This window comes from Amphiprion ocellaris, chromosome 2 (genome assembly GCF_022539595.1).
Source record: "Amphiprion ocellaris isolate individual 3 ecotype Okinawa chromosome 2, ASM2253959v1, whole genome shotgun sequence".
Lineage (NCBI taxonomy): Eukaryota > Metazoa > Chordata > Actinopteri > Pomacentridae > Amphiprion > Amphiprion ocellaris.
Genome location: NC_072767.1, coordinates 20,296,548 through 20,418,443, shown reverse-complemented (window position 1 = coordinate 20,418,443; position 121,896 = coordinate 20,296,548). Strand labels below are relative to the sequence as shown.

The following is a 121,896-nucleotide window of genomic DNA, read 5'->3' as shown; positions in this document are numbered from 1 at the left end:
ATGTAGCTTCCGCAGGCAGCATGAGTCGCTGACAGACACACACACTGTATGCTCACACTCACAGGATGCATTCACACTCATGTAGACACACAAACATGTCAACAAGCACACATCAACCCACTTACGAAATATTTAGAGCTCGATTATACCGAGGCCGGTAAGAGACGGTGAAATCAACCTCCATGTTCTCTCTCTCGCCATCTGTGTGGAGCGTTTCTTGGCAGATCGAAGTCCAGACAATCACAGTTGTCAGTGGGTGAAAATGATCACCCTCTGCCAAGTGGCTGAACCAGTGTAACTGAGACGCAGTGACTGTATGAGCACTGTTTGTTGTATGGATGCTTGAATCAAACTTACGCTCGGTCCACTCCAGAGTGGGAAGGCCAAACAAAAGGGCAAACTGTGTCACTTCAAACAGACTCAGTGGAGAATGTTCAGCGTTTTTTTCCTGGATACAACGCTTCATGTCATCATGCGTCATTACAGTGCTATTTAGCAGTATGTGCTAAAAATACAAGTCACAGATGTGCTATATGCACTGCAAATCAACAGATAAATGCTCCTACACCATGATGAAATCTGCTGTACCCCGAGGAAAATATTTTATTCCAAAAGGCAATGACACCAGCTTTTATTTGATTATTTTAAGGAGGAGGATTTTGACTCTTATGAAGACACAATCGTGTTAAAACTGTTTTCACAATGAAACGTTGTGGAAAAGTGGTATGCTCCAGGTCTCTTTGTGTGTACTCTCAAATTCACTGTCCTTGAGCTGAGAAGTAACTCTTTCAACAGCATTTTCCTGGAAGATGTGTGGGAAAACCCTGTTTCTACTCGATTTTAAGATCAATTGCTTACACTTGGTAATATGAACTGCACAGCTGAAATGAAATGTTTATTCAATGTGTTGTTGCTCGACAGAAAATAGGCTACTATTTCAACAACTCTGCAGTCATTTATCAAGCAAAAATGCAAAAATAATATATTGTTCCATCCTTCAAAGGAGAGAATTTGCTGCTTTACTCACTGCATCTTTGGGTTTTGCACTGTTGCAGGCGAAACGCATCTTAGAATGTCATCTTTGAGTCTAGGTAATTATGATTTGTACTAATATACAGCAAACTAGTAAGACTAAAATATCAGTTCCAGCCTTCATAGACAGTTTGGAGGTGATACATGAAGCTGCACCTTGGAGTCCTAATCAGCAGCAGGCCGTTTTCTGTCATAGTCTCACATTACAATACAAATCCAAGTCACAAACTTATGTGCTCCATGAAAACAAACTGTGATAAACGCTGCTGAGCATTCATTCAGTATGTAAGCTATGTTTACAGTCCAGCAAACCCTGCAATCTGCTGAAACAAAGGCGTTTTTACCAAGAAGTCAGGTTTTGATCTAACAGCTCATACAATAGCCGGTGCCTGCTAACAGATTGGGGGACATGAATCATTGAGCAGTGGTTCTGTGGAAAGACAGCAAGGACTTGCCTGTCACTTGCACAGGCTGATTGTGGAGACGCATGAATCACTCCACTAAGCGCTAAACAACGTTTCCATGAGAGAACAATTAATTTGTTCTCTCAGTCCCCTTGGCACACACGCATGCCAGCACTGCGTTACACTCACACACACACACAAACACATACATACGTGCATTAACTTTTGTCAGCCGGCAGTTGCCCCGCACGGCTACACAAACGCTGCACCTTTTACAGCATTTCTACCTATGTGCAAGTCAAATCCTCATAATAATGGGCAACGCTTCACAAACTAGAGGAGGGGACAAAAAAAGATGTTAGTCACTCTCCATCTAAAACACGAGAGCCCTGCTGGTGCTTCAGTGTGTCAGCCAGTGATTCACAGGCTTTTGGAGTGGGAGGCAGTAGAGAGGAGAAGAAGAAAGCAGGAAAACGTTCACCGCTGCTCACTGGGACTGAGAGTGTGAGGGCGTGGGTGGGCAGAGTGGCTGAACAGGCAAAGCAGGCACCTGGGATGAGCTCAGTAGGCGTGAGGATGGGAGGGGAAGGGAGGGAAGGGGAGGAGGAGGTATCAGGAGGGGGGCTTAACCCTAAACGGTAAAGTGGCTCATCGTGCGTGGGAGCTGACAGTGAGCACATACACGTGTGCAGATGGATCATATATGGTTGTGCAGTGTGATTATCTACTTCTGCAATCCTGTCAGGAATGGATGTAATGGTTTGGAGGCTCTCCTTCTGTTCCAGAGTCGGAGCAGTGCTCTCAGAAATGATCACACATGCAGCGTGCTGGCGTGGCTTCCTTTCTTTTACAGCATAGAAGAAGTTAAAGGACATGTGTCCTACTAAAAACAGCTGACCTTAACACACAGGGACAACATGCACAAGAGCTCCCTGCCCAATTCATGTCCTAATTACAGTGGTTGTAAGCATACCTCTTCACCAGTGCATCAGGGAAGCTACATTTATTTGGTGAGCCAGTGAGTCAGTAATGAGAATGTCCCATTTACTTTAAAGGCCCTGTTTTAACATCAAGCATAACTCAAGCGTGTGCTTTTTTAATGTTTTGATCCCTCTAAAGGCCCTAATTAGACTTTCTTGCAAGTCTACAGTATTCGGTAAAGTTGTACCTTTGAGCCGAAAGCTGTGATTTAATCTAGACTTTATTGTAAGGTTCAGCTGCTGCACACATTTTCAAAGTTTTTAGCAAAACTTACATGACAGAAAAGCAAGGGCTTGTATGTCAAACTGATTTCAAAGTCCTATAAATTGCTTGCACGCATGCAAAGCTTAAAATGATCGCACTAAGATGAGTTGGGGAAACTGGGACTCTGGACTGCACAAAATATGCTGCTAGTGCATGTGTGCTGTACTAGTTGGCAGAGAGGAGACTGACTGAAAGGCCTCGAGGGTGCTTGGACACACAGCCTGGTGCTCTAATTCACAGCGTTTCCCTGGCAGCGAGCAGCAGGCAGCTCAAGAGAAAGAGGGAGAGTGTAGGAGATGCAGTGACAGTGGGGAAAAAGGACAAAGACAAGGCCACGAGGAGGAGGTATGAATGAATGCAGACAAACTGATAAGGTTTTTGGGATATGGTGACAGGCAGACAGAGACGGGACAAATCAGCTTCTCTCCTTCAGCTCTCCACAGTGCTGAACTACTTCTCTGCTGAGAGCCCTGTGCCCCTCTCCATCTTCACCTCAAGGTGAAACAATTTACGTTGCTGCTCTCTATGACTTTGTCTTAAAATAGATCTATTCAGAAACAAACTATGCCTGTGTATGTTGTGGTTCATTTAAATAGAATGTGAGAGCTCAAAAGGTGCGATCAAATGAAAACATCAAAAAGACAGTCCTTCAAGATCAGATGCTCAGTTTAAAATCCTTCTGTTACATCTTTTCCATATGCTACAAGCAGCCTTGATGTCTCTCAGTGTTACCATTATTAACTTATCAGCAGTACTGATAGTTCTGTCCAATACTATAGTATGGATAGCAACTTTTTAACACCTCACTGTGTTAAAACAGGACTAAAGAGACAGAATCAGCTTTTTGACAGAAAAAAAGAGTATTAAACCAGTCCACAAAACCAAAGCTGTTTCATTTATGTAAATGTGATGGGCTTCAGGTTAACAGGAGCTGGCTTTGTAGGTCAAAATAACAACAAAATAATTATTTGTCCATTATGCTTTGGGGAAATTATACAGTCAGATCCATAAATATATTAACACTGACACAATTTCAAGCATTTCGGCTCTGTACACCACCACACTGGATTTGAAATGAAACAATCAAGATGTGATTTACGAGCTGACTTTCAGCTTTAATTTGAGGGTATTTACATCCAAATCAGGTTAACGGTGTAGGAATTACAACAAAAATAAATAAAGGTGAAATACATAGTATCATTTTAGGGCAGACCTCTTCAGGACTCACTGTGTGTGTAAATACACAGCAATACAGCAGGCTAAAAACACACTTCCAAAAAAAGCTGGAAACAGGAGTCAACAAATTAAATGATAGTGATTGCAAATGTGAATATAAACAATTTCTTAACATCTAAGCTTTCACTAATTTTATTGTAACTTGTACAAAACCAGATTCACAAAAGTATAGACTAGCTGTCAAAATAGCTGTTGGTGAGGACTACCAAGCAGCCTCTGTGTTTCACTATACATGTCATTCCTGATCTTATTGGTGCACTCAGGTGGAGTTATAGTGGATAAATCTAAAAACAACCCAAAACTAAATTGTGGGGGTAAAAGTAAAGTGCTATCATTATCTTTAAGACCACAGGTGACAGAAAATAGGATAATAAAGAATTGAGGAATGACATCCAAAGGGTTGCAGTCAGACACAAACCACAGACGTTGTTCATGGCTAGCATTTTAAGCCATGATTTCTTCTTTATAAAAGTAAAAAGAAAAACAAACAAACATCACAGCATAAACCTACACACTGCCTCCTTCCCAGTTGAAGCAGCCTCTTGTTATATTGTGTCAGAACCATGTTGCCTCTCCATCTGTGGTTGTTTCTCAGATCCCCTGGCAGGACACACCATATGTACAGAAAGGCCTCATAAATTACTGATAAAGTCTTCCAGGCAGTAGCACTATTCTTCCTTCACCCATAAATGGCTTGACCTACGACCAGCAGCTTGAAACACACTGGGAAAATACACTGCTCTTATGGAGCGAGGTGCAGATCGTGACTGAAACACCACTTTACTCTGAAATGCTCCATTTCTTAATGGAGGGGTCAAGAGCCTAATAGGACTTGGGGCTGAGATTTGCCAAGACGGCAACTGAAGATTTAGACCTAGCGAAGAAATGTGAGGTTTTCTGACTACAAAAGCCATAAAAAAGCTGGAATTTGAGTATAAAAGATGATATATAAAATCTGTTTTCTCGCTGATATTTAGTAACTGAATGATACATTTCTACATATAAAAATTTTGAACCTATGAATTCTTTTCTACTAATTAATGAGATTTCCAACAGAATGGAAAATGTTAAAGAACTCTCTATTCAACTAGACAGTCTGTTCAACAAAGCAGCAGCAGATATTCTACATATCATTAAAATGCTCCCCTCCAAACAAGGCCAGCAGGACTCTGCAGCCCAGTGTTTTGTGAGTGTAGGTGTCCTAAATGTCCCTGCATGAACCAGAGAGAATAATACCGGCTGGAAAGGCATCAGACGATATTAGTCTGCCGTCAGTGAGTGTGAACACTGGGCCAGGTTATTGAGACAACAGACACGCATATACACAAAATCCCCTGCAGTTAATCTCCCTAGCTTACTGTGTGCAGGGGGCGTTTGTGGATGACCTGTTCCATGACCTCTTGCAGGAAGAACAGAATAGCACAACTGACAGCTGAAAAGCACAATTAGTAACATTTGGAACAAAATAACAACGAGGGGAGTTTCAGTATTTTTTTGCATGAGGCGTTTCAAATTCTTTATAGATTTAAAAGCTGTCTGTCTCCAAACTGTAAAACTATTAATTGTAATGAAAGTATTTTAATATCTGTACTGGATTTGCACTATTGACACACTTCTCACTGCTTTCTGCATGACAAGGTTGGGTGCACTTTCTTCCAGACAAGAAGCACTATTCATCTATATGCCTTCCAAACTACCTTACATTTAAATGAATTAAGTTCATCACCAATATCAACAGAACTGGCCTCATGTACAATACACCTTTTGAATAAAATGAACTGCATACTGCTCTTAAGATGAATCATTTCATAGTCTTTAAAGTTTTACCTCATCCAGGACTATGTTTCATATATTAAATTGTAAATTAAAAGAAAAAACAACACAGTGCCTTAGTGAGGTGTTGGCCCACCATGTGCTGACTTCGACTGACTTTATGTACCAGCTTTTGTGGTGCGTTGATGTGCAATGACAAGAACGTATCTATTTGATGCTTTTGTGACTGTTGAATGGTGTTCTGTGGTTAGCTGGCTTTAGCAGCACTCTGTGTCTGCATATCCATTTTGTGCTTTTCTGGTATTGTACAATGCTCTCTTGGAAAAATGATCTAACTTTCACATAGCCAACAATGCAACAAGCACTCCTGAAGTTCAAACTTTCACTTGATTTGTTATGGATGTGTTTATTTCTACCAGCTGTCCAAAAATATGCAGATATGTGAGTTCATGAACCATCTCAATGGTAAAATGAGATTTTAAATAGAGCCATTTGATACTTCACTAACCTGACAATTGTTTTTGTGAGGATATTTGTGCACAGTAGCTAAAGACCTTTGAAGCTTTACTTAATCATACTTCTGTGCTATGATTATACCTTGTTGCTGGAAATTCTGCACATCATTCTCACTGGAAACAGCAGCTGTTTATTACTGCACCATATGATCCCAGAACAATGCACTTCCATAGGAACCAATCCAACACCATCATTCAACATGGTCCATGTACAGCAAACATAAGGAGTTAGCACAACTAATGTTAGCTGCACAACATAACAGTTCATAACTTAAATATCTGTCACAGAAGTCCAAAAAGTTAAAAAGAAAGTAAACAGACTTACCTTCTCTGGGTGGCATCACGACTCCATTATTCTAATCTTCCTGCATGTTTTCCTGGATGTTGGGTTAGCTAACTGTAGGCTAACATGGACAAATTCATAAGCAGTTGTTGTTCCAAACACTGTTAAGTGACTGTAAATGATATGTCAGGTTGAAATGATACCGGATAATTTGATCTTTTACAAGGCATTTTTTTTTAGATTCAAAAAGAACAGATATAGTTACAAAAGCTAATGAGGTTGCATGACAATAAAGTTTCCTAAATTCTGAAGGCAGTATGCTTCAAAACTGGGCCACTCAGAAGAAAGAAAGCCATGCAGTGTGTAATTAGACCTGTGCTTTTTAGTGCTACACTCTAAGAAATTTCCCTGTATATTTACAGTAAAGAGCTGGCAGCAAAAGTTGCCATTTTACAGCAATCCTACCGTATTCTACAACAACAGTTTATTACTGTAAAAACTATTACAGTATTATGCTGTTTAGAGAACTATTTCCTGCAGCTTTCAAAATGAAAGCCCCAGGAAATAGCATAGCATAGAAATGGCTCAGACAAGAGCTGACTTTTCAACATTAAGCTTTTATTAAAGCCAACTCTGTATCAAACATATTTCAAAAACTGACTTATTAAACCCATTCAATTTTAGTAACATACAATCATTTCCTCATGGTGAACAGGTTCTCATTGTGCATGTTCTAGTTCAGGTACACTGAGTTTGGTTTCCATTTTTCCTGAACTGTAACAAAAGACACCTATATATCACTTAAATTATTTAACTACTGCATTGAACACATTCAGCAACTAACAAATTTCAAGTAATTCAAGTCTAGTAAAATAAAATCTATAAAAACAATGATGTTTAACAGGTTGTCAACAATCTGTTTAAAAATTGCATATCACATTTCAGGTACCCTGCCTTCAGAATCAGTCTTTCATAACTCATGATCATGTTCAATAAACACCAAGCCATGGATCAAACCTGGAACTACAAAACTGAGACACCGAGACTGAAGTATTTTACACTGAACCCAACACAATACTGAGACTTGTTACCTTAGAATGACAACCTGAACATCTGGTTGCAGACTGGGCTTTTGCTTTGTGAAAGTGAGGTCCTGTGTGGAGAGGTGCTGTGGGTTTACATGAAGTCCCACTCAGAGTCCATCAGTCTTTTTATAAAGGAGGCTACATGTGGATTTACAGTAGATGCCTTCTTCTGGAGCAGCTTCCCCTCTTGGACATCACCTTCTCCTGGCTGGCCTTTGTTCCCCTCTCAGGGTTAATAACAAGAAAGAGCCTACAACAAAATGACAAAGAAAGAATATATTAGGTGTGGTAGGCAAAGATCCCTTGAACATAATATGGAACTCTGTCACATTCATCAAAAAACTAACAAACAACAACAAAAACAAAACAGGAAACTGAAATTATTACACAAACAGAGGCTTCCACTTAGAACAGCTGTTTAGTTCAATACACATTTAAATCTAATTTTTGTAGCCGTTTGCATAACACCCAAATTTACCTTTCCTAAGTGGAGAGAAAAGCAACATGACACATCCTACAAACCTTTTTTAAAACTTTAAATTACCCAAATGGTCGAATGCATGACAAGTACATGTGGAGATTTGATAACAGATCAGTGGAGCATCACATTGGATATTTGATGGAAAATTACACGACAGACAGAGACAGATAACTTAACCTAGTTGGACCTGGTTGCTTAGAAATTCATTTTCCTGGTCTCGTTTAGAGAGACAGCGAGATCCCAAAATGGCTTTTGCCATATGGCCGAGCGGTTTTGCCATATGGCAGAGCGGTTTTGCCATATGGCAAAATGGCTTTTGCCATATGGCCGAGCGGTTTTGCCATATGGCATTCAGCAGTGGTTTATGACAGACTCAGGATTGGTATATGGCGAAATTGTGTGACTAATCATTGTTGACGCTAGTCACAAAATACTGTCATGCATTGTGCTTTTGATTCACGTGCAGTGCGATTTAGGTTTACTGTATTTTTTATGTTTCTCACACTGACGTCTGTACACGTATGACCGCCGATGAGTACCGTAACGTCACGGGCCGTGTTAGGTGGCTAGGCTAACCGTGTTAGACACCGGAGCCAGCCTAGCCTTAACCGGCCATATGCCCAAATAGTCTATACACTGTATATACTGTGTGTGTCTGTGTGTATGTGTGCGCGTGTGTGCAATCGCAAGACGTATGCTTGCACTTTTGTTTTTTTTTTTTATGAACGACTGTACATTATTAATAGAGCTATATTAAAACTGTTACAGTTGCATGTCATTTTTAAGGGTCATAAAGACATTCTTTTTATTTTGAAATCAGCCATATACAGTTTCACTTGTGAAATATAAGCCACACAGTTTGCGCCACATCAACCAATTCTACAGCGATTGGTAGTAATAATATTACTAATAAAGGCAGGGACAGGCCTTGCGTGTATGTACAGATGATACTTATTTTTTCACTGAAATATCCGCTGTATGAAAAAACTGTGCTTCTTTCACACCGTCAGATATCTGCCAGTAGGGGGCGTCGTTGGTGTATTTTTCCATGTCAACAATGACAAAGTTTTAGAGGTTTCTTAGGTGAAAGATGAGAGATTGCAGAGAGATGACTCAGAATTGAAACTCAGTACACGCCATTTTTAATTCCTCTACTTATCCACCACTGCCACATGGTTGATTGTGACCAGTGGCATTACATACGCCATTACCAGTGGAATACAGTGCCACACGCCATCATCCTTGCCATATACCGTTTCAGGTTTGCCATGTGCCGTTGCATTTTTGCCATCTGGCATTTCGGTCTTGCCACATGGCACTTCTGGTTTGCCATCTGGCATTTCGGTTTTGCCACATGGCATTTTCTTTTGCCACATGGCATTTCTGGTTTGCCATCTGGCATTTCTGGTTTGCCATCTGGCATTTCTGGTTTGCCATCTGGCATTTCTGGTTTGCCATCTGGCATTTAGGTTTTGCCATGTGCCGTTTCCTTTTCTCATATGTTATTTTTGTAACTTATAATAAAATAAATAGTACAATAATAATAAATAATGATAATAAACAATAACATAATAATATTACTGTATAATGTTTTATAATTTTGTCTAATAATGTGTAATGTTAATAATATATAAAACTACAAAAACTACTATAAAATAATATATAAAACTTGCCGTTTTACTGGTATCATTACTATACTTTTATTAAGAAGATTTTGGATTAAATACATTAGCCTAGCAATGTATAAATGAAACCAGAAAAAATTACATTCATGACAGTTTGGAGTTGGAAATGCATTTATTATATATAACATAAAAGATAATCATTACAATATCTCTAGCTTAATAAAACAGTAAACACACTATAGATCTAATCAGAAAGGACAAAAGAAAAAAGAAAAGAAACAAGATTCAAATATACAGTGATAGGCTTAAATAATTCAAAACAATATAAACATGTTTTTTTGTGTTTGTTTTTTTGTTTTTATTAATAATAATAATAATAATAATAATAATAATAATAATAATATAGTTGTTATTATTGTTGTTGTTATTGCTGTTATTGTTGTTGTACAACATCTATTTTGTCATTTATCTTTTTTCTCCTCAGGTGTCATTAACCTGAGGTCATACTCAAAAGAGTATCAGGAGGAGCTCACAAGAATGTATTCAGTTGAGACATGCATGACATGTAGGACATTATATAAAGCCTTTCCTGGAGGTAATACTTCAAAAAAGTGTATTTAGCCACTCCTTTATTTTTTTTTGGTTTCCTTTTTTTTTTAAATTTTGCTTTGTCTTTAAGTAAACTATAAATAAAGAGATATCTTGCTGAAACTTCTTAGTTAAAAAAGAAATCATTCTGATCTTTGATAAACCATTCTTCATCTTATTTTAAGGATGCATTGGTCGGGGAAAGAGGGGACAGCTGGACGGCATCTACAGTGATCCACATCCTCAACCAGGATTCTGCAGCCACAGTTGTGCCATGATTCTTAACGACATGTAAAACCAAAAAACAAAAAAACAAACACAAAAAAACATGTTTATATTGTTTTGAATTATTTAAGCCTATCACTGTATATTTGAATCTTGTTTCTTTTCTTTTTTCTTTTGTCCTTTCTGATTAGATCTATACTGTGTTTACTGTTTTATTAAGCTAGAGATATTGTAATGATTATCTTTTATGTTATATATAATAAATGCATTTCCAACTCCAAACTGTCATGAATGTAATTTTTTCTGGTTTCATTTATACATTGTTAGGCTAATGTAGTTAATCCAAAACCTTCTTAATAAAAGTATAGTAATGATACCAGTAAAACGGCAAGTTTTATATATTATTTTATAGTAGTTTTTGTAGTTTTATATATTTTTAACATTACACATTATTAGACAATATTATAAAACATTACATTATACAGTAATATTATTATGTTATTGTTTATTATCATTATTTATTATTATTGTACTATTTATTTTATTATATGTTACAAAAATAACATATGAGAAAAGGAAACGGCACATGGCAAAACCTAAATGCCAGATGGCAAACCAGAAGTGCCATGTGGCAAGACCGAAATGCCAGATGGCAAAAATGCAATGGCACATGGCAAACCTGAAACGGTATATGGCAAGGATGATGGCGTGTGGCACTGTATTCCACTGATAATGGCGTATATAATGTCACTGGTCACAATCAACCATGTGGCAGTGGTGGATAAGTAGAGGAATTAAAAATGGCGTGTACTGAGTTTCAATTCTGAGTCATCTCTCTGCAATCTCTCATCTTTCACCGAAGAAACCTCTAAAACTTTGTCATTGTTGACATGGAAAAATACACCAACGACGCCCCCTACTGGCAGATATCTGACCGTGTGAAAGAAGCACAGTTTTTTCATACAGCGGATATTTCAGTGAAAAAATAAGTATCATCTGTACATACACGCAAGGCATGTCCCTGCCTTTATTAGTAATATTATTACTACCAATCGCTGTAGAATTGGTAGATGTGGTGCAAACTGTGTGGCTTATATTTCACAAGTGAAACTGTATATGGCTGATTTCAAAATTAAAAGAACGTCTTTATGACCCTTAAAAATGACATGCAACTGTAACAGTTTTAATATAGCTCTATTAATAATGTACAGTCGTTCATAAAAAAAAACAAAAGTGCAAGCATACGTCTTGCGATTGCACACACGCGCACACATACACACAGACACACACAGTATATACAGTGTATAGACTATTTGGGCATATGGCCGGTTAAGGCTAGGCTGGCTCCGGTGTCTAACACGGTTAGCCTAGCCACCTAACACGGCCCGTGACGTTACGGTACTCATCGGCGGTCATACGTGTACAGACGTCAGTGTGAGAAACATAAAAAATACAGTAAACCTAAATCGCACTGCACGTGAATCAAAAGCACAATGCATGACAGTATTTTGTGACTAGCGTCAACAATGATTAGTCACACAATTTCGCCATATACCAATCCTGAGTCTGTCATAAACCACTGCTGAATGCCATATGGCAAAACTGCTGCCATATGGCAAAAGCCGATTTTGCCATATGGCAAAAGCCATTTTGCCATATGGCAAAAGCCGTTGCCATATGGCAAAAAGCCGTTGCCATATGGCAAAAGCCGTTGCCATATGGCAAGCCATTTTGCCATATGGCAAAAGCCGTTGCCATATGGCAAAAGCCGTTGCCATATGGCAAGCCATTTTGCCATATGGCAAAAGCCGTTGCCATATGGCAAGCCATTTTGCCATATGGCAAAAGCCGTTGCCATATGGCAAGCCATTTTGCCATATGGCAAAAGCCGTTGCCATATGGCAAAAGCCATTTTGCCATATGGCAAAAGCCGTTGCCATATGGCAAGCCATTTTGCCATATGGCAAAAGCCGTTGCCATATGGCAAAAGCCATTTTGGGATCTCGGCGCTGTTGCTCGTTTAAAAGAAAGACCCAAAGTTGTGTCCACTCTGCAGCCAAAGGGGCGCATGCTAGCTGCTAGCTAGCTAGCTGCTAGCTAACAGTGTGGAAAATGTTAGCATTCATGCTAGCAACTCGTGGCTAACACCAAGCAGTAACTAACTGGCTATGTTTATGTTACTGTCAAAGAAAAAAACATAAATAGACTGACAGAATTAAAAGTAAGGCTGACTTTTTAATAATCACAGTTACCTTGTTAAGTGAACGGGAGCAGGATGGATCAGCTGCAGATGGTCCCTGCAGGTCTGAGGGCCGAAACTCGTCCTCCTCAGTTCTTCCTTTTCTCCCAGTTCTTCCCTCAGTAATGAGTAAAATCACTGGTGGATAATATTTTAAACCTATTTCGTCACTTCTTTGTGTTGAGTGTTTGCTAACTGTGGTGATGTGCAGGAAAATTTGCTGAGACGAGTAACAGTCGGACTGCAGCAACAGTCACACTCAAATCAACCCAAACCAGAAAAATACTGTAATCTGCTGTAAGATTGTACGGTAGCTTGCTGTTAATATTTTGTTCTGTAAAAACACATGAATTTACAGTATTCGGCTGTATTTACAAAGAACGGTATATTACTGTACAAAATATCCTGTATTTTTACAGCAATTTGTTACAGTGTATGTCAAAATATCTGCTACAAAAAAACAGGAAAACACTTCTACAGTTAAAAATGCTTGCTGCACTTTAAGCTACACCCCAGTCAGTGACGTCACAGCAGGTGTGTAGCTTCTCTATGATGTTTCACTGTAAATAGTTGAAGTTTATAGATATACAATCAGTGATTGGATCCTTTTGGCAAAATGAGATGGGGATTTGTTTTTGTACTTCAAAATTTATTTTTATATCTCTCTGTTCCATGTTGAGTATAAGACAGATAAATAATAAACATTTGATATAATGTATGTTCTGTACATTAGCAATTCATTTTACACATAATTTTACATTATTTTTGGTAGTAAATTAATTGAAACAATGGAAAATCTGCAGAGCCACTTGTGAGCCGAGCCATAAGAACTGGCTGTCATAAAAGAGCCGGAATTCTCATCACTAGTGTGAGGGTCTTGTAAGTTTTCATTTAACTCAGAGGTCAGAGCAGAATGACGACACACCTGAATTGACCGCATTCCAATACAAGTCGGAAACCAAAATGGATGCCTTCGGGAAAATCTTCATCTTCAGGTCAGCCATTGTTACCCAGACAGGAAGGTGACATGATCCAATGTTGAAATTCCATCAGAATCTTTAAAACCAGCTGATAGCAACATATTATGGAGTATTTTATGCATAAAAACACTGCAGCAACATGTTAACAGATACAGCTTGGACACTGTTGATGTACTGAGAAGCCATCTTGGATTTTTAGGTTGGTGAGTTTCTTCAGACTTTCTGAGTTACAAATGTGAAAACAGATTGGGCGTTGATTGTGGAATTTCCAACAGGGAACTCAGAAATTCTGACTTCTAAGTTCAAAGTGAGTGAACACTGGAACAGTACTACTGCATATGTGGAAAAATATATATATAAATCAAGTATTTAGAGGCTCCAGTGGGAGCTATGTGAAATTGAATGTTGTATTTAATGTACCTCATAAGTGGGAAGTTGGACGTTGGGTCATTTTCAACCTCTTTGTCGGGGACAAAAACATGGCTGCCTTAAGGTTTGCTTTGCTGCTTTCCTATAATCAACAAGAGATTGAAAATTCAAAGTTACCGGTGAATGCAGCATACGAAACGGCCTCAAATGATGACCAGACAAAAAGCTTGATAATGGTGTGGTGTTAAAAAATCACCAATGTTATCATGCCTCTCTCAGCTCATTTCTGCTTCCCACACAACATCCCATAAACTCTGTATTATGAGGAATGTATCCATCAGGTTTTGACAAAATCATTAAAACTAATGATGAAAACTGAGCAGAAGTTAGAAACGTCAGACAATTTAAGTGTAAAATGGACTTTATCACATTCACATTGCAATAAATCTCAATTTGATAACTTTATATGATACATGGGGGGATGACGTACACATGATCCTTCAGTACATTAATTGCAATTCAGAGTGTTCTGTATACACACATATATACTTGTTTACAACAGCTGGTAAATACTGTTTAAAAGCTCTCCAGGAAAAATAAAACAGACTTGTTAATGTTCAACTGTCCCAGCACACACACACAGACACACATACAGACTGCATTTGATTGAAAGATTGCTCTGAAATGCTACAAGACTGCTTCATTGTCAAACTGAAGCGAAATTACGTACCATGTGAAGTAGTCAAAACTATTTCAAATATCATTGTATGTTTTTGTTATGAATTACTGCAGGTGAATAATGGACAGAAAATGGTGTGACAGTGTTGATGAGATGCTGGTTAGTGTGGAATATTCAACCCACTGCATTTAGTAGTACTTTGAGGAACATGTAGTAACACAAAACCAGCATGTTTTAATGTCCCAGCTTTGTCTTATTATTTAGTGCGTGTGCAGATGAAAGTTCGATGAGCTCACAGTGAATGTGCAAATGTAAATATTCTTCTAAAGTGTCAAACACACTAAAATGACTGTAAATGAAAACGGCTGACAGTCTCAAGTAGCAACAGAACCACTGCACGGCTTACAGATGTAAACCTGAATCCACTATAAGGCTGTTGTTTTGGTCGTTACTCTGTGAGAAGGTGTAGTACTGTTACTTTGCAAATCTAAGGAGAGATAAGCTTTCTTTAACATTTTCAAAGACACAATAAAACTTTAAAAACTAGAAGCCTCTCAAACAGAAAAGTGTGTATTAATTTTTCCAAGCACTGACTTCCATCCAATATGGACCTAAAGAAGAATAAACCTAAAAAAACATCCAAGGCATCAAAAATATAGCGAGACACCATGAACAGACGATTCAATATCAACCCGAATATCTGAGCATCATTTGAAGCATACATCATATCTTACAGACATTAAAAAACATGGAGTGTACAGGACATGATAGCTATTTGTGAGTCAGTATTTACATTTCATAATGAATCTCTGGAGAACAATAGAGAATTTGGCACCCAGAAAAAAAACAAACAAAAAAAAAAACCAAAACATGGATGCCACACTGATGTGATTTGACCAGCTGAACAATCAAACCCACAAAGCACAGATCGGGTCAAGTGACTCTTCATCAGAATAAAAATAAGTGGATTTCTCAATCATAATAATTTCACCTATAATTCTCTAATACTATTTTGAAAAATAATGCATTCAATGAAAATGTTCCAGGTGGATAATCTTACTTTCATCACACGCACACACTCTCTCTCTCTCACACACACACACACACACACACACACACACACACACACACACACACACACACACACACACACACACACACACACACACACACACACACACACACACACACACACACACACACACACACACACACACACACACACACACACACACACACACACCAGTTAAACCAAACACACGTAGAAAATACATTTTAAGTGGTTAACCACAGAGGAGCCGACAGATGGGTGTAACCTCTGTACAACATCAGCAGCATCTCGACCTCTTTCGCTCTCTTTGATGAGGAGGAGACTCCATCTTGGGCATCACTGGAAATGCAACTTGCTTTGTACAAACTCCAGCGCACAACCTCACCACACATACAGTATCTCAGCTTGGCCTCAGAGGCGAAAGGTTGTCATAAAACAGCGTGAAAGTGAAAACAATCTGTACTGGTTTTTCTGCTCAGGCAGATCCAGAGGACAGCACTCAGTGTCTGTGAATCTCTCAGGACCTCTGTGCCGGTCCCCAGTTATCCTCACACAACAAATCCCAAGCAGTGACTAAAGCCAGGAATGTTTTGCTGGTGTTGGTTTCTGTCTTTCCTCGTCCATTCCCAGGAGGCTGAAAAAGGCCGGTGAGCACAGAAGTTCTGCCTCCTCATGCACAGGACACGTCCAGAATGAGGATGTTTTCGACGGCAAGTTTTAGCTCACATGATTACGCAAACCTCGGTGAAAAACAGACAGAAAAATGTGCTAAATGCGAAAACTGTATCCTTTAAACTGCTCTGAAAAGGACATGATTAAGGCTTGTTGTTTTCAATCTTTCCAGATATTCAGTGAGAAACACCTGAATTAATTTTTGAGAGGAGCAGATCTGATTTCGTCTTAGATTTAGATCACTACTCATTAAAAAAATGTCTCTTTCTTAAAGAAGGTACTGCTTATCAAACTATACATTCAGTGGCCATTTTATTAGGAATATCTGTACAATATAATGTAATCTACAACATTCCTGCCATAACATCCACCTTTAAAATTGGTGAAACTGTCAGAAAGTGTATAAAATAAAAGTCATAGTTAAAGATAATGTTGTATCAGTCTACACTATAATGAATATGTTTCTAATTCATTGTCAGTCCTATTTATATACATTAGGGGAAGATGCAACTATAATTTCAGTGCTGAAACATATAACAAAATTAATACGACTATGTCAGAGTCAAAACCATTTAAGTTATGGGTCTTATAGAGGTAGACTTTACGGCAGGACTGCTGTATTAGATCTCACTGACTGGACAGGTGTAGCTAATAAACTGACCACTGAGTTTCTACAGTAGTAAATGGAATCCTCTGAAAGAGAGGACAGCTAAGAATATGTTCCTGGTGACAGAAAGCAAAAACTAAATTTGAAAGACAATGCAAATGAGCTGCTGATTATGCACCAAAGTCCCTCAGTCTGAGGAGAAAAAGGAAAAGAAAATTCACATAGTCTGTTGTGTTACTGATGTTCTTGAAAGTCAAAACCAACAACAATTCACAGATGTTTTTGGAAAATAAAAACTGAAAATAATGAGCCCTAATATGATGCACTGGTTGCAGGAAGTGGGCCGGTACATATCCTGACTGCTGACTTGTTTTGTTAGCGGCAGCTGCTTTCTCAGCCGTCTTGAAAATCTACCTCTTTAATAAATAGTAGAAAAATAATATTTTCCTCTTTAAAATGTTTCTTTCTGTATTTCTGTGAATCATTGACGCTTTTTTCTCCTACTTTGAAGTTCACAAACATTCAGGAAAATGTCCACATATCTTCCCACACCATGTTGTGTAAGACCAACAGCTGGCTAAAGGCAGCGACTATCAGAGAAAACCAACCCTGGAGCATCTATCTGCTGAACCAAGGAGAGCAAACTGGAAATAGAAGCCATGTTAGAATCCCACTAGATCCAGTTCTCTGTTGAAAATACAGTATTTTTCCTCTTCACCAGAAATGTCCGTTTTTTTTTTTTTTTTGTTTGTTTTTTTTTTTTTAAACAAACGTAAGGAGTGTTCTGTTCCCCTCCTGCCTCAATACAAGTGAGTTTCAGATGGAGTACTAGTCAAGAGGGGTCACATCGGGCTCCACAGTTAATTTAATTATCCACTGGACCTGAAGAATGATGAAAAATGAAGAACTTTGTCCTCCCTCAAGGCTTTTAGGTCCCACTTGTGATCTGTCCCCGATGAAAGCCAATAAATGGCCTCAAACAGTGTTTTGTTTGTTCCTGAAGGCTGTTGTTTGTGCTCGCTTTTGAGTCCTGAATGCTAAATTCTTTCAGGAAAAAGCTAAACTGAAAAACCCATTTGATGTTATGTACTGGTCCAGGTCTGGTCATTTTCAGTGTGTATATAAAACTGTGTACACCTGCCAGACTTTAAATTGGGTTGAATAAAAGAGGGGCTCAGATTGAGATGTTGGCACTTTGACATCATGATGCATCATCCAATCAGGCCAAAAGTCCCGGCGGCCAAAGGACACAGCTGTGGTGTCTCCCTCCATACATCCATCCATCCATCCTGACAGTACCCACTGTGTGCTGTCTAATCGAGCACAAATGTTGTTGTTGTTGTTTTTTTGTTTTTTTTAATAGTCTTCCTTATAAAAACGGTTCCATCCCTGGCAGGGGGGCGGATCAGCATTCTGCGTCCACACTGTGCACCGTCACCGCGGCCTGCAGGTGGTGTGTGTGCGTGTGCAGCGGGTGGTGGTGTGTGTGCGTGTGCCGGTAGGGGTGGAACTTGTGGCTGAGCAACGCGGCCGTCTGGGGAGGCGTGTCCAGGTCCAGGTCGTCGTCATGGTTACCGACGTCAACACCGGCCGAGAGCGGGTCGTTGTTTCCGGGTGGGTTCTCGCTGTCCTCCTGTGGACTCATGGTGCTGTAGCCTGGACACCAAGAAACATGTAGATGTTAGCATCACTAGATTTCTTGTTTTATTACTCTTTCTTCCAAATAAAACTCCTGAATGATTCCTTAGTCTGAATCGCTTCACGTTTGCACAGCCAGGTATAACCAAGAGCTCCATACAAATGGAGAAATACAAAAATAGAAGATACGCTTCACTCAAATTAACAGCTTTAAACGTTATAATCACAAAAGGTTAAGAAATGTAAGTATAACTTGTTACCAGTGGTATGATACCTAATTTGACTGAAATTATTTTCAAACATATTTATCAGGTAAATCTTTTCAATTCATTACCTGGTCTATAAAAAGTCTGAAAATAAGGGGGGAAAAAAATCCCATAAGCTAAGGTGACATCTTCATAGCTCCAAAATATTTAATTTTTTAACTATATGATAGAAACTGAAAGAGGCACCTCATATTCAAAAAGCGAGGAACAAGCCCATCTTTGATGTTTTTGGATAATAAAGTGATTTATTGGTTATTAAAATTATGTTTACTAAAAATTTACACGCAATGATGGTCATGAGCCAGAAATAGCTGCTCTGCTTTACCCACTTCTAGTAAAATTTTTATACGGAACTGAAAAAAAAATAGGGATTGACTGTTCATTCACTCGTAGTACAGTGAATACAAAGAACTCAACAGCTATTACACGCGTGTACCAGTTTGGTATAGCTTTCTTGCATTGATTGAACAGAAATGGGAAGACATCAGAAAGGCAACAATTCAGCAAATGATGCCCTCCAGACATTCAACACAGAAACGTTCATGTGAATACATGGTAACTCACAATGTTTCTGAAAGCGGTACAAGCTACTTGATGGCACATTGACAACTAAACATCGCCTTTGGACATTTTTCTCCTTATGTTTTCAGTTTTCTCATGCAATTTGAAACAAAGATGCATACATATTTATCACCACCTCTCTACACATCTTGCACATACGTTTAGCCTGAGGAGACAGAGACATGAGCCAACGTGGCTGTTAGGATACAATGGTAACTGGAGCAGTGGGAGGGCAGGGCTGCTGTCACATAGAAAATGGATTACTGGGTCAAACAATAAGTAAACATAGGATAAACTTTGTGAAAGATAATGTAATGGCAGCAAATATTGCCTGCTGACTTCTACAATGCCCATGCATACTACTAGACAGTAACACTCATAAATCAAGTGCTTCAATGGCTTTCATCCTGATTAATAAACATTCCAGCAGCAAATTTCACTACAAACCATATTGATTTGCTGAGTTTCTTTCATTTTTTACTTAAGATGCAAAGGTTTACACACACCCCCTTATATATTGAGTGAGTTCCACCACCTTCAGGCCCATGAAATCCATCTGAAACACTGAGTGCAACTATGAAAAATCTGGGTCTGGAAATGAACCCATTTCCTTTAATTCCTTTATCACCATCTTTTTCAGCTTCTGAAATGACACCAGCAACATGCTAGATGATGGAGCATCAATCTGTTATTGCTGTTGGAGCAAATAACCCTGTAAGCCTGAGTGCGTCGACAATCATATTTATAGAAAAATCACTGTCATTTTGGATGATGAAACATTAAAGCTCCACACACAGTGAACCAAGTGATTGGAGAGCATGTGTGTGCATCTGTGGCATGCAGGATCCAGGCTGAAGGCAGTAGGTACGTCTGGCCTTGTGTCAAATTTATCTCCTGCCAACACAAGCGGCTAACTGTTAGATGTTTAACTGGTAGATAAACCGGCATGTAAATATCTGATGTTGCTTTGGTGGTTCATGTTTTACCTGCAGAAACCCTGTTTAGTAACAACACCAGGCCCAAGCCAAACTATTCAGAAAATCCTGGCAGTCTGTAGCCATCTAAGCAGCTAGTAGGCTACATAGTTAGACACGGTTGTGCTTTGGCTTAATGTGATGTTGCTAAGCAGCATGTTTTGTTTACTGTGTTCGTCTTAGCTTAGCATGTTTACATGGCAGCAATTACAAACTGGCACTAAATACATGGTCTAGCGGAGGCTGAGGGGATAGATTTAAATATACGGTGATGCTATGGATGTAAAGTAAGTGCATCACCAGTTTTATGTAAAGTAAATGGATCACCACATTTATGGCAACCCACACAACATCTGCTGAGCCACGTAACTCACAGCAACAAATGTGTCCCATTGTGGAACTAGAGGAAAAGTCTGCTACAAAATTTCATGGCTATAGCTGCTGAGACAGAGCCGTCTGGTAGACAGACCAACTGAAAAAAAGAGCTAACAGAAATTATTCATTAGCTTTTATTCTTCCTGCCATGGTTAGTGCAGTATGTCTTGTGATATAATGTCCCTTTATCATGCTTAATGTACTGTCTGCCCCTCAGTATGGAGGTGCTAGAAGTATTCAGATCCTTAGCAGTACCAATGCAGCAATGTAAAAAATACACCATTACAAGTAAAAATCCTGCATGGGTTAAATTATGTATGTTTGCATTTCCATTAGCAGCAAAATAAAGTTAAAGTATTGAAACAGAAGTAGTGGCTCAGTCCCTCTGACTGATACATTATTATATATGACATGATTAGATTATTAATAGTGAAGCATCAATGTGTCAGCAGGATGTTACTGTTGTAGCTGCTGAAGGTTTGATCTACTTTATATCCAGTTTTACAAACCGGAACAGCAGATGAATCTGGAGGCTCATCGCATAATTTATGAGAGAGTGAAAAAGAAAAAACTTAATCGTAATCCACAAATCAGTTTTCAATTTTTGGATTTTTTCTCTATTCTTTGTTTTTTAGTGGGTTATTTGAGCATGTATTAAAATGAAACCATGTGAGACGTTTAGAGGGAAAATTTGTTGGAGCTGTTAACGACTCCTTGACATCTGAAATGCGACCCCAACTACACACTGCTTTTGGTAAGACATCACAAACCAAAAATGCTGGAAATCACTCGTTTAATCTTTAACAATGTGTAAAATCTTCACCTTAAAAGCATCCACAGCTGTTAATAAGTGAAGTAGACTAGAGAGCACAATGTTTCCTTCTGAAATGTAATGAAATAGAAGTAAAAAGAATCATCAAATGGAAACAATCGCGCAAAGTCCAAATATTTCCAAAGTGTGCTCAAGTACATTAATTAGTTGTTCCGCCACTGTAATGCAGCATCATGCCATATAAGACAATGTCATGCACGCCTCACTGAGGTGTCCTAAAATCCCTCACTAGAGTGAAGTGTCCTCGCACATTTCCTTCCCTGATCCTCCAAAGATTAGCTGGGCTTTGATACCAAAGCAACCAGACAAAGAAAATGAGAGACAGAAAACAGAGCAGAGGGAGTAGAGCAACAGAGACAGAGAGGGGGGAGACCGAGCAAAGGAGAGAGGAAGAGAGGGATTAAACCAAATGAAGGGATGGAGACTTCAAAGAAGTTCTTGACATGGAAGGTGCCAAGTTCTGCACAGTTTATCTCTGTTTTCCCCAAAGCAAGAGCCGGAGCTTCAGGTAAATCTACTGCTAAGTGTGTCCTGTTGACAATTTTCAGCTGCACCAAGTGACAAAATCAAATCCTCTTTAATGCCAAAAGATGAGCATAGACAGGGGAAGCTACCATGTTATTGCATCTTGGAAACAGACTTCAAATGTCTTATTTTGACTTTTGAAATGTCTTTAAACAGTGTCAAACAAGACCCGTTTAAATCCTTAAAACAAATCCTGGCAAAGCAGTTATGTCTCTGAAATACATACTGATTAAGCTGATTGCATCTAAAGGAATACTTTATGTGCTTATTCGCCTTCTTGTTGAGAGTTAGACGAGAAGATTAATACCACTCTTATTTCTGGGACCAGTGTTAAGACCAAATCATGCTTTTCGTATCCCCAAGGCTATACATGGCATACATTTTGTCATCCAGCCAGTTCTACAAGGTTCCATGCAGATGGCTCTAAGGATGTCTGAACGTAGCCCAAAATTTCTGACCAGGAAGACTGTAAACACGGCAAGTTGCACAACAACTGCACGTGTGCTTAGAAAACAAACCACCAACCACATCTTTATAATTCCTCATTGAAAGAAGCATTCACTGCCTGACTTTGGAGGGGTGTTGGATTTATACATGCATGCTTTCCAACTATGGTGCCCAAACAAATTCTTTAGAAATCCTGTGTTCCATCCACCTACTGAGCTCAACATATCTCAGGAATATCACTGGCACGTATGTAAAAACTGCAAAGTCACAGCAAACCTCTTTAGATATCCACATGAGCTGTGTGTGTTTTTCTGCATTCAATATAAAGGACATGTCATGCGTGTTTGCTTTAAGTGTCCACGATGGTCATGCAAAACCATGAATTAGCCTTTATACTTTCTGCCTCCGCAAGGGTCTGCAAGAAATAAATTTAGTTGTCTATCAAAGTTCTTGACAGTTCACACGAACCTCTCTGCGGATGTTTGCATCCAGCCCAGAATTTATGTCTGTGTGTGGATGATGAATGTGCATGTGTGGAAAATCTAAATGTTGAACTACTTTACATGTATGGAGCAGAGTACTCCCAGCGGACTTCAAAGTTTTATAAGGCCAGTGTTATACTTTTTGCATCTGCTAGTATGCGAGTGTCCATGAATGTCAGCATGCTGTCTGAAATTTTAGCTCCAAGGGCAGCAGAGTGCATCCTTGGTAGTAGTGTTTATGCATAAATACACCGTACTGCACATGTATAGACGGGAGTCCTCCAAGTTAATTCCAGCAGACTAGAAAAGGCAGTATAAGGTCAGTGTTAGACTTTCTACGTCTGTAGGTAGGTTAGGGTCTGCGTGATGTAAATTTAGTCCACATGGACATCTACATACAACCCAAAATTTGTGTCTGGACAGTGACAACACTACAAGGGCATATGGTGCGCATGCTTGACAGTAACGTACATACTTAGAATACGCAAATATGACCTACTGACATGTAACAGACTGGTCCAACTGGACTCCTGCGGCTTAGCATAATAGCAACAACTACATGTCCATGGTGTCCACAAGTGAGTATAATCACGGCTTGAGAAAATTCATGGATTGTAAAAATACAGCTACTGCAAGCTGCTAATTAGCTTAGCTTCCTGTAAAAACTACACAGAGGTAAAGCATTAACATTGTCTGTCCGAAGGTTTAAAAAAAACAAACTCTGCTAATAAACACATTATATCTTGTTTATTTAATATACACATAAACCTAAGAGTAAAACTACAAATTTCTGTATTATGGGAACGGTGTGCAAGACTACTGTATTTCTCATTGTAGCACAGTGATTAGCTCAGCTAACCGGCTGCTAGCTGTACAGCTGCATTTAGTGTACAGACATAAGTGTAAGTTTCTCATCACCTCTTGGCTATTACTAGAGCTTCTCTTTACCGGATAACTGTGTCTTTAGTATGTCTAATAAAAGGCATAAATCCAAAAAACACATACACAAACCTATTAATAGGATTCTTCCTCTATTTCTTTTCAGAATTTGGAGTTGTGCTCACAGGCCAACACCCTCCAGCTGGTCTCCAACAGTAAGACAGAAATGATTAAACTATTCTTGATGTCTTTTGTACAAAATACCATTCAAATATAATAACGTTCGTCTCTGCACTCAAGTTATTAATCATACTGTATGTAGTGGTTACATGTATATACACAATCTCTAAAATAGTAGGGTATGTGGATTAAAGTAGGAGATTATATGTCTGTATGCGGTCCTCATTATTAAATGGGTAGTTCTAGCCCTTTCCTGGAAGGTAATGCAGCTCAGACCAGCGCCACTGAACAACTCACAGTCTGCGTGCGTCACTCATTTAATAGACTTAATGCTGTGATGTTTTCAGTGATCCGCATGTAGCTTGTGTGAGTGTGTGTGTGTGTGTGTTTTATCATACCCTTTAGCAATATGAGTGAGTGAACAGTGGTAGGAGGGCACCTTTGACCAAGCAGAGAGGAGCAGCAACTTTGAAGCGTCAACTTAGTAATGAATTTGTTTTAATCCCTGCCGGACTAACACCCCCTCTTTCCATTATTTCAAACTCCTCTTCCTCTCTGTCCCTGTCCTCTTGCCCTTGCATTTCACTTATTTCCCTTCTTTCATCATGTTTGCATCTCTCCATCTCCCCATTTGTCCTCCATTTTCCTTTTTCTGAGCTCCCATTCCCAGTCGTACAACATGCCACAGTCTTTCCTGTTCATTTATCTTGACTTATCCAAGGCTCCTTTGAATCACTGTGTTATGTTCTCTCTGTAGCATAAAAAAAGATATCAGTTGTTCTTAATAAATAAATAAATATATTCAACACTTATTTCTTAAAATATTACTTTAAAAACTCCTGTGTAAAAGTAGTCTGATATTTTGGGATTATCATAACTTAATGTGTAAAATATGTTCAGTTATATGATACAGAGGATGGAAAACACAAGGTTAAAATCAGCAAACATTATCTCATCTTACTAATAAAGCAGATTTTCTCTGTTTCTCCTTCTATCCTGCATGTCAGCTGACAAGCTGCTACTTCTTTGTTCCATTTCGTCCCACTCTCATCTCTTCATGTTCATCTTTGTTCTCATCATCAGTTATGCAACAAGTAAAAGAGATACTCATTGCCAGGAAGTGGAGTGATGCCATATGTAGGTGGTAAGAGCCCACGTGGGTGAAACTGTCCATCCACATCAAGTGTGAGACTTGCAAGTTCTACAAATGTTCAACAGTGAACATGAGCAACTCTTCCTGTGCTTGAGAGGAGAGAAAACAAGATTTAGAGCTGTGATATAATGAAAAGAACATGCCAGGAACAGCTGAACCGCTGCCAAAGAACAGAGAGCTAACTGTAGATTTGAGACTCAGCTGTAGCACTCAAAAAGGAATAAGATTTATCTTAAAAGACGATACATAAACCCTAAATATGACTGTTGACAATGTTGCTGAAATTAATCCTGTTAAGGGTTTATTTTCTATATTGCACCAAAGGGTATCAAAAGATGGAGATTTTACAGAAAATAAAACTTTGTTTCATGTTCTGTTGCTTCTCTTAGACTGGGTCATGGCGTGTCAGAAACGTCACACAGACGTTCTCTATCTGATATCTGTCAACTCTTCCCGGGGAATCCTGAGGCGTTTCCAAGCAAAGTAGGATATGTAATCCCTGCAGCATTTTCTGGCTCTAGCCCAGGGGTCTCCGCCCAGACAGCCATGTTCAGAAAGCTTCCTGATTATATCCTTAAGCCCTAACTGACTCCTTTAAACACAAAGGAGCAGTGACTCCAAAGATCCCCCTGAATCTGTGAGCGGCCCGCCCTGTCCTTGATAATGACATAGACAATCTGCCCTTCTCATCTTGGGCATAACAGAAAAAGGCTGGCCCAACTCCTAATCCAGCAGTTTATTATTGAACTATTTTTGTGTGTGTGGGTGGTGATGGATCTACATAGTTGTGCTTATACATATATTCCAAATTTGCAGTTGTATCTGTGCTTCCAATGTCTCTGCTTGAGGCCAAGTTTCAGGCTTAATCATGTGGTTAACACTCTGTGTTCATGCAAGATGGGCCAGTTTTGTAACAAATTAATGATTCATTTTTCACAAATTACATTATTTTAGACTAAACTATCTGTTGCACAACATGGAGTGCTGGAAAATATCAGCTCTATTTATCGTCAGTACTTTTCACAAAACACCCACTGAATATCCTCAACCACCACGGTGACGTAGCTCAGTCGGGTTTTCGCCACTTTCAACCTCCTGACACACATGCAACTATTAGTAAGAGATAAAAATCATGCAAAATCAGTTTTGTTTTGACACAGCATCACTTGCACATCAGCAGTGATGTGCTCTAGAACACGATACTGTGAATAAAACACATTGTAACGCTTTTTGTAAGCCTCTCAGCCTCTGTTAATCTCTATACATGTGTGATGTCTTACCGTGATCACTCTCCGTCCCGGATCGCCCCCAGTACCTCCGTCTCCGTTCAGGAGTGTGAGTGTGTCTCTCGATCACCGCTGCTATAAATCTGGTGTTACTGACTGAAAGTAAAGAGAGCACACAGGTGAGCAACTACAGCTTGCAGATCTATAGGAATCAGGTACGTGTGCTGTCAAATAGTAGCTTGACAATTCATAAATGTGTTGTAGCATGCTGCAAAGACAACTTAGATCAATGAGCTAACAAACAGCACTTACTGATTCCTCTGTCTTCATGACTGTCTTCATCCCTCTCATCTCTTTCATTGTCAAGGTTGGACATTCTCACTGACATTTCTGGAGCGCCGCACAGGTAAAGAAGAAGGGAAGAAGATTAAGAATAATGCCAAAATGAGAGAGATGACACTGCTATACTACATGAAGGATTGCAAGCATGACAAGCAGGAATAATATTTGAGGAGCTTAGGTGAACAAAGCAAAAAAACAAGAACAGCAGATGTCTGTGTGACAGGCAACCTGAGAAAACATTGAGCTCTTTAAATGGGGCTCAGATTCGGGGCGCAGACAGGGTAATGCACAATTTAATGTAGTTTTAACTTAGAGTTTGGCCGCTCACACAAACACCGACACTCACGCAAAGCTGAGTAGTGCAACTTTATGAGCCAATCACTCAGTCTAATGCCTTGTGATAATGTAGGCACACTCTCCACCATCTATTTTAAGTTGTTCACCAAACTATCAGACTGAAAATGTCTTGGAATGATCAGTTTTAATGAGGCTGTAATCTTGTTTGATGTTTTTGTCAATATAGCTGAGTAATTACACAAATCATGCTGCAGCAGCTGATGCTGCGTTGATGCTAATGTCAGCTCTTTAGCTCCAAATGCACTTGCCACAGTGCTTGTAAATGATGTTGCTTTAAGACTTTGTCTCTTTCTGTGGCATTTACAGAAAAGGCAGCACATAGTGATACAGTATAGGCCAACCAGAGGCATACAGATTGCAGAAGAATGTGCTGCAAAAGAAACTGTGTGGAATAACTGACGTGTTAACTGAATCTTTTAGAATTACTTTATTTACAATTTATCCTAAGTTTCACCACAGTTACCATGTGGGTGTGTGTGTGTTCTAAGAGCAAAATAAAGGTTTAAATCCTTTGCATTCATCAGTCCTACCCTGAGCGGCCAGTGGTGACATGTGCTGGTGTGAACGCCTGTGGATCTGATGTCTGTATGCATAGACAGCCAGCACCAACACCATGATGCATCCCATAATGCCCCCAGCGACTGGACCCACAGGGGCGCTCTTGATCATGTTCAAAGATGCCACCTCCTCATCTGCAGAAGAAAGGAGATAAAAAGGAGAGGCAGAAGGTTGTTGAAAGTATTTCAGATGGCTCAAGAAGAGACAGTACAACAAGCTAGTATCAAACAGCTCAGGCTCAGATCCCAACTCCCGCTGCGAAGCTGGGACACTTTCTACTTCATTTTTATTCTCTCATTGGTGTGAAATGTCACCAAAAAAATATCCAACTTCAGGCAGAGGGCCCATTTTCTTTTTGAAAATGCTGATAACAGAGAGAAAAATAACCTAGCAACAAGATGGTTATAGATAAAAAAAAGTTTCAGAAATATGATGAGATCACTTTTTTGCTGTCCCATGGATACAGAAATTCACTTCTTTTGTCACTGCTCGTTTTTCTTTACTCTCCTGGCTGACAAGAAGCACCACAGTGCATCTAGGAAAAATGTTGAATACTAGTAGAATGAATCTAAAGCACTGAAGTATAGCTATTGTGTCAAAGATATTGAAAATGTAAATATTTACAAAGGAAAGGATCTATCTGATTCGCTTCTTTGGGTGAAGAAACTCACCTAGAAGTCCTAGGCCATCTGCATAGGGACTCTTGGCACCCACGATGCCCCCAAAACACTCCTTCTGCAGGGCACAGTACGGCTTGTCGAGGTGAGTCTTACCATCACTGTCCACCATGCACCATTCGCAGTCCAAAACACCGAAACAGTCACTGCAACATGGCACAGAATACAGAGGTCAAAATGACATTCTCATAGAGCACAACTTATCTTTGCTTTATCAGTGAGAAACGAGTGACAAAATATTTCTGTCAGAATTGTAAATACTACTCAGGACAGAAAAGTACATCTTTTCTAAATTTGGTGTGTTTATTTTATAGAAATCTGTCTGGAACTGGGAACTGCATTGTTGATCTACATGGACAAAAGCATGTGATTTAAAACACTTGTGATTGCTTTAGCATTACAGTATATTCTGCACTACAACACGCAACATTATGTTGCCAGGATAAACCTGAGTTAAAATAATGAAACAGAAATCTGACTGGAACTGGGAACTGCATTTCTATTGTAAGTGAAATAATTTTTTAGGGACCTACAGTCAAAGAATTGAGACCTCGATTCACACATCTTATTTATCACCACTGGGTGGCAGTATGCTCTTGATGTGTATAAATATCAATGTCATGGTTGCACCTTCATGGTAAATGTATGTCTGCTGGTAAATGCCTCAGTAGGACTGTTTGCATACACTTAACACACGTGTTGCTCTGTTCGTTATGCTTGTTGCTACGTAGTAAACATGCACAGCTGAGTGTGTGTACCTGCTGGTGTATCTCTGGCTACAGCGGGTGTTGATACACTGGGGCAGGGTGTCATGCAAACTGGGATCAATCACATTCAGACTGACTGGCTCTTGATGCACCTCACAGCTGGGGTTCCTGCACAACACACACAAGGTGAAACTACAGACAGGTGCAGACACATTTGCTAAGTCAAAATACAAACGCAACATTCGACAGACAACATCCATCCAAACCTTAGCATGAAATATGATTACATTTGACAAAAGCATATACAGTAAAACTGACATAAAAATCTAAAATTAAAGAGTGGAGCACACAAAGTAGTGTCCTCAGCATGTCGATGCACGCAAAGCAGCTCCGAAGAGACAAACATCGATGCTGCCTGACACGGAAAACAGAGAGAAAACTGACAGTGAAAAATGGTAATTGCATGTCTTCCTGATATAAAGGAAGAATTGGCACTCGGAACATTGACACGCTGTCAAAGGCAGCTGATGGCTGATGAAAGGAGATGGGTGAAACAAGAGCGAGATGTGAGAAACACGGCAAATGATGGACAGATGCAGAGTCGCATAAACACTAAAGGAAAAGAGTGCGATAGACAGGGAAAGGTAGTGAGATAGTGGGAGTGAAGTAAAAGTGAGGAAACACCCACAAACGTTGACACAGGAAGCAGCAGCTAACAGCTCCCAAAACGTTGGAAAGGACAAACACATGCCCACAGTTCCAATCATGGTGACAGGAATATGAAAGGGACTTGCCAGCTTGAAAATACAGTATGTAGGTGCATTTTAAGACACCACAATTAAGTAGAAAGATTAAAGAAATTTGCTTTAGAAATATTTTTTCTGAAACTCAGTCATTAGTCCTCAATAGTACTGACAGAAAAGAACAAAAATTTTATATCAAAGAATTTGCACATGAATCAAAATTTAAAATGTTTTTACACTGGGGGTACAAGTAATCAAAAGTAATTTATGGCAAAATGTGATTCTGAATGAAAATGCTCCGATATTCACATTTAGCATGCCTCATCTTAGCATTCATAATCAATACCCTCAGTACAGAATTGAAGACAGTTAAATAAAAAGATTAACAGAACATGAATAGCAACTTTCTACTTTTTCTCACTGTTCATTGCATTTATTATGGAGGCGCTGTCTGTCTGGAGTGTGACTGAAAGCTCTCAGTGGAAAATACCCCGATACACAGAAAAGGAGCCCATTTAAACCTTGAGTCAAGAAGCTATTTGTGCCTTTCATTGAATATCAAATCCAAACGGTAAGAGCTCTGACTTTCCTGTTTCCTTTTAAATACAGCATATTTGAGAACTTTTGAGATCACAGAAACTAAAACTATAAGCCAAGGTTCTGACTTACACCTTGCTACATCACATTTTTAACAATCCACACAGCCTATGAAGAAGAATCAAGCATGATCTAAAAAGTAACCACCATGAAAAACAGTCCAAGCTCTTAAAAATATTCACACAGCGATGATCGAACGCCACCATGGAGGGGTGACGAGGAGGGTTTTCTCAACTAGCTCCTGAATATTGTAGCCGATCTCGTCTTCCTACAGCCTTCCTCCTGCTCACTGCTCTGCATTTATAGAGTGCTCCCTGATCCAAGTTGTCTGATGTCAGATTTTGTGCAAAATTTATCTCGTGTAATATTGTGTGTTCATATGCCTTTTTAAACAAAAATTTAAAAAAAAACAAACTTTTCTTTGCTGCCATTTGAACTTAGGTCTCACATCCTGTGGCTGAAAATCTAAGGACATATTGTTGCAGACATGCTCCACATGTACCTGTAGTATTGTACTGCTTTAGACATGTACTGACCTGTTCTCAGCATTGGTGAGGTTGCCTGTGCACTCGTTGACCTCGAGAGGGCACTCACACGGACACTCACACTCATTCTGCTCCATTCTGAACAAGAGGATCAGTTACAGTGCTTGTTAGAGAGAGACATTGTTGTCATAGCATTATTATGACGGATAACAATTATCTTAATATATTTCTGCTCAAAGCAACTACTCTGTCTATTAAAAAAACCCACTGTGTAGCACCTGAATTTCTGGAAACTTAGATTCCACAAGCACACATTTTTTTTTATTAGCTATTAGACTATAATGTGATTTTAAATAGTTATCTGCTCCTGCATCACACTATGAAAGTCTGAATCTTCCAAATCAATCTTTTCCTTCATCATTTTTAACAAGAGTGTCATCTTACATCTGCAAAGCACCAAGTGCCTCAGAGTGAAAAAGTAAAATCTCAGTGTGTTAAACGGTGTTCTGTTTTAGTAATGACCTGTGGCAGTTGAGACAGAGCCGGTCCACCGTGCTACAGGCGCAGAATGCCAGAGAATCACACGTCTCGTTGACAATACCAGCAAAGGCGTTGGTGCCAGGGATTCTGGTCAGGCGGTATTTGGAACAATGGCTACCATGGACCAGGTTGGTGAGATCTCCCTGAAAGAATAAAGTCGGGAGAAGTCAGAGTGAGCAGCTTATCAGATTCTGAAGGTCTCATGTACTTCATAAAGCTATATAAACCTAATTTATCAAATCTTTTAATCAGTGGATTTTAACATTTTAACTTCAATCTGATTAGAGATCTTCATATAAAATTAAACACTATGGGACATGAGCTGTGTAGAGAAACTTTGACTGGGTTTCTGATAGCAATATCAACCACCTCTTTATAATCTAATCATGGGCATGAAACAAAGACTAACTATCCAGTACAATTGCAACAATACACAATAAATGAGCATCTGCAGGTTGCAACACTGAGTATCACCACTAGATAGCAGCATCATACCACTAGATATTCACATATGGCTGTGTTTAAGTATGACAGTCTCAATCCGTCTCTTTTGAAATCCTTAATACATCCTATGTTTTTCTGACTTACCACTATGCTAGTGTTGAACTTGTAGAAGCGCTGCACTGTGCGGTCACTGAAGCTGTTGCAAAGGTTTTTCTTCACAAAGTTGGGGTGGTTCAGGATGTCATTGGCCACTAGAGGCTCCTGCCAACAAAAAGCCCGAATGACAAAGCAGGTTATTTAAAAATACAGATAGAGAAAGAGGAAGAAATATCTGAATAAAATTCTGCACAACATATTGCTTCTGAACGCTCTTAGTCGTTACTGAAGTGTATATTTACAATCTGATTGTTTAGGGATAAGAATGAGTCTGTTTGTATGGGATAATATTTTTTTTTCTAGTTTGCTACACAAAGTAATGAAAGTTCATTTGTGTCTATCAGAAAGTACTGAACATGTGCAATGTTAAAAGGCACGTTCAATGTGAGCTTTTCCCTTTGTGTCTGCGTTAAATTTATATTCATTGTTGTCTTTATATGTGGCTGTGATATGTACATTGTCTGTTAGCCTTTGGGTATTTTACCTTGTGTGTGATGTGTTGCTGCTCTGCAGGGGCATGACCTTTGGGGTCAATGAGAGTCGGGTGAGCGACCAGGTAGCCTCTGTCTTCCATTATAAAGCACCTACAATGTACACAAATAAATATGTCAATCAACTGAAATAATTAACATAAACTTTCATTAAGCATACCAGCACTCTATCACATACCACCATTTCTCAGATCCCTCATTTTTCTTAGTATTATACTCCGCATCATCTATCTGCATATTACAGCTCCATTCTGTTTCCCACCACTGCTTAACTATTTTGCCAAATACTGCTTCTCACTGTCCCAAAGCCCTTTTGGGCTAATCCTGTTTTACAAGGCCTCTGGACACCAACAGAGAGAGCATGAAGGAAGTGGAGAGAGAAAGGCTAGACAGACAGGGGAAGGAGTGGAGATTTTTAGAGAAGGGACTGAAAGGAAAAGGGATGAAGAAAACAAAAGACAGACATAAAAGCTGGAGAGAATGTGCAGGACAGAGGCAATGGCAACGCCACATCTCCAGCAGGAATGTCATGATAATCAGCTTATGTCTTCCTTTTTTTCCTTACTCGGTAAAACAGAAATGTATTAAAGAAATTCAACACGAAATGGAAAGAGGAAAGTGTAAAAGAAAAGGAGTGGACCGTCCTCTTCCTACCTGATCTTGTTGCCTTTGTCCTGGTTGCAGATGGGCAACAAGTCCAACAGGACCTTATAGAAGTAGCGAAGTGTGAAGTCAATACCCATCACTGCAACAGCATATCCAGGGGCCATCTGAGAGCTGCAGACAGAGTACAAGATGCATGGAGAAAACGCATCAAGGGGATTGAAAATCTGAGAAATGTAAAAGTTTAGAGTCAAACTGTAGTGTGATTGTGAAGTAAGGTGTGCGCTGACTACTTATAAAGTCATTATACTGTATAGTTATTCCACAAGTAACCCTACTTTTCTACAGAACTTTAGGAAAAGCATAAATGTTTGGAGATGAAAAATCCCAATTAAACACAGAAAATGCCACACAGACAAGCATCTGCAGGTTCTCTTGAAATCTGTTTACTACAGACTCTTATGCTGTTATGCTCACTGAGCGAGTGTACAACAGCGCCTTAATCTTGACTTATCAAACACACTGATACTGAGTGTTTGTGTATATACTGAACTCTTGCATGCACCGTGGTAAACAGCTCATATTGTACTGCTGAGAGCAGAGCTGTGGCCATCGTGGTGAGTTGTACTTCAAGTTCACTGGACTAGAAACAAATACTTGCAGCCTTCCAAGCACAGACGTCTGTGTAGAAAATATTTTGCAATCGCTTCTATGGTAAGTGGGCCAAAGGACAGGGTGTAACACTAAAATTTGTAATTTGGCTTTTCCTCCTGCACAAAACCAGGAGTTGGTAGCAGACACTAACTTGCTCGAGGGCACTTTGGAAGAGCAGATACTTGAAGATAATTGTGACTGAACCCAGACCATTTGGTTGAAGGATATCATGTCACTGACTAAACAGCCCCGAAGCAAAAATGGTCAATGGTCTCCTTTAGTTTCCCTCAAATTATTTCCTGTCTTCAGAGATGGTGCAGTCTGGCTGAAATGACTTCTGGGCTGAGAGCCTGGCTGCCTGCAATGATGTCTTGGCTCATAACAACAGTGAATCTGTTAAGCAGTATCTAATAAGAAAAGCTGATAATTTTATTGCCAAGGTGTAAAGATTCACACAAATTTGTCAGTCATTAAATGCTTACTGCAAGTGAGCAATTCAATGAAACCGATACACGAGGAAACAGACTCGTGTTTTGCTCCGGTACAGTAAAATATGATCACATTCACTGACGTACAAGTATTCCCAGCACTCTTACCTGGAGGCGTGGATGGTGTGGCTGATGGTGACAACATAGCCTGCCCCGCCCACATCCAGGTATGGACCCGTGAAGGTGATGAGGCCGGGGTTAGCCACAGCATGCTGGTACCTACACAGCAAGGAACAGCCAGAGAGTTAGAAAATGAAACTGGGACCATCTTAGGCTACATCTGCATTAAGTTGTCTACATTTGGAAACACTGTTTTTATGTGAAGGGTTAGGGTTAGCAGGGTTAGGGTTAGCCTAACACCTGACAAACATAACAAAATCCAAACACGTAAAGGCTAGTGACCACAGCTCTTTGGCTATATTGGCATTTAAAACTTGCAACATCTCCACTTGACTTGCATACACTCAACTGCTGTTGTGTTTCCCAATCAGTATGCTGCCTCTTACCCTAACTGAACCAGGGAACAACAGTCTTTTGAGGGGGAAACACTGTCTCAAAGGGGTAACACAGTTCAACACAAGATCTCTTCCAGTATTCTAAGATTTACACACAAACTTTGCTTCACCAGCCTAATGTGGATGTACCCACATTATTTCCTGCTAAGTTATATCATAAATCTTACTTTAAAAGTTTCAGTAGCCAACTGATTACTATTCCACACTCTACTGAGAGAGTCTTACCTGGATTGAACTCAATAAAGACACACATTTTCTCTTTAACTCCCACTTACCCAAAACTATCTCAGACTTCCTTTTTCTCCCCCAAAACACACATGTACACACACGCCTTCACTCCTTTCTCTCCCTCTTCACACCCTCCAAAGTAAGCCTCACCATTGTCTGCGGGTCGGGTCGAAGGCTTTGTCCATCAGTGATCCTGGGTAAATCCGGAGCACCCCACTGGGCGTTGCTATGTAACGGCGCACAATGTAGCAGTTGAGGCTACTCATTTCCATTAGTGTCATCCACTCATCCGTGACATGACTGGTTGCCATAACCTCGTTCCTGACAGAGGACTGCAGAGGGGAGAGGATGGAGGGAGAGAAACGAGAGAGGAGGTGGACAGAGAGGGAGGAAAGAAGAGGAGAAAGTGACAGTGACAGAAGTGGGAGTAAGCAAAGAGAGGAGGAAAATGTTGAGGGAGGAGTCGCCAAGTTTAATCTGGAGTTGGCTTGAAAGCAAGTTGGATCAAATTTTTTTTGCTTGCAGCCAGCCCACAAACAAAGTAGAAAAACATGAATTGTTTTACATGAAAAAGGTTTAACAGTACTCTTCTATCCTGCACCGAAAATGGAAATCCTATAATTCTATTCCTGCTAAAGAGAACGTAAAGTGTGACCGAGAAATCAAAAACTTTTTTTTAAAAACCCGCATTTAGATATTGTGACTTGATTAGCCTGAAAGCTCTCCAACATCACATCCCTGAACCATTTTCAGACACGCATCTAAGTTTGAAAGGGGTGATGAGGTCACTGGAGGGGGTCTTTAAGACTAGCCTGGGAATCAGCGCTGAGACTGGGGTTTGGAGTTCAAACTCTAACTCCCCCCAGGACAGGAATGCACACAGAATGCCAGAACCCATGTGGGGGTTTGTCCCCTTCTTAAAGATGCAGAACATCATTTGAATTCTGCTGAATTTCCGTTGTAATGTAAGGAGCTTGCAAAGCTTGACATGTGTGCCAGATGTTGGAATAAAGAACACCTAAAAAGAACTTCCAAGAACTTGGATGTTCAAAAATCCATTAAGCTACCAAGGATATGGGAAAGTGACGCATTGACTGTGTTTTTATTTATTTGAGCAACAATATTTGTTAACACTTTAAATTCTTTCTGTCATGTAAACAAGATTCAGGCTAATCTTTGCCGTGAGTTGCTTGAGTGTTTCCAGGCTTTTATGCTTGTGTACCTTGAGGCCTGGGTTGGCTATGAGCCTGGTGTTATCACTCAGGTAGGCAGTGTAATGTTCCACCATACGCTTTGTTTCTGGCTGACTGAGGTGCTCATAGGGAGAAGAGAAACTACCAGCTGCCAACATCACGGTGGGGGACTCTGGGAAGGAGACAGAAGAGGGAAAGAGGGACAGTCAGAGTTGCTAATCAATGTTTTGGAGCCGACTATGGATAAAAACACGGCTACTTCTTCATGGCATCATATATTAGTCCATGTCTGTAGATTGTGGCACTTTTCCTACCGACAGTGGCGAGTTGTTTGAAGTGCAGGCAGGAGCTGGGCTGGCCCAGCAGGTCTAGACGGTGGTACAGCAGCTTGGAGCTGGGTGCTGTGTTCAGGTTCTTCAGCTGCTTCACTGGGATCTCTGGCTGCACGTAAACAATGCACAGGATGAAAGATGTGTCTTGAACCTGGAAGACAAGCAAAAGAGAAAAGGAATATTAATTTATATTTTACATTAAAGGATACGTGTGATGATATTCAATAGTTTTGTTATTCTCAATAAATCTGATTAAAACACCAAAATCAGCTAAATCTCTTGACATTTCGGAACGTCTCATATCTATGGCTCTCAGCCCAAAACTTCTTCATTCTTCTGATGATTTAAATGATTATGGCTCCCAAATGCATGGTCTTGTTCTTCAAGAAGAATTTCCTTAAACTGCTGAGTGTTGTGGTTTTTAGAAACTGCTGTTCAAACAGAGGTAAAGAGCGTGTTTGTTGGGGAATATTTTTAGCTGCGGTGCTAGTGATGAAGTGGAATCTAAGTCACAAATCATGGGCCAGAGTCTAAGACTTGACCGTGTTCAAATGTTAAAGATCTTCAAAAAAAAAAAAAAATAAATCACCAAGAGAAGTCAGCATTCAAGGGCAGCAGGATTTTTTTTGTCAACATAAATCCAGGAGTAGTTCTTAGCAGTGATTAACACCCCAAGAAAACCAGAGATACTGAGCTGGTCACTGTCTTTTATGCTGTGAGAGTTGGTCATTCTTCCACATTTACAGGGCGTATGATAGGAGTGACAGTTTTGACACCATTACACTTTTCTAAATCTATTGGTCAGATTATGACGTCAGGTTATCATATTTCACCCCTGATCACTCCCTACAGAAAACATGCGCATTGGGTTATCATTAGGTCATGTTTTACGGAGAACTTGCCCAGACACGTTTAGATTTTGCCCTATTACCTTGAGACAGATTTCATGCATATTATACCTTTATGTATTATGTTTCTGATACTCCTCTTTTAAAAGTTATATTGCTTTAAGTTGACACCATTATGTTTTGAGTAAACCACATATAATTTGCTAAAAGGCATGTATTTTCACACCAAAGTTGCAGGTTATACTTTGTGATCTTCCAGCTATACACGTGTGTGTGTGTCCTCCACAGACACACACCATACCATCAAAACATCAGTGATTACTAGAATATTCATCATTATGTATTTTATACATATGTTTTAATTCTGGTTTTCAGTCTAATAGCATTTGACATAATTATATTTTCTTTTACTTTTAGCACATCGTACCCAAAAAATATTACACCACACTATTGGGACTTATTTAGAATAAACTAGAGTGTTCAGTGCTATTGAAATGAAGATATAGGTTACCTAGTGCAATAATTTGCAACGTGTGCTCACTGATGTCTTTTTAAAAGTATTTGGTCAACAATGGAGCAGAGCGACACAGAGGAATAACCTGTACTAGGATTTGGCTGCTAATACTTAGAGGGATCAATTCATTGCTGGTTTTAATCTTTCTATAGGATTAGCAGACTAAAAAAAGTAGAATATCAGCAGCTTTATTATCCAGCATCAACATGGGAATACTATAGAACGCACAGAGGGTAAGTGGGGGTTACCTTCTGTATATTTCTTGGCAGGTGATCCCTTTAGTCTAACGTACGACAGAATTCCCTTTTTGTGGTGAGCTTATCAGCAAAACACAATGTGTTGACTTAGTTTGTAGACTCCACTCCAAAAGCATCCAAATTAATAGCCATGAGATTCTGAGAATCTGACACCACCCATCTCTAATGGTTCTCTATTTCAATGTTTACTGTCAGCCATCACTGCCTGTGTTTTATGGGCCTCAGGCAGAGATAAATGTGCTCGGTTTAACAACTGCTTTCACCACACCAGTTCTAAATTAACCCTGCAGGGCCAGTGGTTAGTTCACTTAGTTGATAAATCATGCAAACTGCAAAACACATAAATAGTTTGCAGAAAGATCTACAAAGTTCTGATAACTCATGAGGACAAAATGCCTTAGCATCATATTTTTAAGGTATATTTGTTTTAATTCTGATAATAAACACAAATGTTAATAGAAGATATACTCTTAAAGGGGCCTCCTGGACATTACTTGTCCAACAAAGGACAGAATGAAGTGGAAACTCGATTGTTGCTTTCTAGGTCATTTACCCCTTTTCTGGCTCTGTAAAGCTCATTCAAAAAAAAAAAAAAAACAGCTGCCAAACTCATGGCAAAGGTGACGTGTTTGAACTCTCGTGCCTGTGCGGGGAAAAAAAAACTAAATGTCAAAAGCTTTTAAAAAAAAGGCCAAAATGAAATGCCTAAATTAAGTGTGATATTTCTGCTCCTGCCAAAAATTCTAAATGTCAGAAAGCAAAAAGACTCGTGATGTTATTGCTGTGCTGTTGCCATTTGCTCCTAAAACATGACACTTCTGGGTCTGAGAGGAAAAGCAGATTCGAGGGATAGACAGTTTTTCTGGGTGTGGAAGCACTTGGTTTTTATTACATCAACTAATTTAAGGTGGTGGGGGTTTGGTGGGGACGTAAAGACAGAGAGGAAGCATAAATCTCTGAACTGCTTTTAGACACCGGTACAGTAATGATAAAGAGCTTTAGACAGAGAGCGAGGAGATGGAAAGAAAGTAAATGAATCGTTTTTGTTCCACCACAATAATGGCTCAATGGACCAGAGCCAACGAGTGACTGCAAGCACTTGTTCTGCCTCAGAGGTACGATCCTTTTGCTTATACTTACTCTGGGATGCTGGCACTGAAATAAAAGTGAAGTATTCCCTGGCAACAAATTATTGAATCTTCTTGCATCATTTATTTGACTCCGTATTAGAAAAGGATTTTTTTTCTCTTTGGAATAAGTGAAAGATGTTGTGTGTACTATACAAGGACTTCTAAATAGCATTTAGGTGTATGAAAGTCTATAGGGACACCCACCAGTTTCCAGGCATAGCTGACATTATATGCATCTTTGCTGTTGTCCCTGAGTCGGTTGGTATGCCATGACAGAGAGGAGTTCACTGGCACAGCGATGACTTGGCTGCCCAAAGGGAGGCTGCAAAAAAAAAAATGCACACAAAATCTATGTATCCATAGCTGGAGGAATTCTGGTTTTAGATTATTTCTCAAGCCAATTCTAAACTTTAAAACTGCTTCTGATTTCACCTAGCTGTTATTAATCTTTTCCTCACCTGAGGATGTTCTGTCGGACAGCAGGGAATCCTGGGATGTTCTCATAGTGGATGATATCTGTGTGCAGGGGAGGCTCTGTCATGAGGTAGGGCCGTGTTAGGGAAGGATGCATCAGGGTGTAACCTGGAAAAATCAAACAACCAGTTGTAACATCGTGCATATTTTGGGCTTGTGTTGAAACAGAAAAAACAACAGACACAAAACTATTTTTAAAAAACAGCTGCATACATGATTAGAACAGCAACTGCTGTGTATTTGGTGGTTACTGTCGAACAAGGTGCTATCAAAGCGTAGTCACACTGCACAATTACTCATACTACTGTTACTTTTTAAAGCATGATTCGATAGCCAAAATGAACAATTCTCATTTTAATGCTGCTCCCCATTCATCGAGTAGAAGAACAGGACCATCAAAATGTTCTACAGAAGCCCAGTGGCACACAGTTTTCTCCAGTAGCGCTGTGATAAACAACACTCTTAACAGCTGCCGTAATCATTTTGGAAGAACCAAAAAGCCCCCAAGATTCTAGTCTGAAAGCTCATCTGTTTTAAAGGGAGTAAACAAACAAAACCGTGTTTTTTTGGTAATAATTTACAATCTATATTTACTAAAATAAATAAACAAAGAGAGTGTGCACAAAAGATGTATAAAAGTAGCTGCAGAAAACAGCATGTGTGGTGTTTCAGACTCCATCTGCTGCGTTATCCAAGCTTTTTCTTATCTTATTCACAACAGTAAACTACAGTACACATCATACACACATCTGGACATAAAACGCAGTTCAGGCGGAGGTTTGCTTAATTCTGATCAACACACACAGCTTAAAAAAGTCAAAATGAGATAAAGTAAATGTTCCTCATGCAAGCATATAAAAAAATACACTTGTCTGTTTGTGACTCTTCAGTCTGGAAGCATTTTGTTCGCTGCATATTTACTTAATTGTATTTACCTTAAACTCCAGTTGGCAGCAGACGATTTGAATGCCTCCTAATAGCTTTAATTGGAGTAATTTGTCAATGTTTATGGAGTTGCAGCACTAATAAGCATGGTGCAGTAATAAGCCATAATTTGGTGGCATACTTATTACAATAACAAACATTTTAGAGGAAAGAAAGAGTCACTTAAAGGCACAGCAAAGGAGCAGAACTCACACAGCTGAATAAATTAACTGGCTATAATTAGCTTTATTAGTGAAAAATTCTACATTAATTCCAACCTTCCAGGTGAGTTGAGTAAATGTTATTTACTCTGCACGTTTTATGACTTTGCTCCCATTTACTTCACCCCACCTCTCTCCTCCCATCTTTAATTCTTACTGTCAGTGCTTAAAGTCTTCTACCCATCCTTTACTTGTCCCTCTTCTAAGCTCCTCAGAAAGTTTTCCTACTTTCTCTTCACCTGTTAAAAAATCCCCTCAACTCCATCCCTCTGATTAACATAACACTATCTTCGAGGTCCGAAACCAAACACGAATTATGTCAGTTTATTGTTGCTCCTGTTACCTGTCAACACAGATCGATAAACCTGCCCCCGTGTTTTCTACTATATTCTTTTAAATTTTAAGTCAAAAGTATAAATTTACACTTGATGTTTTGTTAAAAAAAAAAATAAAAAAACTACATTTTAGACTTTTACTGTACTTGGAAAAGGCTGCATTTTTAAAACCGTGTAAAGTAAAAGATCTGCAAGCAACTCAAAACTTTTTTTTTCTCAACATTCTTGACATTCCGACTCCTGACATTTCTCAAATTCACCTCTGTGTGGGCAGCAATGGATGTAGTGCACTTTCAGAAATAAAGAGCAAGAACTGAAAGTGAATTCTGGACCAAGAGCTAAGCGACAACTAAGTCTAAAATTGCCACTACTACATTTATAAAGTAAAATTTTACAGGGAGTGCTAAAAACATAAGCGAAAATCTATGTAAACGCAATAAAAAGTCTGTCTGTACTTCGATAATTTTTATTTTGTTTTCACATTTTTCACTCGGTATTGCTCAGTATGAGTGAAGGCTACCGATCTGTAGTTGTAGTGCCATCTAGCAGAATCCTGCCCATTAATGTCACTTCTCTCCAGGCCCACAGTGCACAACCTACCTGTTGTGCTGTTCCAGTAGTTGAGTCAAGACCCCCTTAGCTGAGGCCAAGACAAACCAAGACCGGACACGAGCGCTAACTGCCCTGCACTGAGGCAATGCGCTGAGGCATGGCTCAGCTCAGGCTGCAATGCCAAAGAAATGCCACCGCTACCTACACCATGTCAATTAAGTCTAATAAGGGATAATGGCTGTGGAGGAAGTTGAAACAGACAAAATAAAGTGTAATTCTATTTGTATGTGAAACAAAAACACCAAAATGTGCTCAGAGTGCTTCTCAAAGGCTGTAACTAATAAAGATTGATACCCTGAATAGGTGCAGAAATGTTTTGTCGGCCGCTAGAGTCTGAGACACTGCAGGAGTGTTCCTGTTTGATGATTGCTGAGTTACTAGCCTAGAAATCTAAGCCACGGGCCAAGTGTGGCTTTGATTTGTTCTGCTGTGTTTTGCATAACCTGGCTGTACTGTTACGACTGCACATGAGACAGCTTTAAAGCCTCATTTGAAAAACACATCTACAAACACAACTGCTAATACTGCTGCCCACAACTTGTAAAAACTGAAGTACCAGATAATCCTGCTTCTTATGCGTTCAAGTGGAAGAGTCGGGTGCTTAAGAAAACGTCTGCACAGAGGCGACTGCTACCTGTGTCTGTGACTGACCTTTGTTGTCAATAAGGAAGGTGTATGAAGCCAGAGAGTCCTGATAGTAGGTGACGTCCTCCAAGATGTAGGCCAAGTTCACATCCACGCCGACCACGCCCAGGAGAAGGTTGCCAAAATAACACGGCCGGCTCACAGTCATAATAAACCCTGGAGAAAGAAGAACAAGCATCTAAGTGAGGTTGTTGCAACATTTTAGGTTAGTCTGATACATTGATCATCATCAACAAAAATCAGCTTAGTTTTGTATCCTTCCTCTCATACAGCTTAATTAGACTCGTTGACAGCTGCGGCTCACATTAAGTGCTCAAGTGGCAAAAAAGGGGGTGCTTTTATTGTGAAACAGTCACAACGCTTAGCGCTGACTACAATAATCAAAAATGTGCCTTCAAAACATGACAATAAATAATTTTCCACACTTTTTGACGCTAAATCAGTATTAAGTATTGCCACAGTGAGTTGTTGACTACTTCAGGCTGTTGCTGACTCTTTTGAACAAGGGAACCAATGCTACCTGTGCAGCACTAATTCATGTGAGGGGTTATACATGTGATAAACGTGTGTAACATGAATAATCAAAGGAATTTCAACAAAGCTTTGCGTTGGAGTTTGTGTCCTTCTAAATTATGGCAACAAGATTTTCATTTTTATTGCACATTTCCCTTACTAATAATTACTCCGCCAAGGAAAGCAGCGAAATTATGTGGCAATTGGCGTTGGTTTGTCTGTCTGTTTGTCCGTCTGTTACCAATGTTACTCAAAAACATAATAACGCATTTGTATGAAATTTTCAGGGAAGGTCAGAAATGACACAAAGATCAACTGATTACATTTTGAAAGCAATGCAGCTTATAGTCTGGATCCACGGGTTTGTTAAAGATTTTTTTTATCAATGAGAGATAGCGGCACTGCATCATTGTAACTTTGACAACAACTGAACACTATGTCAGCTGCCTGTTGACGATCACATGATTGCGATCCTAATACAAATTGAGCCCTGCGGACTTATGGAGACTTATCCATCAAAAGTTATACAAGGAACAACTGATTAAATTGTGGGGGTGTTTCCGAGTCCCATCAATTCCCGCCTCCCGCTACATATTTAGGTCATGCGATTCAGTATCTGTACATAACGTACACATGCATAACACACACCTGTGGTCAGCACAAGGTCATTTTGTTTGTGGGTACATAATTAATGGCCACATTCTATGTTGCCCTAATTTCTGATTATCAATTACTAATAAACAAATGCTGCATTTCTACAAAAAATGCTGTATTTCTGACAATGCCATATGGGGGAATGCACAGCCTTGGCAGAGTACTGCGCTCTCTGAGTGCTTTTCTAATTGCTACTTATATCAGCTATGAAAAAACAAACAAAACAAACAAATCAGTCGACCCCTAAATTCCATCATAAAATTACAGCATTTACTGGTACAACTAGTAACCACATATGCTGTTAATTTATGAAAATTGTGACTCAAATATTAACATTTACAACTTACTTAGATTTCAGCAGAGTATTATTTTACCTCCAGTTGTTTATTACTACAGAAGTGCATTTGTAAAAAATAAATAATCATTTGAAGTTGCTCTGAATTACTAAAATGGTGCTGATTTGATATCTGTTTAGACCGGAGCTTGTTTTAGGTCTACTCACCATCTCCCATGGGGTCAGCGTAGGGCAGGCTGAAGCGGGCCAGGTCTATCATACGGTTGGGCAGGTTGATGTAAAAGCGTCCCACTGTTGTCTCCAGGTTGCTCAGTTGGTTCAGCACCATCATGCTACCCTTCACCACCGGCATCATGGAAACTCCTGCTGATCCAGACGAGGACGCCACCGAGGATCGATCTCGGTCGGACATTCGGTCGACGCCGTACTTCACTGAATTCTGCTCTGCAAGGTCCCTCAGGAAGGCCAGCTCCTTCAGGCCTGTAACTCCCTCTACACAAAGAGGGAGAAGTTTGGATAGTGAGTTAAAGGCAAGAAACGGAGAGTCGATGACGAACTTTGTTTGACTTATTAAAACCTGGATATTAAGTATAAATTCATAACTGATGGCATGCCTACAGGTTTATTGAACGGAGTGACTGTGCAAATAAAAAGAGGAGGGAGTGGTCGAAAGTGAGCTAAAATGAGTAAACAACTTTTCACATCAGAGCACATGACTCAACCCAAGGTTTTCTCTTCCCTCTAGCTGGAAAAAAACAATTCTTTGAAGGAGCTGGAAGATAGAATCCCACTCATGCCACCAGAGGCTGAATTCAAAGCATTTCTTTCGACGACAATTTTATTTTTAGAACAATTAACCTGGTGCAGTTCACACGGTCGAGCAGCAAAGCACTTGCATTAAACTGGATCATTGTAAATGCTGCCATATGAATTTCCTAAACTGATTTGGCAACCACAGCCGAGATATTTCATACATGCAGGCCCTGACTTGTGATCCTGCGTCACCATCTCTGTAAGCTTTTTCTGCCAAAGCCAGCTGTCATCTGTGAAGCTCAGAGACCATGACACAAATAAATCCCTCATCACTTTAAAGAAAACATAAAACTGAGACGCTAATGCACACTTCAGACTTTATCTTTCCAAGCCTCATAAGGTCATTTAGAGGAGGATGGGTAACTGTGGCTGGCCCCCACAGCTGTCACCTGGAACATTTGGCATCCCACGTTCTATTGGGAGGGATAGAGCAGAATGTCTGCCAGTACCCAATCATTGACTGGATTACAGCAGAATCCCTTTCTAATGCCAAGGCTCTGCTCTTTTGATCACCACGCTGAGCCATAGACGGAGGCAATGTCGCCATGGGTGGCAGTGTCAAATGAACACAAAGTGGAAATTTTGCTGACAGCACAGGTATCTGCTCACTTTTATTCATGAGAGAAGCAACTCTGGTGTTCTTACTGTAATGAGAATCGATGATCCTGACATGCCAAATATTAGAATTTTTTGAGGAAATGAATGTGTTAAAAGTAATACTCATGTCTGCAGTCAGGGTTTCTGTTTAAATAAGAACACAGTGTGTACAATGGAGGTCTAGCAAAGACGTTGAATACATTTCTGTCATCACAAAACAAATATGATGTTTGAAATGTTTTGGTGTGAAATTTTTGACAAATTTTCACAACTTGCATTGTTTACATTGCAAACAATCATCTCCTCCACCTTTTCTTTGCAGCTAAATCATACGGTGTGTACAGAACTAATTGCTGTTTTTGCCTAAATTGTTTAATTATAACTCTTACTGTACTTTTAAGAACCTTTTTTTTTTTTTTTTTTAACATGAAAGCTCTATTCTTCTCCACCACATCAGCGGAATATGTATGTGCACAATACATCCACACTGGTAAAAGAACTGGGTACCTTTGAACTGAATTTAGAAGAAATTATTTCTAATTCAATTGAATACCTTGAAGTGCCTACAGAGAATGGGCCTACAGTCAGATCAAAGCTCTCAAATATCAAATTGTGCAGAGAAAATTAGTTGATTAGTTGAGAGAATTCATTTATCCATGGAAAAAGGCACATTACTGGTTCCAGCTTCTACAATGTGAATCCTTTTCTCTGTTTTATATGATTGTGAACTGAATATTTTCATGTTTTTGACTCTTGTCTAACTAAACAAAGCAGAAGAAAAAAATGCGGAAATGCATAAAATGCGATTGGCATTTTAAAAATATTTTTTGAACGTTAAAAACTTATAGACTAAGACAGAAAGGTTCATATAATAAGGCCTCAGAAACTGATAAGACAAAATGTAGAATAAAAGCTTAAAATCTTCTGGCTGACGAGACGCATTTTGATTGGGGTAACATGAACTGTTTTGGTAAAGGAGGGAGACATCGCAAACATGCACACACACACACACACACACACACACACACACACACAACTGTGCGTTGTACTGCCAAGAGACTGCTGATCTCCTTGAACAATCAGCCCTTCACATTTGGCAGAGGATGCAGGGAGTAAGACTCCCTCACCCACAGTGAGCCTTTCAGCTGTGTGCAACAGCATCAGCAACAAAACAAATGTTTTTTTGAATATGCAATGCTAATAAACTCAGAGGATGATAGATTTCTGCATCCTTTTCATCATCTCTCTTTAAAGAGCCAAGGTCTTCTGTCAGTCACACAGAGTGAGCAGCACACCCTTTGAAGTCTCACTCTCTCCTCTCTTAGATGTACCTCATTTCCATTCTGCGATGCAAAAATGATTTGTATTAATGGTGGACTAATGCATGCGCAGCAGAGGTGAGTGTATTTGTGTGTGTTGCAGAAGAGGCGGGAAATAGAGGATGCAGATGGATGGACAAGGACAATAAGAGAGAAAAAGGAAGCATACACACCACAGACCAATGCACAGACACACAGAAAACAAAAAGCCTTTGAGGTTTCAGAGCACCTCTCCAACCTTCGGTCTTCTCTTGAGCACACTGTACCCAAGAATAGAGAATATCTAACATTAGGCTATCAAACACACAGAAACAGCTCCAGGTAGAGTTAAAAAGGAATGAAGCACTAGACAGAGAAATGTTCAGTAAATTTATGGACAAAACTGATCCATGTGGGGGATTTATTCCCAAAATCACTTTTCAGCTGGATTGTACTCCTATCAAAGTACACTACAGTTCACAAGTTTGGGGTCACCCAGACAATTTCATGTTTTCCATGAAAACTCACACTTTTATTCATGTGCTAATGTTATTGCACAAGGGTTTTCTAATCATCAATTAGCCTTTCAACACCATTAACTAACACAATGTAGCATTAGAACACAGGAGTGATGGTTGCTGGAAATGTTCCTCTGTACCCCTATGGAGATATTCCATTAAAAATCAGCATCAATTACCACATTAATAATGTCTAGACTGTATTTCTAATTTATTTATGTTATATTCATTGAAAAAAACTGCTTTTCTTTCAAATATAGACATTTCTAAGTGACCCCAAACTTTTGAACAGTATCGTATATTCAAATAAAATAAAACAAATGATGCAATACTATCTGCTGTAATGTTAAAGACAAAAGGCCACAACACTTCTCCTAGTTTCTATCACACCGCAGACACATGGAAAGGTGAAAACTGCATTTTCAAAAGCAATACAAAACTGCTTCATCTTAATTTTCCTTTTGAACTTTTAAATGCCCAGACATTATTGCACCCTTTTCCAAGCTGTTCTCATTGCAAGAGAAAATACAAATTGTGTTGAATATTGACTTGCAGCAGAAAACAGGACAATGTTTGAATGCATGGACATAAAATGTGAATGGCCTACCATTCATGAGAGCGTAGGTGAGGATCATGACTGAGTTGTTGAGGTGTCGGTTCTCCTCCCTGACCACACTCAGCGTGGCTCTCTTCTCCTGCTCCGAAGACTCTCGAGACGTGATACCGGATGACAGGTAGATGATCACCATGTCTGTGGCTGATAAAAGGACAGGAACACACATGGCACATGGCAGTTAAAGGGATGGTTTGTCTTCTTTGAAGTCAGGTTGTATGGAGGTACTTATTCAATAGCCAATGCATTATGTACAGTAGATGGCAATTGACACGCCAGGAGGACCAGAACAGAAGCCAAGCGATGAACTGCTGTAGACACTGTCAACAGCAAAACTTGTTTTACTCACCCAACGAAAATCAGTGTGACTTTAACTATACGCTACATTTAGATCGCTCCCACTGCTTCACCTCACGGTCAGACAGCCCTTTCCGATGGAGAGCTGAAGCAGTTCTATCGCATGTTTCAAAGCCAGCAGACTCCACTGACAAAAATAGTCATTTTTCCACACAGAACAGCCACTGTGTCAATTTGTTGCTTTAACACCAAAGTCACACAAAAACAAAGTAACCAATCAGTGGTAGACCAGCAGCTCCTGTGTTCTGCAATGCAAAATTACAGTTTTTATCAATGGAGTCTGGCAGTTGTGGGAGAGCAAGATAAAGCAGTGAAGTATTCTAAATGTAGCATGCATTTAAATGGAGACCTTAGCTAGGGGGCTTTTATAGGCAGCAAAAATATTTTTTCTGCTGACCCTGTCCACAGAAGTTCACTGCGTAGCTACTGTGCTGGTCCTCCAGGCTGCTTCTACAAACTGGCAAGGTGCCATATAGTGTATGCAGCACACCAACTATGGATACCACCTCATATAAGCCAAACAATCACAGAACTGACTGCAACTAATATCTTTTAAAGCCAACAGAACCGCAAAAGACAAAACACACATGCAGCTTGGCATTCCTGACATGCAGCGCCCACCCAATTCTACAATGCTGTCTTCTTTACTGTGTCTTACTCATGCTCTGTTTGCTGATGCTGCTGGTGTTTCGCAGCAGCTGGAAGGCCTTCTGGAAGCCTGCAGCATGCTGTGTGGCTCCATCAGAGGCCTTGATGTTGGAGATAAAGGTGCTCATCTTCCTCTTGGTCTCGCTGGTGGCCGGAGACAGCAGACTCTTATAGCATTGGTCTAGAGAGCAGGAGCGAACTGTCTCTGCCACAGACAAAATGGAGATCTGCAGAGGAGAAATAGTGAAATTGAAACACAGCTGTTAGAAGAACACCGACGACACTAAAAGTTAGTGCACTTCTTTATTTCATAAAGTCCTTCAGATTGTGTAATGGGTTATAAAATTAGAGAGTTCTGACTATGCATAGTTCTTATGTTCCCTTTCACAAACCTTGTCATGTTCATCTATGGCATTAAGAATGACCAGTGCAGAGTCCCTGGCGATCTGAAGCTGTGTGTCAGTCACAGACGCTCCGTGGTCAACCATCACCACGATGTGTTTTGACTGCGGACGCACTGCAGCGACGTACACAGGCCTGCAACAATACACACACAGATGCACATACATGGGCAGGAAAGAGCCTTGACTAGACAGAAATAGATCCCAAACACATCTTCTAGCAGCAGTTGTACAGTTTTGGAGCAGGTTCAACACATTTTCCATTTCACATCACCACTGTAGAGTTAAAAATCTAAAGCCATGTGTGCAAAACTTCCTACAATTGTTTCAGAAATCCTCAAACTTCAAAAGGATTTTACAATTCTATTAATGCTGATGTGGTTTTTGAGTTATGCAATATGGTTATTAGGTTTACTGGTGGAAACCCCAAACTGCAGCAACATCACTGCAGCACTGTCATCAACTTTCTAGAAACGAAAACAGCAAATTTTTTAAAAACTATCTTTTTTCAGGTAAAAGGGCAACTAAGAACCCAGTTGTTCTTCACAGGAATGACATTGGGTTACTGATCACACCGTCAGTATTATAAAGATGTGGATATAGGAGCAATTTATTGTTTTTTAACCACCTAAATGTTGCATGAGAAGAGCCTGCAGTGTTGTGATGAATGCAGATTTATTGGCTCAATGCAGGTATTTGTCGTGGCAGCTTTTCAGATTTTTGTCACTGAGTTGCAAACCACTAATGTCTCTTCTTTTCTAATGACACACTAGAGGGTCTAAATCTATTATTTTAAAGTAATTCTAGAAATAAAAAATAGAACGAATGAAGCACTTTGTTTAGTCTTACCATACTGCCAGGATTTGGTGAAGATTATCATTTGAGACATGTGTCACTGTATGTGCTAAGTCTGTGGGCTACAGAGTGTAGGGGGGTCAGAGCCTCTGTGTGTGTGGTCTACTGGACAAGGAGACACTAACAGAGGGAGAAGAAGGACTCACAAAGCCTCATTCACGCTTGAAGCAAGCCAGGCAACGTCATTTCTACCATGGCTGTACGCCAGCTCACTGACTTGAACAGCAAGAAGAAAAAAAATCCTTAAGACGTGATAAAAAAAAAAAAAAAAAAAAAAAAGAAAGTGCCGATGCAAAATGCACAAGGGCGCAAGAGAGAGATGTCTTTCAGCCGTGGCCACAAAAAAACCAACAACACTGGAGGTGTGAAATTCCAACGGGCTTTAGTGGTACAAAGCCACATTCCTGCCAAGGGCATGTGTGGTCAGGGTGTATGAGGGCAGCATGCCATCAACATGCCCTCTGGGCCACCCCACAGCAACTGGCAGAGAGGGAGGAAGATGAAGGCAGGAACAAGTCGTTGTGGCCTAAACCTCGGCCGGTGTGTTCCAGTGGTCCCATTTGAAGCAGTATGTGCACCATGCAGAGTGACAGCAGGTCCTTGTAGCTTTGGTGGTTGTTTGCTGTGAGGGCATGAAAGTCTTAAGGACCTACCTATCCATCTAGTTGGCTACATGACATATCTGACGTATTGCATTTGGTATCAACTTGGAACTTCATTATTTTGTCTCTTTACCCGGTAAAACGGCTCAATGATAACACAGAAGTAGTAGTGGCTGTTCTGTACCTGCTGCGGTGCTCGTAGTTTCCTTTACAGTGGAACTTGTGGGCGGGGAAGACAGTGAAGATGCCCTCCTCTGAGCTGAAGTACTGCCACTTTATCCCAGGGTTGGACTTCAGGTTGTCTGCCAACACTGCAGAAGGAAAAGACAGAGACAGTTAAAGCCACCATGTTTCGAAACAGGAAGGAGAAAGACCATGAAAGGAAAAAAACTGAGTGGGAAGGGGGAAATGGGAAAGGCAGCAGGAAAACAGATCAGTAACTGGGGAGTTCAGTGCTGCAGAGAGTTTCTCCTGTTTGGCGTTAACCTTTAATGCTACTGAGAACCACAACCTCTTTCAAGGGGCAGAACTTTGGAGTTCAGGGGTCAACTGTGCTTCCTGTGTGGATGAAAGAAAGCCCTGACATGACAAGATCAGCCCAAAACAGACACAATATACTGCACTCATGATACTCATGTCCTCTAACATTTTACTTAGACCATGTGAGTTTGCCTAAGAACCTGCTGTATGAGTGGAAAGCCCTTTGAGACATTGTATGTAAAACTGAGCTTTACCTCACTCAAACATACATTTGAGAATACTCACATGCTGGTTCAAAAAGAAATAATTACATGTGATATGACAGAAATGTTATATTCTGCTGCCCAGCATTATGTAGAAGAGACGGTACATGGTATTTTTCTTGTTGCGTCCCGTATTGATTCAATACGGGACGCAACAATGAATTGTCAAATAAAGGATGATTCCATATTTTAAGGGATGGGTGGCAACCCTACATAGACAGCCAATATGAGTGCAAACACCAGATGTATTTTTCAATGCACACATAGACCAAACAGCCAGCAGCCTGTAAGGACACATTCACTGAATTAGACAAAAGTGCATTGGATTAGTATTGCTGACTCTACCTTGAATTTAGAGGGTCATTAAAGTAATAATATTTGTGAGCTGCTGCACACATACTTCTTTAGGTTGTTAACTTTCCCTACATTTGTGCGTTGTTTTCCATTTTGGGCCTTTCAACACCTAATCAGATCAATGTCTGCCTATTCAGACCTGACAGGGAATCAAATCCATCACTTTCAGACCGGATAGACAGAGTATGCATGTATCGGCATTTCCCTGTTCACACCTGTCACTGAATAAATTTGCTCAGAAAGAACATGAATTTTGAACTGTTCAACTCCTGGTGAGTACACAGTACATTTCTTTCATTTGGATTCCGGATTTGGACTGAAATAACAGCCAACTATAACCTCTGCAGAGCTATGAAGAATATTTGCTCAAAACTAACAGAGACTTTTTTTTTTTTTAACTCAGTCACAGAGTCAACAGTATCTTCACAGACATCCCATCACAAAGCCAGCAACTTCCTTTCCGCTCGCTGCAACACAAAACGGCCTTTCACAAAGGGATGGTGGGAGGAAGGGGGGAGGAGGGGGTGGAGTTTGGGAGACACAAATAGAAACTTTGAGCCTTTAACCAAGCAAAAACAGAGACGCAGAAGAAACGGAGCATAGCCATCAAAGTTGGCTTCATTAAAATAATATAATGCAGCTGTTAAAATACAGGAATGCAGACCAGCCATGGAGAATTCAATCAAAACTAATCAAACTACAAGCTAAAGCAACTATAATCCTATTATTGCACACTGACAATCCTTATAGGATAGCAAACTTGATGGCAGTCTGAAAACATTAGGAAACATGATAGCTACATGGAGATCATACAAACTGCAATTTCAAATACATGTTTGTTTTATGTAACTGCATCAATTTTTATGAATATTTTTTGGCTAGAAATGAATCTAGTCTTGTATGTTAGAATAAAATAACATTTTTTTAAAAAGGTGTGGTTTTATTCACCCAGATGCTAGAATGTTTAATTTCTTAGTCCCAATAAATATTCATTGCTTTGTCTGCAAGTCTTCACCAGCAACTTTACCATTTAACTGACTATTTGTTATTATTTGGATGGAGGTTTCCATGGCCTAGAATAGGATTTCAAATATCTTCTTAATTACGTACGGTCTCTGCCAGACTAACTACCATCCTTACATGTCAGCCAGGTCTGAATAGTCCCAGAATGTGGTTCTTGGCTTGTGATCACATTGAATTAATCACCTACTAAAGAGAACCTGCTTTGACCTTTTCCAACCTTCCAGCTACAAGACGAAGCTTATTTTTTTACTGTGGGTGGGATGGAAAATCACAGGCCAACAAAGTCAGCTAATACCAAAATCCAAAGCAAGTTACATACAAATTGATAAATCACAGAACTACTGTGAAATCGTCCAACTGCCAAACATTATAAACGGCACCAAAAAAGCACCCCTGGCTACATTTACTTGGCAAAGTAGTACTTTTTTGAGACACAGCAGGTTTGCCCATCATACATCATCCCTGCCTAGTCACTCCATCCATCTCAGAGGCTCGTATAAACAGGAACCACTCAGTTGTGTTGACAGTGGAAGAAGGGCTCTGTATACATCTGTCAGGCTACAGTGCTCTATTCTGCCACCAATGTTTAGATCTTCTCAGAAACAGATGGTCAAGCCAAGAAATAGGACCCAAATGACACCCATTTCCTCCAAGCTTACTACTATCTGCAAATGACCTGCTTTGATATATCTGCAGCAACATACATACATAAACACACCAAATGCACAGCTTTAAGTATCGCTTTCTAGTGGAGAATGATTCACAGATTGCAGAAATGTCAGAAGTATCTACTTCTAGTGCCACCCAAGTGCATTCTCATTCTGACCTACTTAAACAGTTTTCTTTTAAGAGCACTAGAGATTGCACACTTGTAGCCGTTCTGCTGTTTCACTCCGCAAAAGAGAGTGTTAACAGAGTCATTTAAATCTAGAGAACGGAAAAGATGTTCTAAATCAACTTCATTACCAACGAGGTAAGAATTTGTTTAGAAATGCTGATATGAATGTATGGCGTCATTACAGCACTTCCCTGTGTATTTCTGTTTTCTTTATGTATAAATGCATATATAACACTAGGACTCAGCAGGGAGGGCAAAACAGTACTCTGAGCTAAATGCTAACACCTTCAGTATGTACACGCAAATATGCAGTTAACTTGTCCGTTTGAACATTTGATGCACAAATCTGAGATTCATCAATATGTCCTCATCTGAAATCAGAGCTGTCTCTGACCATGCACACACAAGTGATGAAGGCCTGGCTGTGTTTGAAAACGCATTCACAGATTTGTTTTTATCTAAATGCATAGCATATCAAAACCACAATCAATAAAGTTACTGTAGTAGATGAAAGTATTTAAGTGTTACTTTACTAATAAAACTGCTGCCCTTTCATCCTCGTCGACTACTGTCATGATTAAAATATCCAACCGCAAAACCTAAGTTTCTCAGTCCCACCTTATAATGGAGTATATGAGAATGTACTTTTTGGTTTTAACAGTTTTTATTAGCTTGACCTATTATGACCGGTTATTTCCATCAATACTACCAATTGGAATGCAGATGGGCCGTTGGATATGTTTGGACACATCTGGAGGCAAACTTCTTTTGACCCTGAAAGGTGTGCAGGATGGTGTTGTGTCCTTCACAACGTAACAACAGCTTTTGGCATTCCTCCTGGAATGGAGTCACAACTAGACCAACCAAATGTTGGACCTCTTAACAGGGCTACAGTTCATGCTTGCCATGATTTAATACAGCCACTTTAATGATAGTAAGTATAAATGCCAAATTTTAAAATGGCAAACTGAACACTACTGCTGAAATAACTGACTTTCCCATGCTGGAAACTTCAATATGTTCCAAAATTGCAGCTATTAATGCAACTATGTAGGCTACTATACTGTAGCTGGACTATATCTACATTTTTCTGGAACAAATGAAACACTTTTTTTGCATCAACTTAATGTCAAATCATTTTGTTTTTATCTGAACCACAGTCAGTCACAGTCTCAGTAGACACATCGTCCATCGCCTCAGTTATTGCAGCACAAGCCTCATCTTTTTTACTGTCATCACTCCAGAGGAAACACTTCATAAAAAAGTCTGCCGTTTCTGGCTTCCGACTTGGATTGTTTTATTTCTTCATTTGTGAAATTCTTTTGATTTTATGCTTTAAGGACCATGCTTCCTTCTTAGAGTAATTTCACCACTTTTTCCATAATGCACCTTGAGGCAAACATATTTCCTTACATAGGAAATGAGGGTGAGACAGCGTTCCAATTGTAATAGCAAGCATGCACCTATCAGTTCAGAATAATTGTGGTTCACTATGCATGCGGTGGCAAGAACAACAGTGACCGATGCACACGTGCAACAAATCTGACAGCACTCACTTTTCTTATTTTCGGTACAAAGTATGGTTACTTCTAAACATATATGACTGAATGAGACCCAATGACAATGGTAAGATGGATGTTAAACAAACACAATCTACCACATTACCAATTGTAGTTAAGTGTGAGACCAAGCTAACATTTGCTATTAACACTAAACATTGGGGGTGTTTTAGATGCATCGCGATTCGGACGTGGACGTAATACAGAAGGTTCTAAATAATGCGGAGCTAAGAAGCGCTGTATGCGTCATCTTGGAGACACTTTGGGATGCGCACTTGGAGCGGACAGAGGAAAACAAACATGGCTGACTGCCACCCACCTCGCCGTGAGCTCCAAACAGCTCCTAATAATTTAAAAGCAGACGTGTGGAAACGCTTCGGCTTCTACAACGCTGATGGTGGAAGCGAACTGAGCAAGAGCCACGTTATATAATAAGCTGTGTCACACTAAAACAAAATACTTTGGCAGCGCAACAAACACGAAAAGCCATGTAACTCACTTCCATCAATAATCGTTTTACAGTCGAATCGTAGCCTCTGAATCCTAATCATTATCGAATCGTGAGGTGCCCAAAGACTCCCACCCCTACTAAACACAAAGTGCAACTGGGTCAAATAGGATTCTCCTGGCTTGTGTTTGTGTGCTGTAACAGGACAAGACGTAAGTGAGTTTACTGAATTTGAAAGTTCTGTTTCCCAGCTTGTCAAATATAGCTTGACATGGTTTTCAGTGGTATTTCAGCCTGAAGTTGAAGCTCAAGTAGCTAAAAAGGTTAAGTATGTACATTTGCACCATTTGGAATCCATTAAATGATGATGGTAAATGGTATGATGGATAGAGAGGAAATTCATATAAGCGCAAGCTGGAGGTCGCATCATCTCTGAATTATAGAAATTGCTGAGAATTCTCGAGAAGAGGGGTGCAAAAAAGAAAATAACTTGATGGAAGAGAGAGGACAGATCAAACTAGTGCTGTAATCACACACCACTCCGCCTCAGTCACCTTTCATCTATCTACTGCATCTATCCACTCCCACCTGCTGGTAACAGTATTGATGGTGCCCACATCCACCAACTCTTCCTCACCGCCCAAAAAAAGTAAAATGGAAGACGAGAGGGGAGAAGATGGAAGAAATACAATGCAGTCTTGATACAATTACTCCATTTCAATCAGCTCTCACCCCCTCCCTCCTTTCCTTTCATTCATCATTCTCTCCCTCTCAATTATCCCTCACTCTCTCACCCACTCCCTCCCTCCCTCCCTCCCTCCCCTCTGTAGCTGCTTGTTTAGACTGGGCTGAGACAAATGGGAGAGAATGAATACACTGGGAGTGTGGGGGTCAAGGAGGGCTGAGTGTGAGGGACAGGCAGAGGAGAGGGGAGGCAGAGGGGTAACTTGAACTCGCCGTGACTGGCTTGTAAGGAAAATAAAACCCCGCCGATGGTGATGTGTTATGAATGGCAGTCATTATGAATAGTTTGCAGACAGGGGATATCTGGGGAAAAAAACTGTGAGGTGGGGGCAGAGATGGGATGACAGAGGAAGAGCAAATGATGATAGAGGCTGTATATAGAAAGAGGCAAGATGGGGCAATATCTCTGGTGTAATAAAAGAGGATAGTGTTTGGCATGCTTCAAATCTGAATCCTTTAAGCAATTCCTGCAAGTTCTTACATAGTTCATCTGGGATTACTGCACCAAAATAGCAAAAAAAAAAAGATTAAAAAATAAGGTTAAAGTGTACTTGTGCAGCTTTTTAATTCCAAAATTCAGTGGGATTTCATGTTTCCTACTATTCTGTAAAACACTTGTATTAGTTTAAAAAAAACATAATTTTGGTGTCTTAAGCTGGAGAACTCTACTTGGAACAGTAATTACTATTGGGGGAATGCAGCCTGATGAGGTATGCATATAAGGAAACAGTCTTTAACAAAGAAAAATATCAGTGGAGTTTGCAGATAGATTTTTGTTTGGATTGTCTTTGTAAATGCACTAGTGTTTGCAGGATTGGTAAATTCGGCAGCAATCTTCCAATGTGACAAAAACGTGCACAATTTCAACAATGATACAGGGAATGGAAGAATTTTCTTTAATTTCAACAGACACAAGTGCCTGGAGAGAACTGTCAGTAATTTACAATATGCATGGAACTGAAACTGGTAAGTTATGACACACAGGGAAGGAAGTTCATTATTCTGGGAAATGCAACATGTGTGTGTCATAAATGCATGTAGTGCAGCTTGATATTCCTCTGCTGGAAGCAGGAGGAGCACACGGCTAACCGAGAGATGGCAGAAGAAGAGAAAAACCAGCAGGGGAAAGTTGGACTTTGCCTGCTTTTAGTCATTTTTGTCAATTTTTGTCTTAATCAGATGCAGACCAACATGTGTGGTGCAGACATGTGGGTTTTGCATGGTAATATTCTGCAACGTGCTTATGCAATCTGCAACCTCAATAAATGTATTGAGGGAGGAGCGAGAAAGACATCAGACCATTTTCCATTGCTCCTACTCACATGTTTTGCAAGGAGGATGTTGAGGTTACATTCAGCATATACACCCTTACAATATGAATAAGGCTGATTTTTGTGAACTGACACAACTTCCATTTAAGGTAAAGTGAGAACAGACACAAAGAACTAAAAAGCCTTTGACAACAGGACGATAAAAACACACATCCAACCTGAATACAATTGCAGACAAGAATTCAAAGTCAAACAGAGTGCATTTGATCTCAGGCTATAAAAAAGCATTTTAAAATCAAAGGCTGAGAAAGCAGAGGAGACTGAAAGAAAAAAAGAAAGAAAGCGAGAGTGAGGGAGCACAGGAGAGACTATAAAAACATCTCCTTGGACACGTACAGCTTTTTATTTTAGTCTCAGATCAATGTCCTCTATTTTCCAGCACTTCAGAAGCCAGGGAGGATACAAAAGATAATACAATTTCTTAATTAAAAACCGGTCGCTGAGGCAACTGCTGTTAAATTATTGCTGTTTCATATACATTCAAAAAAGGGGATTTAAGTTTAAATGGTCCAAGCTCCATGTTCGTGTTTCATTCGTTAAACCAGGTCAGTTTACATATTAGCAAATGACAATTCATCCATCTGGTGTGTATGTGCTTTCTGTGTGTGTGTGTGTGTGTGTGTGTGTGTGTGTGTGTGTGTGTGTGTGTGTGTGTGTGTGTGTGTGTGTGTGTGTGTGTGTGTGTGTGTGTGTGTGTGTGTGTGTGTGTGTCTAACAAACCTGAGTTGAGGTCTCGTCCGGGGTTGAAAGCTCGGCTGTTGACGGTGGGGGAAAGTCTGTCACAGCAGATGGTCTTAGAGACGTTGGTATTGAAGTTTCCATCAAACCTAAACACACACAAACAGGCAACGTTTGAGAATTTATAGAGCGTGTCCAGCTCATTTGTTGGTGGAGCAGCACTGGATTTTCTCTCAGCACTAACAGATTTACTGCTCGGCAGTTTGATTGAATATAAACCCAAACTCGCAGGTTTGGACATACCTCTGACTTTATAGCAATGAGTATGTTTTCAGTAATAAGGTCATGGACTAAAGCTACACGACTTACGCTATTAGTAAAATATATGTGAAAGCATGAAGTTAATGAAATAACATGAAACATCTGCTGAAACTAATGGACCCTACTTGTTTCATATGAGCTAAATTGTATCATTAACTGTATCATCTGTTGCCCAGACCTCAAACTGAAGCCAAAGTTACGGCTCGTGAATAATACTTTCCATGGAAACTGCTTGAATTCTGCTTTTTCTCCCAACAAAGCTAATGCCCAGTTCCCTGAATGCATACGAATGCAACCGTGAGAGCGGCTGCCTGCTTAACTTAATGACATGATTCATGTGTCAAAAATTTTGTCTCTGTCTTAGTCAAACTTTGCTTTTAGGTTCTCGTTTCCTATTTGTCACTTGAGCAACAGTGGATTTGGAGCAAAATCTTTGATATCACTAGTAAGATATTGTTTTGTTGTGGCTACAGTGTATATTAGCAGAACTGGATAATTTACCATATGTGCATGGATAGTGATGATACATTAGTAGTCCTAATGAAAGGACAATGATAAGGATCAGACAGTGTTCAGGGGGGACACAGCCTGCTGCTTAAGGAACACATTTTTGGTAGGGATTCAATTTATTCCCTGGATTAGGTAACACATAAAGCACCCTAGAGACCTGGAAGCTTGTTTGATGTAGAAAACCTATTAAGATGAACAGCAGTTTATTGATTTTGCCAAAGTTCTCCCACATGTTAACGCAGTTTAGACCATTTCCGAAAACTCTGCTGCCGCCCTTTCATTTTCTAAGTCGAGAAAACTACAAATGAGCAAAACTGCAGCTGTAAAAATTTAAATAAAATACTGCATGCCCTTCATAATCTCTTCCTATATACAGTTACAATGATGGCATAATTAGATGGTACAGGATGGAGTCTTTCAGAAACTAAGACCACTAAACACCGCTGCTGACAGTCAGAGGTCCTCCTACTGCCCGGTTTAGAGTTGCGTTCTACATATGGCATATGAGAAGATGAAAGTGGAAGGAGAATGGAGGGTGGGCTCCGAGACAAAAATTGAAGATGATTGCTTTAAACATTTACATCCACCAAGCCAGCCTTTAAACAAAGACCTCACGTAGAAGAATTGTTTGCTTGGTCTATTGTACTCAAGCTTGTGTGGCATTTTCATCGACTCCAGCATTTAATGAGTTACAGGATTTAAGCCTGTGACTAAACGGTTCCTCCTCCCCAACAACACTGAATGGCTTATTAAGAGAAACACAATTAATCAGCAAAGGCAGACAGGCATCAAAATGTGGGTCAGAACCAGTCCAGTACAAGTAAAGTCTGATTCATCTCCTTAAGACCTGAAAGAAGAGAGTGAGAGGAAAGACGCTGAGAGGAGAAGTTCATGAAACCGTCTGAGGTAACATAAAAAAAATTAATAAATCAAAACGTGCAATAAAATAAGAGCGATTTTACCATATGCAGCATCTGGATGTAGTTGCCAAAAAAAAAAAAAAAAGCTCTGTCCAAATCGTTTAGTACTATAATTATTGCCCAGTTCTATGAACATCAAGGGTTAAGTTCAGGTCAGCATACATGAAGATCTGCCTCTTCGTACGATTAAAAATTGTACTTACAATGATCACTCGTCACTGTTAGCATTTGGGATACAATGATCAGCGACAACACTAAAACCACTAACAAATGATGCGAATAACATCGATCATCTTGTTACAATGCAATCTTCTGCTGGAAAAATGTGGGTTCTGGCCTTCATGTGGATGTTACTCTGACAGATACCATCCACCTAAACACTGCTGTAGACCAAGCCTGACAGCAGTGTCCTCCACAATCAGGACAAAGCACCCTGGAACACTGCAAAAACTGTTCAAGAACAGCTCCAAGAACACAACAAAGAGCCCAAGGTGTTGATCTGGCCTTTAAACTCCCTACATCCCAAGGACACAACCACAGGACCCAAAGGATACTCTGCCAATGCTGTTTTGGTGACAGAGGTGGAACCTATTCCATACAATGCAGGTGGTTTTAGTGTTGTGCCTGTTTGGTGTATATCTCTAATGTCAGTTATACACTTTGAGAGAGAAGAAGACCCGCAGCATTTCCATTATCTGCAATCACAATGAACTTTCAATGAACCAGCTACAATTAAAAACTCTTGTCAGTCATTACTTCCGGCACAGCTGCTTGGCTGCCTCTTTGACTGGCCTCCACAAGGAGATCTGGTGTGATATGAAAGATGCAGCTCAGTTATACAGTGTTGGCCTTGAGCGTGCACACACTCAAAAGTGTTAAAGAGGTGTCAAAAAAATGAGACACGAATCGTAATCAGCACATCTTTAGCACACTGGCCTTTCTACAAACATCACACATGACATACTGGTTTTCAGTATTTTATTTTAGTGTAGAGCATCAGCAAAAAAACCCCCAGAAACTGTTATTTTAAAATATGCTACACCGCTGTTGACAGTGAAACCTGGTTTCCACAACCCACAAAAGGGGGGGAGGTATGCAGAGGAGCAGGCTGTTCTGCACTGCACCAAGCCTGGGCGCTTTGATCCTTCCATTCCTCCAAAACTACAACCTCCTCCCCCCTCTGGCTGAGCAACATACAGACATACATGTGCACACGTGAACACTCACACACGCTACACACTCTTTGGCTCCCTCTGCTTGCAGACCTGGCGCTGGCCGGTTTGATTGACAGGTGCTGTGATGTACAGGCTGCATTTGAACTTCACTCATTTAGAGTCCCATAAGGCCAAAGTCATTACTATTCTCCTTCAACCCACTCTGCATGGAAGGGGTGGGCAGGACGCTCAGCAAAATGTGTGCCAGATAAAAAATACATTTGCAGCCGCTTTGAATTCCACATCAAATAACATATGAGAGAGAGAGAGAGAGAGAGAGAGAGAGAGAGAGAGAGAGAGAGAGAGAGAGAGAGAGAGAGAGAGAGAGAGAGAGAGAGAGAGAGAGAGAGAGAGAGAGAGAGAGAGAGAGAGAGAGAGAGAGAGAGAGAGAAGGGAGGAGAGCTTCGAGTCTGATCAGGCATCTTAATGAGCGCAGAGAAATCTGTTTCACAAATAGGCTGGACTCAACAGACACAAACGCACACTTAAAAACTACACATACACACACGACTTGATTTACTGAATGTAAAAATAATAGTTTCATTGCACACTATCATCCATACATGTTAGAAGACTTCACACAGCCCAATGCTTTTAAATTATTCTCACATAGAACATACATATTAATAATGTATCCAAGGATTGCTTGCATAATCACCATACCTCCCAAAAGGAGAGTCTCTGCAGTCATTAGATATGGTCCCGAAGATAATTCAACTAATGGACAGCACTTATAACAAATTGTTATTTTTTCTGAATATATGTTGAAATCTGACATTTCTTCTTTGCTTGTATCCCAGGATGAAAGCCCAGAGTGAAATAGGTGGGCTTTTCTACATAAGGCAGCACCTGTTGTTTTCAGCAGTTACCAGCAATTCACTGTTTAGAAAATCCATAATACTAAGCTGCACCCTGCTGCAAGAATCATGTATTTCTACAGAGGAGGCAGTCCTCCACCAGTCAGACAGCCCAGTGAGAACAATTACCTTGAAGAGGCTTGCTGTTGCGTGAGCCCTAAAGTCAAGAGTAAAACCATTTCTAATGCCCCTTGGAGGTAGCAGGGGTAAAGCAGGCAACATGCTAGATGGAGAACTGAGAGCGCTTGAAGAAGGCCTTTCAGGGATCTGGATTACAGCCAAGCAGATTTGATCTGTAGTGTCAATATGCAGAATGGATTTTGTGAAATAGTTTGGTGTCTAGCAATCTACACAAGAAGAGAGAACTGAGAAAAAGATACAGCGGATGGTGTTCCTGTGCTTCTGCACTGCAATGACTGCATTAAACTGAGAGATACTGTGAATATTCTGATCTCTTTTATAGTAAAACAGGGTGGACAAAGTATTAGCAGCAAAATAGAACCATCCAAAACACTGTTCACATCAACAAAGCCTTAAAAAAATCTAACACAGTGGCAACATAACATACTTTTTAAAAAAAAACACTGCTTTATTGTCAGATTACTGTATTTACTGTATCATACTGTACAACTGTACAGTTTCAGTTCATCACTTATTAAAAATATATAAATGTGTGGAAAATAGTTGATAAGAAAATGTGAAAATGTCTCAAAACATGACCCAGGAATTGAATAGCTGAATCTGTAGCCAGTTTGTAATGATAACTTGTATTTCTTGTGTGTCACTTGTCATGCCTGGAGAGGTTAGAAACCTGGATAAAATGCATGCATGCAACAGTATTCTGGCTACTTTGAGAGAATCCAGCTCCTAAAGTAACAGGAAACATAAAGCAACATAACGAGAAAAGCTTTATTCGGGTTTATTGACGCCAGAATAAAGGCTTATCAATGTACCTGAAATCTGACTATCCACTAGTCAAAGCACTGAGGAAAGTAAGGATTAAATTATGCACTGTCAGAATTAGTGCTGAGGACATGCTGTCAGAGCATGTCAGTAAAACAGTGTGTTCATAGTTGTTTCAAATTGGTCTTCATAGACATGAGGAGAGCAGTGTTAGAAGAATTGGTTTCAAAATGTAGAGGTATTAATAGTGCTGCATTGTAAACATAAAGAGTGCCACAAATAATTAGAGTAGCATGAAAAACCAGCTCCTCTCTCATGTCCTCACAGCTGGCAAATCATGGTATGAAGTGGGTGTGAATGTGTGATGGTGGTTTCAGAAAGTTACAGATAATGATGGGACAGACACCTCCTATCTGAACAGGGAGAGGGGAGGGGGTCTTCCATGCAGCTCAGACAGACCATAACTCCAATTTAAAAGAGGATTAACCAGGCTGTGGGCATCATCATGGGCAGATTACAGACTGTAGCAGTGGGGCCATAGGCCAGGGGCTTTACTCAGCCGAAGCTGACCCGAGGGCGAGGCCCCTGGTAGTCAGGAGGCCTCTGGGTATCACTAATCAAAATGTGTGCAAGCAAATACAGCATGATGTCAAATAAGGAGTTTTTTGTTAGGGTTTCTGGACACTAGATGCTTCAGAGAACTGTACTGCTTTTGTTGCATCAACTTTTCAACATCATGCAGGCTTTTCTGCAACTACTTATTTGTTTCAGTTGAACTTTATGTTGCTAGTAGCAACTACTGCCGACACACCAGTTGGTGTAACTGACCCAGGGCTGTCAGTGATATGGCATTTATGGTTCAGTGCAGCACTTTGTGGCCCTTCATTTTATTTGAGTGTCCAGTTGCAACAACTGACACTGATGATCCAAAATATCACTGATTAGTGAATTAGTCCAAAAGCTCAATTTACTGCTCACTACTGAGTGTCAAGTTACATGGACATGAGTATTCTGACTTATTCTAGCTTTGATAAATCCAAACAAAGCTTTTCTCGTTATGTTGCTTTTTGTTTCCTGTCACTTTAGGAGCTGGGTTCCCTCGAAGTAACCAGAATACTGTTCCATACATACATTTTATCTAGGTTTTTAACCTCTGCCAAGTGACATAGAAGAAACGTAAAACAATGGCTGCTGCAAAAACCTCTCAATTTATGAACAATGAAGACACTACATTTGTCTTTTGGTACAAAGTTAAACATATTTAGTTATTCAGACCTACTTAAACCTGTAGAGGAAAGGATGCCAGTTTCCAAACAGACACAGGGGAACAAGTGAAGACAACAGTCACAGCTAAATTAACTTCAGGTTAATAGTTACAAGACAAATTAAGGGATTCAAATTTGCCAATGTGTGTTTGTAGGTAAATAAAACAGGCATGTAGTAATCAGTGACTGGTATCTAGTCTTTATCATGTATACCATGACAGGGACCTGAAGAGCCAGATTTCTTTGTGTTCCATAGAAACGTCATATCCCAAATATGATCAAAGCGGGATTAAACCACACACTGTTGCACACACTGTTGCGTAATTTAATATGTTGTTTACACAGTACCACAATTGCTCCCAGTAAACGAGGCCAACTGCTGTCTCCTACATTTAATGGGACTGTGTTTTAGCTGCATAGCTGTGTGTCTGCACGCATAGTGGCAACAGATGACAGACCACAATAACTAGCAAGGCTTAAATGTTCATCAGTGTGTAGGGTTTGTTTTTAGAGTCTGACACCTTCTTGGAGATAAAGACTAAATGTTTCATCGCCGCTGTTTTAAAGGATTTTAAGTATGACTGTGTACATCCATGAATGGGAAATGGGCTCCTGTCATCTAGCCACATCAGTATTGCACACTTTACCTGAATTGGCATTTTCTGTAGAAGGTTTTGGCGGATTATTAGATTTTTTTGTGACTGCACTGTTTATTAATACATTACTCTTCAGTGAAAATGACATCTGGTCCTTAATAAGCACTAGTTTTTAACTTATCTTACCGAGTGACTGTATTCATATGCTGGGGGAAACCAATACTGGGGAAACTATTTACTGGTTCAGTTCAAGGCTGCACCAAATAACTAATTTATTGGTGTGTTTGCACATGTAAGTTCTAAATCCTAAAACTATTATTTGGCAAAAAAAAAAAAAAAAGACTGTGGAACTGACATCAAATATGTATTGGAAGGTTGAAAAAACAGCGCTATGATGAAAATACGCAAAAAAATCAATAAAATCTTGCTATACTTTTAACTGGGAAGTTGAATAATACCTGAGATTCTTAAGATTCAACTTCGAAGGGGTAAAAAAAAATGTTTTAACCTATACAGATAGACAGACAGACAGACAGACAGACAGACAGACAGACAGACAGACAGACAGACAGACAGACAGACAGACAGACAGACAGACAGACAGACATAATATAAATCAAGGATGTGAGAAGTGGGGAAAAGGTGGCAGGAAGGTGAAGATTGAGGAGGATGAAAGGGAAATTACAAAAGATAGAGCAATGAATAAACAAGAAAAGCACCCAGAGAGCGCAGTACTCCACCAAGGCTGCTCAGTCATTGGATCATTTCCAACAGATGAAATCTTTAATAAAAAATTACCTTGTGGTGAGGACAACCATGTGTTATGCATGTGTACGTTATGTACGGATACCAAATCTCATGATCTAAATATGTAGCGGGCAACGGGAACTGATGGAACTCTGAAACACCCCCACAATTTAATCAGTTGTTGATTTCCGACAGATAAGCCTCGATAAGTCCACAGCGGTGGATTTGTAGTAGGATCGCAATCATGTGATCGTTGGCAGGCGGCTGAGGCAGTGTTTACTTGTTGCCATAGCTACAGTGTCGCTGTGACACGATGTCGCAATACAGAAATCTTTAACAAATCCGTGGATCCAGACTGTAACACGCATCACTGCCAAAATCTAATCAGGTGGTCCTTATGTCATTTCTGACCTTCCCTGAAAATTTCATCCACATCTGTTTGTCAGTTTTTGAGTAATGTTGCTAACAGACAGACAGAAAGACAACAGACAGACAAACATATACCGATCGTCACATAAATCCGCCACATTCCTTGGTGGAGTAATGAATTTAAGCAGACAAAAAAGCAAAAGTTCAAGAGAGGCGAGGACAGAGGAACAAAGAAGAGGAGAGTCAAGTACGAAAGAAGAAGAAGTTGACATTAACGCAGGTATTTGGAGAGAAAAAAAAAGATCTGCAAGTGGTCTAGCATTTACACCTGTTAGGGTCACTTTAACAAACCCCCTCCCACCCTGCCTGGTGCTTTGCCATCGCCTCCTCTAATGTGCAGACAGAGATATCATCGTATTGCTGATCGAGTAACAGGAAGATCAGCTTGATGTGAAGTCTGAGTCGCTGCTCACCGGTGGAACATATACTGTTGAACTGAACTGTAAATCTGCCAGGAGCTCAGATAGTGAGAATTCTTCTTTAGAAACAGGAGCTAAGCATGAGCACTATGCTACTTTTAATCTTTATGTTTCATTTATGAGTGAAGGTATTAGGAATCATGCAATATTACCCCTCATATGATATTAATACATATTGTATAGCAATCCTGTGATCACTGAAGCCCAGGTGGGCATTTGGGGTTGTGTTCAGGAACCCAGAGGGAACACGACAAATTATCAGCTATTTCTGTCAGGCATGGTGTCTGCAGAAATGAAAAAAAAAACAGATGTGTAAACTTTTAGTTGAGCCACCTGCGTTTTAGGTACTAAACTTCTAAAATACAATTTGAACTTCAAGAACAACTACTACACACAAACACAAAACAAAAACATGCAGGATGCAAGAACAATAAAAAAAAAAAGATCAACACATCTGCGCTTCTATCTTTTTGGCCAAATTTAGATGCTGGTCACAAAGATGTTTATCAGAGCATAAGACGTGTTAGAAAAACACTAAAATATACGGTTACAACATGAGTTCAAACCATTCTTACGCAATGTCATGGAGATCTCTAAGTTTAAAATCTTTAATAAAATCCAATAAAGCAGGAACAACTAAAATGTTTCATAAAACACAAACAACCATTGGTATAGATTAGAAGTAGATTGAAGTTTCCAATGATTTTTAAAATATCATAGTAAAACAAAATCCTTCCCAAACACCTAAGTTGCGTCTTCTTTTTCTGGGAATCTGGAAAACCAAATTCTGATCAGTGATGATAGATCCAAATCTGTCATAGATGGGATCAAAGCTGAAAACAGCATTTCTAGAAATTGTTGTTGACACAGCAGTCTAGACTGTAACTGCTTCAGTGAAGAAGCACCATGAGGGCTGTTCCCAGTTAAGTATCTCTGCTAGAACTGCATGGTTTGCCATGAAATCTGGTGCAGACACTCATGCTTCCATAGCACCATCATCACCTCGGATTATTTATTTTTTAGAACTCTGGTTGATGACCAAAACATGAGAAAAGCCCCATCAAAAACTGCTGTGATGTGGGCAGGCCTGAAGACAGCAGCAGCAGTCCTTAAGGACACCTTGCCATGTTTTGCTTCTATTTTGGTGAGACAGTTGGTTGTTTCCCTCTTGAAAGAACTTTTGAGGATGTGGATGAATAGCATTTTGCTTTCACAGCCCATTTAGAGCTCATCTCCTCGAGAACTACCGGTGAAATGAGACCATTAAGTGCCATCTGGGCTGCTCCTGAGCACACTTCTCACTTTTACAACTGCATAGCAGCAGAACTGTGGAAATGAGCACCTGGAGATCGCATGTTAAAAATATAAACATACAGATGCACATCCACACACACTAATTCTACGAGGCACATACATTTGCTATTTTCAGGTCCAGTCTGTCGTTGATACCCAGCAGTGATTAAAGCATACCTCTGAGCGCTAAGCACTGCCCTCGGTGGCCTTGCTGCAAAATGATAGCCTGCCAGCTTGACGGCTAGCAGACATGGACACCCTGTGAACCACCTGATCCTCATCTAAACTGGCTGACCTGACTGAGACCCCCAGAAGCAGCTGATGCCTGAGACTAGTGAAGGACACTTTGAAGTGAGCTACACAGAGCTCAAATCCCACTCAGAATCTGGGTTAACTCCTGTCCAAGCATGCATTGTTGTGCAATGTATTTGTGCCAGCGTGTACTTTTCCGCAACATTCAAAAGGTCTACAAGACTGCCAATAGTTTGGAAAATACAGTTATTCGGTTGTTTGCCAAGAATGAAACAAAAAGGACCGATACCACTCTAGTAAAGTTTTCACCAGGAGCAAACTGGCAAAGCATGACGTAAAGAATGCACGAAGGGAAACCGCAAACCTGGCTCAGTCCACAGTCACAAAGAAATACACTAAAGAGCATCCTTAAAATCAATAAGGCTGCAGTGACTGTATGAAGTCACTCAGTTGGCTGTTGGGCAACTATTCTCTAACAGCAAGTGTCCAGGAAGTCACTCCTATTTGCCAAGAAATAATTACAGAACGAATCTCAGAGTAAAACCACAAATTGTGGCTTTTACATTATAGATTGTGTTTGTTTTATATAAATAAGATACAACATGTTAAGCAGCATGGAAGAGCCAAGCAATCTGTGCCATCCTTCAGTCTTTATGGGAAGTCATTTGCTTCCTGGCTCCTGCTCTGCACTGAAAGGAGCAATTCACCATATTGGGAAGTACAGTTATCCATTTTTTTTTAACAGAGAGTAAGATAAAAAAAATCAATTTTATAATCATTTGTACATAATCTGTCTTCCGACTATGTAGCGGGGTTCAGCAGCCCGCTAGCTCACCTATGCCTAAAGACTAGAAACAGTGGTGCCAGTACAGTTGAGTTGTATAGACAGACGGTGGTTTAACAGGAAGTTATATGCTTGACTGTTTAGTTTTTTTCTGAAATTAACATCTCTCAGCAATAAAGGCAAATGACCTCATTCCCCAAAATGGCCAAAATATCCAACTATTTCTAGAAGTTTGAACATCTGTGCTACTACCAATGAGCAGCAATTATTTTGTTATGTTCAACGAATAAAGCCCCCTGCTAGTTTTAGATACAGGGCGAGCAGCTTATCAGATCCTAATTTTAATGAGAAGGCAAAGGTTGTTTGGGATATTTTCTCATGCAGAGCTCTCAGGAGGGGAGAACTAAATTATTCTGCATAAAGTTCCATGAAGTATTTTACGATTATGTATAAACCCAAAAATGAACGCAACAAATCTCTTTGCATTTTCCTCCCCTGAAGAGGGTCCTTTGAAGTTCAAGGATCTATCACAGTCAGCTTCAGTTTGGTATGTCCACCACCACCCTTGTGACTCCCCCTGCATCATTCCATCTTTTCTACCCAAGTCCTATATAATGTTTTCTCGCTTTTTTTTGCCTCAGATGTCTCTCATAGCTGTAAATCCATGGTTTTAGAGCAGCGGTCTCCAATCTTTTTGCACCAGGACCGGATTCAAGCAAGACAATTTTCTACGGACCGGTCATCATGCACACAACAAACAAGAAAAGCCAGTACTCTGCCAAGGGTACTAAGTCGCTGTATCATTTCTGACGGATGAAATCTTAAATAAAAAATTACCTTGTGGTGAGCACAAGCGTGTGTTATGATTTCCAACAGATAAGTCTTGATAAGTCCGCAATGGTCGATTTGTAGTAGCATCGCAATCATGTGATCGTCAGCAGGCAGCTGATGCAGTGTTCACTTGTTATCATAGTTACAATGATGCTGAGCCGCTATCTGGCAATGATACAGAAATCTTGACCAAATCTGTGAATCCAGACTATAAGCTGCATCACTGCCAAAATCTAATCAGGTGGTCCTTGTGTCATTTCTGGCCTTTCGCCGTATTTGTAATTTCTTACAAATACGTTTGTCCGTTTTTGAGCAATTCTGCTAACAGACAGACAGACAGACAGACAGACAGACAGACAGAGACAAACGTACGCCGATCGTCACATAACTCCGCCGCGTTCCTTGGCGGAGTAATAATGATCATTTATTTTTATTTTTTAAAAAAGAGTCCTAAACAAATAAAATTACTTGTTGCTAAATATTTACTTATTTTTCTTTTGTGTCAGCATCAAGTCTCTCCCTCTTTTAAAAGAAGCTCTCCAGAGACACTTCTTTTTTATTAATTTCGGCAGACTGACGACTTCATTTAACATCAAGCGTGGGAAGCATAGACGAAAGCGACAGGGAGATGATCTAGTCATTTTTCAAAATAAAACACACTGCCGGGGCGCCCGTATAGCTCAACGCGTTAAGAGGCGTCCCATGTCAGGGGCTGGTCCCCGATGCAGCTGGCCCGGGTTCGATTCCCGCTCGCGGCCCTTTGCTGCATGTCTTCCCCCGACTCTTCTCCCCTGTTTCCTGTCTCTCTCTCACTGCGCCTATCTAATAAAAAGCTAACAAAAAGGCCAAAAAAATAACTTTAAAAAAAATAAAATAAATAAAACACACTGCCGACTCCATCAGAAATAAAGTAAACCGTTTTTTTTTTTCTCCCTGTGCGGCCCGGTAACAAATGATCCATGGCCTGGTACCTTTCTGCAGCCTGGTGGTTGGGAACCACTGTTTTGCTGGAACACAAATGCAGCAGGTTTGTGTGTGAACAAGTGTCCAACGTATGTACGACACGTCATGCACGTTATTCAGCTACAGGTGGCCAGAGGCCTCGAGCCAAGCAGCCTCCCTTTCTGCACAACAGGAGGAAAGACAGGTGACCTTGCAGCCTGTGAAGTCTGCAGAGCAAAAACTTCAGAGAGCAGTAACTGGTTACATCGGCTGATAAAGGAGAGGGAGACAGACAGAAATGGAGTGAGAGGGGAAGAGGGGTAGAGACAGCTGCTGCTCTGTAGATTAGGACTGAAAGCAGCTCGCTCTCTCTTTCTCCCAGCGCAGCTTTGAACTGTGTTTTTGCCTGTTGGAGTCAATGATTGGCTGAGAAGCTGGTTCTACACTGTAGGCCAGTTTTAAACTCCCTCAGCATAGAACTTAAATGTGACATATTCAATCCCACACCCAGTTTCATAAAAATAGATATCATTATCATGTGAGAACCCTTTTCCACAAAGCTCCATTGTTTTGTCTACTATATTTATAAGAATCACTACAAGCAGCAAATAGTTTTCTGTCATTATCATTTACATTAGATTTACGTTTTAATATGAAATATCTAGCAAACCTGAGATGATGCCAATGCAGGCACCGCATGATTCTTCTCTATAAACTTTGCCAACTATGAAAACACAACATCTCTCTGCCCTCCTGGTCCCATTAAACTTATTATTGAGGTGCACTGCAGCAAAGCTGCAGCTAGCAATTTTATAGATTCTGAAATAAGGGCAGAGTTTAAAAAGGCTGCCAAGTGCTGAAGCATGCCAGTACTGCTCAGGGATGTAAATGATGTGATTTACACACAGTAAGTAATCTAAGGATGATCAAAACTTGCTTAAGCAACGCAGAAATGGGGATTAGTGTGTGCAGTTTGAATATAAAGCGATGTATAGAGAGTCGAGTGCAGGTGCTAGCAGTGGGAGGCGGATTTACAGTCAAGAGACCGAGACTCCTGTGGAGATTTTTTTGTGCAAGCATTACAAGAGAGACAAAGATAGAGAGAAAAGTGTGTTTTTCTATGCGTTAAAGAGAAAGTTACTCACTCCATCATGGATGCTGGTATGGAGCAGCAGTCCTGTATTGCAGTGAGTGGTGAGGTGAGGTGGGCGGTGTACGACGCCTCCACCACCTGCTTGTTCCTGTTCACCACATCCAGGTAGCGGTTGAACTTCTCCCGGATCTTCTTTGCCAACTGCACAAAGGAAACACAGACATGTTAATAAGACATTGATTAATGGTGACACTTAAACTGATGCTACGGTCACTGAGCCAATCAGCGGTCAGTGCTGTACGCTACGCATTTTATTTCCATTTAATATTCTTTTCATATGTTTTAATCATTACTTTTTGCATATTTTTTTGAGTGCTTTCAATTTATTAGGCTAGAAAATGCTTATTTTATCACAAAAATAATTAAAATAATGTAGCAATCACAGAGAAGGTGCTATGACTGAACTGTAGTGCTGCAATGCACCATGGGAGTTCGGTGTGTTGGGGTTTAAACGTCGTTATTGTGGTTTATGTTAGTGTTACAGTGTTAGTAGCGTTTGTGTTTTATTGTGTTTTTGTGGTTTAGGCAGCCTAGTTAGTTTGGTTAAGTGTTATGTTGTCAGGACCGTGCGTGTGAAGTGTAGTGTGTTTGATGACTTCCTGCCACATTTGCTGGACTGTTGATCTCTGTATGTGTCAAAATAAAAGCATCTGCCAGTTGCAGAGTGTATAAAAGGCAGACATCCTTTCTCCAGCATTGTTCTTCAATGCAGCTGGCCACAATAATACGTTTCTAAAAATACCTACACACTGCAAAATCCCGCGATATCGCGAAAAATCCACGATAACAAATGCAATTTAAAAATCCGCGGTACAGTGACACCGTGAAAAGTGAACTGTGATATGGTGAATGACCACTGTATTTCTGGAGGCGAAATGTTCGCAGTAAAGAGGGGATTAATTTATGTACAAGAGTAACATGATGGGCATTTTTTTTTTATTATACAGGTCAAGAAGTCTTTCTGAAACTTTCATTTTTATTTAAACCTGTATAATGTACAGCACATGCATCACTAAAAAAACATTATTCTCTTAAGGTAAGTAATGAGTTTAATTAGTATTATTGCTATATTATCACTGTTCTCTTCCAAAAACCCATATAGAGACATAAACACATTAAATAACCTCTATTAAAATGTTAGCTGTAACAGTTTACTTTAACGCAACTCCAGTCCTATTTCCTTCTCCGCTCCACTAACTCATTATAGCGGTACATGCATGAAAATGCAGCTAATTAAAGGAACCGACCTAGACTGGGTTTTCACTTCAAACATAAAAGGTTCTCTGCCTTCTGTCCTCTCTGCATCTCTCTATCTTTTTGCTGCTTTGTTCTCAAACAAGCTTCCTTACACTGTGACCCCTGCTTGCTTCTCTGCCTTAAGTTTTGAATATAAACAGATCATTTCTACATTTAGCCCACCTTCTACGGAAATAACATAACATGTTTAAAAGACCAGCACCGCTCCAAGGTGCAAGCAAAGCAAAAACCACCATCTATATTCTCTGGCTGACACAAAATTAACTAACTTTATCATTCATTTACGGCCCCGTTTAACTGGGAAACTGCAAATATGTCAACTGTGGTTGGAGATGTGGAGGTATACTGTAACATGTAAACAGAGAGTGACACTTCAAGGCAAACATGTCCACACCAACTCCCTTCTGCATGCATCTGTGGAGCCTTAAATCAATGAAACCCTTAAATACACATATGCGCAAACACAATTTAATATTCACAAGGGAAGCTGAGCAATATCAAAGATGCCCAGACCTCAAGCTGCACTAAGTGTGAAATCCATCACTGTTAAAAGCACAGCAGAATGATGGATGCCTGCAGCCCAAGAACACAAACCTCCTCCACCATATGAGACATTCTTCATCATTTAATAAGAAAACCTACCTAAAATACAGTACGTTGTCAGTACAAAGTGAAACTTGGGAGGTGCTGGGGTGTTGTAAATATTTGTGGGAAAGAACAACTGCATCACACAGGTATCATATGCATGCACAGCCTCTCTTTTATGGGGATTACAATGCAGAATTCACTATCAACTATTCTTCTGTTTTGCCAAGTCATGATTTCTCTGTTTATTTCATTAAAGAAGACAAAAAATTAAAAGAAAGTCCCTAGAGGTCTCCAGTGTGGTACAAATTTTGCTTTAGGGTGTGATTTATCTTTCAAAAAGCATGGAAACCAGGGTGCAGGAAGGAGAAAATGGCGTTTCCAAACAAAGGCAGCAACAACAGCTAGTTCAGCTGTGTTTACTGAGGCCCTTCATGCTGCCCCCCTGAACAAGCATACTTTATACTTTCTAAATTCTTTCTCTGAAGGACCGGGTTCTGGTTGAGCACACATATCACAGTGCTCTTTCAAAATGGGGATCCAGCTCTTTGGGGAAACTAATAACCAGCTCTGCAGCAGCCTCCTGGGGTACATTAATAACCAGTGCACCAGCAGCTCTTCACAACAGACTCCTGTTCTTGCTTTTGTTTGCCAGAATTCCTTGAAAATGTGTCATGAGGGATCATGTGGAGCTCACATCTACTTGATCTGAGACACAACATGCATGTAATCTGATACAGATTATCTTGTTTACTTGAAAACTATCACATGATCCACAGGCTTACGCAACAACTATTAGGGAACTGTTTACTTCTAGATGATTTCTGATAACTTTTTTATCCAAAATCTGTCAAATACAGGAGAAGTTGACAAATTTATGGCCATTTGCTTACATGAACACTAAAAAGGGTTTTGCTCACAGAAACTGGCTCATACTGGCCATAAAGAGAGCCCATCCAAATGGTGTTTTAGTGAATGTCTTTGGGGCAAAATTGACATTCTTTATTGTGCAGAAAAGATGACAAGGCCAAAGCAGTTATACAAATCAAATGGGCATTTGTAATAGGTTAGTCTCTTTAGTACAAATTCCACTTGCCTTTCTGAGCTGCATTGGAAAGGCAGAAACAAAAAGAAGATAATCTGTTTTCAAAAATACATACATATTTACTTAAATTGACTAACTCAGAGTGCTGATGCCTCATATTAACTTTGAAATGTATTTCCACACAGAACAAAGACTGTTCTATGTTTACAACATATACAATTAAGGAACCTAATGACATGATCTTTTACTAAGCCCACATCACAACCCTGTCTCCCAAGAAACCTTTTCTTTCATTCGTAAGGTAATAGTTTGACAAATTAGAAAAATTTTACACTTCTAAAGAGCTGAAAAGTCTGCCTTGGGAGGCTGAAGAAGTGACCGTGGCCTAAGTCTCAAACAAGACTTTCACGCAGCACTCTTGGGTTCTTGTCCCATGTGGGACATCATATAAAGCACATCTGCGATGGTCCAATATCGGGTGATAATATCGGTTGGGCTCCAACATCAAGGGAAGGGAGATTTCGGCTCAAATTGTTCATTTAAATATGATACAAGTGAGGTCCGAACAACGTCCAGATGACTCAGTGATGATCAAGAAAAAGCAGTGCACTGAGCTGAAATCAAAAAGTTACATCCCAGTGTGTAAATACATGTGTAAATTAAGGTATTTCTTTTCAAATTTAAAAATTTATAACAGTAATGTGGGTGTAAATGTGCACTGAGGGCAACAATAACAAAAAAGATGGTGATGTGAATACTTTCTGAAGCAATTCTAAGTCACCTCCTCAACTCTGTTGAATACAGAAAAGGGCTTATTTCCACAGTAACTGGACCCCCTTTGTTCACATCCCATAATTATCACTGCCTGCAAAAAGGCTGTGATTGAAGCCAGGAACAGGGAAATGTACCGCGACGCACTGACCGCTTGTACACCTAATCAGCCGGCCGCTATTCCTATTAAGGTCTTAACAGGGGCCTGAGGCACAGCCCACAATTACTGCTACTCCACCACAACGAACACACACACCAAGATACTAACATGTTCGCTCTCACACCGTGCAAAAAAGTCAAACACACAAATGTTGTACTCCTCCACACACAACGCTGTCCACCATGCATGGCAATTAGCTGCAGTGAACTTTGCATTAAAAAGGGGGAAAATGGGCCAGTGTTCAGCTGAGGAGTGTTTCCATAGCTGGGGGAGGGAGAGAGAGGAGAAGAGAAAGTATGGCTGGAGTTTTAACAGAGTGGCTAAAGAGAAACCAGAAACCTCTAGCTGTGCAAGTTAAAGCTTAGGTTACAGTGTGCCACAGCGCAGCCAAAACCAACCTGTGCCCCGCAGATTAACCACACTCTCCAAAACGTACGGCTCCTCTCTCTGGTCCCTGACCCGTCGGAGCAACATGCAGGGTTTTGCAGCACCCGGTGGGGCTGGTTCAGCCACAGAACAGGAGCAAGTGGAACGGCTGCTCCCTCAAGTCTTGTGCTGGAGTTATGAGGTTTGCCAGCCAGGCAGATGATTTTGTCCTGTTCCCCTGTTTTTTTTCATACGTGACTCTAGTAGGCTCCTATTTGAAAAACATGCAATACGCTTTACGTTTCCTTTTTGTGATAAGTCAAAGTTCTAGTGCTTGGCTGTATGACAAACCAAACTACAACACCAGGTGCTCACAGTCTTGTTGAGAATACAAATAAGTTAAAGTGCAATACAGATTAAAATCACATCTAATTTGTAGCACCTCATCTCCTTAAATCATTTTCTTCTATTCTCTTACAGAATTTATGAGATGCAATTATATTTTAAATAGTAATTCACTGGAAGTGGTCAATCTGTTACATATGGCGAGGTCCTGTCAACGCATTCTTAATTGATCATAGTGGCAAATTACAGACCATTTTTTAAAACTATACTCCATTGTAGGGTTGAATAAATAATTGAATATTAATCTCAAACAGCTGACCAAACTGTTTGGAGCAGAAGGCGCAGAGTTGGTCCCTTGAAACAGATCATCTTCCGTTGTTTGGAAGTATGTCATATTTTGGGGAAAGTGCTTGTAAGCAAGAACAAATCATATATGAATAGTGTGTAAGACCTGTGTCTGTGAGGCAAAACAACACAATTAACTTGTTCAATTACCTGAAAAACGCTACAAGCTCCAGCGCAATGAATACATGAAGACTCAGAAGAATAACATCACTACCGTTACCATACTGATTTCCTGTGCTTGTCCAGCAACAACTCAGACATCCATAATATACAACTGTATTTATATTAGATTTATAATATAATATAATATAATATAATATAATATAATATAATATAATATAATATAATATGCTGATTTAATTTTGTACATTAGCAGGAGTGCAGCACAACATTAAAAAAGAAGCAGCATCTAATGCTGTCCCTAAAAATTGGTGAGCAATTGTGATACATAATCAGAACCTTATTACTGATCAAAGGAATCACAAGTATCGCTTTGGCCATAATGGTGCAGTCATACTCCATAGTTCTCAATCTTCCCAGCAACCATAAAAACAGCACACTGCTCTGTTGGAGCCTCTTGTTAATCCAGTGTCGTGCACATCTGGCCCAGCGAAAAAACATTAAAAGCAGCCAGTAGTTTCAATTAATGATAACCACTCTGACAGCACACGTCAATGAGTAAAACAAGGAGAATCCACTTGTGGGATGGATTCAAAGACAGAGACAGACAGTGAGAGGGAGGCTTTGTGTCATTAGAAGGGGACAGATGTCAGTGTGTCTCTCTGAATAATGTATTTCCAGAGGAGTAACTCAGAGAAGAAACAGGGGCCTCCTCTCTGTAGCTCCTTGCCCTCTCTCCGGGTCTGCAGATACCCTCCTAATTGAGCCTCGCCTTGGCTCGGGGACACAGCCCTTCTGTCCAGAGAGAACTAGTAAGCCAACTATGCCAGAGCTGTCATCTGAATTAGTTGGAGCCTGCCTCAGGAGGGTTATAGTTAAAACTATTGGGCTCTATTTGAGCTCGCCACAGAAATAAAACAGTTAAACTCTTCCAACACGGAGCCAAAATGAGCAACTTTACTCCTCAGACGTATTCAGACACACCTACAAGTGATTCACTCAGAGCTGAGTGAACACTGTTTGTTTGCAAGGTATTTAGGACAATGATACATCTACAGAGAAGAAAAACAACAATGCTTCGAGGCCAATTTGAGCTGCCTCTGGAATAGTAAATATATGCCACACATACATGTGCTGACACAGATGGATACACCAGCGCGCATACCGAAACATAGTCACAGGAGAAATGCAAACAAACATCAACCTGTCTGTTCTTGCTGGTGGCTGTTTACCAGTCTGGTGTTTACTGTCACTCGTCCAATATCCCTGACGCAGGAACGCAAACACACTATCGCACACACTGACATACCAAGCCTGCATACTATCACGTTTGCCTCAACACAGGATGTCAAAAATTCCAGTCTAGGATCAGAACGGCACGTGTAAATTTTGACTTGTGTGTCGTGGGTCATTTAAAACGAATCTTTCGTTTCTGGCTGATCTGGGATCATCTCTCCTCTCCGAATCCTTCTCATTCTGTCTGACTGAAGCTCTGCACTCACATTGTGAGCAGAGGGAGAGAGACAGAGCAACAGACGAGTGGAAAAACAGACAGAGAACTTCAAAGCCAATGAGACAGCAGCCATAGAATTTTAATAAACCCCCTTTTTTTCCTCTGATGGCTGGTGTATGTGTTCGGGGCTGCCGAACTGAGCACCACACAAGACCACAGACAGACACCAGCCATGGCACATGCATGCACAAACAGGCAGGCACGCGCACACATGCACACGCACACGCACACGCACACACACACACACACACACAGGACAGCAGAGGCCTTTGTTACTCACCTGCTGCACTTCGGTCTCTCCGTTTGAGGTCTTCTCGGTGTACACAAACGAGTTGAAAATCCTCTGCGGAGAGAGAAGCAGAAACAGTGATGTTAGAATGGGAGGAATGCTGAAGATTCAGAACCAGTGGTTGAAAAACCATCACCTGAGGAAACATCAGATTTAGTTTCAGGTGTTGTTGAGCAGAAACCGTGTTTATTTACATGCTGGATTCAATAAATCTATAAAAAAGTGCGACAGATTTGTGGAAAAAGGTGATTACAAAAAGTACTTTCCCTGTAGACTTGCAAACGAATGTTTCATTTCCGCATATAATCTGAATAGTTGAAACATTCACATCTCTTTATGCACATGGAACGACTGCACAACATCATATTACTAAGGAATCCAGTCAAACTAGGCCCTGTTTGTGGCGGTGTGCCATTCATGCTAATTAAGCCCGCCAGCTCTAATGAAGCTGTCACCACAGCTGGGAACTGAAATTTGAGAGTAGAAAAAAAAAAAAACATTCAAGCCATTCAAGTCGAAATACAGCAAAAAGGCTCAATAAGATCATTCTACATATTAATAATGTCACCACGTATCACACAGGTTAACACCACATGATTGTGCAATGAGCCATTCAGGGGATTCCAAATGATTCCCTGTATTATGACGGTACTTAACAAATTCTTGGGTGACTACACACAATTAACAGCACCAAAAATAATTTCACTAACAGAGACACACAAGTTGTTAATGCTCTGATTCTAGATCCAGAGAGTAAGGCAGAGACATTAACAATTGTACTGATGGATTTCTCTGCTAAGACAAGTGCATCTGGAGTCATTTTATTTGAACGACAAACTTGATTATCTGCCAAAGGAAACAACCCTTAGACCCAGACAGCACACTTCTGTCATTTACATCAGTTTCTTGGTTTGGAGGGAGAATGTGTCACCTGTCTAACTTTTAGGATCTGCTATAACACAGAACGAAGGTTTTCATGAGCCCAAATCGCAAGCTGACGGTAAAATTCCCCACTCCCTTTCCAGACCGAAACACTGTAATAGTCCCTGATTTATATTGTTAAGTGGACAGGAAGTGGAGTGGTGCATTAAGGCATGGAGAAAATGAGTCCTGGTGTGACCTCAGCGCTCACGAGAGCCACGGGATAAGAGCTGCAGACCTGATCTGATGAAAAAACACACAGCAACACACAGGCATTTATTCAGAGGGTCTCCTGAGTCCCATCAGCTAAATATTCTCTCGTTCTCTTGCTAACACACACTCGAACACACACTTCTGAAAGCACAGGCAGCAGTTCTGTGTGGCAGCTACAGAGTAGCGCTAACGTCTGTGTTGAGGCAGCAGGTAGGCAGGTGTTTCAATGGAAGCTGTTCCGCCACACAAAGCTTCAAATTGCCTGGTTTCCGCACCGCAACCATTTCCCGCAGCCCGTCCACACCTTCTGTTAGACACATTCTAGAGGGTACCAATTACCCACAATGCACCATGCTTAATACTAACCTGGAGCTGATTCTCTATCAACTAATTGCCTTGCTGCAGCTACATCTTCCCACTTTTCACTGGACCTCCTGACAAATTTAAACATGTGCTTTCACACTACTAAAGGGCAACATGAGCTTTAGGATGTTATTGCCGTCGAAACATGAGAAGATCCTGGCTTTATCGGTTATGCCTAAAAGAAAGAAAGAAAGAAAGAACCCACTCAATCCTTGTTGCCAGCGCCACCTATTGGCAGTATATCAAACCTTTTTGATCAGTCTGACAAATATTTGATTAACCCTCTGAACTCTGGTCACATTTTTATTCACTGTGGGTTAATTTTTAGTGCAATTTAAAGAGCTGCACTTCTATGGAAACGGCAAAATGATGGCGAAAAGTAGGATGTCTTGCATGCAGTATAACAATGCAATAAATCATTAAAAAATAAAAAAAACAAATTTACATTTCTTGCATTATCTATTTTACAAAAAGAAGAACAGAATCATCATGTACAAGATATTTCCAAGTGCCCACAGGTGTTAACGATATTTGGAAAATGGTGGCTGTGCATGGACATATAGATATTTTACTACTTATAGTTTAAACTTGCTTCCATACTTGCCACCTATCTGCTCTGTGTAAATAGCCTGCAGATCAGTCCAGTTTAGCTCAGTGGTTTCTGAATTTTATCATGTGACTGTTGCTTGCATCTGAATCACTGATGGCTCAGCTCCTGTGAGGAGCTCAGTGTTTTTTGTTTCAACAGTTCAAAACTGGTTATTCATGGCGAATTGTTAAACAAAACACGAAGAAGGAAGTGATCTTGATGAAATATCACAATTGTAAGCTTAGGTTTGGATGATCTTTCCAACAAAACACACATAGGTAGTTCAAGGATCATTGGATTCTTCAGTTTCCATCTCCGATAAATGGTGTCATTTTGGTGATTTCTGAAGAAAACATAGTTTTCAAACCTGTTGCCGGGTTAATTGAGAAATGAATCATTTGGTCCATCATTTCCTAGAGCCCCCAGCTGACACTATTAAATGTCTTTTTTGTTTGCATATTAGTCCACAAGCCAAAATGTTCAGAATACTTTTCTCTAAGGCACAGCAAAAATATACCAATAAGTGATTATAATTTTTCCATTGATTAACTAATTGAAAGATAAACTAATCATTGCAGCTCTAATTGAAAAATACCTTAACAGAATGAAAAGTATAAATACACAAGCGCACAGAAATACACAGTCAGGCAGTGACAGACAAAAACAAACAGATGCAACTGTTCACTGGAATGTCTTTACAATGCCCTCTTCTGGAGCATAATTAGTCTTTTCAGCTTACACTCTGGTAAATTAGAATTCAATCTAATTTCTGAAAATTCAATTATGTGTATTGTGCCCTATAAATGCTGACTGGCAATAACATAAACACGGTCTTCAACAAAATGTATATAAAGTGCCAAGTTTTAATCCAGATTGTCTAAATAGACTCAGCAGTTGTAATGACTGACTGTTTTTGTACATATTTCTTTCATTTTACAGGCCACGTGACTAACACTGGAGTGCTATACAAACAGTTTCATTATGTTATTATTACATACACACATACGTACAGCTGCATATTTCACTACTGAGCTTTTGCAACGTGCAAAACTAAGCCCAGACAGTCTACTGTTCCACACCCTTCTTAGTGGAAAAACAGCAGGTCCAAGATGTGGAACTGTCAAATAAACTCCAACAAGCACACACAAACAGAACTGCCACTACTTAGCAGGAATTATGTGCCTTTAAAACTTAAAACTACACTAACAAAAAGAGGAGAAATATGGGACAGCGGGGGGGATAGGCACTGGGAAGGAGAACTGCATTTTTCCATTAAGCCAGCAATCCTGAAAAATTGGGAACAAATCCTAAAGAGAGAGAGAGAGAAACCTCCTGTTGTTGATTAGCCACAGGTTAGCTGTCTTTCCCCCAGTGCCTTGAGTGTTTGTTGTTGGAGCTGCTTTGCGGTTTTCACAGCTATGGAGCAGCCGGGGAGGAATGCTCTGCTCTGAAACCTGAGAGGCCTGAGGCTGCCTGGGCCACCGTGGGCCTGTGGCCTCCCGTGACCCATAATCAAACACCCACACATACGCAGGTACACACACACAACTACTGTGTTGGTCTTCCACATACACCTCACTGCTTACTTCTTCTGGGGAAAGCTTGGCATGATGGAAAAAATGACATCGTCAATCACAAATACCAGGAAATGACAAGTGTACATACGGGACATCCAGCTGGTGGAGGTTAAACAGGATATTTACAGATAGCACAGCTCTAATAGAAAAAACATTTCCATTATTTTATTAAATGTGGACAAATATGGATAACGAACCAACGTCATTAAAAGTCATTTACAACCTAACCTACTTTGCAGTGCCCATGCTCCAATCAAGACTCAACCAGATATTTGCAAAAACGCGAAATACAATGCACCAAATGCAAACATTTTACAAGTTAAATAGCATGACGACAAGTACCATATGATTTACAACTACATGACTGATGCCTCTACAAAAACTGACTCAACTTGCGCTTCCAAAAAATGTGATTCATGACTATTAAACAAATCCCAGAATAAAACTGGAATGATTGACAACACATTACCCACAACGTATGTACAGTGCATAAAGCATGTTCATGTCCTTGGCATATGAAAGCATCCGTCTAACCTTTCAGCTCAGTGGAGAAATAATCACATTATTCTGAAACACTGTTGCTTCATTTTAGACAGCAGCATTATGAGCTTTAAGCCTTATTTATGAAGCAGTGAAATAAAGTCAGCGTATAGCAATAGACCACTGGTACAGAGTGCACGTACGGCAGCAATCTTTCTGGATAACTAATGAATTAAACTTGCAAACAAACCAGCATACCTCTTTAAGAATACCCAAATGTTGTTTTGTCTCTAATGCAATGAATAATTCTAAAATGGACACTTAAAAAGGACCCAGAATCTATATAAATAACCATCTTTCTGACATCTAAGCTCCCAAGAAATGCATTGAAACTGCTGTCCATTGATCACAGAGCACCAGCCTTTGTCTCATTAGGCCAGTTTTTAAGTCCACCCACCTTGGGGTTAATCCCAACCACAGTCGACTGGTTCGCAGGAATGGCTAAACCTCAGTGGAGGCTCAAACTGTGAGTTACAAAGCTAAATATCAGAACTTGCACTTCTTCAATCCTGGGCTATATTTGGTGTTGACAGAAGCATTTGTTGGTTGTTGGGATATATAAGGAAAGACTGGTGCATGTATAAGAATAACCGACTTATCGTTTAAGCTTTTTCTCAGCCAGGAGAAGAGGAGGATTAAGACTTAGCAGACATAAACATCAGGAGAAAACTTTTGCAGCGCTGTCAGTTTTAGAGTAAGTTTTAGTATATGCCATTAAAATGTACTGTTGATGCCCCTTTATCATTATGTTTCTCCATCTCTGCACAGTGTTACAGTAGCTTATATGAACACTTAAACTGAGGGAGCCCTCTATGTATACAGCATCCATTTAATTGGGCTTGCCTCTTCAGCTCTTCTGTCAGGCTCTCTTGGGGATGCCATAAACTACCCCAAGAGGCCCTTCTTCTTTAAAGTGACTCTTTTGTTCGAGGTGCAGCAGTGAATAAAATCTAGACAGATGACTGATGACACCAGCCATGTATGTTTCTAAAGGAAACAATGGGAAGAAATGGGCATCACAGGAGAACACGTAAAGGAAAACAAGACTGTAGGGCGGTGGAGGAAAGGTAGGGAAGACAGGAAGTGTAGGTTGGGCTGAATTTGGAATACATCTATTAGCAATTCACCCATCTTCAAAGCACAGAGTGGAGCCGTGAGCCGCACTAATAACTAAGAGTCTGCACACAAATATGTCCATCCACAGAAGCACACACTCCTGTTAATCCTGTCTTCGGGGCTTCAGTGGTCCAAGGTTCATCTGTGAACACACTGGAGGGCAAAACGGGATCATCTCCTGGGTGGGGCTAAATTCAAAGTCACTCCATGCCAACTGTGAATCAAATAAGTGTGTGGGCTACAAATATGCACAAGTCTGGTGCATGTGTGTAACTCATCGATTGCTTACCTGTAAGAAATTTCTATGACCGTGAAGGTCATAAACACACACACACTTTCCACATTCACACATTTGGCTGCAGTGGAGATGTTTTGGAGCTGTGCGGCCAGAAAGATTGGTTTCCATACAACTGACAGATAAAAGCCCAAAGCCCAAGGGACAGTAACTGCTGCTTCCTCCATGCTGCTGGTATACAGCCCAGCTCTCTCCTTCCTTCAGAACTTTATCCCCCCTCAGCTTTTCCTCTCTCCCTCCATCCCTCCCTGCCCCCAGCCAACTCTCCGCTCACTGCACTACAAAGGGCTGGAAGCCAAGGATGCGGCATTAGAGCTTCGTCTCTGATGTGTGTGTGTGTTGTTGTGTTTTTTTTTTCCTAGACCCTTGCCATGTCTTCATCTCCAACCTCACCTCCCATCTCGATTTTTTTCTGAACGCTACAAAGCAGAGCCAGGAAACAGGCACCTGGGAGAGGAAAAGCGAGCAGGAGAAAGGGAGCAGAGTTTCTGTATTTTCGCAATAGTGCAAAAAAACGGTGAAATAATTGCACCTGCAGTTTAAAGCTTCATAACACACAGGCCCGAAGAATAGAAGAAGAAAAAACATTTGTATTCATTCGTTTTTCTATGGGAATAAAACTGGTGCACTACCCTAGAAAACAAAGAAATAGTTCATAGGATATATTCAATGCGTTTCCTATCAATTATAACTGTGTGCAACACAACTATAGCTCAGGAGTCAAATGTGGCTCTCTAGCTAGGACCACGGTAGTCGTAAGTTTTGTAAACTAAGAAAACAAAAGGAAGGTTTGTTAGTCTTTAAATCAATGAAATATACATATGTAAATAAAGCATAAGGTAATATTCTTAAAAGGAAACTGATTTAAGGCATTTGAAGAGTTGAAGGGTTACATCATTCAGCTGTTCAGCACCAGTGAGAAGCGTCAGTGTAACTTCAAAGCAGCAGCTAGTAACATTTTCCTATAAAGAACACATTTAATAACTGTGTTTAAAGACCCTTGGCAGAGCGTATATGCAACAGAATGTATCTGTTTAACTACTATGCCTGCAATGTACATACAGCATAGAGTTGTGGCAAAACAAGACAGCAAGCTTTTTTTGTGATTGCTGTTTGTTCCGTTTCTGGACCCTTCACAACGCTGTGAGACCGTTTTCAGATTTGTATACGATAGATAAGTTGACATCTTTGGGGCGGGGATGGTCTGCATTTGTTACCCATCCAGTTCAGACACAGTAGCACTGTAATTCCTCTCAGCTCTATGGAGTGTTTTGCCAACTTTCAGGTCACTGTTTTGGGTTTCAAATAGGATTTTTGATTAAATCTCACCGACGACAAACAGCAGAGTTAGCATGTAGCTGATGATGCCATAAGACACCGTGTCTTTTTAATGCAGAGAGCTTGTGTTGCTTCCAAATGACAAAAATTAAAAATAAAAACACAATACATCAATTGATGCATTTATAAAGTGACATTACTCAGTGAGATTAAATGTACTTTTGGTGAAATTTATGGTCTATATGCACATATATGACACAGACATAACACTTTAATGAAAAAACTGTGTACATATTACTGATATAAATCAACACTGGCCTATAGGAGAGAGATAATTCAATGCCTTGTGTTTCAAATGGTTTGAGTTTTTGCTCATTTTTGAATGCATGTCTTTGTCACTGCATAAAAACCAAGCTACCATAACAGTGCCAAAAAGAAGAAGACGTTAACAATCCAGAAATCACAAGAAGAAATGTGGGGAGGGTCACTGGAACGTCCCTTTGTGGAAAATCTACTGACACACATTATCGTTAACTGCAGATAAGAGGAAAAATATATGCAACTATTTAGTCTTTCCAGAAATCCTAAAAATCTTGTTTAGTGGACAAGGCCCAGCAGATTGTGTAGACTTCCAAAGTGTGCTTTCGATGCTTTGAATGAACCCTGAAATCATCAAGGCTTTGACCCTGGCACCACAAAAAAAGAAGGAAAACTGAGGGAGAGGTTGAGTAGGAAGAGGCATGTCAAAGCTGGATCTCTAAATGTCACTGTAATGGCCGTAGAGAAACCAAACCCTTGCTAATTAAGTGTGTCTCCATTTCAACCCAGTGGAGCAGGTTGGTTAATTAAATGACTGGCCGTCAGTGTCTGCCAACTGCTTGCTGTTGCATTTAGAGGGTGCTGGGGGTCAATTTAATTTGCTTGAATCTAACTAACGGACAACCTGAGGCAATGGCTCCAAAGCCCCAGCCCACACACTGTGTTTAGCGTGGGAAGCACATGTTAGTGTGTAGTCTGCTACTCAAAGACTTCACCGTGGTTATTTCAGATTCACCATGCTTCATTTTCAGTCGTCTATACATGTATCTGTGTACTTGTGGATGTTTCTGTGAAGTTGGAAATGTGGAAAAATACAGAGAGGATTGATGCCATGTGCAGAAAAGATTCCTGTTCTTTATAACTTCATAAAAACACAACTGGGTTGTCATAGTAATGCTGTAATGGATAAAACAGTCTTTTAGGACTAGGCTTAAATCCCCTGGTGCACTGGGTGCTGCAGAGAAACACTGACTGATCACACTTTTATGCTTGATGTCTATTGTCAATCTTTTACGTTTATGCCTCATTCTTACACTGCTAGGGCTGGACTGGATTTCAGTCACAGTTAAGCTGAAAAAGAAATGACTGGATCCTTGGGAAGAAATCACAAAGTAATGCAGTAATTTGAAACCCTGATGTACCCACATTGGTTTGTCAGAGCTTTACAGTGCAGTCAATGGACAGTTTGGCAGAAAGCGATACTAGACCTGCAAATTTGCTTGAAATTTCTGGAAGAGATACAAAGACAGAACAACACAGATTGCCCTTTAGCGGACCCTGATCCAAGCAGCGAGGGTGGGGTGGCAGTTTTACTCTGCTGTCAGAGAATCCAGCTTTGGGGACATAAAGTGAAGACTGGGAACCTGTTCAACATCTGACAAGTCTAAGGTCGCATATGATGGTTTTTCAACATGGACCAACTTACAGAAAAAGCCACACACAACAATGGCCCTCAGACATTTCCCACCACAGTCTGACCCTAGATTCAATTCTCATGAACAGTCTGCATTCAAAATGGTTTGGCGTCTTATTAATGACACTTGACATTTCTAATATTTGCTTTTTAAAGTACAAATGAATAAAGCTTGGAGGTAAGCCGACTATTTTCATTACTAATAAATCTGCTACTTATTTTGGAAATTGTTTGGTCTCAAAATGGAAACACACTAGCAGGTCCATCTTTGTTTTCTTTTGATCAGCTTATTGATTAATCAACTAATTACTGAAGCTCTTGCCTGTATAGCAAGGACATATAGGATTTATGTTGTTCTTTTTTGGCCTGGTTTCTCAAATTTTTACTTGAAAACTTGATTGATTGTATTTTTGCAAACTAGCGAGCCTGAAAAATTTCAAAATGGCTGTTCTTTCAAAAGTACAAGAGAACAAATCCTTTAACCGAGTCAAAAACACAGATCAAAATCACAATAAGTTCTTAAATGACAAGAAGTAAACTGTATCCTGGTCCCTCAGCAAGTTTCTGAACACATCTACAGATGCTCACCTGCAACGCACAAGTGTGCAAATGGGCCAGTGCCTTTCTATGGTGAACTCTAAATGGACTTTCTTTATCTGCCTCCACCTCATTCAACCAGGGTCTCCTCCAGTCCAATGTGGCGGGAGGGTGAGGCCTGTCAGCTACCGGGTGCTGTGGTTCTGAAATAACAAGACCCCCTTTTGTCCAAACAGCGTCAGAGCCGAGAGAGAGAGAGAGAGAGGGAGTCACCACCATGCAGATACCAACAGCCTCCCCACCAACTCCTACGTCTCCCCAAGAGGCTCTCAGTCTCAGCCTGGGATGTTTGCTCTCCTTCTCCACCAGACAGGACATAATGCTTTCCACATGTGAAAGAAAAAAAGGATGGAATGGAGGGTGGAGGACAGAAGGAGTAAAGGGGGATGAGAGAAGTGTGGAAAAGTGGGGCGGGGTCAGACGAGAGCAGAAAAAAAGTGTGGTGTGACAGAAACTTAGCCATACCAAAGACAGGTTGATGTTTACTTAAAGCTTTAACTAGGAAAAAAGATGCAAAACCTGAAAATGTGACAGAAATTGGCCTTTATTTGGTACTAATGAAGAGACAGTAACATATAGAAGGTCCGATATACTGTATATGGGTCTGGCTTTATTCAAAATGAGGTGTATTTTGCTTTTTTCTTTATTCTTTCTTAATTACTTTGTTATTGCTGCAAGATGAGGGCTGTGTTTAACAACCTAATTTGAACATTGCTATTGCTGCAAAATAAACAGAGATAAAACTGAAAGTAACAGTGGTTGCAGATGTTTTACTTTCTTGTCCCTGCAAGCTCAAGCAGACTTCTAGTACATCTAATACCACCCCATTTACCGCATTTGCAGGATAAAGGATGGTAATGAACCATCTGAACTGTGGCTTAGCTGCAATCCAAAAATGAAGCATTGTAACTCACTCGAGAGACATAATCTAGGAGCTTAGTGAGAGTAAATGAGGCTTCTGGCTCTCTTTGTCTGTCACTGGGTGTTAAGAAACAATGACACGAGTGTTATGGGTACTCAGCATCGCATAATAAACTGTGGGCAGAAAGGAGAGTGAAGGACACGGGGTAAACAGAGAGATATTCAGCCCTGGACTGTCTTAAGTTCTGTGATACAAACACACGTCATTCAAAGGTCACAACTCTGTATGATTCTCCAGGTTCCTCTATTTAGCACAAAACTACGGGGTGTGCCTGAGAGCATATGTCAAGTGCATGCGGTAAGAGGCACTGGGCATAAGTCATTACCTTATGGTTTTCACCGCACAAGGTCTTTGAAGTCAAAGCAGTCGAGTCATTAAAACAAGGCCTCGGGCCACAGTAACCACACACTAATCATGCCCAACTAATTGGACGTGCTAAAACTTTATGAAAAACAAATTTTTAATGGTCATGTTCCTAATTTTTCAGTAAAAGTTCACATACAGTTTTAAGCTCAATGCAAAATCCATGATCTTAGAGACAAGGACAGCCTTTATAAGTAGTGGATCTAAATAAGCCGCACAAGTTTCTCATCGGGTATCTGACAGATTTACTTAACTTTTTGGACTCTAACCTGAAAGCAGCAACACATATAGTATGTATCTGCAGTAGCGCCAGGCCTGCAGTGCACTGTGGGAATAGCAACTTGCTGCTAAAGTGGAGCCAATGTGAAAACGTTCCAAAGGCTGATCAAAGCTGCATACCTGAGCACCTCCATTAAGGTGATAAAATCTAGGAGTGAAAGAGGACCAAAACAAAACCTCACACACTGCGGTCAAATTAGTTCAACAAAGGAATGCACGATAATGAGAAAAAATTCTCTGTTTTTATGGGGGCTTTGAATGTTTCTCCACATCAAAGGGCCCATAAATAACGGTTTTTGTGTTCGCATAATATGAGTGTGACTGAAAGCCAAAATGTGACTGTGGTTAAACCAGCAAGCACTGTGCTGCCACGCACTCAAGAGTAATCAGTGATTTACACGTCTTGTAAATAAACGTGGAGGAAGCGAGTCAGTGAGGAATTGAATTAAGTACTGTGTTCGTATCGTATGACCAACTTAATGGCAAGAATGCTGGTAAATGAGTGTGAGGATCAGGATGTGGAAGCTGATGAAAACATAAAAAGAATCTCTGCTGCAGCTTGGATAATGTGCACAATATACCCCTTGAACTAGGAATCTGTAGGAATAGATACACAGCTTTTAACATTTGAAAATCAGAGAGACAGAACTAAAGTGATAGCGACTCTGTACTTTGTGCTTCTTATTTTGTCACAGCTGGGATTTTTGACTAAATAAAAATAAACTCTCCATGATCACGCGATTCAGAACCAACAGCTCTGAGCGAAACGACAAAACAACCTATCCGAAGCCAACAGGCAGCACAGCCGTGGAAACCAAGCAAAGTCTCCAAAACACTTAACCTCTGGACTGGGCTTCAGCCACCTCAGGCCCGATGCCAGCCTACCAGCAGCCTCTGGCACCACAAGTCCCAGTCACACCCTAGTGGTACACCCTGCCACGGCCAAAACTTCATACCGACTCAGAGAGAGTGTGTGTGAAAGTACTGCCACTGATAAACCATCAGCTGCGGTCCAAAAAAGGGGGTGAGACGGAGAAACAGACGCACAGAGCGCAAAGGCCTCATCACCCAGCCCCAATAAAATTCAAAACTTTGATATACTGCATGCCTCCTGCCAAGAAAGCCCTTCTCTCATCCAAGTGAAAGGATGTTCAGATGGGGCGCCTGCACTGTCTGCACAAACTATCCTGGATTATCTTCACATTCCTGTGCTGTGGACTCATCTGTAAGGGCTTTCACTGGCCGTTTCCAAGGCTCGGCATATCACAGCGTAGATAAATCTGTGTAAATGCTGTCACCATGATCAGGAGAAAATCGAAGACTGTTTTTTTTAATTTGCACCAGTACTAATTCTGTCATTTTTGATAAAAATTAATGAAGGTTGAAGAATCCGTCAGAATACGCGATGGAAGGAATCAGATTGAATAATGGCTCTCACACTATGAGAGACAGAGAAAGATAAGGAGAGATAACAGAAATGACTCAAACAATGTTATTATACGAGGCAGGTGAATGTGAGGGAGTCGAAGAAAAACGGCGGAGGAACAGGGGGAGAGATGTTAAAGAGATAAAGAAGAAGAAAGGACATGGGACAGAGAGGAGAAAAAATGTTCCTGGGGTGGTCTCCTTCTCGGGTTTCTGAGCACGATGTGAGATCATGTCTGGCCACTGTTAGAAGGTCTCTCTATAGACAGAGCGCTTTGTTCTAATTCATGTACTCTTAGGGCAGTTACACGCACTGATTAATAGAGGCAGGGGTCGCTCTGCAGAGAGGATTAAGCTACATATGATACTGGTTTTGACTTTGGCAAGCTAAACTAGCACAGTCTAGTCCGGCCGACCCCTGTTGGAATGGCCTGTACCTAAGAAATCTCAGGGACATTTGATCATAGTTTGACCAAACAGAAACAAATGTCCTATGCAACATTATATGTCATGTCATACCTCGGCTGAATGCCAGTGTAAATATAGCAGGGGTTGCTATTATTTAGTAGCTACATATATGAAATTACAGTTGCAAAGCCTGATCTTAAGTTAAATCCTACCTTTTTAAGTGTTTCAAGGTATGATTTACAGCTTCCTGTTTTAAGGTACTGACTTAACTATTTTAAATTGATGTAAGTAATAATAATAATACTTTATTCTATAGTTGAATTAATGCTTTCAATTAAACACAATGTGCTTCACATAGAAAGAACATATACAATAGAAAACATATAAATAAGTTTAAACAGTATACAACTGCTGTGCAGTAAATTCTATGTTTATGAGGTTATAATGTGCAATTTTGGTTAAAGCTGCTTTGTAGAGGTGTTGATTCAACCTACTAGACAGTATAGATGCAGTCGTTTGTGCTACAGCTGAACACACAAAACATTAGGAACATTTGTTAGCATAAGAAAATAATTTAACTTAACAGGACTATAGCTGCCAAGTTTACCATCCAACTAAAGCCATTTTCAAAACAGTTTTATCAAAAATTGAGCAAAACAGACTTCATGAAACTAGTATTTATTGATTTGCTGCTGCATTAGCTTGAATAATTTTCAAATATGTGCATGTAATAAAATGGCAACTGAGCCAAGTTACCATTAAAAGGTTTAAAAAAAAAAAAAAAAAGGTTAATAAAACGTCTTGACAATAACCATCTCAGTGCGACTCCACCCTGTCAAACTGCTGCCACTTCTATTCATTTCTTATTTACATCTTTCATTCCAAAGACAGATTTCTCAGAGATTGAAACAAACTGGAACAAAACATCTCCCTGACTCACCCACAACAACATAACTGGGTCAAATCCTGACAATGAATGATGCACAAATGGCATCGAGGGAACTGAGTATGAATGGAAAAATTTATGCCATTTTAAAACAACACCGCAACAATTTGAGGCATTAAATGTGCTGTTTCTACACTCCAGTTTCTTCACCTTTTGCATCACACATTTTCTGAAAAGTGCACAGATTTGCTGAGAAAACTGTTTAAACTCTGAGATAGAAAGCGCACTTTGTCTGGGCATAAAGGCCTTCAAAAGTCGTCATGTTCAAGAGAATGGGACGGTGCAGCAAGTATGTGTCCTAGCACTGATGTTGAGTCATGCAGATGGCTTTCAATATATCTGCAAGGCTTCTTTAGGTTAAAACACCTGTTGCCCCATACATTGGAGGGGAACACAAATCTGTTTGTGTCATAAAGAAAAGAAACACAGTTTTCTTTCACGACAAAAAAAAAAGGCAAGGAAGTCAAAATTTCCTTCCCTCTGGAAACAATGTTGATCTGATAATCAGATAACATCCATTGGTTCACAATGAGGTCTCCCAAACATTCAGCCCTTCTTGACGAAAACATACGATGCACATTCCCAGACATATGAGGGCAACAGGTGTCGACCATTATATATAAACGACAACATTCAAAACACACTATAACTAATAGAAAACATCATTACCAAGTAGAGTAATGAGTGTCATAGCATAACACAGCACTGCACAACATTAATCTTTATGACTTGAGATGATTAACTGGATGCAGGATTTGTGTTGGCGACTCAGCGTGCCGAGGGAGGCAACCTGGGAGCTGTGGTGAGGAAGGAAAACATCAGCCCATGCTCGGCTAAATTACTGAAATACACATACAAGCTAGTCTATGCGCAGTCGTACAGACGCACGCATAAAGATGGAACAAATAACAGCCTGAGACATCATACAGTGAAAAGCTTTTTCATTCTAGTTCCACACCTGACCCGTCTACATCGACCCTCGTTTGTGGCAGGAAGCCACAATGCCAAAGAACACACATAAAATCCACGCACATGCACAAATCTCCTGCATCTGAAAACTGCCTTGGAGGAGAGAAAAACAGACCGAGAGAAAAATAGGAGAATTATGAGTAGAAAAGAATGACAGACGGTAAGGAAATAGAAATAAAAACAAAGACAGGAGGATAAGGATGAAATTAGGAAGAGGAAGGAAAAAGCAGCAGAAGCTGATGACTGAACCTTTTCATAAAATGACCTATCAGTTTGAGAAAAATAGAAAGAGCTGGTGTTTGGAGTTGAGGGTCTCTAGAGAGATCAAAGGCAGCGAGGGAGAAAGACAGATGGGGAAAAATGAAATGCAAACAGAAAGAGATTAGAAATGTGCACCTGCTGGTTTTGGCTCAGGTGAAGTGCAGACAATATTCCCACCAACTCAAATGAGACCTTTGCTATAAACACAATCCACAATGGAAGTACGAATACAAAGACTTTCTGACAAAGATCTGTGTCAAACCCAGCTGAACACTGAGTGTTGCTACAGTAAATATTTGGACATTCTGTGTATGATTCTGTGTCAGATTTCATTTATGCTGTAAAAGATGTGACTGAATTGTTGCTACACTGGCTGCGAATGGGAATCGCACACGTTACATTTACACAATTATAAAACCTATTTCCACAGCAAATCCTTTATCCACACAAAAACACACAGATCCATGTTTGTGATATCCATCAAACATAAAATCACAGCAACTTGCATGTCACACTCTGAAACGTGCAAGAATTCAAACATTTTAACTCATTTCTCATCATTGCAGCATCGTGACGCCATGTTTTCACTCACTGCTCTCCTGCTCCAAGTTTGTCTCTTTTCCTTTGAACCACAGCTATTGCTCACAGATTAATTTACTCAAACTGATTACCTTAACCCAGAACCGAAAACTGGCACATACTGTATTTTTTCGGCAGGAGTGGATTTGAATGGAAAGAGCAGTTTTTATTCACAGAAAATAGCAGGAACAACAAATTAACAAAGAAAATGGGAGAAAATTAAAAATAAATTTAGGTTTCTTTGATGAAACACACTTAGAAACGGAAAAAAATAGAAATAATTGTCTATTTTTAACAATAATATTCCAGGTTCCAGCTATCTGACAATTTAAAAGCTAGCGCTAGCTTATGAAACGTGATAGATGTCGGCTACTAGCTTGTACAGTGGGTACGGAAAGTATTCAGACCCCTTTAAATTTTTCACTCTTTGTTTCATTGCAGCCATTTGCTAAAATCAAAAAAGTTCATTTTATTTCTCATTAATGTACACTCAGCACCCTATCTTGACAGAAAGAAACAGAAATGTAGACATTTTTGCAAATTAATTAAAAAATAAAAACTGAAATATCACATGGTCATAAGTATTCAGACCCTTTACTGTGACACTCATATTTAACTCACCTGCGGTCCATTTCTTCTGATCCTCCTTGAGATGGTTCTACTTCTTCATTGGAGTCCAGCTGTGTTTAATTAAACTGATTGGACTTGATTAGGAAAGGCACACACCTGTCTATATAAGACCTTACAGCTCACAGTGCATGTCAGAGCAAATGAGAATCATGAGGTGGAAGGAACTGCCCAAGGAGCTCAGAGACAGAATTGTGGCAAGGCACAGATCTGGCCAAGGTTACAAAAGAATTTCTGCAGCACTCAAGGTTCCTAAGAGCACAGTGGCCTCCATAATCCTTAAATGGAAGAAGTTTGGGACGACCAGAACTCTTCCTAGACCTGGCCGTCCAGCCAAAGTGAGCAATCGTGGGAGAAGAGCCTTGGTGAGAGAGGTAAAGAAGAACCCAAAGATCACCGTGGCTGAGCTCCAGAGATGCAGCAGGGAGATGGGAGAAAGTTCCACAAAGTCAACTATCACTGCAGCCCTCCACCAGTCGGGCCTTTATGGCAGAGTGGCCCGACGGAAGCCTCTCCTCAGTGCAAGACATATGAAAGCCCACATAGAGTTTGCCAAAAAACACATGAAGGACTCCCAGACTATGAGAAATAAGATTCTCTGGTCTGATCAGACCAAGATTGAACTTTTTGGCGTTAATTCTAAGCGGTATGTGTGGAGAAAACCAGGCACTGCTCATCACCTGCCCAATACCATCCCAACAGTGAAACATGGTGGTGGCAGCATCATGCTATGGGGGTGTTTTTCAGCTGCAGGGACAGGACGACTGGTTGCAATTGAAGGAAAGATGAATGCAGTCAAGTACAGAGATATCCTGGAAGAAAACCTCTTCCAGAGTGCTCTGGACCTCAGACTGGGCTGAAGGTTCACCTTCCAACAAGACAATGACCCTAAGCACACAGCTAAAATAACAAAGGAGTGGCTTCAGAACAACTCTGTGACCATTCTTGACTGGCCCAGCCAGAGCCCTGACCTAAACCCAATTGAGCATCTCTGGAGAGATCTGAAAATGGCTGTCCACCAACGTTCACCATCCAACCTGACAGAACTGGAGAGGATCTGCAAGGAAGAATGGCAGAGGATCCCCAAATCCAGGTGTGAAAAACTTGTTGCATCATTTCCAAGAAGACTCATGGCTGTACTAGCTCAAAAGGGTGCTTCTACTCAATACTGAGCAAAGGGTCTGAATACTTATGACCGTGTGATATTTCAGTTTTTCTTTTTTAATAAATTTGCAAAAATTTCTACATTTCTGTTTTTTTCTGTCAAGATAGGGTGCTGAGTGTACATTAATGAGAAATAAAATGAACTTTTTTGATTTTAGCAAATGGCTGCAATGAAACAAAGAGTGAAAAATTTAAAGGGGTCTGAATACTTTCCGTACCCACTGTAAACTCGCTAACTGAAGTGATTAAGTTGCTGTAATGGGAACCAACAAAAGGCCCATTTTCTTATTACCGGAGTTGAATAAACTTGCTGGCCATTTTTTGACCATTTAAGACACATGTATTTATTTAGCTAGTACATTTTAAATCAATACTAGACAGTTAGCAGCTAACTCGTGCTAGCTGGTGAGCTAGCTGACAAGGCTGTTCTAGTTAAATTTGCTGCTGTAGCTGCTGCTCCCAAGATGCTGTATAGTGCAACAAAAGCTGAAACAACCTGAAAGAGGAAAATGCAGAAGAATGAGTTGTCCAACAGAGCTTTTGTTTCTCCTACAATATGTCTCATTTCAGGTATGAATTCAATTCCATTACAAAATGCGCAGAGACTGTTTGTGTATTCCTTCACTGTGGAGGGAACACCATGCACATCCAAGGTTACTGGTAAGAAAAGACATATATTTCTCTCCCCACTGTACATCTTACAAGCACAGTACTAGATTTATATGGCTTCTGCAAGGAATGTCTTAAATATACAAGCACATTTCAGCTTCTCTTTAGGTCCGAATTACACTTGGCATGTTTAAATGAAATCACTGGGCAGGTGGAAGCATGAAAGTGAGCACAAGTGCCTGCAGGGGCTATACGCTCCTCTATTTTCCTAAAATACATAAATAACCTAAAAAAAAAACTAAAAAGAACATCCTATAATACATAAAATGAGAGAAATATTATCCACTGGCAGATCTTTATATTTTTTTGTCACGACTGTGAAGTTAAATTCTCCCACTGTACCTCAGAGATGTGAATTTACAAGCATACTGCTTGCGTGATAATTTAAAGAAGCACGACTGCCAAGGTCAGGTCGTTTTTTTTTTTTTTTTAGTGCATATGCAACTTTCACACAACAACTTGAGAAAAAAAAGAATCTACCAGATGCATCAATCTGAGTTTTGCTATCACTGGAACTAGAGGCCTGGAGTAAATCCCAACAGAGCGAGGCTGAGTTTGAATTCCCTGAGTGTAAGTGTCACTCTTACTCCCTCATTAACTGCAGGGTTCACAGAGTGCAGCACAGAACCACAGAAGTTTTTTGGACGATTACAGGATTCAAGTTTCAAACTCACATGCGCAGATCTTCAATATGCACTAGCATATGAAAAATACATAGTTTTAATTCATTAATAGTCAAACAAACCACATGCACACGTATGTGCACATGCACACATGGTGGCTTTATTTCATGAATGTGTCAACTACGGGGGATGTCAGCTGAATATGCATCAGGGTTTTTTTCCTGTGCTGTCTAAACATCGGAAACCTCTCCTATTTAGATTCATGAGTTGATCGTTGCTGTGTGCAGAAGCTCTAGCGTGAGCGCTTTCAAAAGAGAGTGAGAGAAAGAGTTCCTCAAGGACATTCACAAGTTTCTGGTATGTAAATGACAAGGGACTTTGCTGCTGTGAATGTGAGGAGAAGGAGAGACTTGCTTCTGTGATGATGTATGCAGGAGACATATGACAGCTCCTCTTAAAAAAGAATCTCACATTTGGCAATCGTGCCTCAGTCAAACTGCCTGTTTTGGCACCTCATTAAACACCAAAAAACTATTCACATTCTCATGGTGGGTGGTATGACAGCGTGTCATATTATGTATTGATATATTTTATATATTATCGAGTCCCCTTTTCTTTTGTACCAAAAAAAAAAGACTTACATTTTTGAGAAAATGCTACTGAAATATTCTGGTTCACAGATTAATCTTTTTTGATCCGTTAAATTGTGCAGTGTTTGCTTTGTTTCAAAGTCCTGAAAAGTTTATTGGATTGTTTTCACGGTATATTTTGAAAATGTAACTGTGGTTTACATGAATTTCTAGGCATAGCTTATGACAAGGATATGTGTTCCGTGCACAACTGCTCAGTACATCACTTTGTGAGCTCAGTACACCTTGTTACCAAAATAGTTACTGTCAGAAGGATATTTTCATCTATGTATGCACGATCACAAGGTCACCGGACCACTATGTAGAGTTCACACTAAATGTAAATACCACAGAATGTATACAAAAGATGTACATAGCCATTGTGACGGTACATACTGATCCGTTGTTTATAAGTCTTGAGTTTGGCATTTGGTCATTGCCATTTTTCACTTTTGAGATCAGATGTAACAAGTGAAGGGTGGATCTGCATGAGAACACAAGGATATTACCTGTTAATCTAAGGGCAGCTGTGAGTTTAAAAAAAAAAAAAAAGCCCCACTGTACTGTTTGTTATACTCTAAATGGAACCATAATTTGCAAAACAAAGATCATGCTCTATTGAAGGAGATGTGAAATTAGCAATTGAGACCATAAATTCATTAGAAATAAGTTTACTGAGGTAACAAGCCAAGTGAGAAGCAGAGTCATTCTGTCGTTAAGTCTATAGAGTCTGATTTCTTTTTACCATCAGGGGAATCACCCCCTGCTGGACATTAGACAGAATGCAGGTTTACGGTATTTCTGCATTGGCTTCACTTTTCAGACCCAGAGGCTTGTCTTCATAGACTGAACATTCAAAGGTAAAGACCAAACTCTATTCATGTTGTCCACTAGCAACTGCAATAAAGTTTTTTCAAACCTAGTAGGCCGTATCCCCTCTGTTGGCAGCAAAAGAGAGAGACAGTTGCTTTGTGTAGTTGTAAAGCTGAAATTGCCCTGCTGGTTTTAATGGTTACTTTAACTTTTACAATAAGAATAATGACCAATGTATATATTTTTTTCTGTTGTACCAAAAATGTATTAAATCATTATTATATTGTGATATAGTTCATCTTTATAGAAATTTTATGGTGAAATATTTGGACTTTTTTCACTCTGAATTTTGTTTCACACAAATCAAAGCACTTCATCCAGTCTGACACAAATATTCTGAAGATCCAATTCCACCATAAACCAGTGCTGGTTTTCAATTTGTAACATTGTCTGCAATGATATACTGAGAGATAGTAGAGAGATATTAGAAACTATCGCAAAACAACCGCCTGTTTATGAATTTAGCCGTTTCATTATAGATACCTCACTACATACACAGGCGAAGCAATGTAAATCAACACACCATTACCAGGGCACGCATGGGCACAAGCATACGCACACACACAGACACGCAGGTGCACACAACACCAAAAATGAACACATTCACACAGGCTCCTGTTCCCACAGAGCTCAGTATCAGTCTAACAGCCCTTTCACACATAGACCAAGTAACACTGATGGATTAACGTTTCCGGAAAAGGTAAGAGATCCGGCTGTGCCCCTGTGACTGGCTGAAAACAGAAAACAGAGCAGGTTTTAGTCCGCTACATGCTTCACTTTAAAGGACAACACAGTGTTAAATAGCATCTGAGACTTTTTGACAGCCAGACTGTAGAGTTTTCCAATTTTTCTAACCAGTCTGTCTAAATTTTACTTTGCCATTATGGTACTTTCACCAAGTAGTTGATGCCTGGTGTGTTTTTGTGATAAATATATATTATTTTATGATTCTATCATATAAACAGTTTCATGCAGAGTTTTTTCTGTAATGATCCAACATGAATCTGATCCAAAAATTTCCTCCCAGGCCACGCTAAATTCACACATATCTTACTCTGTCCTGCTCCATTTGAAGAATGCGTGTGAAAGTGTGAAGCTCAAAGTTTTGCAGATGTTTAAATGATCTAAAATAACAAGTTACATCTTCAATCACAGCCACACCTAGCCAGCACCCTTAAATCATCTACAGAAACATGAATAGCTTTTCAATTAGCAGAAACAGGCTGCAGGCTGCCATGCAATGCAGCACATTGTCTGGAAACATTTATTTACATATCACAGGAGTTCCAGAAAATGCACAGAAAAGCTTAACGTTGTCTCCTGTTCAGCTGCAAAGAGATGCCAGCAGAAACCCTGGCTGACCGACAGTGCCGACACCTGGTCTAGACACAGAGATAGAAGCTAGCATGGCACCAGCCAGCCAAAGCTGGTAACAAGCTGGCCTTTTGGAAAGAAAAATCTGGAAGATACAAGACGGGAAGGACCATAGAAGAGTGGATGATAAATGAGAAAGCAGCGTAGAAAGAGTTAACTGGGCATCTGCGGGAGAAAAATACAAATGAATGCTTAAGTAATGAGACAGAGCAGCCTCCTAGGGCCACTGGCTCAACATGAAGACCTCTCAGCTAGACTGACAGTACTTATTTCACTAACACAGACTGTCAGTGTCTTCTGGACAGGAGACAGCTCCTCCTTCAATCACAGCTTTCTGTACTAGGAGAAATACCCAGTAAGGATCCAGAGAAATTCAACATCGGATCAGCATGGAAGCCATCTTCATGAAAAACAAATTGCTTAAAGGGTTTTCTCCACATTCTTTAGTGTCTTAACAGACGTTGCTGTGGTGTTTCTGCACCGCACAGAAATCAAACGTCCCTTTCAGTCATGAGGTTTGAACTCATTCAGAATTAATGCAAAAAGGTCAGGCTTCCTGACATAGATTTGATTTCAGTGAGCACTTTTCTAATTTTAAGGGGGTTTAATGCAGAGCTCCAGACTAGCTTTTGACACTGGTTGCTATAGAGTAGCCAACTTTACCACTGCACCTCCAGTTTTGCAAATAATACATTTTACACAATTTCATAATAAATTACAATTGTAAATAAAATTAAATGGTGCAAAACAATGTTTTGTACATTTCTTTTTCATAAGGCTGATCTGGGACTTACCTTTAATGAATGGCAGCTGCTCTTGACTATATTACAAGCAGTGTTAAAATTTATTATCTTGCTTATTACTCACTGTTTATGTTTTGCTGCCTGGTGCTGTAGGGAAGAATGCCGTTCTGCCAGTCACACACCTTCCATGCACAGGACGAGTTTTGTGGAGATACTGATCTCTTTTTAACATTCTAGACTGCAACGTTGATTATTGACAACAAAAGCACTGTCTAATAGTTTGTTTTGTCACACTTCAGTGTTTCCCACTGCTTGAGAATATACTTGTGGTGATGGGTGACATGATAATACCCGTGTGCAGGCAGAGATTAATGCAGTTTAGAAAGGTTGTTGTTTTATGACGCTACAATTTACATACGTCCCCTGAACACCTCACATGGATCAGTAGGCTCTACTGGCCGTTTGTACACTGAGAAGCCTCTCGTCCCCACTTAGCTGCTGCAGCACACACACCGTAGACAGACGTGTCACCCAAAATGTGTTGTAAAACAGTGACATAAGGCATACGTGATCTTAAACAACAAAAACATGTTTCATTTATATTTATCTGCATTTTTCATCACTCTACTACATTCACAGATTACTACAAACTCAAAGTGCAATTATAGCGATTACATTCAACATTTTAAGACTTTCTGTGAACTCAAGCACTTTCAATGTCTTGAAAAGTGGTCTATTATGGGATGGCTACACCATTTGCCGGTACCAGGACTGTCGTAGCTAACGTTAGCTCTGGTGCTAACAGCGACATGTTTTGCATTGAGGTGATACCGTTGGCTTTAAGTGCTGCAGTGATAAGAAAACTCGCACAATTTGCACACAACCACGCTTTTATCCAAGCTTCCATTGCAAAGTTTTATCGAAGAAAACTTTCCGCCCAACAAGCCAAGCAATGCGGTCTCGTCTTCCTTCACTGTCCACCAAACTTTCTTGCGCGCTGACATCACTCAGTGCTTCCTGTGCATCTTCTTCATGGCTGGCAAACAGACTGTAAGTTCACTACTGCCACCTACTGGGCTGGAGTGTTCATCAGTGTTACTGGTGTGCCAGAAATTAGTGAACTGAAAAGGGTGCGATTAAATGCGTTATTTTTTTGAACACAGTATTTTTTTATTGTAATTAAGTAACCAAAATTAACGCATTAAAGTCCCAGCTCTATATTCCACACAAAGACCAGTTGACACCATCAGCCCCCCAAACCACTAGTTCGTTATAACTATGCAGTGAAATCAAACCAAGGAGGCCACAAAGAAAACCTGGACAATTGCATTAAACAGTCAGAGAGAACATTTTCAAGATGGTCCCTATGCAACAAGAGCAATATGTTTTTATGAGCCAGAGACCTCGTGTGAGACATTCTGATTATTACTTGGCCATTAAGAGGGATACATTACAAACCTAAAGGCCCGGTTATCATATCTAACCTAAATGAGCTCTGTTCTCTGCTGGGCTGACGTCCCAGTGGGAAGGAAATGTACACTGTAAGGTTAAGAGCAAAGCTGTTTGACTGAAAAAACATCATGCTGTACTGGCACCTGCGCTGAATGATAGGATTAAAAAAATAAATTAAAAAATCAGATTGCAATTATTTGAATAGACATTGCTGCTGTGATATAGCTGTTTTAGAACAAATGATAATGACTGCATAGTAAGTTTCATTTTCTCTGAATAAACAACTAAAAATGATCAGGTTCTTGCTTTGATCTGTGCCAACAATTATGTTTTCATACATGTGGAGAGAGTTTTTTGCACCTTTACCAAAAAAACTGTAGCTTCCGCTGTTTGGATAATATTTCAATGAATTGCTCAACCATACCTATCACACCTGGAAGAAGTGCATCAACACCTGGATCTCTGCATTGTAACAAAGACGTCAAAATTACACTGAAATTCTGAATAAAGAAAGAGTTGTATTTCTAGGGTGATCTTGTGTAATGTTGATGTGCCAGCAGGAGAAAATGGCCGTCTCTGTGTTAAACAATGGAGCCTGTTTGGCTTTAATAATGCTCATCTTCCATTACGTTTGAGTCAGCCCAGATCAAATAAAGCCACTCATTTGGGAGACATATATCTGAGCTCAGAGGCACTGATAACTAAACACAGCTGCAGCTGCTCTGTACATGTAGCTTTATACGGGTCCGTGTTAATGTGAAGTATCTGGTGTGTATAGGTAGACATAGACATACTCTAAGAGTGTGACTTCAGGTGTTTGCATGCATTTAGAACATTGGATGTGTCGTTTCAGAGTCTACCTATTTTTCATCTCGCACTCAAAGCCCTGACGCTCCTCTCTGCCTCCTAATTAGCAAGCTGTATCACATTTTCCCCCTTGCCATTTCCTCCGCCAGAGTAAAAACACTGCATCTCTTTTCATCTTCCGACCAGCCTTGTCTTACAGAGACAGAGGCAGAAAGCCCAAAGTTCAGCTCATTAGCCCAGGTCACTTCCTGACTCATCTTCAAAGGCAGCGAACCAGCAGCAGACAAAAGGCCCAGGACACGGTTTCACGTACCACCACCCACAGACACAATTACACCAAGAGGCAGGAGAAGATGAAGATGGTGGAGAAGATAGACAAAGAAGAAACAAGGGACGGTGAGGAAGACTGCATCTTGTCAGAGTGCTGAGGACACTTTCAGACACAAAGGAACACTGTATCTTTGAAAGATTTTAAATGCTCAAGTGATGTGGAAACCAACACCTGCTGCTAAAAACTAACAAACAATGGAGCGCTTTTCCTTTTGTTTAATTTCCTTTCAGTTAGCATACAAGAAAAGGCTGATAGCGGCTCAGTAAGACCACAGTCAACTGACTGTAAGCCAGCATTTCCCATCAGTTGGCTTAAATGATTTACCCAAGAGCATATACACGCTTGCAAAAGTTGACTGATAACAGTAGATCATACTATTGCAAGTAATCACCCAAAAAAGAAACAAAGCTGAAGTTTTCCTCAACAGTGTAGTGTGTTTTAGAGCCTTTCAACTCACTGCGTTGTTGTTTTCAAAGGGTAAAACTTTGTTCCTTAAGGTCAGGCTTACTGCTCTCTCTGGTAGCTAAGAATATAACAAGCATAAAAAGAGAGTCAACATTTGTGAAACGCAACTCATGACTACTGCTCATGTTGGTCTCGTGCTTCAATCGACCACATTTTTTCCTGGTCTTTTCTCGATCTCATACAAAGAGGAGTCTTGATATTATATCAAGGGATATCACTAGATTGCCAGGATACTATCTGATTTGCACAACCAGCCAAAAGTGTGACTGGTAGTATTCAAATGAATGAGAAAGTGTGTCCAAACTTTTGACTGGGCGTGTATATGTTACCATCATTATTGTGATTAAATCTAAAATTCAACAAATTCACTAAATTCAACTAATTTGACAGATTTTAAATTTGAAATTTTGCACTCAAAGAAAGTGAATGCAGCACACAGGAGAAGAGGCTGTGGCTGTCTATATGGAGGAATCAGTCAAATCTTATATACTGGAATTTTACTATTTAACTCACCAAGAGGTCATTTGCAAAAGTCCAAAAGAAAACACACAGCATTTCTAAAGGAAGTAAATCGGGTACTTCAAAAGATAAGATGAGCATCACTGGCACTAGCAAAGCTAAATACCTAATGCTAACTATCTGCATCTACATGAAACTCTTCAGAAATCTCTTGGCCCGTCATGAAAAGAGATTTAGCAAATGTTAAGAAATAGATATTAGTTGCTAAATGTTTAATGGAACTAGTTTCAGTGGTGCAACGCAACGGTTTGCCTACGTCTTGGTCGTGACTTGTTCTGAGCAGGCCGTCTTGAGTACAACAAAAGTAAACAGGAGCAGCACATCAGGCACAACAACTTCATAAGGTGACAACATGTCAAACTTTTTTGTTTACAGCTTGTTTATTTTCCAACAAAGTGACCAAAACATCAATCATTGCTACTTCAAATAAAATGAAAGCAAACACTTAGAACTGCTTTCTTGCTTGTCTGGTTGATGCTAACTATACAATTAGGTGCACATTGTCCAACAAACATACAAATTCATCCACATTTCAAGATGTCAAAGCTCTTTACCTGTAAAATAGCACAGATACACCAACGGCTCTTTGTGAGAAACCGATGCACAGCTCCACAGAAAGCTAAAAGTACTGCAGAGCACTTTAGGTTGATCCCCAGAATATACACCACACCTAAACCATGTAACTGTTCCAATAGCGACTGAAAATTTTGTGCAATTATATCTGATTGGGCCTTCAGCTTTTTGAAGATACGTGATTGCCCTGTAGCAGCAGTCTTCATGCGTATGAATGGCTGTGAAGAAAGAAGTTAGGCTAACTGGGCTGACCTCCACGACCCTGTGACCTGTGAGTTTGAGAGGCGTCACATAATTCCTCCAGACCGCTGTGACTGAGCTTTGTGTGCGTATAAAACTCCACAATATGAGAGCCTGCCATTTCTTGGCTGCCACCGCTGCACACAATCTCTTCCACTCTTCTTTCATTCCAACCCCCTGCTCCTCATTTAGCATTTTCTCTTGCAGTGTGAACGGCACTCCGCCTCGAGGAAGAACCCCAAAGCCTGCTGTTCCACACACACGGTCAGATCTTCGCCCAAAAAAATGCACCTATCCAAATACAAAAATACTGCAAACAGGCATAAAAACATGGATGGAAATTCGAGGCAACCTCAGAAACAGCCCTTTTCAACAAACTGTGAAGTTTGGGTTTACTGTGAGTTTATGTATGCAACACAGAGCCCGGAGAGCGAGGCATAAGCAGAGAAAGAGAAAAGAGAAAAAAGGCATGAAAAACAGTCTGATCTGCTTCTCCACAGTAGGAGCTCCAACTCTCTGCTCATCGAGAATGCAAAGCCTCCTCTGCAGGAGAGTGTGTGTGTGTGTGTGTGTGTGTGTGTGTGTGTGTGTGTGTGTGTGTGTGTGTGTGTGTGTGTGTGTGTGTGCGCGTGTGTGTGTGTGTGTGTGTGTGTGTGCATACTGAGGGGGATGGGGGCCCTACAAATGCATGTTGTCTGGGGGAGGGAGCTGGTCCCTATATTCTCTTTGCCCTCCCAAAAGGGTATTTTGCTCACTGCCCCTTTTGCTTTCACCACAAGCCCCCGCCTCTTCCCTTTCCCTCTTTCTCTCTTTCAGGCAGAGTTCATTTTGAGTCTTTCCCATTGTGGTGAGTGAAGGGACTGACTTGCTAAAGGGTGGCCCGGGGTCCCACGACTCACACTGCCAGGTCAGCCCTGTTGGAGCTAACTAAGTAACACTGGCAGGAACCTGGAGGAAAAACACAAAGCTTGGATCACCAATAAAGATCCTTTCTCCCTCTCGCATTGAGTGCATTTGTTATCGCTTTGTGTTTGCGTGTGTGTGTGTGGTGGTGACGAAGCAGAGGGGGTGATAGTGAGTGGGAGATAGAGTGAGAGGGGTAATGGGGAAAGAGAGGATCATTAAGAAAAATGTGAGAATGAGCAGATTAAACACAGTCAGTTAATTAGTTCTCTGCTTTAATAAGGGGAACACAGAGTTCGCTACTTTTACTGAAAACCTGGAGGGCCTTGGCAGTTCAATATGCAGAAAATTGTTGCTTAAATTCTAAACTGATCACTAATAAACATTTTGATTATCAAACGATCACAACACTCACGTATCAAGCAAAACTGCCATTTCTTTTGCTAGTTCCTGCTTCAAAATGCAATATTTTGGGGCTTTTCTAGTTTATATGTCATAATAATGCTGATAATGCAGCAAAATTTGGGATTTTTGACATTTAACAGCTGATATCAGTTAGGATTTTAAAGACGAGATACTGAATATACTGACTAAAAGACAACTCAGTAACAGAAAGGGAGTCAAATAAAAGAAAGGTGAACTGATATTATGAAAATAAAATGTATCTGAGATTAAAAAGCCTGTATACACTCATTTATATTGTCATAATGGTGTTTTTGTGGTCTACTAGAGTATTTTACATGCTTTAATGTTCAAAAAACACATTATTTTACCTCATACTGTACATTGCTACAGCACCTCTACTCGGCCTCTGTCTGAAACACTCTGGTTTAGCTGCCGTCCCTTTAAGCCTCTCCTCCCAAAGAGCCCAGTCTGCTCTGATTGGTCAGCTGGTCCAACGAAAGCGAGTCTACACTGGTTACGTATCATAACCTCAAATCGAATGGCCAACTGCGAGGAAGCTGCTGTTTTTAGGCCGTGCCAAACTAGCCACCCAACAACCATTATGCAAATGTGTTACATGGTGATGCGAGTAAGTAACAGAAACAAAGCTTGGACCTCTTATGAGGTGTTTCAGACAATGTTCAGACGTGGAGTTTGGGCTTTGTAAGTTTGTAGGCCTTTTACATGCACAAAAGCAGCTTTATAACACACAAAAGGAATGAAAAACGCCAAATACATAATATGGGCTCTTTAAAGTCTACAACAACTGTGACAACATCTTCACATTATTTATTCTGTCAGGTCAACACTCCAAAACACTTAAGCACATTCAGTTTACAATAATATAAAACCCTTGTACTTGAGAAACTGGAGCCAGCCTTGACAAATTAAATTATTTATAACATTAGTTTCCAGCAACGTTTCTGTCAAACAACTGCTCTGTCAATAAATATTTCAGCTCTCTACACGGTTATGCATGTACATATATGATGATCACAAAACAGATGTGAACACAGATGTGTGTTCTCCTCGCAAGTGGAATTCTGATGTTTATATCACTTTAAATCTATAAAAGAGTGTTTACACTTGGAAAAAATGTTCCTCTCTCTTATCTGACCATGTTGAACTTCATTGCACTTAGATAACTGCCAACGAAACACTCAGTCGAGATTCTTAACAGAAGCTTGGCATTTCAGGGCAGGTGAGTACGAGATGCTACGGGGGAGAGAGTGAGCAAAAGCAGACACAAAAATGTGAAGGCTGAAGAGGCTGCAAACACACTGCAAAACCAATTTCAGTCAAGGCCAAACAGAGAGAGGCCCTTCTTCAACTGAGAAATGTGGGAAACGGATCAAAAAGCGGTCAGATAAATGATCTGGCCACGACGGTACAGACTGATTTAAACCACAACAGCTGGTGCAGAAGGAAAAGAACATCAGTTTCATGCTCCGTCCTCACCGCAGGCCAGCGGCAGCCAAGAGACAGTGCACTAGGCTGTACTTACACTGGCAAAAAAATTAAAGGGATCTGATTGAAATGAATGAGAGTTGTGTCGTCCAAGCGCGCTGGAGGGAAATCTTTGAAAATGTTTCTCCTAACATCTGTCTTCCAACAGGCTTCGAACCCAAAGTTGAACGGCTGCAGGTGGATTAGGAAAAAGTGATGAGTGAAACACCCGAGTGATCGATGTAGATTTGGAAAATGTTAAACATGAATATGTCATGACTGAGAGACAATCAGCTAATTAGGGGGAAAAAATCATAAAAACACTATTTAAAACTCTGATATCTGACAGTTATGTTGTGTTTTTCTTGATTTTTTTGTGTTTTTACTTTTTCTGCCAACAATTAAACACTAAGATGGGCAATATTCAGTCATTATTAGGACTTCAGTGAGGATCTGGATTCAGAAATAAATTACTGCTAGATGTTTAACCTTCATATTAAGAAGTGACACATGTATAGGCAGGAGTTTGACACCAGCGCACTGATGTTACGTTTAGCTACTGGAACATAATGTGTTTCAAATGTGGAAACTTGAATCCTCCCGTGCTGCTCATACAGTGAAAACAGACAGCAGCTCTGGAAATAAAAAATATTTGCATATTATTAGATACAGGACTTTTTTTGTAGTGAGAGAGGTAGTGCATGTCGATTCCTGAATCTCTGAAAATATTTTATGCGGAAAAACATATTCAACAGAGAACGCTTTTCCAAAAATAGTATTTTTATACGTCTTGAAACATTAAAAGAATCATTAAGTTTTATTAGTGATGTTCTCTAGAAGACACCGGCCTACGTTTGTTTTTGTTTTTTTTTGAAGACCAATGCAGACACAGCTCTGGTCAGTCAGCTGGTGTTTTTCTAATGCCCTCATAAAATTCACTCATTCCCATGTAGAACTTGGACGACTTGTGCAGTAACAGGACAAGGATCAATGAAGTCCAAATGAGGACGCACTGTCTGGGAGCCTTGAACGTACCAAAAGCTGTGGCAGATTCATTGTGCTGATGTTGAGATATTTCAGAGGGTAAGTAAAAACTTCGACCTCCCGGTGCCACTGAAATCTAGAGCACCTCTTGTGGGATTCATCTTATGAGCACCACAAATATCTGCACAAATGTAGTGACAATCTCCAATAGTTACTCTGATTTTTTCTATCAGATCTAAAGTGGTGGAGCATACAAAAGAGAAAGGGAGCATGGTCTTTTCATTCATAGTTAATGTTATAATAGGTTTATTACCAGAATCCAATCTACCAGCGATTGACCCCCCTATATGAATTTAAAAATGTAAGATTGACAATTTGGACCCGAGGTTGTTTTTCTTAAACTCAGCAGCAACAAGGTTTGCATCTGACTGCGATACTTAATTCCCAGTCTTGTCCAACAAGTCTGGGGACTTCTCCGTGTCTGGTGTGTGTTCGGTTTGGAGGTTGGAGACACTGCGGTTTGAGGCGGTTGGATATGAGGGGCGCCTGAGCCTCTCAGTGTCTGGACTCAAGCCAAAACATACAAGAAGCCCTACATTTAATAAAAATGCTCGGCTCTCTTCTGCATTGTGACGGGAAGATAAAGGTACAGTCGACAGAACTGGGCTGTTTTCACCGGCTTTTGGACAGGCCAAGAGTTCTGAAGACTGATATGGAAGTCATTCCAAGTTTTAAAACACTGCAGACATCTCTGTGGGACTTTGCAGCTGTTGGCAGAGAACGGTGTTTTTTTCCAGGGAAACGAAAAGAAGAAATCGAATTCTTGATTTCAATGTAACAGTGCAGCTTTTAAGTTATAAAAAGGTTTAGCCTAGAAATAAAACAATATAGACAATAGTGTATCAAATCAGCTACCCTGTTCATTTACAATTCAGGATCAAAGTGCAAAATAAATGACAGAGCAATAAGGCAGGCACATAAATCTTTGTAGCTTGGAGTTATAAAGTATTCATATATCATGAGCAACTTGGGACTGAGAATCCAATGACTGTGTGTGAAAGCAGGGAGGTTAGAAACAAGAAAAATGAAAACTTCTACCTGCAATAACAGTTGGGAAAAAGCAGCAGTTGAAATGGAAAAAGTACAGAGGTGCAGATAGCCGAGCACAGTCTCAAAGGGCTCACAAAACACTGAGGCTCATCACGATTTATGATCACTGTAAAAAAAAAAACTGAAGATTTCTGCCCTTGCAATGCAATGAGAGGCTGACTAATGCAAAGCACCTGTGGCTCTGACAACCTGAACATCCCATACATCCAAAAAGAGCCCAGAAGAAAAGAAAAACAGTGTTTGCCATTAGTGTACAGAGGTTCAAATCCAATTTGGTTCCAAATCCTGAACCTAATTAGGGTAAAACACAGGTCTGACCGCTCTTCTGTAAGAAAATCTAAACACAGTTTTCTAGAAACCAGACAGTGGATAATGGGGAAGACTTTCAGCCACACATCCCACAACCTTGTTGCTACAATGATGAGCAATAATTTTTAAAAGGGCATTTCAGGGGATTTGCAGAACTAACTCTGCAGATCATGCAGAAGCAATAGAACTTTAACTCTCGTTGTGCGTTCTACTTCATTTGGGGCATCACAAAATGCACAGCCACTCTATTGTATTCTCCATTTTCTGGAAAACTAGGACATTGATGCACTCTTTGCTTATATGAAATGTTTCCATGTATGTTGTGTTTAACATATAATTATGACACAAAGATCTGAGAAAAATGCGCAGTTGCATCTTGTATTTTAAAATAGATAGCGACATACTGGATACAGGGAAGGCTGAGAGTTTTGGTAAAATGCAACTACTTTCATTTTGTTTTTTCATGCCCATGAGTATGCAAGGGTCTGCTGAAGAATGTGTAAATTTCATCATATATCCAACTACATGAGGCCTTACGGTAACATTACCAAAATCTCATTATAAGGCCTCATGGACGTACCAGTATAGACTTGAAAAATCCAGGTTAAATATCACCGGATTTTTGAATAATCTCCCCTTTCTCTCTTCTCATTTTTACATTGTGTTGCCACTGTATTACGTATCTGTAGCTAAAGCTAATGCAATCCAACATGACAGCAATGCAATGCGTCCTGCATTTATGAAGCTTGTTGAAGTTGCTTCTGGGACTGTTTGACTGAAATTTGTGGCTGCAGTTTGTGATGCTGTTGAAATAAATTGATTATTTCTTGTAGGCGAGGTAGCTCAAAGTGGCGCCATCAGTGCCTAAATAGGACAGTTGTGTACCACTGGTGTAAAAGAAACTAGCAAGAAATCAAACAATATTTTTATACATACACATATTGCTTCTACCACTGGTCCAACCTGCACATTAACACTGTATGACATTTACTTTACGCTGGGATGACGTCATATGAATAACATTCACTTTTCAAGGATTCCTTGAAAGTGTTACAAGTATAAAACCAAACAAACAAACTTGTTTGCCGTTAGAAATGTTCGATGAACTGAAAAGATTTCTCTCTCATAATGCTAGCAAAATGCTTTTGGGTTGAAGGGGACATTTTGGTTGTAATCCTATGAGTGATCAGTGGAAATAATAACCAGTATTCCACATCGAGCTTTCCTACAGCCAGTGTTCCAGGTGCACGAGTATGCAAGTCCACTAGAGCCAGCATGACAGAAATTTTTCTCATGTACTCAGATATACCATTGTCTGTCTGACAACTCCGCGAACGTCCAAGTGCACCTTAAAATTTGTGTCCACGCAGCAACTACAGTACAGATATGACTACATATGCGGAACACACAAGGACATCAGCCTACTGTAAGTATAAGTATATAGAAGTGTCTGTAAGTATAATGTCAAATACTCATCCATGGGTGCATCTGCAAAGCCAATCAATGCTTTACATTATGATCACCTGTTAGCTTGTCACTCAAATGAAAAAGCATAGACACCACAGTGACACATTACTTAAATAGCTAGCTCAGGCTTTGTGGGTTGCATTTTAATTCATTCAGGACAATTATGCGTTGGCTCTTATTTGTTTAAACGAAACTTTTTCTTTGCAGTAGCTATTTTTACTGACATTTAAACAAAACAAGTCTTGTCAGCAGGGCTGATGGATTAGGGGAAAGTGTGTCACTGTGATTTTTCTGATCATATTGACTTTTTGATTTGTGACACAATTTTTTTAAAGCTCAGCACATGAGACACCATCAAACGGCATGACTGTCACACAAGGAGGATGGAATGAAGCTGTAAAACCCCTAACACCAGACGCGCTACTCAACATATACTCAAAACTGTGGCCTTTGTGACTTGCTAGTTGCACTGCGATCTCGATTTCAAAGTAATTAATCGTTCAGCCCTACTAATGAGCACAGTGAATTATGAAAGAGCTGGATTCTATCTTTTTTCCTAGCTGGAGATTGGGGTCTAGATGGATTAACAACGATGACATTGAAGACAAGTTTAATGTGTAAGTATCTGACATCTTACACCATGGAGTTTCTGTTTGAAAATGCTTTAATAACATGACAAAAATGGGAGAATTCCTCCTATGTCATGTCGACATGGCATGTTCCCATCTTTCGTTTGCAACAGTGTACTGTCGGACACAGAGATGGTCATATTATGTAACATTTGTGCCTCGAGGACAGGGAAACAAAAAGAGCCCCATTATAACCACAAAAAACCAAGTGCAGGAATGTGCTTAGAGATATATGTGACACCTATGTGTTCATTTGCCCTTTGGATGAGCACTATTGTACAGAAAAATGTAAGACGTGTCCTCTCCTTACATAGAATCCAGGTTAAATCAACTGCAACGCACTCGACTGAGCATGTAGTCTAACGCTACAAGGCCAGCTTTCTATCTGAGCACAGTGTATGTATAGTGGTTCACAAATACGTTTTCATCGTGGCATTAGCTGAAAGATATGCTTGGACATGCGCACTTAAAAAAAAAACTACACAGAGTCAAAGTCAAAAGACAGAGTGGATGAGAAACAGTAATAGTCCCAGATGAAGCAGAGGGCCTGTGAGGCTCATAGTAACCTTGACTGAGCACACAGCCATGCAAGCAATGCAGAGGCTGGAAGGCTTTGAAGCTGTGCTGCAGAGAGCCTAGCAGGAATTCTGATGTCCTGCTGTATATCCTCAAACCCTCCACCTCTACCTCCTCCCCGTCTCTGCAACTGATTCAATATCGAGCAAGGAAACGCACAACACGCAGCCGAAGGCCAATAAAAGTAGAGAAACGGGAATAATGAGATTAAAATGAAGGTAGGTGGAAACAAAGAGATGTGGAGGAGTGTATGTACGTATGCAGTCAAACGGCCTAGTCCAAGTTCGAGAAAACAACAAAGCATCAATCTGGGCTCTGTTGCCGTTGGACCAAACCCAAACCAGAAAATCACGGGCTAAAGACAGTGCCAGAGCTAACCCAATTTTCTCTTTTTCTACACAAAACTCCATCGCCCTCGAATTACTATCAATATTCAATTAGGGGGCCACAGATACTGGACAAGCCGGCCTCAATAACAAACCACACTTCTCTGTGGACTGAGGCCCTTAAAACTAACACAATGAAATGTCCTTTAGAAATAATCAGCCAATAGGGCGTAAATATCCTCTCAGTAAACGCAACTGGGCCATGGACCTTTGAAATCTTGTTTTGGCTGTGGAGACGGTTACTAAATGTCTTCAAGTTAAAGCTAAACAGTGATCAGGCCTGTACTGCTAAAACTACGGGTGGAAACATGTAGCATGATGGCGGCTCTAGACGACGAAAATAGAACCTGAATGTGTGTTTTAACATTAGATTGGAGACTAAACTCAAATTCATTTACACAACATAGCTATAGGTGCAGAAAATCGAACGGAAAATGCTCATTGGGTCCGAATATCAGTGAAGACCATCTCTTTTCAAAACAGCCACAGTCTAGTATGGTAGCAATCTGCATCATAAATTATTCAGACTGGTATGAAATCATGTCTTTCAGTGGGGTACTGTCCTCAGAAAAAGCAAGTTACAAACAAATCAATGTTACAAAAAATAGTGTAGGTGAGAAACAGCTCAGCAAACACCAAACCAAGCCCACTTCAAATAAATAATGTATTAAACACCAAGAAAATGTCCCTTGTAAATTATTTAAAAGTAATGGAAATAGAATGCAAATCACTGCTTTACTAAACAGTTGGACGAACCGTGCTGGGGGTAGATAAAATACTGATCACAACACTGTATGTAAAAGGACAAGCAAAAACACCTCAGAACTGAAGCTGTAACTGGCGATTAATGTGCAGATTATTATCCTCGAATTAGCTTCATTTTAAAAACCTGGAGAATAGTAACAAATGCTCACAATAACTTCTAAGAGCTTAAGGAGACATATTAAAATTCCTGGTTTTACTCTGACCAACAGCTCAAAACACAAAAATCTTGTTTTGGATGATGTTTTTGGCTTGAAAAATGACTCCAATCAAACATCAAAATAGTTCCCAGTGAATTTTATGTTCTTCCATTAATCAGCCCTTTAGTGTGAACGCTGACACTCTGCCCAGGCTGCTGTGTTATGAACCCATTTCTCCACATTATCAGTAATTACACTGAACCTAGCTGTAGCTGGACAATCAGCGAAGGCCTTTTGCAGCATAAGTATGAAAAGCCAACCTTGGATATTTTACCTCTCCACTTAAACTGTCGGCTCAACGCCCTTCTGTCCCTTGATAATTGAGCACCTCAGTGACAGATTGAACAAGGTTGACCCAGTGACTCAGAAGCACCGACGAGCCCAGCCTCAAATTACACATCTGCCGGAGAATGAGGGGTGGAGTGGAGACGGGTAGAATTACATTTTAAACCAAGATGCTGGCATGTTTGCTTGATAACAAAACCCCTCAGATCTCATCTGAAATAGTAGCGCATGGACTCTGCGCGCTGACGCCTCCCTACCCACAAAGCAAACTCCTCTCGGAGATAATGAACGCCAGCTGCGACTCGAGAAATCGGGAATTGGAATCAAAGTCGGTGCTGCTGTTTTGCTAAAAACTTGGACGAAAAGATCCACTTCAGCCGACACACCTGCAGATGTGGAGTCACCCGAGCAGATGTCCGCACAGCCAGCACGGCACACTGATTCCTGCAGGTTGTTTTCACAGGCAGATGCAGAGTGTTTTTACTGGACGCGCATCTCTTGCGTTTATGAAAAGCCACTCGGACAAATCCATGAAATGTACCGCTTCAATCTCACTCACACGAGCCTCATGCCAAGTCAGATTTTCACAGCTTGCTCAACAACATGACGGCTCTGAACGGGTTTCCCATGATGCAGGCGGGACGATGCTGAACGCTGCATTTTGCATCATGCTGCATGAATTCGAAAGTGCTCATGAAAATTTAAGTGAGGCTGAGAAAAGCCGGAATTATTTCCAATTAATAACATCTTTGTAGCTGATGGAACCATTTTACTGTCATTTTACAGGAAAAACAGTCATTAATTCAAAGTAGCAGAAAATGAGAGTAATGCAGAGGAAAACAATACAGACTAAAAAAAAAAAAAAAAACTGCAGAGAAAATGATGAGAAGAAGCAGAAATGAGGCAGCGAGAGCACAAACTGGAGCTCGGGGAGGGATGAGCGGTGACAACGGCGGGATCCGGTGGGATCAGAGGGAGCCCTCAAAGACGACTCCCAGAGCCGGGATGAAGGCGGCTCAGTGTGGAAGCAGAGAAGATGAAACAGCATTTGGGGCCGGGGCCTCCCCGCTGCCTCGCCTCTGTGTTCAGGGCCTGTGAGCTCCTCTGCCTCTGAAGTGCTAAACACCCTCCTCACACCCCCAGCACCCTGCACCTCCTGCCATTTGGTGGTTCAATGCAGCTCTGCACGCACGGACAAGGCAGAGCAGGGAGTTTTACTGTGCTCACAGAGCCTTTGCGTTCAATTAAGGCAGCAACAATTTGTTTAATTATCAATAACTCTTTGTGTGACTTTCATAATCCAAACATCGCTTCACAAAATAATAAAAATAATATCAGTATCACATTTAAGGGCGACATCTTTTAAGTCCAAAATTTACTCAGTTCAGCATCACATCTGACAAACAAAAACCTCAAATCCTGCCAATTTAGTGAAGGAATTAAGGAAATGTTTGATGTATTTGCACAAACATGACTTTAACTGAATGCCTGTAATTTTCAAAACGGATTTCTCTCATGTCTATCGACATCTTTTAATGGAATCATTTCCCTTTTTATTTGATTTGCTAGTCGTCAGATCAAAAATCCAAAACCTTTTCATTGAATTGTCATAAAGTCACAGAGAAAAAAACTAATTCATCAATTAATATTTACAACTCCAGTTTCTTTCCTCTTTAAAAAAAAAAAATAGGAAACACACGAACATGAGCCACCTCACTTCTAATAAAACCATCGAGCTGAAAAGATGAATTTGTTCCTCGATTATCAGACAAACAGAAAATTCATCAGAAACAATTTGTTGAACTTCTCAAATTGAAAAATTTGCTGCTTTTTACACGATCTGAAGATGTGACCTTGAGCTCTGGGAACGTGGACGGACATTCTTCCTGATTTTGTGAAATTTTCTTAAGATTAGCTGCTTTCTCGTCATTATACTGCAGTGGAGGACAGCATTGCAATGAAATCCTGAAGGCACTCCCTGACGTAATGACAATATAGAAAAAGACACTAAGTGATTCATCAATCGATCTGAAAATAGTGCAGATTATTCAACACTTGCAGACAAGATTGCACTCATTCCTGATTGTTTGCATTCAATCAGCTGGGCATGTTCCTCTTGAGCAACATTATTTTCAGGATGGGCCTTTCTGCTGCAGTTAGAACTGATTATTCTTGTGGCTTCATGTGCAGCAAATCCAGACAGACTGGAAGACACACCAAAGACTTGGACTCATTTGTGTAACCAAATCATATGACCTGCAGACACACAATTTAGCTGCTCCTGCGTTAGTCATGAGGACACCGATTTGAAAGCTTTCTGCATGCTGATCACCAGTGAAGAAGACAGTTTACGCCGCTTTTTTCAGGACACACACACTCACTGAACGTGTTGAAATATTCACCATCTTCTGTCATATTAAGAGACCAGCAGATAATGAAGGGAAAACGCCAGGACGTTCAGATCTCCAAACCTCCAGCGTGTTCATGTCCCAGATCAACTTCAAAGCTTCTTGTGTCGTAACATTTCAAACTTTCTCTCTCACATTGTGGCATTATTTTTTGCTGTTCAGGCCTATTTCACCAAAGGACACGAGCTTTAAAGCCGCTCCAGCTTCACGAGCGTCTCCATTTTACGTAAAACAAGTTCAAGAATCATTTTTTAAAACACGTCTCTCTTTTTTTTAATTTACCTGCATGGTGAAGACTCCCAGCTCCTGAGAGGACAGCTTTTTCATCTGCTCCGCCAAAACTTGCGCCTCTTCCAGGATGGAAAACTCCGTCTCGGCTCCGCAATATCCACAAGAAAGAGCCGAGCACACGAACACGAAGCTCCACCAAAACGCCAACAAGCCCCCGCGAAAGCGAAGGTGTTTATCCCGGAAAGCAGCGCGCGTATTCGGCGTCAAAAGCAGAGGTTTCTCCGCTGTCCGCCTCGCCATGGTGGCCGGGAGAAACACCGAGTCTGAGCTGGTGGCGGAAAAACTACCAAAAAAAACTTCAAGGGAAACTACTTTTACAACTTTGCAGCGTAGAGGACGAGCGCCCTTTCTCTCCGGTACGAGTCCCCAGAATTCCCAGCAACGCAAACCATCGCAGCTCCTTGAAGTCCCTCCGGAGAGGAAAGCAGATCCATGCGGGGAGGAGGATGAGAGGTTTCTTATTCTAAAAGGAAAACAAACAAAACAAAAAAAAAAAACGTTGTCGGTGTTCCCTCTTCGACCAGTCGCTCCAACTCCTGGAAGTCTGGCGAAGTGTGTGAGAGCCGGAGATTCACCACAATGGGGGTGAAAGTGGGAGGCGTGGAAACACCGAGGAGTCCTACCGGCGCCTGGATCCACGATCAATGGATCCGGCTCTCGCGGTGAGTTCACTGATGCTGGGGAAAGCGCCATACTAACATAAAAATATCCATCTCCATCGACAAATACGACGCAGATATTTCATACTTCTAACTGACCAAATAATTCTTCACGCAAAGTGTCATTTTATGTATGAAATGATCACCAGCTCCGCGGCGGTGGTTTTAGAAATACAGTGTAACGTCAAGAGTCTGATTTCCCTGAACGCCTCACCGCTGCCATCCTCATCCTCAAAAACGAAGTCTAGTTTTTTGTTTTTGCATTTTTTTTATCATATTGACTCTACGTTTTAAATTTTATGAAACCGTTAATAAAAAAAATACCCCCCCAAAAACTATTTCATTACTTTTCAAGTTGAAGCACTACATGTGAATAATAAACTTCCCTAGTTGAATACCTACAATAAGGCAAAGATAGCAGGTTTTCTGAAAATTTATATTTACATATGCAAATATATTTTAAAATTGCCTGTTTTGTAATTGATTTTCAGAAAAGAAATCTCAAAATTGAATAAAAATAATTTCATTTAGTTTACACGTTAGACTCAAAGAATGATTTGGATGTTTTTGTTTTTTTTTTAAAATCATGGCACATTAGAAAACTCTGTAAACAGACAAAAAAAAGCAACATATTTGTAATGTTTTTATGGATGACATATTTTCTAAATCATGAATGAGTATATGAATAAACTCCTAGTAATGGCCTTGAATAGTAGTAGAGATTTTTCTGGCTCATAGTAAAGAAAAGGGGGAATTTTGAGAAAACAGCCTATAAAGTTATGCAGATAGTTGAAATCTATACATGCAAATAGACAAATTGCAGTCAAATAAATACCTAAAATTATACTTTTGGATGTTTACTTTTAATTAGACTGAAAGAAGACAAGTTATGGAAATAAAATATCCCAAAATCTAAAAACTGACCCCCTCATGAAAAACATTTTTGCCCGTTGTGTCACGCGTTAAAGCCAAATTTATTTAAACAGGTCAGAAAACAAAAACTTGCCTCAAAGGGCTTTACAGTGTAGCATACAATAACATTTATCATTTGAGCCTTAGTTTGATGAATTTGAAAAATGTTTTGAGGAAAAGTAAACCTCACTAAATAAAAGATCCCTCTTGACATTAAAATATGTTGAGTCAAAAAAAATGTTGGAACCAGCCAATAAACACTCACCTTGATACGTTTCCTCCTCCTTCACAAAATCCTTAATTCCCACAAACAAGACCAGACAACCTTTGTGTCATGTCAGTGTCAGATGGTAAAAATAGTGTAATCTCTTTTATTGCATGTATTCTGTTCTTTACTAGCCTGTTCAGCCTGGTGTGCCATTAGAGTTGTTTAAAATGTCCACTTTACCTTTTGTCTCTAATGCATTTAAAATAACTACGGGGTGAATTCATAAACTTTTCTGCTGCACACTTTACTCGCATTTGTTTTGAACTTTGGCAGCCAAAGTGCACTAAAATATTCAAAGAATTCTACTGTTCTTGAAGTAGCATTATCTAGACAAGGTGTTTGATTTTTATAAGAGATAAGGGATTTATAAAGATAGATAGATTTTTCTGCATGTAACATTGTTAGTATATGGGACTGTGTGTTTAAAAGCATGTTATAGATGACAATAAAGTAATGAAAGTGTCTGCAACTGGTATTTTTATCAGTACTTTAGCCAGAAAAATGTACTGTTAGAGTTCACTGTTACTGGTCTCATAGTGTTGTTTTTAGCTAAAGCAGGCAGAGCTTTTCACACAAAAAAAGCCTTTAAAAAGTTACCATAGCAGCAAAGCGACTAGCTGGTCAACATAGCGGAGCTTTAAGCTTTTAAAGAGTTTGGCATTTCCCCAAGGAGTCAGTGGAGAACAAAATCAGAGCTAAAAGAAATTGAATACTTCATTTTACAATATACCAACTAGCCACAGCAGTAAAACTACTGCCGTAATATTGTCTAGATCCCCTTCATGCTGCATAAAACGGCTCTGACCCATTGGACCGTGCACACAGGACTTATGGGGGTGTCCTATGGTGTGGCTGCCAATGGAACCTTTGGATTCTGTGGATTGTAGGGTGAGGCCTCTGTGGATCAGCTTGTTGTGGCATATTCCATAGATATTTGATTTGACTGCGATAGGTGGAGTTTGGAGGCCAGTTGTTTGTTGTGTTCCTCGAGCCGTTCCTGAGCAGTTTTGTCCTTTCGGGGAAGGCTGCTGCCCTCAAAGACTGCCACAAAGACATCCACATAAATGTCAAGACCCGAGGTTTCCCAGGGGAACATTGCATTGTAAAGAGATGACCAGTGTTATAGACTTCATCTGTCATTGTTTTTAATATTGTGGATGATTAGTATGAATCAGGCTGCCAGAAACATTATTCTAACTAAATGATAATGTTGCCCCATAACTGTTGCATGCTGTTGTTTGCCATTTCAGTTTAAAATATATGTTTATGTTGTATGGACACTTTCTTTCTGCTGGCCAAAACAACTCCAGTAAAGACGTTTTCAGGTTTAAGTTGAAAATAAAAGCTCTTTCCTTTGGTTACCAGGAGGGCAGCTGAAGTAAAAGTCCCCAGGCAGACAGAGAGACGCTTGAAATGGCAAAAAACTATAACCTGGTGATGTATGCGCCATTGTGCTCTCGTATCTCTGTGAAGATCATTAACTTCTCCCACAGGTCTAATTGTTGGAATGTACAGTAAACCACAGCGCTATGAGCATGCATGGAAGCAGTGCTGGGTCTATTAACCAGCAGAGCCTCCACTCCTGTCACAATCCAGTTCTTGTTTTCACTACACCTTCCATTTGACTTGGGCTGAGCTGCTTTGAGAAAGAGCGGATGCTTGATGTATTTGGGCAATTCACATTTTGATTGCACATTGCAAAATAAAGAAGTATGGAAGATAGTTGGTTCATAAAAGAATCTGATAGTCAAGGCTGAGGATGTGAGGCTTTGAAGTATAACAGCACTTCAGCCCATTCAACAGCTGACCTCTAATCAGTGCTCTCTCTCCACTTCATTGGATTGCAGAATGTATTTGATTTGCAGCTGCACAACTGGCCTCTTCCCAGCCATCTGACTGTTTCTTGCTACTTTTTTGGAGATTTTTCTGGCTAAACATCAGTGCATTCTGGCACAGGAGGGCTGTTTCATGGCTGATTGATTGGGGAAAAAGTCACTACATTTGGAATAGGTGTATTTGAAAGGCCGGTCTTTGTATTTTCTTTTTAATGATTTGCAAACATTCTGCCTGTAGTTAGTGATCCATTTCACCGAAGGAAGTGTTTGCCATCAGTTGTGTAACCTCTCATATGAACAGCTTTGTTGAATATGGCATCTTACTAAGCATTCTGTTACACACCGTCAAAATGAATTTACACCTGCTGTAAAAACATGTCAGTTCAGGGTTGGGTGTGTTTGCTAACACACTGAAACTCCCATTAAGTGTGACTGTAAGATTAAATGAATTTAAAAACCATAACTAACTAGTTTCACTCTTAGACAATTGAATCAGAGAGTTTGTTGATGGGAGAGATGGGTGATTTTTCTTTAAAGGGGAATTATTTACAGTACAGAGTATTTATAAATCTTAACAATATATTATACTCCACATGCCTCTTTTTAAAGTCTGAACTACATGCCATGGTACAGTTCGATGTCTAGATGTGTCGTTTCACATTTTAGATTTCCACCAGGAGGAATTAAGCTTTGTCTGCCAAATCAATCCATAACTTTTAGCCTGCAGAGACAGATGGGATGGCATAAAA

At 40.2% G+C, this 121,896-nt stretch overlaps 1 protein-coding gene and 1 long non-coding RNA gene across 2 annotated transcripts; one reads left to right on the top strand and one right to left on the bottom strand.

The window, feature by feature from the left end:
- Positions 1-10,054: 10,054 nt before the first annotated feature.
- On the top strand, positions 10,055-10,774 carry LOC118470210 (uncharacterized). The gene is made up of 2 exons (XR_004847238.2): positions 10,055-10,274; positions 10,453-10,774. It is a non-coding gene; the product is annotated as an uncharacterized LOC118470210 (long non-coding RNA).
- Positions 10,775-14,483: 3,709 nt separating this feature from the next.
- Positions 14,484-118,048, bottom strand: cachd1 (cache domain containing 1). The gene is made up of 27 exons (XM_055018731.1): positions 117,465-118,048; positions 78,803-78,865; positions 72,008-72,156; positions 58,622-58,728; positions 51,046-51,172; positions 49,396-49,540; positions 49,014-49,230; positions 47,993-48,142; positions 44,367-44,651; positions 42,704-42,853; positions 39,945-40,068; positions 39,691-39,808; positions 36,720-36,888; positions 36,435-36,577; positions 35,363-35,544; positions 34,578-34,688; positions 33,379-33,501; positions 32,718-32,817; positions 32,222-32,338; positions 31,616-31,776; positions 31,145-31,231; positions 29,320-29,436; positions 28,556-28,707; positions 27,857-28,018; positions 26,940-27,017; positions 26,682-26,783; positions 14,484-18,745 (listed from the first exon to the last, which is right to left on the bottom strand). Exons 1-27 carry the CDS (start codon positions 117,711-117,713, stop codon positions 18,495-18,497), a joined length of 3,939 nt encoding a protein of 1,312 aa, XP_054874706.1. The 5' UTR covers positions 117,714-118,048; the 3' UTR covers positions 14,484-18,494.
- Positions 118,049-121,896: the final 3,848 nt, after the last annotated feature.

Excerpts from the sequence above, each read along its gene's own strand:
- cachd1 (XM_055018731.1), bottom strand. The coding sequence starts at position 117,713 with ATGGCGAGGCGGACAGCGGAGAAACCTCTGCTTTTGACGCCGAATACG. Across the intron at positions 78,866-117,464 it reads TGGGAGTCTTCACCATGCAG|AGGATTTTCAACTCGTTTGT; the intron begins GTAAATTAAAAA and ends CTCTCTCCGCAG. Across the intron at positions 31,232-31,615 it reads CTCTGTCTCAACTGCCACAG|AATGGAGCAGAATGAGTGTG; the intron begins GTCATTACTAAA and ends CCTCTTGTTCAG.